This window comes from Callorhinchus milii, unplaced genomic scaffold (genome assembly GCF_018977255.1).
Source record: "Callorhinchus milii isolate IMCB2004 unplaced genomic scaffold, IMCB_Cmil_1.0 Scaffold13, whole genome shotgun sequence".
Classification (NCBI taxonomy): Eukaryota; Metazoa; Chordata; class Chondrichthyes; order Chimaeriformes; family Callorhinchidae; genus Callorhinchus; species Callorhinchus milii.
The window spans coordinates 2,523,625-2,667,803 of NW_024704754.1; the positions used below are offsets into that span (position 1 = coordinate 2,523,625).

General features: G+C 41.7%; 6 protein-coding genes and 1 non-coding gene across 12 annotated transcripts in view; 2 read left to right on the top strand and 5 right to left on the bottom strand.

Moving 5' to 3' along the window:
- The first annotated feature begins 18,290 nt into the window (after window positions 1-18,290).
- On the top strand, window positions 18,291-54,618 carry pitx1 (paired-like homeodomain 1). 2 transcript variants are annotated; one of them, XM_042340129.1, is made up of 5 exons: window positions 18,291-18,466; window positions 22,699-22,762; window positions 49,103-49,373; window positions 51,025-51,230; window positions 54,044-54,618. In XM_042340129.1, the coding sequence occupies exons 3-5, from the start codon at window positions 49,226-49,228 to the stop codon at window positions 54,590-54,592; spliced, it is 903 nt and encodes a 300-aa protein (XP_042196063.1). In that variant the 5' UTR covers window positions 18,291-18,466; window positions 22,699-22,762; window positions 49,103-49,225; the 3' UTR covers window positions 54,593-54,618. The 2 variants fall into 2 exon arrangements, with proteins under 2 accessions (XP_042196063.1, XP_042196064.1); XM_042340130.1 differs by lacking the exon at window positions 18,291-18,466 and having other exon boundaries at window positions 22,603-22,762.
- trnaa-ggc lies at window positions 37,036-37,109 on the top strand. Its single transcript has one exon. It is a non-coding gene; the product is annotated as a tRNA-Ala (tRNA).
- Window positions 54,619-71,730: 17,112 nt separating the features above from the next.
- On the bottom strand, window positions 71,731-80,167 carry LOC103183749 (cation channel sperm-associated protein 3). Its single transcript, XM_042340052.1, has 10 exons — window positions 80,139-80,167; window positions 76,924-76,933; window positions 76,134-76,292; window positions 75,228-75,335; window positions 74,244-74,474; window positions 73,902-74,084; window positions 73,422-73,562; window positions 73,173-73,292; window positions 72,638-72,795; window positions 71,731-71,919 (listed from the first exon to the last, which is right to left on the bottom strand). Exons 1-10 carry the CDS (start codon window positions 80,165-80,167, stop codon window positions 71,823-71,825), a joined length of 1,236 nt encoding a protein of 411 aa, XP_042195986.1. The 3' UTR covers window positions 71,731-71,822.
- Window positions 80,168-81,681: 1,514 nt separating this feature from the next.
- On the bottom strand, window positions 81,682-104,007 carry LOC103183692 (pterin-4-alpha-carbinolamine dehydratase 2). 2 transcript variants are annotated; one of them, XM_007901309.2, is made up of 4 exons: window positions 103,470-104,007; window positions 100,267-100,398; window positions 85,812-85,892; window positions 81,682-81,827 (listed from the first exon to the last, which is right to left on the bottom strand). In XM_007901309.2, exons 1-4 carry the CDS (start codon window positions 103,566-103,568, stop codon window positions 81,729-81,731), a joined length of 411 nt encoding a protein of 136 aa, XP_007899500.1. In that variant the 5' UTR covers window positions 103,569-104,007; the 3' UTR covers window positions 81,682-81,728. The 2 variants fall into 2 exon arrangements, with proteins under 2 accessions (XP_007899500.1, XP_007899501.1); XM_007901310.2 differs by lacking the exon at window positions 103,470-104,007 and adding an exon at window positions 94,564-94,638 and having other exon boundaries at window positions 100,267-100,329.
- Window positions 104,008-104,986: 979 nt separating this feature from the next.
- On the bottom strand, window positions 104,987-113,640 carry txndc15 (thioredoxin domain containing 15). Its single transcript, XM_007901306.2, has 5 exons — window positions 113,496-113,640; window positions 109,701-110,218; window positions 106,980-107,143; window positions 106,280-106,410; window positions 104,987-105,404 (listed from the first exon to the last, which is right to left on the bottom strand). The coding sequence occupies exons 1-5, from the start codon at window positions 113,596-113,598 to the stop codon at window positions 105,208-105,210; spliced, it is 1,113 nt and encodes a 370-aa protein (XP_007899497.2). The 5' UTR covers window positions 113,599-113,640; the 3' UTR covers window positions 104,987-105,207.
- A 5,817-nt stretch (window positions 113,641-119,457) lies between these two features.
- Window positions 119,458-134,485, bottom strand: cunh5orf24 (chromosome unknown C5orf24 homolog). 3 transcript variants are annotated; one of them, XM_042339995.1, is made up of 3 exons: window positions 134,378-134,485; window positions 122,963-123,400; window positions 119,458-119,858 (listed from the first exon to the last, which is right to left on the bottom strand). In XM_042339995.1, the coding sequence occupies exons 1-3, from the start codon at window positions 134,418-134,420 to the stop codon at window positions 119,782-119,784; spliced, it is 558 nt and encodes a 185-aa protein (XP_042195929.1). In that variant the 5' UTR covers window positions 134,421-134,485; the 3' UTR covers window positions 119,458-119,781. The 3 variants fall into 3 exon arrangements, with proteins under 3 accessions (XP_042195929.1, XP_042195930.1, XP_007899496.2); XM_042339996.1 differs by lacking the exon at window positions 134,378-134,485 and adding an exon at window positions 131,956-132,422; XM_007901305.2 differs by lacking the exon at window positions 134,378-134,485 and adding an exon at window positions 124,351-124,402.
- Window positions 134,486-143,445: 8,960 nt separating this feature from the next.
- ddx46 (DEAD (Asp-Glu-Ala-Asp) box polypeptide 46) overlaps window positions 143,446-144,179 on the bottom strand; it is a 24,437-nt gene continuing 23,703 nt past the window's right edge. For both annotated transcript variants that reach the window (XM_042339913.1, XM_042339912.1), the window contains one exon: window positions 143,446-143,848. In XM_042339913.1, coding sequence (XP_042195847.1) covers window positions 143,801-143,848 — 48 coding nt within the window. In that variant the 3' untranslated portion in view covers window positions 143,446-143,800. The remainder of the gene's footprint in view (window positions 143,849-144,179) is intronic.

The following is a 144,179-nucleotide window of genomic DNA, read 5'->3' on the forward strand; positions in this document are numbered from 1 at the left end:
TTAAGGAATAAATCTTGTGGTAAAGATTAAATAATGGTAACGTACAGAGTGAATAGAATTTCACAGGAAAACGAGGCATTATTTATGAGAGAAAACAACTGTCACAACTCCATTCGCTTTCCAAGTATCTTCTTCAAAATCCCAAATTCTTCAAAAGCTACAATAGTTGAAAATGTTTTGTTTCCTGACTCGACTATATTTGTCATAACTGTTTGGCTTTAAGGAGAAAAATTTAATATCAGATTTCTTGTCACTGGTGCCTTTTTCAGGATATTTGACCAGCTTTGTCAGTGCTAAAGACTGATCTTTCTTTTCAGCTATCATAAGGCCAGGGTCAGAGACACCTCATTTCACCACGGTAATAGGTTGTCTCGGATTGCCACTCTAAAACATCAGCAAACTCCAGCAAAAGCTATCAGGAATTTGATCACTCAGAACTTCAATGTTATTCTGTGAATACAATAATAAATCCTCATTGTGGGCGAAACCTTGAATTGGAGCACCTTAATCGGTGTTGGTGTTTTTACTCCACAAATTTCATGCGGTTTTGAAACAACAACAAAACAACAAAATTACATTTTAGAGCGCCTTTCACTTCGGGAAGAACTGCAAGTGCAGCTCCTACAAACAGTAAATACTTGAGGATTCATAGGTTACATTTCACACTCCTGGAAACCAGATGTCCATCTCACCAGCCAACTCTGCGGATAAGAAAACAAAGAAACATTACAGTTTGATTTCTTAAACTCACGAGACGGCATTTTTGAGACGTCAGTGTAACCATGCACCTTCCCCACCCCAAAGTATCGTTAACAAGGAAACGGAAAAAATAAAACACCGAAAAACGAAAAATATTTGCCCTGAGAAAAGAGGATACTTTCGAGAAAAACAAAAAGGTTTCTTCCACACTGCAATGCTGTTGCAATGGAAACAGGCAATGGCAGAGTATTGTGCAGGTGTATATTCTTGCTATGATAGAATTGCTCAGAAAAATGGAAAAAAATTATTCAGCCGATCTGGAAAAACCCGTTCTCTGTATAAATCGAGTCTTAAAACTGCTCTCTCCTTTCTGCACGATTTGTGGATAAATCTGTATACCGTGGTCAATTTGCATTTAGAGTAAATAATAATAATAATAATAACCATCACGGACTAATTGGGCCGAATGGCCTGCTTCAGTGCTGCACGTTCTATGTATTGGTGTGAACGAGTGGCAACCCACTGTGTGGCCAATTTTCCACTGTCTGCGCAAATCACTAAACATTTTAATTCCATCTCCTGACAACACAACTGAACCCGTCAATAGAACATAAGAACTAAGCATCACCGCTGACAGAATATTTATTTTGTGCTACAAGTCGCGCACTTAGCTAAAATACAACTGACAAGTAAAATACCAAAGAAGGCTTCCATCCATGTAGTCTCCGTAGTATGTTTCCTGCAGGAACTGTAAAAATGATGCCAGTTCCTACTCTGTGAAATCAAATACACAAGACATGCAGTCCACAACCTTTATTGAACCAACAGTTGAAAGTATATCTGAGTTGTCAATCAGAACGTAGGGGAAAGTGACAGATTTACCATGATTATATAGTTTCATATTAACCAGATCGATGTCACCCCAATACCAACACTTGATGGAGTGCAGACCAGGTCTCTCAGTCATCAGATTTCATAATCCACGCCTTCCTCTTTTCTCCTAATATTTTTCCGTGCACTTTTCCAGGGGTTCATAATTCCTTCCAAAAAAATAAATAAAAAATTGGTCACTCAATCTTCGTGGGACGCCGCTGCTGTGCGCAATTGGCTGCCGAGTTTCGCCCACAAAATATACAGTCAATTCACTTTACAGTATATTCTGTGAAGCGCTTTGAGATGTCTCGACGACATGATAAGGCGCCATATCAAACACAAGGATTATTATTATTATTTAGGAATCCTGTATTGATGTAAGCATGGAGCGCATATCCCATTGATTCGGATCTTCTGAAATACACATCTACAAAAGATCACCAACTGAACTCCACATGTTCTTGTCAATCAAGCCAACAGTGAGATAGATGTAAATTTCGTTGGCTTATGTTATTTGGCTTAATTGAAATATCGAGGTTTCATTTTACATATTTCTAAGTACTGGGATCCAAACCACATGAATTTAAATTAATTGAAGAATTCTGCTTGAATTTGTCATATTTCAAACGTCATTCTTTATTAAAGAAAATGCCCATTCTATAAGCAAATATTAACAGGTTCGTGAATTAAAGAATAAATGTGGGAAATTAGCTAATATGGAGTTGCATCTGTTTTTACAGTGTAAAGATTTTTTAGGACCATCATTTAATGACAACAACATGCATTTATGTAGCGACCTTCGTGTGGGGCAGTGTCTTGGTGCAATTGTTTTATGGAAACTGTTCATGGAATTTGTCCTTCATTTGGAATCAGTTTAATTCAACCTGATGATGGATAATTGGAGACCTATTCCTAGTTGCTATGTCTCAATATCACACGGGTGTGGAGTCCTGTAGCTCATTGGTTAGAGCATTCGCCTGGCAAGCAAGAGACCTGAGTTCGATTCCCAGCAGGGCAAAACCTTGGGCAAGTTTCCTTACTCCACACGCCTGATAATAATCCCTCAAGAAAAAGAAACAATAATAAATTGGTCACTCAATCCATGACTGTTTGTGGGGACACTGCTGTGTGCAATCGGCTGCCGCGTTTCGCCCACAAAATATACAGTCAATTCACTTTACAGTCTATTCTGTAAAGCACTTTGAGACGTCTCGAAGATGTGATAAGGCGCTATATCAAATGCAAGGATTATTATAATGATTATTATTATTATTATTATTGAAGTGTACTTTCTCATTGATCCATCAGTGGATAATGCAGAAAAGCTCAATACTGCGAACGCTACGTGTGCAAAAATATTTTCGAAAACCAGGAAATTACGAACAGGATAAATCTTCAATTGTGAAAATCAGACACATTTTTGGATTGAGTTATCTTCTGCTCAAGGATCTCTAATATGTGTAAATGTCAATAAAAACCTACGTTCTGAGAAAAACAAGAAACCAAAATAATAATAATAATCTTTGCATTTGATACAGCGCCTTATCACATCATTGAGACGTCTCAAAGCGCTTCACAGGATAGACGGAAAAATGAATTGACTGCATATTCTGTGGGAGAAACGAGGCAACCAAAAGGTGTTCATGTTCTGTATGGTTTTAGCATTAATATTACAGCAATAAGGGTACTTTGACGTCAGGAATAATATTGTTACTGCTTAAATAATGAACCTACCATTTCCAATATTTGGTTCGTAAATTGAAACCTCTTCACTTGTTCCTTAACACCAGATAAGAATGAGATTGAGAGTCAGAGGGAAAGGTGTAAATAGTGATTCGGTGATGGATTACTATGGCCCCTGAGCTCCTGAGAATGTATCAATGTCATTTCAAAGAAGGAAGCTTGAATTGTATATGTAATGTTAGACGGGCAGCAGAGTTTTGCTTGAAATAACTTGGAAATATCTTTCTTCGGGAACTTAAATGGATTGCTCAAATGTAATTGTCTGTGCAAGGAACAAGCTTACCATCTGAATGTTATTTTAATTGAAACCACAAAAAGCTGCTGGTTTAACTAGCCCATATTTGGCTGTAATTTCACTCTTACGTTTGTAGCCAAAAATGACAGCTTTAAAGTTTCAGCACCCCAGAATTGCTGATAATGCATTGCTGCACAGAAATATGACATAGAATGTAAACTACACATACGTTTGATGCTAAATACGTTTAGTAAATCGGGCCCTGAATTTTTTCAATGATGCATATTAACTGAAAACATACTTCAGCGAAATAGTCCATACTCTTCAATGTTTGCCTACACATGAACGGTCACTACGCTTTACAGTAAAATCTTGTGAAGCACTTCAAGGAGGTAACAATCCCTTCAAAAAAAATAACAATAATAATAATTTGGTCACTCAATCCACGACTGTTTGTCGGACTCAGTTGTGTGCAATTGGCTGCCGCATTTCAGCCACAAAACATGCTGTCAATTCACTTTACAGTGTATTCTGTGAAGCGCTTTGAGACGTCTCGAAGACTTGATAAGGTGCTGTATCAAATGCAAGGTTTTTTTTATTATATGAATACAAGGATCACTATTATTCATTCTTTCCACTTGTACCATGTTTGCCAAATTTCAAGGCATTATACCCTAGGCATGTCATGTCACAGTGCTATTGTGAAAATCACAGCTGAAAGCCAATAAACAAGAATTCCCAAAGCCAAGTGAATTCATTGACACTGAGGAAAATAGTCCAAACGATGCTGGACATCAAAATCCTAAACCCCGACAATAACATTATTGAAATATGAAATTGTGAGTAAAATAAGTATTTATTTCTAATCCTATGTTCTTCATTTTTCTTCTGATCTACTCCGCTTGCTGCTGTGTCTTTTTATTTGTTGCTTAACAGCAACACTGGTTTCTTTGTAGAGCTGTCTGCTGTTCTTCAGATTTCCAATGCTTCTTGACCAACCCAGTCTGAAATGCTGATGAGTACTGTAAATTGGCAGCTCTTGTACACAACACCTCTCACAGAACAGCCAAACAGCTGTCAGCACTCTGATTTTTAAGCGTCCTTTTGGGATGAATGGATCTATTCCAATAATTTACAGTTGACAAGGTTCTCACAGACAATACAGCGTGAAAGGTGTTGACAAATATAGGTCTGACCCAGACTCGCTTTAAAAGTGTAAAGCGCACCAGTGTTTTTTTTTAGTTTCTCCAAGGAGTTGAAACAAGCTCTAAAATGTGGAGGTTTCATGTTTAGTTTGGTCCTTTTTATATGAAGCTGTTAAATATCTGGATAGTTTCATTGATAAACATGAGGTGCTAATGCATTCATTCGTTATCTAATTTTCTTTCCAATCCCATGTGTTTTCTCTTAAAATCACTTTGTGAGTGTGTTCGACAATGGAGTGCTTTTTAAACGAGTACGTGATTTATCAGTGAGTCATGGAAGTCCTTCAAAAGGAGAGTGTTCCAGTTGTTATGAAATATCCTGAAGAATATTTCCACTTTGCCAGATATTTCGCCCACAAAATATATAGTCAGTCTACTTTACAGTATATTCTGTGAAACGCTTTGACCAGTTTGAACTGAACTGAGCAGATTCCCCCCAAGTGGTTTGATGTACAATGAGACAAATAGCATAGTAATTGTGAAGCATTTTGTCCATAGAATATATGACATCTATATAATTTGTTCTGGCAATTATCGTCCCCTGCACCAATTTTGTCAAGTCTCGGCCTGGATTTTACTCTTAGGTGAATTACTGCAAGTAGGAACTCGATTTGTATCCATTTATCTTAATTTTCTGCTTTTATATTTAACCCACACAGAGGAATAACCTTCACAGTTGTGGGTTAGCGGTCTGTCAGTCACTGAGTATGGCTCCTGGCAACAGCATATGTGGGGTACCCCAAGTTAATTCTTTATCAGGATTAAATTTTTATCAACTTTCATTTAGAAACGTATGTATGGCTTAACTTAGATCATCGCATCACTTGAGCATGACATAATAATTTTAACGATGATGATAATAATAATAATCCTTGCATTTGATATAGCGCCTTATTACGTCTTCGAGACGTCTCAAAGCACTTCAAAGGATATACTGCAAAGTGAATTGACTATACACGTGACCTAAATTGTCCCAAAGCTCTTCTGTCTCTTGTCCCTTTAAAACATTTTCATTGCAAAATCCCTTGTGAACACATGGCTGGTATATTGCATGGCTGGCCTCGTATTTTAAAAAGAATACTGCATAAACAAAAGTTGACCCTGTATCTGTTTGGAACATCAGATAAATGGAACATTAGCTCAGCAGCTAGAAGTTGCACGAATACATACGCATTAATACACCCACTTCCTTCAGTGGCAGCTTCTAACTATCAGAGTTTTCTATGGAGGGTGGGAGGGGGGATGGAGAATAGAAAGCCTTATAAATTGGTAGGAGTCATTACAACTGGGTTAAATGGAGAATATTCTTTAGCAGGGTCCCAAAGACAACTTTAGTTATGTTATCAGTAGAAAACATGTTAAAGACCAGATAGGTCTTGGTAGAGATAAGCTGCAGTGATAGAAGATCGGGAGATGGCTGATAAGTTAAATAGATATTTCACATCCGTTTTCAAGACTGTGGTCAAATTCCAAATTCTGCTATTTTGGAGGAGGAATCTTTAACACAAGTAGATAGCGGCAGAGTGTGTGTATTTTAGAGAAATGTCTACAAGGCAGGCAGGCCAGATACGTCCTAACCCTCAAGGAAACACAAGAGAAAATAGATGACTGATTAATATTTTTAGGGGCTCCATAAACACTGCGGTTGTTCCTGAGGACTGAGGAATGACATATTTTATCCCATCAGTCCAAATAGGGGTGAGATGTGAAGAATGGGAACATTCGTCTACAAAATACCCAGTCATTACACTTTACAGTAAATCCCGTGAGGTGCTTAGAAATGTCCTTCTGACACAAAAAGTGCTATATCGAATGCAAGTGTTATTATTCAACTGTGTTCATCATGGGGAATGGAAGATTCTCAAGATGTGCACTTGACCGCACTTTTGGTCATCCTTCCTCTCCCCACCATAACTTTGGGTGTCCAACCTGTACCTACCAGTGTCTTGGCTCGTCCTCCCCACAAGAAAGGGGGGAGGATATACATAAATGCAAGTTTGTGTTGCATTGCATTGCATTGTATTTTATTGTATTGTATTGTGGCAAAGCATTTCATGTTCTATTAACCTTTTATAAGAAATAAAGTTTAAAATACATTATTGGGGCAAAGTTAAAGGAGTTTTATGCAACTTGTGTGATATATATATATCCTTAAAGTGTTCGATGTTGATACCAAGCGAACTATCCTTCTGCTCCCCAGCTTGGGTGCCTATCAGTATTGTTAAATGCTTTGAAATATCCCCCCAGCGTGAAATGTAAATGTAAGGATTATTATTACCATTTTAGTAAGAATATTATGTAAAGTTGCTGTACTTTCACCTTTTGGAATGTTTCAGAACTTACACTCTGCTTTTTTCATATTGTGTCCTCATTTCCTTAATTGTATGAATGCCATTTGCCTCGTAATTAATCAGAATAGCTGGCTCGAGGTCAGCTTCCATCCATGTAATGTTTCTTACAGACCCTTTAAGTCTAATTGTATAATTTACTTTAATTGTATTGTAAAATTATACCATTCTCACAATTGCTGAAACTCCTCTGCCATTGGATCATGCCCACTAATGAATTACATTAGCTCTATAAATCACAACAGATTTGTGGCAGATTTGTAGTCAAGAACATCTCAAACACAGAGGGAATTAACTACAATTGAAACGACCCTTAATTACTCAGTGCATGCTCAGCACTGAACAGAATACCGCACAAAAATTACTTGGACTTGATTTGCCGTTCTACCTTTTAATTTATTGTTATTCATTGCTTTCTTTGTGCGTGGTCATGTCTTGTACTGGGGGAATGCTGCATTGCCAGGGGTGCCCTCCTTTGGGTAAGACGTTAAACCCAGCTTACTCCTCGAGTATCGGCAATCTAGTGCAAAGACACAGACGCTGGCTCAGTTACTATAGTGTATTGATGACTTTTTGTCTAGTTCACAAACGCAGACTCCAGGTAATGCCGCCTTCCATCAGCTGTCTCCCCGAGCCTCAGAGTTTCCCCATCTGATGGACATCTGCCTTCAGTATGGTGGGAGGACCCTTACAGGACAGCTTGTGACATGCCAGCTGCCTCGAATTTCCCCGTCTGGATGGGACGCATGGAACTCTCAGCTTGGTTTGGAGACTCTTAAGCACGGTGATGGGCTTCCACGTGCGTCAGACACCCACCCGGCCGACCAAAAGAAAGCCAGTTCCATCTCCAGGGGGCCGAGTGACAGGTCAGCGTAGGGTGGAGCTCACCCAAACCTGCAGTCACTTCTCCCATTTTAACCACAGATGCACTTCACTGCTAGGTCTTGGATATCACAGATGGGGTGTAAACAAACCCGCCTGTTGCGTGCTCAGAGTTCTGAACCATGTAGGAGATTCATTTGGACACACAGACTTGCACTGAAAGGAAATAATTATAGAAAGAAAATGGAAAAAATTAACTGGTAACATATTGTAAGGGAAGGAAACTCCAGTACTAATTTATTGTGGTTGAAATTGGATGAGCCATTTGGAGAAGAAAGATGTAATTGAGCCAAAGGATTTGGAAAGCAACGGGTTTCTAAAATGTGCATTTCATGAACATTTTGAACACACAAAATAAGACGCCAAATTCAAAAGATTTCTTTTGTCGAAGGAAATTGAGCTTCTGAATCCATTGGATGAAGTTTTACGAACATTTATCCAGGATTGTCACAGATGCTCAGTGCCAAGTTACAGGACAGGGATGGTCATTAAATGCATATTGAGAAACCTCTGCGAAAGAGACAGAGAAGAAGTATGAGACTTTCAAAGCATTTAATTTGTTGAAAATATTTTTTAAAAATATAAACAGCAACAGCAGGCAGCCAGTGCAAATGGTCCTCAATGGGAAAAAATTTCTGGAAGCAGAAAATGTTTTTTGTTTCAAGAACAATTTAGGTAGATTTCTGCTAATAAAAATAATATCTGCGGATACAATATATAGTTTGAGACACAAAATGTCTCCAGCAACTGACTGGATGATGGAAGGCAAACTAGAACTGGAATGCCCTGCCCGAAAGGGAGGTGGAAACAGATTCAGTAACAACTTTCAAAAGGGAATTGGAAAGGTACTTGAAAAGGAAATATTTGCAGGGAAAGAGTGGGGCAGCGGGACTGATTGGGTAGCTCTTCCAAAGAGCTGGCACAGGCACGATGGGCCGAATGGCCTCTTTCTGTGCTGTAAGATTCTCTGATTCTATGATTCCAGATGGACCTTGGTCTTCTTCCGTCGAGCAAATTTGTACGTTTTTTATGAATTCATTCTATCCCATGCCAAAGAATTGGAAGTTTCCATACAGGATATGAAATGTTGAAAGACTGAATCAAGGCATTGCAGGTTGCAATAACTCTACCAGTACAAAGAAACGTAAACTTCAAAAATACTGAGTCACAAAAACATTATCTGTCCAGAGAAGATTTATTATGGAGTCCTGCATTTGGTGTGTGCTGGTAATTCCAATGTTATCAAACTGGACTTTGGATAAGAGAGAGCATTAGTTTGGGTATTATATAAAAAATCTTCAGATTGATAAGCAAAAGGAGGAAATTGTAGAAGAAATATGTGATAATATGTGATTATGCAAATACTGTACATCCGTGTTAAACTGATTTCACCTGATGTGTACAAAAGCAGATAGGACTATAAAATGTATGTATACGAGTCGCAGAGAAAAAGCATAAACAGACTTAAAAAAACACACCCTGACTTTGGAAGTTTTGTAAACTCATCAAATGCTACGAGATAAGAGCCCTATGGAATCCTGTCTTGGAACTATTCCTTCAATCAGATGAAATTTTACACTTAAAAAAACATATATTTTTGGGGGACTCTTGCCGTAAATTATACTGATTCGCTTTCTTTCTAATTCAAACTGATCGACGCAGGAAAAAGCCCACTGTTACCGAACTATTTTGATTGCATTATATTAAATCTGCCTCTTCAGGAGTTAATAACCTTTGCTAGGTTCTATGCGGTGGTGCCCTGTCCAAGAAAAGCATTGGTTTAATGAATATTTTAATAAGAGTATGACTGAAATGAGGAATGGAGGATTAAAAGCTGGAAGCATGCGGAGATTTTTTCCCTCAACAGTCCTGTGTTCTTCAGTTTCTTTGGCCATATTTGCATTTCCTAGCAGCTGCTCAGATAAAGAAACCCAGACACACACAGTCTCCTCTACTCCGTTTACTGTGAACCACAGCCTCATTACACACTACACTGTATTAATGTTTTTTACATGAAATATTTAAGCGTGTCATTGATTTAGTTGTAAAATGAAGCAGGAATTTAACAGATGTGTTGCAGAATGTATTTTATAATTTGTCGCTTGACTCCATTAAAGTGAAATTATAACAATTTTGATTTTCAATAATTGCTTCAAAAAAAAATAATAATAATAATGATAAATTGGTCACTTCCATCCATGGCTGTTTGTGGGGACACCGCTGTGTGCAATTGGCTGCCGCATTTTGCCCACAAAATATACAATCAGTTCACTTTACAGTATATCCTGTGAAGCACTTTGAGACGCCTCAAACACATGATAAGGCGCTGTATCAAATGCAAGGAATATTATTATTTAATAGTTCAATTGGTTTATCAGAATTTAATATCCGCGCATTGTATTTTTAGAGAATATGTGCTCATTGTAGTGGCTGGGTGAGATTAGTGCATCTTAAAACCCTATTTAGAACACACGTAATTCTTATCTGGCAGACAAGGATGTGCAATTCATCTTATGACAGGTGCAAGAGATGTACAGGCTAAGGCAGGTGATAACTCTACACTCCTAGGTATTCTCATTTAGATGAAAGAGAATCATAAGGCATCTTCTATTCCTGTATCAAAACGTGTGGCTACTGGGCCTCCTTAAGCTTGTAGGATCATACCCACCGCACAATTCCAGTTCACATACCAACAGCAAACCTTAGTAACGTTAGGTCAGGATTGCCAAATAAACACATTCACTCAATAACGTAAAGCATGTTTTAAGGGAGCCGATAATTTGGGGAAGAGAAGGTAGGGTCTGTTTTGTAGAGTCTGCAAAAGGTTGGAAGCAGATCTTAGACTTTTAGGACGTCCTCCTGACGTGCAAGGCGCCATACAAATGCACTTTGTTGCTGTTGATGATATTGACCTGGATCTTTCCTCCCCTTGGATTATTTGATAACCGTCTCTGGCCAGGGGTTTCGCCTGAAGTGATGCAGAGCTGGTAACTGCAAATATTATTCTTCTCCTTTGTGATCTCCAGTCCTTATCAGACCTCTGGTATACCCCACTAAACAGTCCCGAGGTCTCAGGGGTTTGGAATATTTAGACGTGATCTTGTTGGAGGTTTTAAAAGAAGGTACAGAAATGGCAAGTATGATTGCAAACTAAAGGGTGTATCAGAAAATCAGTTGAATATGGGAAATGATCCAAGTTTAATAGTCAGCAGGTTGGGAGGGCCTTCACACTGCAGGCGGCAGATAAAATAACAGGGTGTGTAAGTGCATATTATGTGTTCAAAGCTTGTCATTTTTTATCGAAATAGATGGTGCTTGTTAACAATGAACGGGTGTCATAAACACACCAAAAATCACGCAGTGGGACAATGTTCATTTTGGATGAACCTCCATTTACAAAGGAAACTTTGTGTGATTCCAAAATACTCCACCATGGGAAGTTGCAAGCAGTGCGGATTTCTCAATGATATATTTAACAATAAGTAAGGTTAAAACAGACACACACACACACACACACAGAATCAAGACTTGCCCCTCCAGTGCAATGCTGGGGGGAGTATTGCAATGTCAGAGATGCAATTCCTTCAGATGACATGTTAAGCCGAGGTCTTGTCTGCCTGTTCAGGCAGATGTTAAAGATCCCATGACACCGCTAAAAAAGAGAAGGGAGTTTCCCCCGTTGTCCTGCTTGACAATTCCACAGATGAAATTGGCGTTTCACTGCATAGCTATTTGAGGGACGTGAGTGGGTGTCGCATTCACCTACAAATACACAGTCACGACACACTGCAGTAAATCCTGTCCAGTGTTTTGAGACATTCTTCTGACGTGAACAGTTCTATGTCAAATGCAAGGATTGTTATTATTATTATTATAAGAGGAATCTCGACGCATACATGGGAGAGAAAGGAACAGAGGTGTACTGGACGGGGAGAGGGAGAGAGGATTAGGATGGGAGGAAGCATCAAAATTTATTGAAAAGCGGTGGTGGTTGGTGATATTTTTGATGCGTGAGGCAATCTGAATTTACCTAACCAAGCTATCGTGTTACTGTGGTAACGGGCCCGAAGCACATATGCAATATGCCTCACTTGCCTCACCCGATGAGTCTCCACCAATATGATACGAACATGAGGGAGAAGGGAATGGAGGAGTGAGTACAAGAGTGGGGATTAGGAGGGGTGAACCACTGGCATGGACTCGCTGGGCCAAATAGCCTGTTTCGATGCTAGTCAGCCTACATAACTCTGACCACGTAAAAGGGAACACACATGCATCCTCACACAACAAAATAAATCCGTCAACATCTCCAGCCAGATCATCTGAGGGAAACGTTCCCAGTTGATTGAATGCTTAGATCTAAATCTGAGGCGGCTACCCTCCATGACATGATTCAGACAAAAGAATTCCGACAACAAATCTACATCTTGTGATACTTATATAGATTTTCCTTTGTACACATTCTTTTTTATTTCCAGAGACTCCAATTTATTTAGTAGATCTAATAATCTTTTTTTTAATACACTGAGAGATATGAGCAGATTAAGATAGAATTAGTAGGATTATATCAGTGTTTGTGCCTCTTCCACCTACAAACCTTCAATTAACACATGTTTTAAGTGTCCTGATATATTTGAAGAAGTAAATTTAACCCCAAACAATTAAATAGTAAAACAAAATTAAAGCAGATTTTTAATCAAAAACCTGGCATCTTGAGTGTAAAACAAAACTGGACTAATATTTTAAATACACAGTTTAATCAGTGTTTTTCTATCCACATATCCGATCAGTCTGTTTCATGTTAGAAGCAAATAAAACAATATTTGCTGTACATTTACTTTAACTATATTTAGGTGGGGCTCTCATAAATTTAACTTTATTGTGTAAATTCTGGGACTGGTAGTGTACAGTAGTTGTAACCAATTTAAATTCAATTTTAAAAAAATTGTTGAAATATTAAACACAGCTGTTGGTGAAGTATAACATATATTTATGATTTAAATCGGTGGATTAACAGATTAGTCAACAAAATGTACATAGTAACTGCCTTTCCTTAGCGTTTTAAAAATGTCCTCAACATTTCAACTTAAGGTCACTAAATTCCATCATTATGCCATTATTAGACCGGGAGAGGGGAATCGAGGCAGGGTAAGTCAGATTTCGAGTTGGGCTGAGGTTCGGTGTGAATGAGGCAGCGTAAGGGCTGGGCGATCATGTTGCGTGGGTCAACAACAACAACAAAATGACGTTTGTAAAGCACCTTTCATTTCGGGGGGTGGGTGGGGGGGGGGGTGTTGGTGCGTACAGAGACTGAGCGCGGTCAGACAAGGATTGGGACTGACTGGGGTCGGGCTAGGATTGGGGATGGGGTTGAGAGTGGAACATGGAATGGGGCTGAGCGTGTCAGACTGAGTCAGTCGTGTTGTGAGTGTGGCTGAGCAGCGGTGTATATTCAGTACATGCATATTTCTGGGTATATAGTGATGAGCGTGTGATTTCAACAGCGATTTCAACAACTGGAGCAGGTGAGACTACAATCTCTCTTCCATCTCATCCACGCAGACACACTAAAAACAGTCATGCCATCAATCTTCCATTTGCATTTGTATTTCTTATAGCGCCATTCACATCGGGGAAGACGTCTCAAAACACTTTGCAGGATTTATTGTAAAACGCAGTGACTGTATATTTTGTAGGCAAACCCCTGCTAAATACACTGAAAATCAAATAATAATCAATCATAATGATCCTTGCATTTGATATAATTTGCCTTGTCACGTCTTTGAGGCGTCTCAAAGCGCTTCACAGAATATGCTGTAAAGTGAATTGACTGTATATTTTTTGTGGGCAAAACGAGGGCAGCCAATTGCGCACAGCAGCGTCCCCACAAACATAAATAAATTACATGAGATGTTACAAATGCAGAAGAAAAACACATCTTGAAATCTTCAAGCCAAAACAAATATAATTCTTTAAAAAAAAATCCCAAAACAGCCATTTGTATTTATATAGCGCCCTTCACATAGGATAATGTCTCATAGCACTTCACAAGGACAATATCCAATCTGAGTATGGGGGGGAAGAGGGAGAGAGAGGAAGTGACCGTAGACAAGGTCGAAGAGGTAGCTAAAGTAAAGTTAGTCGATGGGAGTAATCTAGTCAGTGTTAAATGTGATGACTTCCAAAAGCACTTCACAATATACCTCACTAAGGTCATATTAAGAGCTGCAGCAAAGTAACGGGAGCTCTCAATAATCAGTGCTCGTCTCTGATACTGGTCGTAATCTGCATAAAAGTCCTTTATGAGAAGATCAGAAACAGAATTCGCAATTTCAGCCGTTGACACAAGGTATGCGTGGGATGGGAAAATATGTAGCAGCAGCAGATATTATTCACAGGGATCTGGAGAGTCTCAGCTGCTGTACTAATGAATGGCAACTGGCATTTAAAGAGGGAGTTTGGTCATTAGGACCCCTTTAAAACATTAAATGGTTACAAAGAACCGTGATTCACTTTAAGTTTATATCTGTCCATTTCTGTTTATTTCTTGTTTTTTTTTCTCTCTGTTTAAATAGCGAATGCTGATAAGCTTGTTGTGAGAATTTACCATCAGGACTCACTCAGGGCAGGAGTGTGAAGAAACTACACCAACTACTATAGCTGTTGCTAAAGTTGCCTGATGCCTGAGGGATTCAGGGTTAACAACTGTATCTGTATTGACGTTAATTCTACTCCCTAAACAGTGGTAACTCCTACAAACCAGATCTCCCCATTGAAATCATCAGCACTGAAAGTCTGAAGAAATATTTATACTACGAGCTGAAATACTCAGAAAGGAGCACAAGCATGTGAACATGTTAACATAATTCTTTGTAAAAGTTAACTTTCAAGAGGTTCACTGGTGGTACTGCTCGAGCACAGACATGATGAGCCAAATCTGCGGAAAATTTCTATGGTTCTTTGATAATAATAATAATAATAATACTTGCATTTGACATAGTCTCATTACTTCGATGAGACATCTCAAAGCGCCTCACAGAATATACTGCAAAGTGAATTGACTGTATATTTTGTGCGCACAGCAGCGTCCCACAAAGATTCGGGATCGAGCAGCCAAATTATTATTATTATTATTATTTTGAAGGGATTTTGACTCCCGGAAAATGATCCGCCAATTGACTAATAACCGCGTTGTAGAGTAAGGAAAGTTGTCTAAGGTTTCCCCCCACCCGGGGTTTGAACCCAGGTCCTTTAGCTTCCGCGGTGAGTGCTCTAACTAACATGCTGCAGGATTCAACTTCAACCTTTAAAATACCAAAAGACCTACCACTCCTCCACATTTACAGTCCATTATAGTGGCCTTAACTCTACTCGAGCTCCACAATAGCAATCCTATTCCCCGGCTCACTAAAATAAATATGGACAATTTTAAGCACAAATAAAACAATTTTTAAATATTTTCTAGTCTTCCTCTCTCATCCTTTTTTCCTTTCTCTTTTCCCTTCTTTTCCTTATATCAGTCCTCCAGAGAGATTGTACTCCAATGTGTACATAATTTACTTCTCCATGAGAAAATGTTTAGTTAACCTTTCTCGTTTATTTAGAAACAAAAAGTGTTGAAGACACAAGTATATTTCCAGAACATATTATCAAAGTAAATCTGTTCGGCGATCAACCCATCCTGTAGTCTTTCTGAGAAAGATCATCAATAGAATACCATTTAATTTTGTTATTTTTATTTTTGTTTCGCCCACACACAGTCGCGTGTATCCTGTGAAGCGCTTCGAGACGTCTCAATGACATGATAAGGCGCTGTATCAAATGCAAGGATTATTATTATTTTAAATTGTATTACGGTTAACTGTCACTCAGGTAAAATTGCCCTGTAAGCTATTTTATGTGTGATCCTTCGAGCCAGCAGGAAACTCATCCCATCAGACTGGTTGAATTCAAACCAACATCCCCCAAAACAATGATGTAACCTAACATGCCCTCATTTTCCTCACTGGGATATATTTTAATTGAAAAATGCTTCGTTTTAGAATAATTAATAAGCGTGCTGCCTGATATTTTTATAATTCTCTTGTACAGTTATAATTAAACATTGTGAATAGAGCAATCATTAAATTCCCATGTGGGTTTGAAATGAAATCCCTTTGATATCGTGTTAATGAAATGTTAAATCACTTCCTCCACCTGTGATTGTGTACACCAAAACTTGGTATCATTAGTATCACAGCGACTGACTGATGATTAACTAACTGCATGTATGCAGGAGATTTTATCATTGATACTGCATTTGATTCATTCACAAATTTGATTGGGGGGCAGGGGGGGGGAGAGAATATATAAATCAATCGACAGACCAACTGAGAATATACAGACAGACCGGTACAGAGAGAGATCAGTCAGTTGAAAATAGTGGGCAATGATGGTCAATAGTAAATCACTGCAACTCGAACCAGAAGCCCACACTCAAATGAATATATTCAGTGATTCCCATTTACTACTGTAACATGTACAGCTTCTGCACTGTGTCGTGTTATTAGCAATACGATTCATAGAAACCTACAGATTTTACAGCATGGAAGGAAGTCAATTCATTGTGCTTTTGCTGGTTCCCCGAAAGAGCCAAGCATTGCATTTCCATTTTATATTGTGCAGACCTTTGTCGAAGCTAAAACAGGGTGAATTATCAAATGCAAGTGTCATTACTGTGCATTGCGATTAAGCAGATGTGTTATGCTGTGTGGGGGTTGCTGAATACCATGACTGTTATCACACACATTTTGAATTGGAAAATAATTGCATATGCTAACTCGAACTGTCGTGCTGCTTTGTCGTTGTTTTGTGAATCAAAGACACGTTTCAGCAGTGGGTCGTTTGAGAAAGTGTGCCTCGAAGAAAAGAAACTGCTAAAGGGCTCTGTGGATGACCCATTGGGGGCACAGCAATGAATGGCAATGCTCCATTGACTCGCCTATGCAATTGCTCCCACACCCTGAGTGCCTTCTTTTAGCCATTCCACCCCACTTTGGTTGAGAAATCCACTGGAACTTGCCCACATTGAGGGAAAACGAAAATCTACCAAAGCCCTGTTCAGAGCAGAACCACACATCTTGCTATCCCCCCCCCCCCCCCCCCCACACACACACACACACAGAGATGATGTATATTAGAAATGTGTGTGTCTGTGTGTGTGTGTCTGTGTGTGAGTGAGAGTGAGTGAGAGAAGGGGCATGGAGATGTCATAAATATATATATATGTGTATACTTATTGCTCCTTTGCAAAAGTAAAATATAAATTGCAACGAAGAACACATCTTCTTGCTTATTTATGTCTGTATGGCATCATCACTCTCCCAAAACAAGTGCCATTCTGCCTCTACTCTCTCCCTAAACAAATAATCTTCATTTTTTTTCATAACAATAATGTCATTTCAGCATACATATGTATGTATATATATATATAAGGTGACCAAAAATGTCGTGATATCATTACAAGTCTTAAATAAATTATGATTTTTTTTACATAATAGGGTAGCTATCATGACTTTTTGGTCACCCTGTGAATGCTTCAATAACTTAGATTCAAAAACGTTCAGCTGTTGGTTCAATAAATATATTGGCATTGGGGTAATAATAAGTGAGAGTGTTTAAATATACAGTACATCCATCTCCCCCTTATGCTATTAGGTTACATGTTGTGTGTGTGCATGTAATAACAATTCATGAAGGTAATAATAATGCAGGTAATGTGTATATAGGTAACAATAATCAATGATATTAGTATGTATGTCGGTGCTCACAGATTGAAAGCCAGGCCAAGTGACTTGAGGTGGAGTGACACTCAAAATGTTAACCCACTGTTCTCTCTCTCTCTCTCTCTCTTGCTGTCTCTGTTCAGAAGCTCATTGCTCTGCCAAAGTGGGGAGGAAGGGGGGGAGGTGGGGGGTGGAATTTTTAATACATGGCAACCCAGCTTCATCAGACCTTTTCTCTGGCTGGTGAGAGATGGTTCATGGCCTTAAAGGACCCTCTCAGCTCAGCTCAGCTCAGGGGCTGTGTGTGCCTTTGGTAAACAGTGCAATCTGTGTGTGTGTGTGTGTGTGTGTCTGTGATTGTATCCATTACACACAGATCTGACGCACCCCACCTTCTACACACACCCCACACACACCCCACACCCTTAGAAAACGCCCTGTCTTCCCCACCACCCACCCACCCACCCACCCAACCCTCTCCTGAGGTCTGCACAGAGCCATGTCCCGAGGGTGGGGGGAGTTTGACGTCAGATGTGCAAGGAAGTCGCCAAACTGGAACAGCCCAAAGAGAAAGTGATTCCGGATTCACCTCCAACCTGAGCCCTTCAACACTGTGTGTGAGTGAGAGAGTGAGTGTGAGAGTGAGTGTGAGTGAGTGTGTCTTTACAACTGATATGGAATAGCACTTTTCGAAGCTTAACCCAACACAGATCAATGGTGAGTCCAAAGTTCTTTGATTACTATTATTATTATTATTATTATAATTTATTCGTTTGTTTTATTTTTTGTATGTGTGTGTGGGGGAGAGAGAGGAAATTAAATGAATGAGGAAATGAGACACGTGTGTTTGTAAAAAATGCTAACTGTTTTATTTTAACCCCCCCACACCAGCACCCCCCACCACTCCATCACCACCCCACCCACCCCCCCCCCCCCCACCCCCTTATTTATTTACAAATCACAGCTCGTTTCTGTGTGGAGTTCTCCAGAATGTTTCACCCACAAGGTATGCAGTCAATTCACTTTAGAGTGTATCCTGTGAAGGGCTTTGAGACGTCTAGAAGGCTCTGTATCAAATCCAAGCATTATTATTATTATTATTATTATTAGGTTACTTCCAAAGAAGCTGTCTTGAGAAAGAGCAGTAAATGTGTTGGTAAATTAAATTAAATGTATTGGTAAATGAAATGCATTGGTAAATGAAATGCATTGGTGAATTAAAGGTACTGGTGAGAAAAAAAAACGACTTGGGATTTTCTGTGAAACTGTTCCCTTTGGGCTATTTCTGTGGGTTTCAAGCAGAAACAGACATTGTGAGCAAATAGGAAGAATAGATTCCGTGCCTTGAGCCTGAGTGAGGTTGGGGTCACTTTGGCGAATTTCTCACCATCTATAAATTATGTTCCAAAAAAAAAAACAATCCCTCTGCGCTTTGTCAGACCTGCCAGGGACGTTGGAAAATACAATTCCAGAAGGTTTATATCATCGAGAAGAACCGAGTCTGTGGTTAAAGCCACCAGAGAGAAAGAGACACACACAGTGTTACTCACTGCTAACCTTTTTACTGTCTGTCTTCCTGACTCGCCAATGTTTTTTTTGGGGGGGGGGAATTCGCAGAACGTTAGTTTAAATCCCCCACCAAACCCTCCCCACCAAAAAAAAAAATTACAATTGAAAAACCGTGAGAAATACACCAGGGAAGGGAGGGGAGGAGAAGAGGAAAAAAATACTTGTAACCCAGGGTCCTAAAACAGCAGTTTCTGCAAGTCAATAAATGATCAGATTGTAGAAACTGAACCAAATATTGAGTTAAATGTGTGTAATGTGTGTAATGTGTGTTGTGTGTGTGTGTCACTGATGTGATTCCATGTTGGGAAACCAGTTCACTCGCACAGCACTAAATCCAGTGAGAATGTGTTCATTGCTGATCACACAACAGCCACACACACACACACAAAAAAAAATCCCCAGTTCTTTTAAAATACAATTAAAATAAAACCAGCCCAGTGTCAGGGAACTTAAACGGGGACAGAACCGGTCAGAACCAAAAAAAAAATGCTTTAGATTTAAGTCGTCTGTTCCCAGGTCGAGAGGAATGAGGATTTTCTTGTCGAAAATGATCTGAAATTTATCCAATCATTGGCTTTAAGATGAGATCAATTTAAATAGCATTTAGTTGTAAGGTTTTACCCGGAGATATCAGTTGCCAACTTTATCTTAATTCGCCAAATCAACTTAAATAGTGCACAGTGTTTTACTTGCAGGAATTTGTACTTTTGTGCTAAAAATACTAGATTCCCCCCCAAAAAAAAGGCTTATGACATAAATATATATCAGCGCTGTTCACAATTTCGGTGTCACCGAAAATACGAATGAGCTTTTCTTTTAGTTATTCGTCTGTGAATTTATGTCACGCGAAAAAAAGAAACTCAGTCTTTCTCATTTAATGTACAATTTAAAAATAAAGAGAATGGACCTAATCTGAAACGGGCAAACGTCGCCTACAGGACAGTTGAACACAATATCCAGTAAAACAATTTCCCCATCCAATGTAAGTTTTACCATCTTCTTAAAATGGCCCTTTGAGAAATGCTCCTTTAAACCTTAACCCATTTACAAATGTTCTCTCCTGACTCTGGGACTCACCGCCAATGGAATAGTTTCTGGCATTGAAGGCATCCCACCCTTTGCATTGGGAATTAAACATTTGATTGTTTTTTAACGGATATTCTTATGAGGTTTTGCATCTCCCGGAGGACAGAAATAGACGGGTTAAATAAACCTGATTCGCAGAAGTTCTTTAGTGCTGCATCTTGCGAGCAATTAAACGACTTGATGACTATTGCACTGAAAACTGGACCAGCATTTGTGTGTGTAAATATATATATATACATATATATAATTGATGATCAATCAATGGCAACATCATTTGCGATTTGACTGAATATTTGGGTGAAACACACAAAAGCCAACTGGTCAGTTCTTAAAACATGTGGCTTTGTAACCCAACTAACAACTCCTGTAAGGAGGGGCCTCTCATCAACTCAAACTGCTCGGCCAGAGATGGACTTGTATGCAAGGAGGCCATTTTTCACGTGAAAGTGTGTGTGTGTATGTATGTATGTGTGTGTGTGTGTGTGTGTGTGTATGTATGCATGTGTGTGTATGTCTCTGTGTGTGTGGGAGGAGGAGGTATGATGAGAGTTGTATAATATACACTCACGTTACAATGAAACTCAGTCCTCAGACTGACTGACTTAAGCCCTGTGTGTGCACTTACTCAAAGGCATGATTCTGTTTTGTTACTACTCGAATGTTTCAACGAATGCGATTCAATCGAATGAATTGTCTGCAGATATTCACAATGTTTAACTTAAACAGCTGCACAAGTCCTGCTTCTGATCTCTGGCTTCTCCCATTTCCCAACCACTCAGGTCCATGTCACCAGTTCCTACGCCTTGAAAGTCGTACTGCCTTCATATTCCTTCCCGAGTCCCTGGATCCAGATTAAAATCTAACCTTAATTTCGTGTCTGGTTACTTACAAATCGGTGCCACCACCGAATAATAACCCGAGAGCGATTCTGGGCATCAGACCTTTGGTGATTCCTATTTGTGTGTAAGAATTCAGCGGTGCAGAGACATGGGGAGCAGTTAGTACAAGTATTTTTAAATCCGAATCAGTCAGCCTTTTTTTTTTGTGCGCTGGGTGGTTGGTTCAGCAATAAATTGAAACGATCAGTCAACGGATTAACTGTGAAACCAGTGTATTTCCCCCCCCCCCCCCCCCCCTTCTAATTGACTGTACGTTTCCCTGTAAAACAGATATCCTGCCCCCGACTGCACTTCTGTTAGTCCACACATCAGCTTCTTGTTTGGGTAAAAAAAAAGGAATCTGAGCCCATTCAAAAGCAGATGTAAGCGCACAGGGCGTTATTGTAAATAGTTCTTGCAATAATTTCAAGCAATGGGTGAATTAAATTGGGTGCCATGTAGCAGATCGTGATAACAGTCCTTGTAGCATTAAACTCGCTGTGCAGTATCTCGTTTGCAATGTTATCTGAATTATATATGAAGATATATTTAGGCTTAACTCTCCGATTTCGACTTAATATTCCAGTAAGATTTTTTTTTTGCAACACACGAGGCAACGAATTCCGAATAAAAATAAGAGTATGTCTCTCATGTGTTTAGTGTGATCGAACGAATAAGATAAATAGTCTTATTGTGGTTCGGTCGTGCAAATTCGAATCAAAGATCTGGGAATATCTTTGTAGCAAAGGGTGGGGTGGGGGGGGAGGGGGTGGGGTTCATTTGAAAGCTCACTGTAATGAATTATAAGTTGGAATTCAATGCAACAGACACTCTTTATCCACAGCAAAGGTTCGCCCAGTGAGAGAGAGAGAGAAAATATATATATATATACATATATATATATTGCATTCAAACGAACTGGAATCAGAATTCCTCTTCCAACCCAAAACCATAAACGTAAAAAAAGAAATGTGCGTTGACTTCGAATGGCTTCGTCTGAATCGAATCCGGATACGGACGGATCCAGTCCCGCTCCAGGTTTCACACAATTAAACATTCATTGGAAAATGCGATGCAAATGGTGTGAAACAGCCACTGTGCGAGTCGGGCTGTGAAAACTGTGCAGCGTCCGAATCACAGCGATCTCATTAAATAGCAATTATTGCAAACCCTTCGAGTGCTTAAACCCAGTGCAATCTTTGTCATGTGTGAAACGAACACCGTTCACACCAGTTATACCTCGTCTTTTTCTCTCTCTCTGTCTCTCTCTCTCTCTCTCTCTCTGTCTCTCTCTCTTTCCTCTCTGCTTTTGCAACAGGGACTGATTGCTCAGTGTGTGGTGAATCCCAGAGGGTCTCAGTGCAGATCTATAACTTGGTTTGTTTGTTTGCCTCTTGTTTTTTTTTCTTTAAGCAGAGATACACATTTGGGCACAGAAACCGATTCACATTAAGAGTTTCCCCTCCCACCGCGGATTCAGGTAAGGCCGTCTTCATTTAGATTTTATTTGTTAGTAAAAGGCTTTCCCCCCCCCCCCCCCCTCCCCCTCCCTCACCCCACCACCCCCACAACTTGTGGGTTTGGAATCTAATGGCAAATCCCCATCACCTTTGTGAAGCAAAATAAAATGCAAACACTCTTATCAAATGTCTCCACTTGGTTTGGGTTAAGGTGTGATTTTGTGTTTCAAATTGGGGTTGGGGGGGGGGGTTGTTTAATTGTCTGAATTCAGCTGTTTCAGCTCATTTTCTTCCCCCCCCCCCCCCAATCAACCGAATACAGAAAGTATAACCTGTCTGGAAATGTTAATTGCACGACTGTGTGTCGGTTAGTTTCTGGGGTTTGTTGGATTTATTGGTAAGATTCACTTTGTGAGCACTGTCTACATAGGCAGATCTTTCGCTTTTTTTAACGTTAGCGTTTGAGGCAGAAATCAACCCCCAAAAACACTGTTATAATTCACACAACGTTGTTTCAAACGTGTTCAGATCAAGTCGGGGAGCAATCCAAATCCTACTCCACTCACTCTGTGTAGAGATGTGGGGACATTTAGAAAAGGAAAACTAGTTTCTGGTCGACTTCGAGTTTTGTTCAGGTTTGCAAAGTGCGACCTCAAATAATGCATATTATTGTTTTGGACGATTTTTAAGGCTCTATTTACAACGACTATTGCACACACAAAGCAACAGCGCACTCAGTGTTCTGCACATGAAGATGCACGTTAGCTTTCTGTTCTAAAAAAAATAACCCAGTTTTGCCAATAACCCAAGCGGTGAAATGAATAATAATATTAATTGCAATAATATTTGCACTTGATACCAATCTACAAATTGAAACGGATCGAATAACAAGAGGAGCTGCAGAATTAAACCATCCCAAACAGCCTAAATAATTCGAATTGCCTTCTTATCAGCGTTTTCCATTCCTAAACGCAGTGACTGTTTGGGTGTTTGAGGCAGACAGTGTTACATTTACACTGGACCCACAGGTCAGAAAGATTCATGAGAACATCTAACTCAATCTGAGAATGTTAAATTGAGGTAATTCACTCTTTATATAGAACATAATATATATATATATATATATATATTGCCCATAAAATATACAGTCAATTCACTTTACAGTATATTTCTGTGAAGCAGCTTTGAGACGTCTCGAAGATGTGATAAGGCGCTGTATCAAATGCAAGGATTATTGCTATTATTATTATTAACAAGGAGAAAGAAAAGGCAAGGGGCGATAGAGTTAACTACAAATGCTACCTCCTTTATTGCACGTTCACAACTCCCTCGCTCACTGCTCTCTCACATATTGTAAACTGTTTCAAATAATGCAATGCATTCCAAGATTAAATGATAATCACCTTCGCTCTGCATGTGTTACAGTGGCCACAGCTGTAAAAAGCATTTGAGGGATCAAAGAAACCAGGCCAACTATTTGCAGGAACAAAGTCATTATAACCCAGAGACAAGAATTCCCTCCCGAGTTTTCAATAAGCAAAAAATCAAAGACTGTTTGGTACATTTTCCCCAAGACCTCACATGTTTGGTTTAAATGTTCTCCATCTGCAGTTGAATAGAATTACAGTATTGAAGTAAGTGCTTTAGACTGGGTGGGTCAGGCGGACAAATCTAGTTTAAAGTTGGTAAGTTAAGCGAGTTCTCCTAACAGTTTTGAAACTTCTTAACGCTAGCAGGTGTTTAGATAGTATTGTATGTTCACAATCCACCTTGTCTTATTAGCTCCGAGACGCTACCCCATGTGACGGGTGCAATATGAATGCAAATTGCTGTAGTTTGTTGCTGTCGTTAGCATAAGGTTCCTCTGTGTTAACAGTTTTTTTTATATTTAGATTATTTAAAACAAAACACCCAGTAAATTTCGCAATGAGAGCAAACCAAAAGCAGGAAAGTAAAATTGTCCATTGCCATAAATTGTTAGTGGAAGCTTTTTAATTTGATGTTCAGATACTGGAATACTGCTTCTTCAGTCCCAACAATAACATGTTAAATAAACACCATGAATCGAATGAAAGAAAATACAATAAATATCCATTGTAAAAACAAACTACAAAGAAATCTGCAATTAAGATGCTAAACAAAGTGAATGTCACAAATAACTCACAACAAACAAATGTTTCAATGAATTGTCAATGGCAATCCGTGAGATAACAGAAATATTATTCTGGATTTGTTTTATGTAAGGCTAATAGCTGAAGGAAGGCATCAAGATAAGAGTATACCTACAGTAAGGAGTAGTTGGATCCAGTGCATTATTGAAATGGCTCTGTTCAACTTTCTGTGCTTACTTTCATTTATTGTGTTATTCGTCCTGCTGCTAAAGATGTATTTGCTGTGCATCCTTTCCTCATCTCTGGAGTGTAATCGCATTCATTTCAAATCACAAGCTGGGAAGGTGATGGGAAGTGGGTATGTCATTTCGCTGACGTGGAGAAGGAAACAATCTGAATGCATCAGTCACCTGTGAGAAATAATATCCTCATCAATACAACCTTTTAAATACATCTATTTTGTGTTTATGGACCACCTCCCGAGTTTTATTTAAGAATCATCTTGGTGGGAAGAAAATACTGAAATCAGCTATATCAGGCCGATGAATTTATCACCAAGAGATTTTGTGGTTAATCCGGGATTCTCTTGCGATTTTAGCATTTCATCCTTGTATTAATTTAGCTCCATCACACTTTCAGGCATAGTAACTCACCCAAGTAAATTGGAATAAATCCTAATATTGAGCAAAGCATGACACCTGAATGACGACTGTAGTTTCTAATCTGTCACCCATTCTTGTTATCCAGTATTAAGATGAAGGCAGGGAACAGACATTTTGTGTACTTTCACTCCAGTATAATAATGAATAGGCGCAGTGGGAGTCCAAGCAGTACTTCTTATTCATTGTGTTGCTGCTGTGAAACCTCATATCACTTCAGATGTAAATCCACAGAGAAGGTCTATTTCCAGGACTGCCTCACACTCAAGCCTTAAAGCATATTAAAAAGAGACAGCATAAGCGGGCACAAAAATAGCATCCTTCATAGGATTTAACTTACATGGCAACTAAGCCAAACAAACTTTTTCTGGAATATAAAAGTCCACCACGTATAAAAATATAAAGATATATAAATATATTTAGAAAAATTAATAAATACATGAAACTGATCCGAGTTCCATCGTACATGTGCAACATAGAGCAATGTTATCAGGCAGGTGCAATCCATGACGTTTTGTGGGACGCTGCTGTGCGCAATTGGCTGCCGCGTTTCACCCACAAAATGTATAGTCGATTCACTTTACAGTATATTCTGTGAAGCGCTTTGAGACGTCGCAAAGAAGTGAAAAGGTGCTATTTCAAATGCAAGGATTATTATTGTGATTATTATTATTATCTTCACCGGCATGGACCCTAATTCATTCACAGGTGGAGATGTTTGTCATGTCACGTGTGGGTTTTGACTATAAGCAAATTGTAGCTGAATATCTGTGGGGAAACAAACATATAATAATGAGGTGGCCATGCTCCAATACTTTTATTTGGTGTATCAAGTAACACAGTTGTTTATATTTTAGGGCAGGGCCAACAAATTTGTATTTCAGTTTGTTTGGGGTCCCTGGTTATGTTATAATTCCCTCAATGGTGGGATGCTGATCTAATATATCTGTTATATATATATGTGTGTGTGGAGTCCTGTAGTTCACAAGTGAGAGGACCTGGTTTCAATTCCCAGGTAGAGCAAAATGTAGGGCAAGTTTCCTTACTCCACACGCCTCTGTTTACCTAGCAGGAACCTGGTTGTTAGTCGATTGCTGGATTGCTTTTCTGGGGTAATAATCCCATCAAAAAAAAAATAATAATAATTTGGTCACTCAATCCACGACTGTTTGTGGGGACGCTGCTGTGCGCAATTGGCTGCCGCGTTTCGCCCACAAAATATACAGTCAATTCACTTTACAGTAGTTTCTGTGAAGCGTTTAGAGACATCTAGAAGACTGAATAAGGTGCTATATCAAATGCAAGGATTATCATTATTATTTCTTACATTAATGACCCATGAATTCTTTAAAACTCAATGTCAAATGGTTAGGCTAAGTAATGGATCAATATTTTAGGTTGTCAATAAGCAGCAGCAGAATGCTTGTGATTTATTTTAAACTGAATAATGGGGCTCTTTTCAGTGATGTTTCTATACAGACTTTCTAACATGTCAGACTCACATTAGCAGCTGTAGCTACAGCTGCTTGAAACTATGTCCGAGGCACTGAAATACACCAGTCAACTGTTCATGTTACCTTAGAACCCCCAAAACATTGCCAGGTGACTGGAGCTGTCATTGTCATTTCGCCCACAAAATACACTCAATTCACTTTACGGTACATTCTGTGAAGGGCTTTGAGACGTTTCAAAGACGTAATAAGGCGCTATATCAAATGCAAGGATTATTATTATTATTATTATTGGCATTGACCACAGTAACAGTTCAAGTCCTCTGGATTCACAGACCCCTTAGATCAGTGGTGGCCAACCTTCTTGGTTGGCGAACGCCGACAGGTCACTTCTGTCCCACGGGCTATTGGTTGTCCTCCACTGCCTTAGATGAAATTAAGCTTTCCATTTTCTTTTGATATAATATTGTACACGGGTGCTACTTTGAACTGCTACTGCTGTTGGAGACACTTGAACCCTTCTGCGCACACAAAAAGCCTTTGAAACTCAACTATTTCAGCCATTCTCTGATGTTGAGGTACCCAGTGTAAGATAGTTACATTGCTGCTGCCATTGGGGTAAGGTACGGTCGGAGGCGGGCAATGTGGCGGAAGTGGAGGAAGGCGGTCCTGGTCAGGGACTGGATGTGGGGTAGGAAGGACAGCTGTGGGTCAAACCCGACTCCCTAGTTGTGCACCGGTTCAGTGAGTCTGAGGGAAAGGCCGGGGAGGTTGAGGAGGTCAGAGCCGCAGGCAGAAGACGTTGACTGGAGGCAAGGAGTATGGCTTCTGTCTTGCCCACATATAGCTGCAGGAAGTTTGCGCTCATCCAAGCCTGACAAAACATCGGTAGATGTCAGACAAGCTGACAGAACATCGGTAGATCTGGAGTCGGAGCTGAAAGAGGAGAAGTAGTTTAAATAAACAAGGCAAACCGCACAACGGGTCAAACTGCCAAATTCGTGAATTGCAAGCTAGAGGAGTTACATCCAAGCTGTATATTACGCTAATCAGGCCACGCTTAGGGTACTGTGTACAGTTCTGGTCACAATGACATAAGGGAGTTGCCTAGGACCTAGAGACAAAGGAGAGCAACAAGGGATGATCCTCAGGTTGAAGGAATAAGCTATGACTAATGATGAGACAAGCTAGGGCATTTCAGCCTTGAGAGACTGAGGTGGATAGATATTTGCTGAGGTCACAACTCAGAGACAAGAGTTGTACCAACTGAGGCAGGCTGATACACTGCGGGAGATAGGGTGGGGATATGGAGGGATTTGAAGGTGAGAATGAGGATCTTGAACTTGATCCTCTGGGAGTTGGGGATGGAAAGCCAAGAGAGGATTTCTATGAGGGGCTATTTATATAATATTATGCTTAGACAGTCAATCCGCATGGGACACGGCTGTGCGCAGTAGGCTGCCACGTTTCGCCCATAAAATACATATACAGTCAATTCACTTTACAATATATTCTGCGAAGCATTTTGAGATATCTCAAAGACATGATAAGGTGTTATATCGTATGCAAGGATTATTATTATATTATCAATAGCAAATAAGTATTTACTAACTTACTGTTTACTTTCAAGTTGCTTCTTTTCCCAGTCTTTATGCTTCTCCTCAAAGCTGCTTTTGGTTTCCGATTACCTTATTTTTTAGCTTGAACTTTGAGCAGGGAACTGGGGGAAACAAGTACAAAATTAATAAGCTTCGAGTGAAACTGGAGATTTTATTTACTGGAGAAGAATTTATTTCCCCCACAGATTAATAGGTGTATGGGACGGACTCCAACAAAAGTATTCAACGCTGCGTTCATTAAATCCTTCATAAAAAGTAGCTTCCTATAAAATAAACAATAAAAAACAAATCCTTGCATTTTATTATTATTATAATAATAATAATAATGATAATCCTTGATATCAATTGATCAAAGTGCTTCACAGGATTCGCTGTGAAATGGAGTGACTGTATGTTTGTAGGCATATGTGGCAGCAAAATTGCTCACAGCAGTGTCCCACAAACAGCCACAAAGTGAATGATCAATTCTATTTGGGGATTTGTTGGCCAGGATACCGGGGTGAAACTCCCTTCCTTTTTGAAATTGTGGCCATGGGATCTTTGACGTCCACCTGAATAGGCAAAGGGGACTTTACGTTAACGTCTCATCCAAAAGATGGCACCTCGCACAATGCAACACCACCCCCTGTGTTGTATAGGAGTGTCAGCTTGGACTATGTGATTACATGATTACAAGTCCTTATATGGGATTCAAACCCACAACCTTTGACTCCGAGGCGAGAGTGCTACCACTGAGCCAAGCTATATCTGGTTTATATGGTTATGTATATAGATAGAGACAGGTTTGTGTGCTTGGGGCCACATGATTATTATCTGTAACAGGGGGATGATTGTGTTTGACACTGAAGGTGTAAAATAGCAATAGAAGATGTGAACTTTTGCCTGACTATCTTGGGTGAAGCAAGAGGGAGGAGAATCAGAGAGACATTTTGCAGAACGTTTCCTCAGGTCATTAAATAGATTGAGCAAAATCTGACAGATTTCCTGTTGTAAGAGAGCAAGATATATAATCAAAAGGCTTTTCAGTAGTAATATACGGATTAATGAGCGGCCAACCAATTGTGCATTTGTACTGGTTTTGGTCTTGGAAATGATTGGGATTATTTGGTCTAGCAGAGAAGGGTTGCAACTAGATAAAGCCTGCAGGAGAAAGCTCAGCTAATAATATTGAGGAAGAATTTAACATGGTTGTGGAAGAGAGGAAATGAAATTAACCACAGATAAGTCTTTGGAGTGTTCATGAAGAATGTGAAAGAAAAATAAAGCAGAAAGTAAATCTAGCTATTATGAATATACACTGAGCATTTAATCAAAATAACAAACTACAATAGTTGCGAGACTACCCTTTAGTATTAGTAGTTATGTTAATATTAATAGCATTTGCGATAAATCCTGTGAAGCGCTTTCAGACATACTTCTCAGACGCCAAAGAAAGGATTATCATTTGGAATAAAAATATGTTTGTATTGGAGATATGTGTGGCTGAGGGAAACTATAACATTATAGGGACTATTGAAACATAGTTCATTCCAGATGATGACGTGAATTCAGGATGCGGAATTATAGGATGGTTAGCAAGGAGAGAGGATCAAGAGGCATGTGTTCTCAAGTTAATGGAGTAGATTTGATCATATGGGTTTATTGCACATAGGCAGGCACAATATGAAACAAGAGAAATTGTAATGAATGACTTTAAACTAGCAAAGTTAAGATGCTTGTAAGGCAATGGATTCAGAACTGACGAATGTGGTACATGATGTGTTATCGACCTCCATAATATACAATCACTGGAGTCTTTAATCACATTTAAATCTTAACCATTGGCAGTCAGAACTATTAATTTTCAAGCCATAAATTTAAGATAATTAGCGAGAGAGCAAAGGGGGAGATTAGGAAGATTCTGTTTTACACAGAGAGTTGTTTGGGTGTGGAATATCCTGGAGCAGTGGCTGAGAAGGAAACCACATTAGCTATTAAGAAGGAATCAGATAAATATCTAAACAGCAGCAATTTGCAGGAGGATGGGGAAAGGCAAGTATATGGGGTTGAATTGATTGCTCCTTCACAGACCCAGCACAGATACAATGGGCCAAATGACTTTCTTCTGTGCTATAAATTCCCGTTGTTCTTCAAGACAACTAGAAAGGCTTGGTCCAAGATTTATGGCTTGAAAAATGTAAAGTGGAATGAAGTGGAATGTGTGATGAACTGAAACAAACTAACTGGGAAGTTTGGTAAAAGGAAGCACATCGCATCAAATATGAAACATATGTAAAAATCTATACGATTTATAGGAACCCTAAAACAAACAAAGGGCGACTACCTATAAGTTCCCATTATGCTAAAATTGTTGTGTATCACAAAGGGTAAATTTATCTTTTATTCCCAAAACTATGTTGCACTTCTCTGTTTTACGATTAGTATTCACAGCTTAAACTAATTTCTAGTAACTTAAGTGCTCTGAGACCCGTCCAGGGTGAAGGGCGCTACACAAATGCAAGTTGTTGTTGTAGACATTAACGTGGCACTAAACAGGCTACATTACACCAGTGAGTATGGGATAGAGTGCTTAGAGTTTTATCCTGTTCCTTGATCGCATTAAAGCAAAATCATACAAATGTGACACAAAACAAAATGCCTGTACACAAAAATTGGCACATCCCGCACACCAGTTAAGCAATTTATTTTATAATCCGAGACTTGGCTGGACATGACAATAGATGTTTCTTACATTTCAAATGATGCAATCACTGTCGGTCCAAGGTCTTTGTTTTTGACTGGAAAATCGGGCGGTGAGACAATTGAGAATATGTAGCAAGGCAACTTGAACGAAAGATTTAGGTGTAGGGCACAATTGCCAGTTGGCCCGTCAGTACAGTGCGTATGATCATTTAGGTTCTACGCATTTTTAAACACCTTGATGAGATCTCTGTTGTTGTGCTACATTTGACTTGCTGGCACTATGTGACTCAAACTGAAGTGTCCCATTGCCCGTTTCTCATTTCCCAACCCTTGATAAGCCAAACAATTTTCTAAAAAGAAAACTAGATGACAAAGAGAAGCAGCATAGTATTTGGTAATAAAGGGCAACGTGTCTGCTAAAATTTGAACTTTGGACCTTGTTTCCTATTTCCGTTCCTCTTCTGAAGCCAGAGTCTAATCCTGTGGTATATGTTCAGGTGTGCTAATTGCCCTTAATCAAAAGTCTATTTTTGTGCATGTGAATTAGGGGTCCATATTAACACTGTGTTTCTCAGAGACCGAAAGTCTAGTAACCTTTGCCTTTGCTTGTCATGTCGGGAAGACATCTCAAATTCTTCACAGTGCAGCAAATGTATTTGTAGGTGAACGAGTAATGTTGTGACGGTTATGCAAGTTTACTTGGGGAGTTAGACCTGAATCTTCGAGGGCTCCAAAAATTGCCAGTGCTCGAACCCTCCAGATAAAGACTGCGCACCCACAGCATAAGAAAAATAGGAAAACCCACAGTGTACTGTAGCATAGTGGTTAGAGCACTCACCTCGCAAGCAAGAGGACTTGGGTTCAATTCCCAGCAGGGCAAAACATTGGGCAAGTTTCCTTGCAGTTTACCAGCAGTGAGTAGAACCCCGGTTGTTAGTCGATTGGCGGATCACTTTTCCGGGGGTAATAATCCCTTCAAAAAATAAATATTTAGCAACTCAATGCACACTGCTGCGCGCAATTGGTTGCCGTGCTTTGCCCACAAAACATACAGTCAATTCACTTTACAGTGGTTTCTGTGAAGTGTTTAGCGACATCTAGAAGTCAGGATAAGGTGCTATATCAAATGCAAGGATTATCATTATTATTTCTTACAGACACTACAAAGAGCTATATGCATACGTACACGTTCTATTGGGTATACTTCAAAATGATTGCTGAATTGTCTCTGCAACAATGAAATGCCCACAAAATTTTGTTTCGCCCACAAAATATACAGTCTATTCACTTACAGTGTATCCTGTGAGCGCTTTGAGACGTCTCGAAGACGTGATAAGGTGCTATATGCAATGCAAGGATTATTATTATCATTTTAGATACTCCATTTAAGATAAGGTACATTGTCTCCAGCTCAGCAGATGTATGATGTTTTGTGCCTCTGCTGTTATATTTTAAAAATATCGATTAATGGCCATATATGTATTTATTGTAGCTGTTATGCTGAGTAATGGGATTGGGTAGATGATGCTTTGACATCTCCTTAATCTGTTATGCCTTGACATGCTTGTCAACTGGCAGGGCTTTAGTTTGCTGAAATGACTATAAATACAGTCACTACACTTTACAGAAACTTTTTTAATAGTCTTTGAGACATTCTTGACGTTTCAGGCACTATGTCAACTGCAAAGATTGTTTCCTGTATGGCTAAGTGATGTTTTACAAGACTTCACACACTGTTGATAGTTTGTTGTTAACCATGACCTGTCCAACACCAAACGAGCACAATAATAATAGCTGATCTCATGACTTTTATTTATTTTGACCCGTGTAATAAAAGATCGCTGTACAGCACCAAACTGTATCATCTTTCTTAAAGGGTTGCACTCAGCGATATCTACCAGCAGATGTTGCAAGATGTGTTGGGGTTGTGACAGCTTTTACGGCACTCTACGCCGTACAAGGGGGAACGGAATAGTGCCTGAGAACATGCATGCGCCCCCTAACCGTGCAAGCCCCAGCATCATAATGCCAGCCTTCGATGTGCATTAACAACAGCAGCAAGTTGCAAGCGGGGCACGAAGGGAGTCATATATTATATATATTGGTTACTTTTGCTTGGTTACTAAGTTGGAAGTTGAACTGCCTATGTGCCCACAACATAGACAGTCAATTCACTTTACAGCATATTCTGTGAACCGCTTTGAGACGTCTCGAAGACGTGGTCAGGCGTTATATCAAATGCAAGGATTATTATTATATCTTGGGACGTAAACTCAACTGATTTAGCGATGCAGGCAGCATCCTGTTTGCTTTGTTTATTGCTGCCTCACATTGTTTTGACATAGTGAGCAATGAGTCAACTAACACCCATTAAATCTTTTTCAATTTCTTCCTGGCAAGTTCAATTCCATCCATAGAGAACTTTTGTTTCCCAGTCTTGGATCCTATGCATGGTACCTTCCATTTAGCAGTGTTAAACATCATTTGCGAGTTATCAGCCCATGTGGAGTCCTGTAGCTCAGTGGTTAGAGCACTCGCCTTGCAAGCGAGACACCTGGATTCAATTCCAGGCAGAGGGCGAAACCTTGGGCAAGTTTCCTTACTCCACACAGAGCCTGATAATAATCCCTCCAAAAAACAAAACAATAATAAATTGGTCATTTTCAATCCATGACTGTGGGACACTGCTGTGCACAATTGGCTGCCGCGTTTCGCCCACAAACATACAGTCAATTCACTTTACAGCGTATTCTGTGAAGCGCTTTGAGATGTCGAGAAGACGTGAAAAGCGCTATATCAAATGCAAGGATTATTTTTATTTATGTGCAAGTCCTCCCTATCAAGCTCTCTTTGAAGGATCTTTGCTGCCTCCTCTAATTCCATGGTTCTCCCCAACTTGGTGTCCTCTGCAAATGTAAGGATCTTAATTTTGACCTTGTTCCCCTAACAAAGCCCTTCCGCTGCCTTCTCTTCAGCCAATTCAGAAACCACATCCATGTATCATTGCCTTTGACCACAGTTTGTGAAGGAAGACCACAGTTTGTGAAGGATGATAACAAAGTTGATTGTAGCGTCCCAAATAACCTTGTCTGTCATCAATTAACCGAACATAAATAGCAGGAAATAAAAGTGGGAATTCCTTGGTCTGTATGGCTCTGTACCAAACCATGAGCTGGATTTACCCACACAGCGATCAAGCACAACATGAATTCAATGTTTTGTTTAAAATCAACCTTTCAGTCGTGAGAATTGAAAGCATATGTTATTTGGTCAAAGGTTTTTAAAGACTCTCAGTGGTGATCCTGAAGTACGTTGCGTTAATACACGAGGCCCTGTTAGAGACTGATACCCACTAACAAAGCAGCAGTTTGTATATAATCCAATTCAAACATTATTTAAGCCTGTTTCTTAAAGACCGATTAAGATAGGGAATAAGTGAAAATGCCCATAAACACATCTGTCTTTAACAAAACTCTGCGGCCATAGACCTGCTAACTCAAGGCACACACGAGGCCTGCCTATTCAGCAAAGCATTTCTCATCGATTTGCAAACAAAAGACAAAAGGTCACAAATCATATTGAAGCACATCATTGCATATGTGAGTGCAGAGAGAACACGGAGAGCTGATTACACCAGCACCAAGTAAAGGCAGTAACTTCAGGAACAGTTCAATGAAAACGGAAACAACAACAACAAAATTACATTTGTATTCGCGTCTTTCACATTGGGAGGAGGTCCCAAGGCGCTGAACAGTCAGTGTTTCAGACCCCAGCTGGTGGTCGGGATCGGGATAGGGTAGAAGGCAGGGGGGGGAAGGAGGGTGACCGAAGGCTCGGTCAAAGAGGATGGTTTTGAAACAGGTCTTGAAGGAGACGAGGGAGGGGACGAGACGGAGGGACTGTGGAAACTTACAGTTTTTCCTGGGCCCTGGGGGAGGAGTGGGGGGAGAGAATGAAGAACTGCTGTGTGAGTGGATAGATGAGGCAAAGGTACTGATTAGATTGCGATTCATAGAGAGCAGAAAAGTTGGGTTTGAAGCCATGGAAGACTGCAACACAGGATGTGAGGATGTATTTCACGAGGGAAGATCTTACCGGCTATTGCTTTGTTGGATTGCATGTATTATCTGTTGCTTTGTCACTTTGAATGAAGATTGACATCATCATTCTGTAGCCTCTGTGGTGCAAAAAATAGCTAGAATGCCTCATCAACAACAATAACTTCTTCTAGACGTCTCAAAGCGCTTCGCAGAATATATCTGTGAAGTGAATTGACTGTATGTTTTGTGGGGGTGAAACGTTCAACAAGAACTTAAACTTCAACAGTTTTCCAGGGGGAAGGGGTGGGGAAGAAAATGAAGAACTGCTGTGTGAGTGGATAGATGATGCACAGGTACTGAAAAACAGAAAAAAAAATCTAAACAGGGTATTACATTATCGCTAAGTCCTCCTGATGTGATTGTCTAAATGTAAATTGTATTGTATTGAAAGTGATGAAGCATAATTAGAATGACCCAGATGAAAAATAATCAACCAAAACTGGGTTTCAAAATCATTGTAAAAACAATGGAAATTCACAGAAATTACTTCATAATTTCCACAATAAACTCTAGACTTTAAAGAGAGTACAATGTGTACCCTTGTGAAAACGTCAAGAATACTTAATCCTTCCATCTCACCCACATCTTTGTTGTTAATGCTCCAAGTTTCTGACCCCCACCCCCTCGAAATGATTGTAATAGAAGAAACTATCAAAATTAAAACATTTTTAAAAAATGTTAATTTGGTTTCTGGGGTTGTCGGTGACGAGTGGTTCTTTCTATCAACAAATAGATTGTTATCTGCCGAGCTGGACTTTTCCACCAAAATATCGGTCCTTTTTTTAAATAGCAACACAGGAGCCGCCTGTAATATATGAAGACTGTGATTTATTAGAAGGTGAAGGATGCAGTTATCAGTTCTGTATCCAAATAATTAATTATGTTTGGGCATTTCTGGGTACTTCATTCTACCCAAAAGAGATTTAACATTGCAGCACCTGCTGGCGTAAAGAGTAAGTTCATGTACCCTGTGTTCCAAGCATTAAAATGGAGGCAGTGTATTTTTTGCTATTTATGGCACCAGATTTTTAATAAAATTCACTGAGACCCACACTGACGTTAATAGTGGCCACTTAGTGACTCATTTCCTCAGGTTGTTAATGCTCCATGTTAAGAAAAGAATGTATCATGTCCAATTAAGAAATCCCATGTTTTATTCGTAGTAACTGTTGCCTAAATGTAAAGCAAATTAACAAGCTGAATTAGGGCCAATCTACAATTAGCCCACTCTCTGCAGGTCCCACCTCACTCGCTCTGTTCCACCAATTTAGTCCCACATCTAAACAGTCTTGACGTAAATTTGGCACTAAACTGATTGGTGTAACAGCACAGTAAATCATTTTCTTTTATGCTGAGTTTATACTGCATTTTTTGCAATGATTTGATTTGACAAGACATTGACATACCACTGTAGTATAAATGCAGACAGGGTGAATTCATTCAACCTGCACTCAAAAATAGCCACTAAAAGATTCTTGGGTGGTCCATTAACATTATTAAAGAGTTCATCGCCGGTTAGTGGAGCTCTATACACATACTTCAGTGTTTGTTCGCTAAGCTCTCCTCAGCTCCAGCCAAGAGTAATTGGGAGAAAGAAGTTTTTCTCAATGTCATTTGTTGCATTGCAGAAAACTGTTTTACATCCCTCCTGACATCACTAAGAATTAAGAGAGTCCTGTATCTCAGTGGTTAGAGCACTCGCCTGGCAAGCGAGAGGATCTGGGTTCAATTCCCAGGCAGGGCGAAACATTGGGCAAGTTCCCTTACTCCACACACCTCTGTTTAAGTAGCAGTAAGTAGGAACCCAGTGGTTCAATTGGTGGATCGCTTCCCAGGTATAATAATCCCTTCCAAAAAAAAAATGTGATCACTCAATCCACAACTGTTTGTGGGGACGCTGCTGTGCGCAATTGGCTGCCGCGTTTCGCCCACAAAATATACAGTCGATTCACTTTACAGTGTATTCTGTGAAGCGCTTTGAGACGTCTCGAAGACGTGATAAGGCGCCGTATCAAATGCAAGGATTATAATTCAGATCAATGCATCTGAGAATCCCAAGCTGGTAAAGTCCAAGCCAATAAAAAGTCCAATGAGCAAAATTTCAGTGGAACTTGCCAGGTTGGGATTTTTGATTGATTAAAAATTTCCCAATCTGATATTCAGAAACCTGAAGTTACAATTGATTCAATAAACCTGATTTGTTGATGTCATGATTTAGACCAGAATCACAAAAACTGGAACCCACAAAATATCCAGAAACTTGTAGCAAGGAATTCCTCTTGCCATTTGGACAAAGATTTTTAACAGTGGGATGTTCCCATTCCAAGATCACATTCACAAAGGGTGCTACAGTTAAAGACAAGAAGAATTTCAGTGCCTTAGGTTTTATCTCATTCTTCCCCTCCCCCTATGTCTTTGTTCAGGACCAACCTCCAAGATCCAGTCTGGCATGAAAGGCGCTATATAAATGCACGTTGTTGTTGTTCTACTACTTATCTCCTGAGAGCCAGTTAGTTTGCCCTCCATAAAATTAGATATTCAAGTTCATGACTGGGCGATTTGGATTTCCTCCAAAGTTTATACCGATATATAAGCGCTTAGCATCACAGTACTCCATGTATTGTCGTGTTCCAAAGTTCACTACAAACTGATTGCCACTGATACTGGACAAGCGTATGATTGTTTAATGCTGTCCACTGTTAGTCCTTCAGATGAGATGTTAAACCAATGTCCCATTTGCCTGTTTAGGTGGATGTTAAAGATCCTATGTCACTATTTGAAAAGAAAAGAAAGTTTATCCCAATGTTTTTTTGAGGGGGTTGGGGGAGTCAGGTGTCTGACACTTGCGGAAATCGATCACTGTGCTTAAGAGCATCCAAGCTCGGCTGAGAATTCCACGTAAGTGGAAAGTTCCCAGCGTCTGGAATGGAATGCTGGTGCTTACCCTGGAGGAACTCATCCTGATTGCCTAATTCCAGAAAGTATTAGGTTCAGGTCGGCAAGAGCCAAGGCTTGGGATCCCGAAAGTGTGCCTCGGAGTGCTGCTGGGGTTTAACCAGCGAATACTGTGCAGATTGCCATTGAGAGCTCTGTGTGGCAAACATCCCATTGTCCTGGCCAACAATCCCCCAGATAAAATCAATCATTCAGTTCATTGCTTTCTATGGGACATCGCAATTAGCTTGCAAATGGGTGTGCAAATTGACTTTTGCAATTACCTACAAAATATAAAGTCATTGTACTTTTGGTGAATCCCATGAAGTGCTTTGAGACATCCCCTCAATGTGAAAGGCATAATAATAATAATAATAATAATAATAATAATAATAATAATAATAATAATAATAATAATAATAATGATAATAATGATAATAATTGATAATAATTGATAATAATAATCATTGCATTTTATCAAAAACATAATTTGGTAAACTCAATCCACAACTGTTTGTGGGACACTGCACAATTGGCTGCCACGTTTCGCCCACATTCAATTCCCTTTACAGTATATTCCGTGAAGCGCTTTGAGACGTCTCAAAGACATGATAAGGCGCTCTATCAAATGCAAGGATTATTATCATTCCAATTTCCATTAAGATATATTCATACTGCAACAGTACTATATCATTGTATGTGGTGTGTGTGTGTGTGTCCCATCTCCACAACACTGAGCTGAACTTTTCCTTTGAAAAATTCAGCACCTATCAGAATAAAAACTGACACCTGCATGGAACAAGAAGCTCACTCCCAGCACCTTTCGAACTCTTTTTTTGCAGAATAAAAGTCACGGTGTTTATTTCTAAACCAAACTTAGAATTCCCAGTAGGATTCCAATGTTTTTTTTTACCCATCTCCCAAACGTGACCCATTGCTATTTTCGGCCGAGTGAGGAGATATCTCCAGGCAAAAAATACTAATAATTTACTAATAATCTTGCATTTGATATAAATAAGCCTTGCTTTTGAGATGGCGCCTCATCACCTTGTCAAGATGTCTCACAGACTATACTGTAAAGTGTGATATTTTGTGGGCGACACAGCACTGTCCCACAAATAGTCATTGATTGAGTCACCAAATTATTATGATTATAATTAGTATTATTAAAATGTCTATAACCTGAAATGCACAAGTACTAATCTGTACAACCTGCTACCAGCTTGCAATCTGGAGTAAATGATAGGAACCTGCGTAAGGCTGTCATATCACAATATTTTGTTGTTTAGCGTGAATACCGAGGGAACCGTGAACAAGTTTTCTTAAGTATTAATGCTAAACAATAGCACCAATCTTTTAATTTCATCGCCGCACCCTATGGTTACATTTTTGAATGCTTTTGGTATCCAAGTGTCTATGCGTCAGCCTCATCACAGCTAAAACCCTTCAACCCAGGTATTAAACGAGTGATTCCTTTTGGATCACCTCCAATGTTCTTCACAAAGGGAGGTGCACATATAGGAAAATTCTGGGCTTAACTTTATCGTGGCTGAAATTATATTTCTGTCTGAAAAAATATAAATTAATCCTGCAATTTCTACATAAATATAAATACATGTGTGTGTGTGTGTGTGTAATAATTTGATTGAACATCTTCAGGAATCAGACCCTGAATAGAAAGGTCTGTGTGCACTAAATATGTCAAGAATAAATACTTTGATCTCACCTCCAGTTTTCACCTTAACTATTCTTTAAAACACTGTGCATATAAAAGGGAAAAACTGTTGCAATTGAAAGTTTTTCGTATCAAAATAAAAGTCTAAGATCCTAAGATCCGTCCTCTGCTCGGAATTGTCTGAATTTCTATATCCATAAAAAAAGGACTTGGATCTGCAATCTCTTTAAACGTGGAAAGTTAATCTCGGTTTCTTTTTGTTCAGGTCAGGAGATTGAGAGAGAAAGGAGTCACTTGACTGTTGTACAAGTACCCAGTTGTTAGTCAGTTATATACTGTCAACCTGGACATGCAAACAACAAGCGGAAAGCACAAATCTCTCACCCCGAATAACACTGAATTTCCCAGGGAATACATAAATGTCCCCTTTAAATGATTTCAGCACTGTTTTGGGTTTGCCCAATGTCCTGTGCTTATGAAACTGCAGAGTTACACGAATGAGTTTCCCAAAGAGAGTAACGTGGGAGTAGCTCAAAGCAAATCCTAAACGTTTCAGGCAACTTAACGTAACGTTTTGGTTTGATCGTTAAGATGTGATCAGAATGGGGGTTAACTGCCAGTGATATAGTAACTAAGATCACACGCGAGAGGTTCCCTGACACTCTCACCCAGAGCTATTGACAGAGCCTGACAGGGCTATTTCACATCGGGTTTTATGTGTTTGTTTCAAACCTTGGCTCCCAGAAAACACACTAATAATTAAGGAGACGAGCAATATTACCCCAAGGGGANGGGGGGGGGGGAAACATGTCATCGGTGGTATTAAAGGTAAAACTCGAGCCTTTTGCTTTACACTCGACTCATCGATTGAAAGGAAAAACGGATCAATATCAATAAGGGTTTCCTCTTCACTGCGATTGACGACGTTGTATTCTCGTTGGCAGTACATGTGCGATCGAGTGTTACGAGTTCAAGGACACACAGCAATAAAATAAAACAAAATACAGCAAAGCCCGGACAGATGTTTTTTGTCTCTGGTTGTGTGGTTGACTATATTGTGTGGCTCATGTGGGTCCCAAGGTGCAGGTGTGTTTATTCCGCGCAAACCCACCCCAGGATTCATGGCAACGTGAAAGTTTCTTTTTTCAAGCGCGTTTCATTTATTTATTTTATTTAAAAATAAAGGAAATTGCATTCCCTCCAGTCAGACACAGCGTCAATATTGTCCGCAGTGGGGAATTGGTGACAGACGAAGAGGTGGAGATAATTAAACTGCTCATAATATTGTCCCCTCGAACTGTGCTCGTGTGTTAGGATTGTCCTGATTTAATACTAATAAATAATAATAATTATTATTATATTTGGTCATATCAAATACGATTGTTTTCAAAAAAAAACGAAAAATTCATCAGGATAAGTATCTATTTTTTCCCCCATCTTTTTTTTTAAAAAAAGCGACTGTCATTTATTCCGTTTCGATCAAAATAATTGATGCCCTCCACAAAAATGAGGAGAAAATCAGAATCCTTCTAAACGCGGCCGACAAAGGGCACTGTGACTGAGTAATTTACCCGTTTGCCTATTCGCCGTTTGAGACCCAATTTAAGGATTTAAGGATAATTTGACTCACTGCTTTTGCAGAGTGAAAGCTCAGATATCGTTGTAAAACCTGAGGGTGTTTACAAACACATGTGTGCGTTAAATCCGGATTGCGGGACCTCCGCACTTGATCTCTGCATAATTTCCAAGTATATATTTCCTTGATTAATTAAACATAAAAAAAAGTGGGGGTGGTGGTGTGTGAGGGGGGTGGAAGAGAAGATAATTGCCTTTATTTACCGATGCACATTTAATGGCGAGAATCTGTCCAATGCAATTTCTCTTAACCGCACAGACATTAACGTTAACGTTAAAAAGGTTTCGTCTCCTTTCAACCTATACCCTTATAGGTTATAAACTTAACCAGTCGCTGACTGTGCGCAAACTCTTGTTGGAAGCCAGTCTCTCTCCAACTGGTTCAACTCCCTTTTACCATCCAGGGAGCACGAAACTTTAGCACGAAAAAAAAATAAGCAAAATAATCCACAAGAAAATAATTCGAGTTGGTTCCATCGGAGTGCGAGTTTTATTTGCAAGTATGTTATGACGCTGGGAGGCGGGTGGGGGTGGGAGAGACTATGGAAAGGCCGTGAGGTGAAGAGAAATCAGATCAATGAGCAAGTTACTGGGTGACTGGACTTTCTGGGTGTAATTGACCAGAGGAGAGAGTGGTGTCTGACCCACGCAGGACATTCCCAAACATCCCACTCGCGTTTCTTTCCAACGCGTTGAATCCCTGACTGACCTGAAAGGCGAAATGCAGAATTGCTGCAAAGCAGAAAACTTTCTCCTCCACTGGTCTTCATCCTCAACGGGTCCAAATGTACCCTCACCCCAAAATTTCGCCATTATCTCTCTGTGTGAACCGCGTGTGTTTTTTTTTCTCTCTCTGTTTATATTGCTCCCAACCGGTTGAACCGACTGTTTGTACAGAGATTTTGAAGAAGTTATGTTTGACTGGACTTGATATCCTGGTTTTAGCATAAATGTTGTTTCCTGCACAGGCCAAGCAGAGCAAAGTGTTTTTTTTTTTCGATTGGGATTTGGAAATATAATTTATAATATTTAAATGTAATGTATAATACATTTAATGTATAATACATTTAATCTAACGGTCGCCGGGTGATAACTCGTTTCCAGTGGATAGTGTCTAATTCGTTGCAGTTTGTCTAACAAAACGTGTACAGAAGTATTTTATTAAAGTGCAATTTAATTTCTTGGCATCAGCGAATGATGTCCTATTGTGAAGGGATAGAGCGCGATGCTGTTTGAATGTTAGGTTTGAAATGAATCCAATATTAAAATCGACTTTTATTTGATATTCTTACTTTCTTCCGATTTGTTAATTTCACAGAGCAAATCGGGCTCTTTTTCTTGATATCCTTCGTTTTATTTAAGAGCCGATTTGTCTGCAATGTGCAGGAGGACTAAATGCCTCCCACCAACGTGCACAAACGATTTTGATACTGTGACAGACTCCCTGTACTTTTTATTTATTTGTAATTGCATTCACAAAGTCTGACTATTTGGCGAATATCGACCCTTTTGTGTCTGTCGGAAAGAGTGAAAAAGACAACAAGTGCTGCAACTGTTTACAGTTTGGAGAGAGGTTGGAGCCAACACAGTTGTGTCCCAGATCTGTTTTTTTTACATCATCAAATAACATCCAAATATATCTAAATTCCTAAAATCGGCCTCAGCGATGGTGAGTGGGGGGGAAAAAAGAAGATTCAGACTGATGTCTGGTCTGTATTACTGTCCCACTGGTCCCCCCCATTGTAAACGCGTGTGGTTTGATGTTGGGTGTAAGGTTCTGAGGGTTCTGTTGGTCATCTTCCCCCGAAGAGAAATCTACCAGAGAGACATAGCCATAACAGGGGGCCAATACCGTGCAAACATAGCCACCAAAAACTGCCACCTTTGGGAGTTAAAAGAGGTGAAAATTATTTGACTCCTGAAAGCCCTAATGAAGATACAACCGTGACTTGGGCTTACATTTCCTGAGCCCCAAAGTGACAGATGCCTTGGCTCCCATTTTCTGTCCTGACCTGCTCCACAAATCACCCTGTGTTGTGAATGGAGCACATCGCCTGGACTGGGGGGTTGGGGGGGGGGGGGGGTGGGGGGTGGGGGGGGGGGGAAGATCAGGAAGTAGTTCTACAGGACACATGGGTCCCCATCAAAAAGAAGGGCCTTCTCCCTTGCTTCCCAAACAAGCTGAGACACCTTAACTTCCTCCAAGATGCCAGGACATTATTCCAGCACCGGTAAAAGTCACAGGATCAGAATTCCCCTTGGACCGAATGAAAGAGGGGGATGTTCCCACAAGCCCAGACCTGGCCCCCCAAAACCTGATTTATTGAATGTGTTCCACTCACTCACAGTCACCGAAAGACTACAGTCACCATGAATGATATATATAAAAAAAACTAGCGAAGCCTCCACCTGGAGAATGTGACTGCCTAAACCAGCTCCAGGGTTTGGAACCAACAGATGTGTTCCTGTGACCCCGGTTTGTGTAATACAGTGTTGGTGTTTAGACACAATCACTGACTGAAATATTAATGCAACTGCATGAATCAACTTTCCAGGAGCCACATAGACAACACCCCCGAAAACTGGTTTTAATTTAACTTAATGTTTGCCATTCTTCTGAAAATCCACAAGGATTAGAATCACGTCTGTGTATATCTATCTATGGATATATATATATTTTTAAAAATTCTTGCATAGAATTGAGGAGCACAGTCTCTTTTTGGGGGGCTATGATTTAGATATAGGGATTAGCTATAGCAGTGTACAGGGAACGTTTACATTTTGAACTCAGCCTTTATGTGTTCGGCACAAATACGAGGTTCAAATATGGGAGACATCTGTTCTCATTACAGCTGAGACTGCCGACATCCTGTTATACTCCCGTTTTATATACAAAATTGTGTATTCTAATGTGAACGTGAGAGGCATATGGTCAGTGGGTATCAAGAGGAGATGTTGTTAAATTGCTCCACTGTCACATCTCACCTCGTAGACTTGGGAATTTCTAAACATCTCAAATTCGACTTGTGTCCTTACACCTTTGGACTCGTCCTCTCTGTATTTTAGAGAACTAACAATTTTATGTCCCGTTTTTCTTTTTCTCCCCTATTTTTGTTTACTCCTTTTTCATGGGATGCTGACAGCATTAAGAAGAATAGACGACCTTGGGGTTGTCAGTCCTGTCGGTGATCCAGTGATTCAATCCAGTGATTATTCCTGGGATCACTCGTGAATCAAAACAGTGGATTGCAACAAAACAATGAAATCGTGCTATTGATATCTGATACCAGTCAAGTACTTTATTATTTTGCCTTTGTTCAGATAACTCGACTCACGGCTGCAAAATACATCTGATGTTCAGACGTGTACATCGAGCAGTGTGTACCGAAGAGTGAATTATGAGCCTCTAATCAAATAGAAGCGTTCGAGTAGTTTCATAAACCACTAGAGAGTAACTTGAGTGATTTGTGAATGGCATCTGCACCGCAAAGTGAAATTGCAGTCTCGAAATTCCTCCCTGAAATCTGCTTATTTTTAAAAAAATATATATATGTATATATATTCTTGTCAACTGTTGGTTTAATTCAGTTAATATTCTTTTTAATCCAATCCAGGTGAAACCCTTTTCTCTCTCTCTCTCTCTCTCTCTCTCTCTCTCTCCAGCCCATTCTGGTATCTGTGATGTGTAGTGACAGTCACCAATCATTGCATTTGCTGAAGGGCATTACAACTGTCTGTCACATTGTTACTGCGCAGAATAATTCACAGTAGTCATGTTCAGGACGTAGTGTATCATCTACTGGCACGACCATTAATCCAATTGATCTGATCATCCCCTGCAACGTTTTGGGGGGTATTTAACCACGATTAATTAGCCCACAAAACACAGTCACTACACTTTACAGTATATCCCATGAAGGGCTTTGGGATGTCCTCCCGACGTGAAAGCTGCTGCACCAAATGGACGGATAATTATTTTGATGATTATTATATAGTGCAAAACGAGTTTTACTGGGTTTAGCGATTTTTTTAAAAGAAATTAATCATTATGAAAGCAAAATACAGGGCTGTGACGTTGGCAGGGTTTAGCCCCAAGCCCTGTCCCATCTCTTGACTTTGCATTGTGCATACATTGACAGAATAATAAATATAAAGGTCACAATAGTCTCGAATAGGTTTGCATTTATCCGTGGTTTATCAGTCTGCTGAAAGCTGTATGAAATACATAGCAGAGATCTTTTTTTTTGCAGCAGACACGGGGGTTCGTCCAATGATTTGCCCAATTCTGCATTTTTTTTTAAAGTACATTTTAAGTAACTGGTGAAAATAGCAAAACGCCATTAAAATAACCGAGTACTGTTCTTTTAAAAAGTCTGTCTTCGCTCGAATTGTACCAGGTTTGGGAAAAATGTCACAAAAAAAAATCTGAGAGGCAGTTTTGACCCCCTCAATTTTTTTTAACTAGAATTGAATAATGTGGGTTACATTTATATCAGGAAGACATCTCAAAAGTGCTTCACATGATTCACTATAAAGCGAAGGCTGCAGATGGCTACAACATTTTTCTCGGCACACAATTAAAATAGTATAAAATAGCCCCAGTATTACAGTATTGTATTGATGCAGCCCCTGTCTCAATCATTCTCTTTGCATTCCCGTACATTTTTTTTTGCTAAAGGTCAGATTGAAAATTTGTACGTTCAAATTCGAGGCATTGAGTTTCTACTTCAAAGGGCACTGTCTTAACGAAAAGGTGTTTGGCAAATATTTTATTATGTCTTTGCAAACACATCACAGTGACACGGAATGCATTAAAATTATCAGCAAGAAACTGGTGCAGGAAAAAAAATTACACAATACTCCTCTGCCTCTTATCCCCATCCCCCCCCTCCCCCAAAAAAAATATATATAATTAAGGCTTGTTGAACTTGTTGAACTAAGGCGAAGGAATGATGTCAATGTCAACGCCTGTTCAAAAACCTAACCATATTAAGAAGAAATAGTTCCAATTCCCCCAAATGAACCTATTTAGATTTTTAATAAGGCAAAATATTTTATTTATGGATACTGGAAATATCTGCACGTGACACTCTTACCTCAAAACAAAATGACAACTCATGGTGCATGTGTCCATATAAACATACGAACATGTACAAAAAATAGTTATGTTTGTAACATTTGTACCACATGCCAAATAACGTAGAGTTGCGTTTATTATGTGTACAGTTGAATACGTTTACTGCGATGCAATTACGATAAATATAATGTTCTGGAAGATGCAGTCTTGTCACGATTGATGCCTCTGAACAAAATAATGAGTGAAATAATCATTCCATGTTTCCCAGCAGAAATGCTGCATAATAATAATAATAATAATAATAATAATAATAATAATAATTCTTGCATTTGATATAGCCCCTTACCACGTCTTCGAGACGTCTCAAAGCACTTCACAGGATACACTGTAAAGTGAATAGAGTTTATATTTTGTGAGCGAAACGAAATTTTGTGGGCATTTCATTGTTGCAGAGACAATTCAGCAATCATTTTGAAGTATACCTAATAGAATATGTGCATATATATATATACATATATATATATAGCTCTTTGTAGTGTCTCTCTTCGGATATCTGTATCATGTATATGGTTTCAGAACTGTAGGACTGTGTACCTCGTATTTTCAGACAGAATGATCCTACCGCAGAGGTACTGTACAGTTTTCTCAGTCTGGCAGATATTTATCAGTCCCATTACTAAAATCTGATCCCACAGATCATCGCTCATCTCCACCTTATATCTATGTCAGACTCACTCCAGCCACAAAAACACACACACACACACACTTTATAGCAGTAAGTGACATTGCAGGGAGCATTTTTTTTTACACATGGAAGAAAAAAGAAAGTAGTTTTTCTCCTCGTGAAAAAAAAACCAAACACTGATGTTGAAATGTACCAATAGCCCAGAAGAGATATATTATTATAGGGTGAGCTTTATTGGGCTACAGTACGTGCACAAAAATTGGCGCTTTAAGTATAGATCTAATTTCTCCAGTGACCCAAGGAAAACTGGAAATTGTCTTTGAAATGTTATTTACATGCGCCAGAGATCTTTAAAACGAACCGTGCTGACTTCTCCTCGGAGCCAATGTTTAATCCATATTTAGGGATTATTTCCCCCCTAAATTGTGACATCTGGGAAGGGGTTGTGGGGTGGGTGGGGGGGTGGGAGTGGGGGGGGATGGGGAGTGACAGGTCACGAAACGTAATAAAAGTAGGAACCCTCCACTGCTGGAAAAAAAATATTGTCCCTCATTCAAACAAATGTTAGTTTCTTTTTTGGGGGGGAAAAAAAATTTCAAAAAAAAAAAACCCAAACGTGTTGTGCAAACAGATTAAGGGACGATCGACTGTGCACATTCCCTTTATTCTGACGGTTTGATCCTGTGAATATTTATCAGCCATCGTGATACATGCAATGCAATGGAAGTGTACTCGTTCGGAGTCTGATTACAATATAGCGTCCAGACTTGATGTCAGAAGTTCGGGGTGATGTTGTGTGTGTTTGCAGAGCCCTGTGAACAGAAACGATGCGAAATATTTTCAACTGTTACTGGGGTTTCTATCGCTCCCGTATTAAATGCAACGGGTGATCAGTCGGTCGGTCGGTCGTTGTGTTTGACTGCATTTTGCATCCACACATCACTCCCCAGTCTCAGTCTCTTATTCTGGAATGGCTTTGGTTGTTGCCATATCCTTGCTGTGACTGAGAGGGAGGGAGGGATAGAGAGAGAGAGAGAGAGAGAGAGAGAGAGAGACTGCCACAAGCGTGTTTGCCCAGATTAGGTCAGTGGAGTCGTGTGTGATGTGATGTGATGTGATGTGATGTGTTGTGTTGTGTGGGTGGCGTTTCATCATCAGCAAAAAAAAAATTTCTAGGAGGTATTTCCTAACTGTGGGAGGAGTTCAGTATCACTGTTGCTGCTTTATCCAAGGCGGGTCATTCCTCCTTTCCCAACACGTTACAGACATCCAACTTTTTCTCTCTCTCTCTCTGTCCCTCTTTCTCTCTCTCTCTCTCTCTCGCCTTCCTGTTCTGCCTGACACAGCCAAACACTGCCTTCCCTTGCCTTCCCTTGCCTTCCCTTGCCTTGCCTTCCCTTGCCTTGCCTTGCCTTCCCTTGCCTTGCCTTGCCTTGCCTTGCCTTCCCTTGCCTTGCCTTCCCTTCCCTTCCCCTTGCCTTGCCTTGCCTTGCCTTGCCTTCATATAAATGTGCGTCTGCCACACTCAGTCGAACAGAACAGTTGATACAACTCCCACCATGTGCCGCTGAGAGCCAGAGAGAGAGAGAGAGAGCAGAAGAGACAGAGATTAGAGACACAGAGAGAGAGAGAAACAGAGAGAGAGATACAGAAATATAACATTTCTATGGTCTGAAGATTGGGGTTTAATCCCCCAACCCTCCCCCTCTCCCCCCACCCCCTTTTTTTTTAGTTGCAGTGAGCAGTGAATAAGACAACCACAACAACCACCACAGCCACCACAACAACGACAACAGCAAGAAGAATCCATGCCCTACTAAAAAGCCGGAGTGAACTGTTTTTATTCCAAGGAGAGATGAATTTGGACCGAGCGACAGAGAGTTCGAGAGCTCCGGCTCCCTGTGACATGGCCTCTCCCAGGTTTGTGTTACCCCGAGCGGCTGAAGGTGGCAGAGAGCGACTGGAGAACACAGCGAGTGAGTCCTCGGACACCGAGACTACAGGTAACCGAGCACCTCAATCCGGTGCCACTTCGATTCCCAGACAGTGTTGGGAGAGAGAGAGAGAGAGAGAGAGGCGCTCTCTGTCTCTCTCTGTCTCTCACTCACTCACTGTCTCTCTCTCTCTCTCAACACACACACACATGGCTTTGTGACCAGAGATTCTGATAATAATAGTAATAATTATAATAATAATTATAATAATAATTATAATAATAATGATGTGAATAATCCTTGTGTTTGATACAGCCCCTTTATCACGTTTTCTTTCGGGACGTCTGAACGCGCTTCACGGGATATTACTGTGAAAGTGTAGTGACTGTATGTTTTGTGGGTGAAATAAAGTAATTAGCCCCCCTCCATATTATAATAATAATATTATTAATAATAATAATAATAATAATAATAATAATCCTTGCATTTGATATATAGATATATATAAATAAACAAATAAATAAGTCAACCGATGAATCAATGATGCAATTGGGATTGACAAAGATTTTGGGGGGTTTTTTTTGGAAAAAAAAGTGTAAAATAAGATCCATCTTATTTTAATAAATAATCGGGTTTAATTCGTGTTGTCGGGACGTCTAGAAGACGCGAAAAGCGCGATATCAAATGCGAGGATTATTATTATTATTATTATTATTAAAGATTATTATTATTATTTATTATTATTTTTAAAGGATTTGGCCCATTCTCGCGTTGAGAGAATCGCACACACACACGGGGGGTGGGGGGGTGGTGGTGGTGGTGGTGGTGGGGGGGGGGGGGGGCAGAGAATAATAATTGACGTGTTAAAGCGAGTTTGGGTTGAGTTCTGTTCACTGTTTTGAGTGTTTAAGCCACGAAAGCTGACAAGAGTGACAGAATCAGACAGGTTTCTGCTTGTTTCCACACGGGCTGTGTCGGCAATTGGCCCACACACTCTCTTTCTGTTAAAAAAAACACCCTATTATTTATATAGGATGTATATATACATTATATATATGTTACATATACTATACGTTCTATATATAGATAGATATATATAAAGAGAAACGCGCAGTTTGATCATCACATCAACTGGAAACGATTCCTAATTCCCCTGAACCTTTCTGGGTGGCGAAATGGACATTTTTTTTTGTGTGTGTGTGTGTAAAAAAAAGAAAAAGAAATAAACCCGACATTAAATACACGTGTTTGAAAACCAAGGGAATGATTAGCCAAACGCCCTGTCATTTCGAAGCGATCAAAACCTGGTGGTAATATTATTCTTGCAAACAACAATACTCCCCCACTCCTGTTTTTTTTTTCCCTGCCAGTTCTGCGACGTGATTGAATCCGGTATTTTGATGTCAAATGATATCCGATAAGACCTTAACACTTAATTATTACTCGAAGAAATCGGGTGTGAGATGTTAATTCTTCCAGTGTTGGGACAAGGCTTAAGGGAAGCAGTTTCTCGTGTCGTGTGTTAGGTTCTATGTGATGACCAAGTAGTGTTTTTATTTTTATTTTTAGTTTTAGGCAAATAAATCTCACGTCGTTTTTTTTTGTTGTGTGGAGCCCCCACCCCTCTCCCACCACCTCTCCCACCACCACCACCACCACCAAAGGTGTGTGTCGATTCTAATGTGCCAATGTTTGTGTGTGTGCGTTTGCCTTGTGTTAGATAGAGACAAATCAATGCCGAACAAATCAGAGGAATGCAACGTGGAGGATCCATCCAAGAAGAAGAGACAACGGCGACAGAGGACACACTTCACCAGTCAGCAACTGCAAGAGCTGGAAGCCACTTTCCAAAGGAATCGCTACCCCGACATGTCTATGAGAGAGGAGATAGCTGTGTGGACAAACCTTACTGAGGCCAGAGTCAGGGTGAGTGTATAAATCAGTCCCCCCCTCCCCACCCAAAAAAAAATACACTGTTATACAATAACATTGGAACATTAACGCACAGCAACCATGAACCCAAGGCTTCACCGTTCCGCGTCAAATATCTACTCATCACCAATTTCTGCAATTGCAGTGTGGTTAGGAATGAACCTGCGATGAATTACAATAATAATAATAATAATAATAATGATAATTAACTCCACTGGAAGGACCATTGTATGGTTTTAATAATGATTCTTGCATTTGGTACAGTGCCTTATCAAGACGCGCCTTCGAGATGTCTCAAAGCGCTTCGCGGAATATGCTGTAAAGTGAACTGACTATTATTATTTATTATTATTATTATATTCTGATGGGCGAAATGTACACAAAATGCACTTATTCTCGAGTCGGCCCGTTTTTTTTAAGCTGCCAAAATACAGAATTGGGGCATATTTTAAAACGCCTTTTAACGTAGGTGGAAATCACAGGTATTTGGATTGGGTTTAACATATCCCTTGTTGCTTAACAAAAAAAAGCAAGAGCCAGCGAGGTTGTGAAAGAAAGGAAATCATTGAAGGGCGCTTTGCCAAACGTAGGGATAATTATTATCACTGCAATTCTGCAGAAATATTAATGTTAACTCGCAGTGGAAGGAGCCTTCCTCCATCGTAAGAGCACATTACACAGCAAATGCGAGTAACAATTCGGCTCATTACGATCACACAAACGGCATGAGATGTAAAATAGGAACAGTTTATTGCAATACACCGTTTGCCTTAACGCGACTTCCTGCTGGGGGTGTATTAATGGAACTCAAACATAGCTCTGAGGATTTGGGAGGAACATTTATTTACTACTAATAATAATAATTAATACTCGGGATAAGCGGTGATTTCTCAGAGCGTGTGGGTGGAGAGACCTTCTCCCTTACAGGGGCATAACATGGACATATTATTATTATTATTATTATTATAACGTGATCTCTCACCTAAAATAATTGCATCGCTTGCTGTTTAATCTCCCGAGAAATCTCGACTGGGAAACCGAGCAGAGGTTGTGATCTGTATTGACCACGGGCTGTGCTCCCCCAAAAGCCAAGGCGACACAGATCTCAAGGCGTCTGCAGTGATGGCTCGTGGATTAAATTAAATTAAATTATATTATATTAAATTAAATTAAATTAAACCCCGCAATGCGTTACGGAGCGACTTGTGAGTTAGTTTCTACTGTAGGTTTCCGCGTCGGATTCTGTCTAAATTCTCTCACGGTATATGCAGTCGATGCGTAGAGTTCTGCGAAGCGCTTTGAGACGTTTCGAAGACGTGATAAGGCACTATATCAAATGCAAATATTATTATTATTATTATTATATTATATAAAATGTCCCCGTCCTAAATTTCCCCACCTCAGAATAGGCAGTTTGAACTTGCTGTTACGAAACATATCTTTGCATTCAATACATGTATATCAATTTAGTTTGATGTCCTTTTAATCGTACAATTTAACAGCCAAATGTGTTTTAAAAAGTGCTTGATATCATGGATATTATTTGATTTTAAATTGCTTCGGGGGGTGGGGGGGGGTTTGTTGATTAACTAGATTTTTCGCTTGATGCAATTTTTCTACGACGTTTGTTGGACCTAAATTAAATTGTCTTTTGATCTGGAACTCTTCGCTCCACTGTCGTGAAACCCCCACAGCACTGAGAGTGAAATGTTTGATTAATTATGAATTAACATGAAAACTACGGGCGCATAGCTTTGATGGCTATTTGCTTTCTCTGGACATTATTAAGTAACACAGATATAAAACGAACCAGGAAGGACACTGGGGGAAGAGAGGGCGATTTTTTTTTTAATTAACATTTCAATGTTCAACGACTGTTGAAGGGTCGGCCAAAGAGTTTATCTCGGAGGAGTTTTAAGGCAGTCACTGACTGCTGGTGCCAAAGACCAAACAAACTAGTTTGCGTAAAGCTAACTTGGCTTGGATCGGTTTCATTCGATTCAAAACCCCATCGAGTTGACTGCCTTACCGGATGGCCACCTTCTCAATTATTATTATTATTATTATTATCAGAGTAGCGAGACTCTGGTGAGGCTTTTTGGAACCAGAGGATAGAAAGAGAACAGTGGAAAAGGTGGGGAGAGCAAGAGACAACAAGAGGGGGCTGTTTTGTGAGTGAGTTTAGCAGTGTTTTCAGTGGGATTGCTGCATTGCACCAAAAACTCCAACCAACCTGTCTGTTCCTGTTCACCCCTCTCTCTCTCTCTCTCTCTCTCTCTCTCTCTCCCTCTCTCTTCTCTCACTTTCTCTCTATCCAGTGATTTCATGCCCCTGGTTGTTGTGTTCATCCCTGGGATCGCTGTGTCTTTGAGCCGAGAGTGTCATCACACCTTATAGGTCGTGGGTCCATAAAACGACCACATAAAGCGACACCGTAGTGGAGGTGTTTAGTGGCCACTTGGAATCTTGAAATGAAAAACCTTTAACAAGTCCGACTTTCTTTTGAGGGTTTGTTTGTGTAACGTGTTATTTTTGAAGATTGTCGGTGGTGGCTCGTGTCCGTGCCTAATGATGTTTTATTTTTATATAGAAATATACACATATATATTGTCGTGCGTAATTGTCTGCCCCCGTTTCGCCCACAAAACATAGTGAATTCTAGAAGACGTGAGGAGGCGCTGCATCCAGTGCAATGATTAACATTATCGATATTATTATTATTATTATCATTACGGTGTAAAATGTATGCAGCGTTGAGAGCTTTGAGCTTGCAATCCTGACCTCCCTTGTGCCATGTTCCTCCCCAGGTTTGGTTTAAGAACCGCAGAGCAAAATGGAGGAAGAGGGAACGGAACCAGCAAGTGGACCTGTGTAAAAACGGATTTATACCACAGTTTAACGGGCTGATGCAGCCTTACGATGACATGTACACCAGCTATGGCTACAACAACTGGGCGACAAAGAACCTGGGCGCCAGCCCTCTGTCCACCAAGAGTTTCCCATTCCTCAGCTCCATGAACCCTCTGACTTCTCAAGCCATGTTCTCTGCTCCGAGCAGCATCTCCTCCATGACGATGCAGTCCAGTATGGTGCACTCGGGAATGCCAGGAATGCCGGGCTCCAGCCTGGGCAGCATTAACAATCTCACCAGTTCCTCCCTCAATTCAGCCATGTCCTCGGCCGCCTGTCCTTACGCACCGCCGACCCCTCCATATGTTTACCGGGACACTTGCAACCCTGGACTGCCCGGATTCAGACTTAAACCCAAACCCCACACCGGATTCGGATACAGCAGTTTGCAGAACTCAGGGACGAGTCTGAACGCTTGTCAATACGCAGTGGACAGACCTGTGTGACAGGACAGTAAAACTGGACAACTGGCCAAAAAGGGGTGGGGTGGGGTGGGGTGGGGTGGGGGGGGAAAAAAAACCTCCACTAAAAATTATAAAGATTCTATTGCAACCTTTTCACGGTGTGTACAGACGACCACTCACTCTCCAAAGGTTCCCTCGCCATTTACTGTCTAATTTTCAGCCGAAAACAATATTTAATTGCACGAACCCGAAAGCGATTTGGGGGTTTCCTTTTTGGGGAGGAGTTTTTTTTAATAAAAAAAAAACTTTTTTTTTTAAAAAAAACATTTCCCTCACCCCCCCCCAAAAAAAGTTTAACTTTGTTATTAATTAATTAATGCATTGATTAATCGATTGATTAATTGATACTGAAAACAAAAATCGACAGAGTGGATCTGTATATAGAGAGATCAATTCTATTATTGTTACATGTGGCAATTCTGCTTTTGGTAAATATCAAGTTAAAATGTTGTTTTGTTTATTTTTTTTCGTTATTAAACTTAAAACAAACCAAAAAAAAAAAAACCCTGCATGTCTATTGCTGTTCTTCAAATAAAGGAATGTTATAATCACCCTCATTCCTAATTCAACAACAAAGCAAACCTACCTCTGGGATTAATTTAACTCAAATAATTGAAAATAACTCGATTTTTTTTTATTGTTTCTGAAAAAAAAAGGCATGCTAAAGAATTGTTGAGTGATTTTATAGAAGTGCTTTAATTGCTTAGATCAAATTATTTTCCAAACAAAAAAAAAATTTTTTTTTTTTTTTTTTTTTGCCGGGAGGGTCATTATAAAATTTATTTGTATGTTTTTTTTTTAAAAAAAAACGTTGTCTTTGCCAATCTGTGTCTCCTGTTCTGCTCCATTTCCAAAGCAATGGTCGATTTTTTCTCTTTCTGGTGAGAATTCAAAAGCAAGGTTGTACAGTATAGATTATTGTAATAAAATGTGTAAACATTTTTAAAAAAAAAAGTTATCTGAATGAATCAATCAATTAATTCCCTTTCCCGGCCCAACCCCTTCCCCCAAATTAGATTAATGCCGCGGATTAATAAACAGTTGTCTCTTTTTTTTTAACCAATACAATGATGGATTTCCAGGTCCCTATTTAAGACACAAAGACACAGTCCTTGGCTTTTATAACCAGTCGCTATGGACCCGGATTCCTGGTCCCACCGGGAGCATCGGTGCATTTTCTATCCCTGTGTTTCTTCTATTGATAATAATCCTCGCGCCCGCATTGTAACGCGGTTATCCACACGTTATCTGGGTAACCGCATGCGATTGGTGTGTACTGAATGCACCGAGACATCCAGGTCGGTCTGTGAGTGAGTGAGTGAGTGTGTGTGTCTGTCTGTCCGTGTCTGTGTGTGTGTGTGTGTGTGTGTCTGTCTGTGTCTGTGTGTGTGTGTCTGTGTGTGTGTGTGTGTCTGTGGGTGTGTGTGTCTGTGTGTGTGTGTGTCTATCTGTCTGCTGTCTGTCTGTGTGTGTGAGTGTGTCTGTCTGTGTCTGTGTGTGTGTGTGTCTGTCTGTGTGTGTGTCTGTCTGTGTGTGTGTGTGTCTGTGTGTGTGTCTGTGTCTGTGTGTGTGTGTGTCTGTCTGTGTCTGTGTGTGTGTGTGTGTGTCTGCCTGTGTGTGTGTGTGTGTGTGTGTCTGTGTCTGTGTGTGTGTGTGTGTCTGTCTGTGTCTGTGTGTGTGTGTGTGTCTGCTGTGTGTGTGTGTGTGTCTGCTGTGTGTGTCTGTCTGTCTGTGTGTCTGTCTGTGTGTGTGTCTGTCTGTCTGTCTGTCTGTCTGTCTGTGTGTGTGTGCAAAACACAACCAGAAAAAGCGAATCCAAATCAAATCAGAAAAATATTGTATGACCAAAATCTCCGCTTTCGGCCCCGCAAAGTGATGCCTCGAGTGATTCCACCGCAAAGGGACACAGGAACAGCACAGTTCAGAGGGGATGATACAGATTTACCGTTTGCTTTTAGTCTCCACCGCTGACAACCAACTGACCGGACGGTGGGATGTGGTAGAAAAAAAATTGAGGGGGTGGAGGGGGTGGGGGGACATTACAACAGTGATGGGAGGATAGTTGCAAAGGCGATGCTCCTGGAAGCCCTGTTGCTAAATGGTTTCGAAATGGTGAGCAATGGCATTTGTGGAGCCCCAGAAAAGTTAATTATAAAAGAATTAATGGCACCAGAAAACGCTCAGTTACAAAGTGCAATGCATTTTTTTTTGCTTCTTTTCTTCCTTAATGTTGCCGGCGGCTTGTTTCGGTGCAAAAGGGGGAAGGGGTGGTGGTGGGTGATGGGGGGGGGAGTGGGGGGGGGGAGAAGTTTGATTTTCTTCGCTTATTGTGTGTGGATCTCCTGAAACTTTCTGTAGTTTGTTATAACGTTTTGCGATTGGTTTTGATCGCCGGACGAAGGTCATTTTACTCCGAGCAATTGTTTTTTTTTGTGTGTGTGGTGGCAAAAGCATTGTTTTTCGTTTTTTTTTCCAAATAGTTTTTTTAAAAAAAATGTGTGTGTGTGTGTGTGTGTGCTTTTGTGTAAAAAGGTGATATAATAATCCTTGCCTTTGACACAGCGCTCGATCACTTCTTCGAGACGTCTCAAAGCGCTTCACGGAATATACTACAAAGGGAATTGACTTGTAATATTTTGGACGAAACGTACAGCAATGGAGCAACGATGTCATGCAGTGCAAATTGCAAGGATTACTATTATCATTATTATTATTAATTAATTATCTATCTCCTTTCTGATCGCCTCTGAGACTGTAACAACGGTGATTTGAAACGAAACGATGGAAGGAAATGAGACATTTTTTTTTTAAAAAATGATACGCTTCCACAGAAATGTTTCGACGTTGGGTCGTGTGTGTGTGTGTGTGTGTGTGTGTTTTTGTCGATTCAAAAGCTTCCCCTTTTTGCATAATAAGGGGTTGGGATTGTGCCCCAGTGTCAAGTATTAAAAGCTCACACAACGGTGCAAGTATTTAATTGAGCTCAGCAGCGTGATTATTATTATTATTATTATTATTATTATTATTATTATTAGGTCCCATGATGGAAATGGGGTTAGATTGTGTATTTAATTGTTTGACTGTGGGGTTATACGTGAGCTAACTTGCAGCCAGAGAAAGAGAGAGAGAGAGAGAAAGAGAGAGACAGACAGAGAGAGAGAGACAGAGAGACAGAGAAAGACTAGGACCCGCTTTAGAGCATCTCCCCGTTATCTTCTTTGCGGTCTGGTCTGGTCTGGTCTGTCTGTGAGGTCCTGAAACACAGAGAGAGAGAAGCAGGTAGATTGAGTGTACAGGGCAGAACAGAACAGATTCAGCAGGTTGTTCAAGGAGACCTGGAAGTGACCAAGGCAGTCAGAGAGAGAGAGAGAGGGGAGAGAGGGAGGGGGTGGGGGGCAGAGAGAGGGAGAGAGAGAGAGAATACAGGGGAACTTCAAATCCCTAACCCCTGCGGCCAGACACCTGACGTGTGTGTGTGTGTTTTCTTTGTGTTGCAGAGATTGGATTTCAGTTGGTGGGATTAAGAAGAAAACGTTTAAAGAAATGAAGTCTAGAGAGAGAGAGAGAGAGAGATGGAAGAAGGGAGGGAGGGAGGGAGACAGGGAGAGAGAGAGAGAGAGAGAGAGAAAAAAATAGAGAGGGGGGTGGAAAGGACTGCAAACCAGCTGTGAAGGATTACTGCCAGTCGGCGCCAGGTTTGCAGTTGTTTCTGTTAAAAAATTGTGGCCTCCAGAGAAGTCAATCCCAGGAATTCTGCCGTCAACCTGCGCACTGGGTGAGTCAAGCAGCCAAACTGTTTAAAGCTGATTATACCCACTTTGCAAACACCCAATCGTCACCACCAGAGTTTGGTGAGAACCACATTTACTGTAGCCACGATGTTGTTGTTGTTGGGGGGTGGGGGTGGGAGAGAGGGAATTGCTTTTATTTCTTCTTTGCCTCTTTTTTTTTCCTCTCTCTCTCTCTCTCTCTCTACGTGTCCTTTCACTCTTGCCTCCTCCTCCCCATTTCACCTCACCTGGTATCTGTCTGTCTGTCTGTCTGTATGTTGTTGGCTTTGATTGTTGCAATAAAAACCCTCCATTTAGTTTAGTTTAATTTAATTTAATTTAACGTGGTTGAATTACACGTGGTTGAGGAGTTTGGAGAAGCAACAAACAGCTCATCATCTGCGCTTTGAGTTTCAAGCCACACCCCATACCCCCCACCCCCCACACCCCCACACACACCAAAAAAAATACACGTCAACTGTACCCCCAAATCTCACCCTTCTGATAATCTCAATCAGGTGGAAAAGCCTATCGAGTCTCGAATGGGGAAAACATGTGGACAGGAAATGTATTTATTAATGTGTTAAAATGATTGTAGCAAAAACATACATCAATGTCCTTGTGAATAATTTAGCTCTGTTTATATATATATATATATATATATAGAGAGAGAGAGAGAGAGAGAGAGAGATAAATTATTCACAAGGAAATTGAAATAGATTCCTAGATGGGAGTTCACGGTTCTAGATTCGGTTTATATATATTTATATATATATGGGGGTGTGTATGTATATATGAAGATTATTTTAATATTGGGGTTTTTAAAATACACACAGACATATATATATATATATATAAACCGAATCTAGAATGGTGAACTCCCATCTAGGAATCTATTCCAATTTCCTACAAGATTAATTTCGATGTATTCCGTACTCTAAATGTAATAATTCTGAATCCTGTGTGTTTCTAGTGGTTTCCTATAATTCTTGTAACTGTTCAGAGCGACAGGTTGACCTGAGGACCAGAGTCAGGCTTTCAGTGTAGGTTTAAATCCACTTTGTGTTGACAAGATCGAGTGTTTTCTCCCAAGTGGGCCATAAATTATACATTTATAATAGTGTCCCAGATTACTGCTCCCTACTTTTTGAATATTGTTGGAGATTATTATTATTATGATGATGATTATTATTATGATTATTAAACAGGCAGTAAAGATACACATCTCCAGTTTTTGCGTCGTATTTCCAATAAACCACGTTGGGTTTTTAATTTAGGTTTATTTTGGGGGTCTATTTTAATTTGTAACCGATTTACACCCCCCCCTATGAATTTTTTCTCGCGTTTATTTTGATGGTTAGTGTCGTGCGCTTTCGTGATTTAAAAAAATGATTTAAATCTTCAGAAAGTTCCTGGTTACAAGTCGGTGGTTTGGATGTGAGTTGTGACAGTGAACAACATTCTGGGCCATTAAATACCCCCCGATTGGAGTACTACCGAATGTCCATGTGTATGTGTGTGTGTGTGTGATTTTGTCTCCTGGTTCTTTCTCTTCATGTCTTTGGGCGAATTGGAGGCAATAATGCAAGGAATCGTGTGAGGAGCGCCCCGTTTGCTCACTCTCCTCTGTGTCTTACTCCTCCATTCGTTCGTTCATCCATTCATTCGTTCAACTCACTCCTCAGTTCGTTTGCGACACGTACGGGTGAACTTTATGCTTTATGCGGTGTGTTTGATTTTGCCAATGGGTTGTGCAAACCTGTTCAGTGCGGCAGAGCAGAGTTAGACCAGAGAGAACCACCATAGAAAATGCACCTTCCCCACTGCAGCAGGTTTGACCTGCAATGAGCTGCAAAGAGGTCTCTGGTGCAAGTCTGGGATGATGCGACCTTCTCGTTTGCACTGAGCAGTTTGTTTTCGAGCTGTAAATCCCCTGATGGTTCCTCTCTAATAATTGCAGGGGTCGCGGATTTCTCCCCGTTGATCAGGTGAGTGCAGTTCAGCGCAGATCTTCAAAGACTTTGTGCGCTTTGAATTGATTTTTTTTTAAAAAAAAAGAGGAAAGGGGCCACGAAATTCATGGGGGTCTCGCTTATCAAACGTGCGTTTGGAAAGCCACGTGAAATAAGCGAATTATGTGCAGGCTGGGGCTGAAAGAAATATATTTACTTTTAAGCTGTAAGAGGGGAACACATACACACACACACACACACACACACACACACACGCCTGCGGGAGAGATTCGTTTCAATTGCACGAAGCAGGGAGAAGCGACTCTGACTGTTTTGTCGGTAAAGTGAGTGCCATTTCACGAGAAACTCGCGGACTGGGTTATATTGGAGAGAAACACGCAGCAAAACTCCAGCCAGAGAGAGAGAGAGAGAGATGGGGGGGGGGCGAGAGATAGAGAGAGAGATGGGGAGGAGGGAGGGAGGGAGAGAGAGAGAGAGAGAGGGAAAGGGAATAGTGATTGATAAATTAAAGGCAAATTAAATGGAAGTGTCCCCTCGGGAATATTTGCTTGTTTGCAGGCAGGATCACGTTGTTTTGGGAAAATGTGCAAATAGCTGCCTCACCCCCCCCCCCCCCCCCCCCCACTGCACCTCACAGGTGCTCAAGATCCACAAATAAGATCTGTACAGCTACAAAGCGTTTGGTTTGGAGACAGAGCTGAAATGACAAGTGAGGCGAAGTGAGACATTTTGCGGCCCAATCGCTTATTCCCAGTAAGTTGGATGTGTTCAGTGTTTGTCCTTTGTGTGCAAGAGCTCCACGGCTTGTGCAACCCAGCACTGAACACCCATAGCATATGCAAAGGTTATCATTGATCATCATCATTATTATTATTATTATTATTATTATTATTTAGCTTTCACCCGAGCTGCTGCCTTGGTGTGTGAGTGAGTGAGTGCGTGAGTGTGTCTGTGTGTGTGAGTGAGTGATGAACAGCTTTGCTTTGCTCCCAGTCAGTCAGTCGCTCAGCCTCAGTCGCTTTGCTGTCTGTTGCCTGTGTCTCATTCTGGATGAAACTCACAAAATTGAACCCCACCTCACCTTTGCAGTATATCCCTTATTATTATTATTATTATTATTATTGACGAGTTGTTCCTTCGTTAATTGTGCTTCTGAAATGAATCAAACACCACGTCTTGAAATAATATATATATATATATGATACAATATATATAGAGAGAGTTTGTGTTTCTGTTTCACTCTCTTACAGTTGTAAATATATTTCTTTAAGCGCTTCACATGTTCGAAACTTTGGTGTTGGTAACGTTTAGGTATTGGACGGATTTTTTGCAGACGACAGCGACGAGTTGGATTTGCATTAGAGCGCAGAGAATTATCGTTGAATTAACCCCCAAAATATTTTTTTTTAAAAATCGAAAACAAAACATTAGTAATAAAGATGAGGTCAACCCACGGCTGTTTGCGGAGACGCTGCTGTGCGCCATTCGCTGTCGCCTTTCGCTCACGGAATATACAGTCAATTCCCTTGTGGGGGTGACAGATCCTGATGTGACAGAGTCATAACGTGGCAACTATTTCACGTCTCGTTTTAAACCGTTGCCGTTCAGACACTGTTTTTCAAAAAGAAAACACGTTTGAAATTTCCCCCATTTATTATTTGCAGATTTTTTTTCCCTTTCTCCTTTTATCTTTTATCACCGATGGATTCGGTGCGATTTTCGATGCAATGACTGCATCCTCTGGGGGGTGGGGGGTGGGGGGGGGGGGGGAGAGAGGGCAGAGATTTTTGCAAACCAATTATTCTCCAAAGCATCTGATGCTGTTACAGCAGAAAACTCTGCGCGTTTCGAGCCACACGTTAAGATGTTCCTGCGTTTTATTAAAAGGTTTTGTGTTACCAGAGACAGCCCTCGTTGATTGCAATCCCTTCGTATAAAACCTCAACGAATAAAGCGGGTCACTCGCTGTCAAATCTGTGTGTTCAAATGCTTTCCCTTCCGTTTCACCCCATCGGGTTCCAATTTATAAATCTGGAGTGGGAACAAACGCGCAATTCTGGTGTTGATATAAAATCCACTTCAAAGACACGAGATGTCCTTTTCTTATGGTACAACCTCTTTAGTGAGTGCCGCCGCGATTTCCTCCCAACATCAATCCCTTCTCTCTCTCTCTCTCTCCCTCTCCCTCTCTCTCTCTCCCTTTCTCTCTCTTTCTCTCTCTAAAAAAAAAACGATTGCGTTTTCACTGCGAATCATTACAACGAAACTTGGGAATGGGAGTTCCCGAGAAAGAAGCGGATCCGAGAGCTCTTCCACACCATCTCTCTGGGGCGAAGGTGTATTGTGAACCAAGATCTGCTGTGTTATGGTTTAAGGTGAAATTTTAATGTCATCACACACCATAATAATATAATACTACTACTATTAATAATAATAATAATAATAATAGATGCAGCACCCGGGTTGGAAGAGCGATTCCAAGCCCTTTGCAATCATTCTTGTCGCCTCGTTATATTCACTAAGCAATTTGCTGGGAACCTTTTGAGAGTGTAACCCTGGAAATCTCAAGGAAAAAAAAAACACACGCAGTTAATTCACTTTGCAGTGCGTCCTGCGAGGAGTGCTTCGAGACGTCTCCAAGTCGTGACAAGGCGCTAACTAGATCAAACCATAATAATAATAATAATAATAATAATAATTATAATCATACTTGCATTTGATATATATATATATATATATCTCAAAAAAAAAACCCAAACGCAAAGATTTAAAATCCCAAAGAAAAAAAAACAAAAGCAAACTCGAAGGTGCCCCTCGCTCGCTTGCTCCAATATATTGGGAAGTGTTATTTATTACCTTGCAATGGTTTTACAATAGTCTGCGAGGGATAAACATTGCCAGCAGGCACCCAACCTAACCTTAGGGCTGAAACCTCCTTTCTCTAGTTTAAGTAGTTTTAATTATCTGGTGTTTCCCCCCCCCCTTCTATATACATTAAAAACAAAATTCCCCCTTTTTTTTCCCCAGGAATTAAGGAATTAACCAACGCATTATATGCATTGACTTGTTCTGTATTATTTAAATTCTCTCTCTCTCTCTCTCTCTCTTTCTCAAGTGTCATTCTTTTTCCTACACATAATATATATATATATATATAAAAGAATCATGATTCCAGGAATGTTGAAGGAAAATAATTGTGCCCGATAAACTGATAATGAAGTGAGAGAAGGAAAGGAGGGCTGTTTCAGCATTAGAGATGAAAGTGAAAGATTTTGCAGCTGATTGGAGTGACCCAATTAGCAGTATATCTAAACGCCATAAACACATCAGGGTGCAGTGTTGCTTTGCTCTGTAATTCTTACAGGTGCATTAGATGGTGCTTTTGCATTTGAAACTGGCACAAACCGACCAATAAATGCTTCCTGGTACAAAATGAGCGAATTATCTCACGAAACTCAACCGTTGCAAATCTCACCAGCCATTAAACAAATCCTCAGCATATATATATACACACACACACACACACACACGAGAGATACAATCATCCTTACAAATCCTCTTCAAAATAATAATATATTCCTACATTACATTATGGTCATCTAATGTAATAAACTGCAAATGTATTCAAAACAATATAATAAAATAAAAATAATGATACAGTAATATAGTAAAATGATATAGCAACGCAATAAACTAATAACACACTAATATAATAAAATAATAATATTCTACAAACAGTCTTCCAGAAGTCCAAGCTTTCATGACTCAAGTACATTCTGGAAAACATCCAAAATTTTGGGTTACCAAAGTTAAATAAGGATGTGAATAAAATTCACAGATGGTCACATATATGCAGCCAACACTGCATTTTCTGGTAAGAGCCAGCCAGCTAACAGGACAGGATTAAATATTCCTTCACTGAATGCATCTGTTATGTGGCTCAGCAGCCCAGAGGAAACCTCTGATTATCATTTCTCTGTGTGTGTGTTTTTTTAAAAAAGGACAGTATCTTAAATTCGATATAATGCCAACTCTTCCCCCCTCCCCCCCCTCCCCATCCCCATCCAAACCCCCACTCCAAAAGAGGCAGAGTAAAATAAATGCAGGAGTTCTAACCTTTTGCCTTATCATGGATCTTGTCTAAATAAAATACACTGAAAGAGAGTGAGTGAAGTGAGTGAGTGGCCTAAGGGGGGGGGACATGTCTCTGATTTCACACTGAAGAGTTGATGTGAGTTTTTCAGAGGGAGGCAATACTCCATGTGTGACAAGATCAAGTGTTTCATCCATAACCAGGCGTGGTGTTTTTGGAAAATGTGACCCCCCCCCCAAATAAGATTTGAGGGAATTTCAGGGATGGTGAGCAGATAGCTTTTGGGCTGCAGAGGGCAATGACAGCAGAGTTGCTCATGATAATGTTCTATACTTAGTGCTGTTGTAAGCATGTTAAATATACAGAGGGTGGGGGGGGGGGGGGGTGTAATGGCTCTACACATGATTTATACAATAACACATGCTCGAGGAAGGGGGAGACGCTGTAATAGATTTCTGACCGTCTGGCTAAACTCTGCTTCTGTCATTTATATTATTAGATATTCTCGATTTAATTTCTATCTTGTTAATTCCTTCCACACTCAAACAATTCCCCACATTTCACCTCTAATTATTGTTTGCCTGCTGTCAAGCTGTCGACCTTTAGTTTTTTTTTGGTGGTGGTAGGGTGTGTGTGTGGGGGGGGCTACAGTACTTATTTATAATTTGATAAGATTTCTCCCTTGGTTGTTTTAGGTCTCTTTATTTTCCTTCTGTAGTTGCATTGGCATCATTTAATGTCACACTCTCCCATTCACATCTGTGCTCAGTGTGATTTGATTGCATGAAGTTGGTTGCCTGTTAATGAAATTGCATTCCCTTCAGGTTCAAAGCTCAACAGCAGCAGATGGTTACCAATGACCAGGTAATGGTGACCATTCCAGTATGAAATGGCTGGCCTCTTTAATGCTCACCTCTTTAAGCAATGGCTTGATCTGCAAAACAAGGAGGTGACAGTTGCACCCAGACCTCAACAATTGACTGTATGAAGCCTTTTCTCATTCCGACCACAGATTGACAGGCCATGCTGTTCACTATTATCAGCTCTGTGTGGTCCAACTCATGTCTGTGCATGCCTTTAAGCAAGCCTTTACTTAGAGACGTCAGCTAAATGAAGCAAAAAGATATAAAGGAAAATAATAATAATAATAATGATAATCCTTGCATTTGATATAGCCCCTTACCACATCGTCGAGACGTCTCAAAGCGTCATATACTGTAAAGCAAACTGACTATATTTTGAGGACTAAATTCTTGAAGCCAAGCCGTTCTCCCTCACACACAAAAATCTCAAGTGAGCTAAAATTTCCTTTTACTGGTAAGGTAGTCAGGAAATGGGGGAGCCTTTTACTCATAGAAAGCTGCTCGCAAATCTTTTACAGTTTTTAGTACAATCCTACAAGATCTTATCGATATCTCAGTCTTATGAACCTGTTAGCGCATTCATTAACTGAACTGCTCCTGAATTCACTTTTCATTCCTACATTCCTGTATTCCATTGGAAATTGGCTATTAAGGAAGAAAAAACTTGCATTTTTATATCCCTTAGCACGTCAAAACATCTCAAAGAGCTCCACAGATAATTACTGTCAAGTGTAGTAATTGTTTTTGTAAGCAAACACAACAGTCACTTGTACTGGCAAACATCCATGAAGTGAATGGTCAATTAATCTCCAGCAAGGTTGTCCAATGCGTTAGCCGTTTGCCACCGTGTGTCAAATTGGGAATCCAGATGTGGGAGAAAAATTGCATTTTTGATTAGTAAATAAAACCTGAGTAATAGACTCCATCGTTGGGCATATGATCTCAATACTCACATTCGCATGCCACAGCATATGCATGTGTACTTTGACTCTTTTTGTGCATTTGTTGGTAAAACGCTCAGATGGAAAATGTTTTTTGATCATTGTGCGTACTCTACTTCCTAGGTTACTGCCTACTGAGTTATCTGCTAAAATGTTGCGCGAACCTGGGTGAAAATGTCGGATTTCAGCACAAAGGAAACACCAGGAATATTGTGTGGAGATAGGAGTCATCAATCGTGGTCAACTCGATCAATCGGAATAACTGCTCCAGGCCAGCAGAAGAAAGCAAGCCTAGCCAATAACAAGTGGTTCCAACATGGCACATCAAGGCAAAGGATTTACTATAAAGTGTAGTGACTGTGTATTTGTAGGCAAACACAGCAGCCATTTTGGACACAGCAATGTTCCACAAACAGCCATGAATCGAATGACCAATTTTATCGGGAGGATTGTTGGCCAGGACGGAATATATATATATATATATATATACACACACACACAATGGGAGGGATTCCAAAACCTGCAATTTAATTTCACGGCTCAATTCACAATTATAAACTACTCAAAGTTCACTCTTGAGATATCAAGTAAACCCCATGATTAAATTTCAGTCTGTGACCTGTATCCTCATTCTATGTCCAGTATAAACCATCTGGATCGTCCTACAGTACTAAGAATATAGAATGTAACTCACTCTGTATTACAGTAATCTTTATATGAACCATGACCTTCAAGTCCAGCTCCTCCCCCACCCCAATACTACCTCCTACCATCTGGCTCAATCTCTCATGTATAGTCTGTGGCAGTTTCTTTTCTTTTTCCCTTCATGGTTCTCATGCTATATTTGTGTCAAGTTTGCTTTCCCTGCCACAGAGAGTGTTATGGAGATAGTGAAGTTGTATAATAATAATAATAATCCTTACATTTGACATAGCTCCTTATCACGTCTTCGAGACATCTCAAAGCGCTTCACAGGACATACTGTAAAGTGAATTGACTGTATTTTGTGGGGCAAAATGTGGCAGCCAATTGCCCACAGCAGCGTCCTACAAACAGTCGTGGATTTAGCGACCACATTTCTTTTAAGGAATTACTGTCCCCAGAAATGCAATCTGCCAATCAACTAACAACCGAGTTCCTACTTCCTGCTGGGTAAACAGAGGCATGTGGAGTAAGGAACCTTGCCCAACATATAGCCCTGCCCGGGAATCGAACTCAGGTCCTCTCGCTTGCGAGGCGAGTGCTCTAACCACTGACTATTGAGAAAAACAGGTAGAAACAGTCAGTGCTAACAAACTCTGCCTACATGGAATAAACGGCTGAATCAGCAACATCAGTCTGTCAGGTAGAAATCCCACTTGGGTCTAGATTTTCTCTCTATAAACACAGCAGGATTTGGTAAATTGTTGAATTCAGTTTTAATTTTGAAAACAGTTCTCTTTAGTTCTTAAAGGAAATGACAAAAAAGGCTTCAAAATTTAAAGACTGCATTTAAGAATTTGATCAGTTCTGGATGCTTTGAAATACTATGCCAATAGGGTAAATCTAGACCCCTGTGGAATTTCTTTCTACCCATGTGTTTTTAATGTCACAGCAGTGCATAAACCTATTCTCTCTCTGGGAGAAATACTCAGAACTCAATTCACAAGTCCTATGCTATGTATTCATATTCTGTCTCATTGATGTTACTTTCTATGGTTTAATAAAAATAAAAATATAAAATAAATTAATTCACACACACAATACTAAATTACATTTGCATAGCACCTTTCACGTCGGGAGGACGTTCCAAGGCGCTGGGATTGGTCCGAGGCAAGGAATGGTTTAATTGGAATTAATTGGAACAATGTTCAAGGGGGAAAGAAACCAAACTCATTGAAAGGGGAATAAGAGGGCATGAGCTGGAACATGAGATGGAGAAGATTGTGTCACAATATAGTAGCATCCCATCGTTTCATCTCTCAGATCTTGGATGAAAATCAGACAAGAATAATAGGCTGCAAACCTTCTTTCTCTGTTCCAGGGTCTATTTGAAATAGGATTCTATGGAACATGAACCCACGGCCTCAAAATTACATATAAGTTTACATAATTCAGCACTAAGTTCGAAGTCTCACCTACAGATGCTACAAATTGGTTAATGCAGAAATGTCATGCAGATGCACTGGAGGATATTAGGCCAAGATTGGGGTTAATGAAAGTCACTGAGGCAAAGCTGAAGGGATTTTTCTCCACTTACCCATCCCCCACATTGACAGCCCCTACTTAGGAAAAGCACCAACATTATATGAAAATGTATTGAAAGGAGGAGAAAGTAATACATACTGAATGCAGAGCCTTTTGTGAACCAGCGGGGGCCTATATCAGGATGTGGAGGAGACACAGCAAGGCATTTTGATCTAGGTTTCCCACAACTTCATGCCAATTTGACTCAAATGGTATATAATAAATATTCTGGTGTTATTAAAGTTAAACACTGCCTACAATTAGCTTCACTGGTTTCTTTTTAATTCAGTTAATTTGCCATGGAGCCCCTGTCCCATAGGCCTACTCAGTAGGAAACAGCAGAGGGAAAGATTATTGTAGAATTCAGCTGTTAACTCTATAATATTTCTATGAACTACAGGCCTCCATACAACAGTCAGTCTTCAGCAGTGTTTAGCAAGGGAATGGTTCCAATCTTCTCTAATGTAGCAATAATGAATAGGAAGATTTCTAGCGTGTCAGATACCTACTTTGCTCTAGTTATTGGCAACCAAACCACTCCATATTTTCCAGTCTCTACAAAGGTGGATTGTATCAGGTCATGATGTAACTGTGTACTATACCTGCTCATTCATCACACCATCTCATCATTTTTGCTTTACCGATCACTGGATCCATTGTCATCAATTTATCAAGACAATAACATACCTCGACAACTTTCACCTTGCATCTGAATAACATGGGATTGCCTGGAGGGATCTTAAGTGTTTTCTGCTCAGCCTTGTATTTATCATTTCTCTTCTTTATTTTGCTAACGTAAGGCCACTCAACATTAGTTATTCTTCTTCTGGGACGTCCTCCTGACGTGAAAGGCGCTCTATAAATGTAATTTTGTTGTTGTATTTTGTTGTTGTTCTTATCTAACTTTAATACTATTACTAATAATCCTTACATTTAGTATACCTCCTTTCTTTCACATCGGGTGGACTTCTCAAAAGTGCTTCACATGATTCTTACTACAAAGTGGTGTGACTGTATTTTTGTGGGTGAATGCAGCAGCCAATTTGCACACAAGGTCCCACAAACAGCCATGAAGGGAACGACCAATTTTATTCGGGGAATTGTTGGCCAGGCCACTGGAAGAAACTCCTGCCTCTATTTGAATAGTGCTACAGGATCTTTTGCATCCACTTAAATAGGCAGACTCTGTTTAATATCTCATCTGAAGCATGGGATTTCTAATATGGCCTTGCAAATTGTTATGTTTGGCGTAAATCCTTAAATTTCTTTAGACCAGAAAAAAATTCCTTCATACATGGATTTGAGAGACCATAGAATGCATAATGTTTAAGGTATACACACACACACACACACACACTTTGAGATATCATAACCTGATAAAATGCAATATGAAATGTAAGCGTTATAAGGTCAGTGAAGCTCAAATTGTTGACTGAAGTGGATTGGGAATTGGTTGCAATATAAGTAGCAATGGGAAGTGTGCCTGGCGCTGTTTTGGCATGGAAGAAAATATAAGAAGAAATAATAGAGGGTGCCTGAGGGATCAGTGCTGGAGCTAATGCTATTTACACCGTACATAAATTATTTGAAAGTGCGGACAGAAACTGTTATCTAAATTTGCTGATGGCACTGAATGGAAGAGAGTTGCAAATAATTAGAAAGAGGCTGACCAAAATAAAAAAAAGGATCTGGGCGGATTAGGAGTTGGGCTGACAAGTGGCAAATGTCATTTAATATGGATGGATGACTGAAGTGATGAGATTGGTTGGGAAGAAGAATAAACAGTGAGAACATAAACTAAACAGTGTTAATCTACAGGACATAGGAGAGATTTTGTGTACCAGTGGGTAGATCATTGAAATTATCAGCACAGTGTGAGGCAGTAATAAAAGAAAGCGAACAGCATCTTGGAGCGAACAGGGTGGAAGGGGATTAGGAGGTCGGAGAGGTATGGCGGACAACCAGCCAGGAGGAGAGGGAGGTGACCGTAGCACGATCAAAAACGAAGGTCTTTAGGCGGGATTTGAAGGTGGGGAAGGAGGGTGGAGGCAAGACTTTACTTGATCTTTGGCAAGGCTTTTGCACATGTGTTCACATTGCGTGGCCTCAGTGACCTTTTCATATAAAGGTTTTTCCCTCAAAGCCGAGAGCACATTTACCTGGTAAAGTGTACCAAAATTGATGTAAAAGTAACTTAACAAAGCAAACTCACATTCCACATTCGATTTGTAATATGATTGTCTGGAGGACTCTTTGGCAGTCAATTGGTACATTTTGACTAGAGTCATAAAGTTCAAATCTGCGTGACGAAACAATCAGCATTTTTATTTATATTTATGAGCTACTTTTTTTTTAATATGAAAAGTGTGTCTGGAGCAGTAACCAATTATTGCTCAACTGTCCCTCAGGAATAATAAAAGTTCGGCTGATTTGTTACACTTTTCCTTTTTCTGCCAGACTATTTGAATGTTTTATTTTTCCTAAAAAAAATCTGTGACCCAAGTGACGACGTGTTTTATTCAAAAATATACAATAAAACCTAATTACTGCTGTAGGACTATAAAAGATTTGAAGACGTAATATTATTTATCCTTTTTGAGTATTAGAATTAATGTACATCTCCAGACAAGAATCCTTTTAACATATTTTTTAAATATATATAATCAATTACCCTAAAATCTCATAAGTCCCCCAGATCTGGCTTTTACTATATTAGATGAAATGATGGACTTCAAGTGGGTGGGAACATAGACCGTAGTCCCAACCCATTTATTAGACAGTAAGCCTGTTCAATCTATTTACTTCAGGATAACTTTGAGGACTAGAGTCCATCTTCATCCAGGATACACTGTGCAGTTCAGCAACACCAGGGCATGTGGTTAAAAATAGAAGAAAATCTAAATAATAATCCTTGCATTTGATATAGTGCCCTATCACGTCTTCACAATTTCTCATAGTGCTTCACAGAATATACTGTAAAGTGAATTGACTGTGTGTTTTGTGGGCAAAACAAAACATCAAGATAACATCAAAAGAAAAAGTTGTTCTCTTCATCTACAGTTGCCCCAGATGGAACGCTTGCCATATTATCGACAGTGTAAATTGGGCTCAAAAATCTGTAGACGTACAGTATACATGACAAGGTTAGAAAAGAGATTGATGGAATGAGGATAGGCAGTACCACAACTAATATTATCGAATATCCATTGACAGACATAGGAGGATCTTGAGACACTTTGTCTTTTTAATCTGCATTTTCAATTTTGATTAAAATGTCACCGATAATTTTTTGAAAAGTATGATCTTCCGCTTGTTTTACTGAATTGAGGCGGATAAAGGGTCTCCTTCAGCTATGTCTTTTTTTATCAAGAGCAGATGCACCACTCTCTCCTTCCAACATGTTGCCCAGAATGTAAGACAATTCAAAGTAGAGATTCTGCAATCTGAAATTGACAGAGAGGGGAAACCAAATGTTATCTCGATGAAGAAAATCCCTTTAAACTTTTTTTGGGTTACCTCTCAAGCAACGTATCCCTCTTGCACCATCCTCACGTATCTTCCTGAGACTGGAGGTCCAAAATTCCAGTCAGTCTGAGTTTTTAAGATGATTATCTCTTGGAAGTTAAGATTGTGAATAATTGTGGGCAATTTGGATTAGGCTTCAGCGTGACAAATCCTGGTGTTTCTGCACCAAAAAAAAAATTCAAAATCTTGGCCTTGACTAATTTGAAACCCAAGTACAGTTCGGTCTAACAGCCAGGAAGCTCATAAGACTTAGTTGTAATCTAGTCTTATGTACTTTCTATTGGTCAGACCAAGTAAGGATTGCATAGGTAAGAGTATCAGAATATTTTACCACCTCTTGGTTTGGGTTACAACTTATTAGTGGAGTCCTGTAGCTTGGTGGTTAGAGCACTTGCATCGATTTCCAGGCAGGGTGAAACCTTAGGCAAGTTTCCTTGCTCCACACGCCTCTGTTTACCCGGCAGTAAGTAGGAACCCGGTTGTTAGTCGATTTGGTGGATCGCTTTTCCAGGGGTAATAATTCCCTTTTAAAAAAAATCGGTCACTCAATCCACGACTGTTTGTGACGCACTGCTGTGCGCAATTAGCTGTCGTGTTTATCAATAACTATACACAATCCAGTATCTTTCAACTTACTTGTACAAAGTGTCATCCTGCTGATCAAGGTTTGTCAAGTAAATATCTATGAATGACAGACTCGAACACAGATCATCCATCACAATATAATCGTCATGTTTTAGGGTCTTCTTAAAATTCTGCACCTTTTCACCAAAGCTTTCAAATTGGGTGGTTTTCTACAGCAAAACAAAGAAACAAACAAACAGGTTTGTCAATGTAAAATTATTTAAACATTGTTTTTAAAAGCTTCCTCAGTTTGTATAATAATTCCCCCTACAGAGAGCACAGGCAAAAGAGGCGATCAAAGCAAATGAGTCTGAACTGAAAGCGAAATGGCAAACTTCACTTCAAACCACAAATGCGCAGTCACTACACTTTACATTAAATCCTATGAAATGCTTTGAGATGTTTTAACAAAGTGATGAAGTGCCATATCAGATGCAAGGATTATTATAAATTCTCTGAGACGTCTCGAAGACGTGATAAGGTGCTATATCAAATGGAAGGATTATCATTATTATAATAATTAGTAGATTCAGACTAAATCCAGTACCTGTTTCTCCATCAGTTGCTTGATGTGCTCTTGTTGCCTATGCACAATAGTCTGCTTTTTCTGAAGCAATCTAGTTTCTCGTTCTGCTAGGATGGCCTTGTTAAATTCTTTATCTGATTCCTAGAAATGAAACAAAAATCATTTCACAAATACCGAACAGAAAATACACGATATCGCAACAAAAAATCAAACTCGCGACACATTTCTAAGATGTTCCTTGTAAGATGGCAATAACGGAAGCGATGTTACCCGTATGTTGATAATGATAACTCCGATGAAGAGGTTGAAGAAGAGGAAACAACCCAGTAAAATAAAACCAATGGTGAAGATCCTATTCCACCTGGTTCCCTGGTGAACTATTTGAGCTTGAAAATCAGTCCAGCTGTCCAGCTGCAAGACAGAAGCCGATCAGTCAGGTCAATCCCATATAAAATACATTTCCGACAACATAAAGGAGAAGAATAATAGCACCCAATCCCCTTCCAAAAGCAAGAGGAAAATTGAAGTTCGGCCATGATTTTGTTTAACTGTATAAATCTGATGGTTGGCCATTGCAATGAATTGCGAGGGGTCGTACTAGTGGAGATCAGGTAAATTTCAAAGATTCTTTTGTTTGCATTTTGCAAACGGTTGATACACTTTGCAAGGAAGCGCTCATTTAGCTGATAACACAACACTGCATCTACATCTCCCCCGTGTGAATATAACCCGGTCATGCTGATCCATTACCGTCACTAAGTTGAAGAGTGTGAAGAAAGCAGCCCTGAGGCTGCTCCAGTTGTCGACATTTCCTGTATTACCAGTTCCAAAGAAATAAAATCCAATTAGCGCAAACACAAACAGCAGCAGGAAGAGCAGGAACAGGATGTACAGGACACTCTTTATGGTCTTCACCAAAGCAACGGATAGGACCTATTGAATAGGAAACACAGAATGGACGCAACGTGAAAGACAAAGCAATATTTTTGCTGTCAATTGACAGTAAAGATCTGAAATCTTTTGTTATTCGTGCTTTACAAGGCCGGTCTGCTCGGATGATTCACAATTGCACGGGTCTTCAGAACAAATTACCTGCAAGCCCCGGATAAAGAAAATTGTCCTGAGCGTTCGGAGTGGCTGAACTGCACGGATCAAGTCCATAGCCCTTTTCTGCTCATTCGTGAGAAAGCGTTCAACCAAACAGAGCAGCAACACCATGAAAGCGAATGTATTGGAACCAGCCTTCCAATATTTGATTGGTTCAGCGTAAATCTTCAGTAAAAACTCCATTATATAAATGGCCAAGAAGAATTGTTCCATCACCTAACCCAAGAAAGAGAGGTTTATGACCATCAAAACTGATTCAAAAATATTTTTTACTCCAACTGAATGGGGGCATAGTTCTATGTGGTGTATGTTTAAAATGGAGTAGCACTGAAATCATCTTAACTTACTAACAATCGGTCAGCTTAATGTTTGTTCCATGTAATCCTTTGCAATGAAATAGTGTGCTGGTGATAGGATAATAATAATTCTTGCATTTGATATAGCACCTTATCACGTCTTCGAGACATCTCAAAGAGCTTCACAGAATATACTACAAAGTGAATAGACTGTATATTTTGTTCCAATCCTAAGGTTCTACCCTTGAGACCATTCCTCTCCCTGGCTCTGGCACTCTTTCCAATGTTGATGGCAACATTAACTTCCTGCTCCTTACAATAAATAAGGATAACACTCATGACATAGAAGCAAGTTTTCCTTCATTGGCTGAGAGAAAGGTAGCATTGGAAACACACAATGCAATACAATAATAATAATCCTTATACAGGAAAATAATAGTGCCTTTCACATCAGGAGGATGTCTAAAAATGATTCATAGGATATACTGTAAAGTGCAGTGACTACATAACAGATACAGTTAACAGGCAAGTCTCACATCTAACTGAAACCCGAGAGGTAAATTACCCTCAGCTTGATGCATCGAGTAGATACACTAAATAATGATCTGACATAATCGTAAGGAAAAGTAGGAATGAAATTCTACATACACTTAACATATAATTTTGGTCTTACGTCAAAGAATTCATAGAATCTCATTTGCATCGATTCTACACTCTCCAGTGCCATTACCAGTGAATTTACAAGAATTGTCGTGAGGATTACTCCATTGAAAAACCAATTCTTCGTAAGTATTTTGGCAAATTGCTGAAAGATAACTTGTTTCCTGAGAGAGAGAGAGAGAGAGAGAGAGAGAGATTCATAGAAATGATTATACATAATTTAATAAGAATAATTTGGTCACTCAACCCACGACTGTTTGTGTGTAATTGGCTGCCGCGTTTGTCCCAAAAAATACAGTCACTCCACTTTACAGTATATTCTGGGAAGCGCTTTGAGGTGTCTAGAAGACATGATAAGGCGCTATATCAAATGCAAGGATTATTATTATTATTATTACATAAAGCGGCCATTTGGTGCAATTGAGCTCATGGTGGTGTGAGCTCCTGCATCAACAATATAAATCGTATAATCAACAACAACAACAAGATTACATTTGTATAGCACCTTTCACGTCGGGAGGATGTCCCAAGGTGCTGGATAATCGCCTAAATAGTACATCTGCTCAAGTCCCGTTGAATTTCCTTTTATTTATAAGTTTGACACAACTCATACTTTGCATAAGTCATATTAAATGTATGGTCCCAACTGATACGCCTTATGTGAGGTTTACCGTACTCTAATTCAACTTCTGCCCTCACCCATATTATGTTGTTATTCTTTTCAAACGCTTATTTAATTCTCCTTTATATATTTTTGATGGCCTTAGCTCCAATAGCAAAGTATTCTTGTTCTACAGTCTTCTGCGTGAAAACCTTTCTTCTCATTTCCCCCTTAACTCTTCCAATGATAATCTTGCAAACATAAATTTATCTATGCCTCCAGTTACAGATTTACCTGTAACCATTCTTGACTATTTACCTTCATAAAAACCTTTTCAGAATTTTGATGACCCATTAGACCAGCGCATAACCTTCTCAGCTCCAATGAAAATAGCCCCAATTTTTGGCTAACCTCATAATTGGAACCCCTGATATCCTTTATGTTGAATGTTGTCCTTTCTATAAGGAGTACTCCGAACTGCAATCAATATTCAAAAATGTGGTCTTACGTCAGATATTGGTGATCCATCTACTGTTTACCTACAGCCAAGGTCTAACATTGACCAATAGATCCATAATTCTTTGTTTCCGAATTTTATGAGCAGGTTGTAATATTCGGCACTCTTAAGAGTCCTTTGGTACATTCCAGTCACCACCCTTTACAGTGTATCCTGTGAAGCACTTTGAGATGTCCCAAAGACGTGATAAGCCGCTATATCAAATGCAATGATTATTATTTCAATAAATTGTAGACAGTGCAAAGTTTCAGCCATTACAAAAGCAACAATTTATTCAGTCCACAGTGATAGTGAATATTGTGAGGCCCAGACTTACTTTTTGCCCTTTTGTTTGAGGAATTCAAATGATCGTTTATTCAGCCTGTCTCCGACGATTTTGTTGATTATATTTTTCATTTTTGGCTGGATATTTTTAAGCCTTTATTGGGCTTTCCTTGTATGATCAATGTGTATTTAAATCCAAAAAGAACTTTCTGTTTGGTGTCATGGAGGTTGAACTTCATTTGTAAATGAAAGATCAAAGAGTGGGGCATGTAACACGTCAGTTGTAAGGCGTCAAATTGTAAGATTCTAGAACGGAATAAGAGTTACCTGGTGAAACCTAGCAACGGAAAAAACAATAAAGGAATTTGACTATGTTGTACAGATATTCCAAACTTAATGTTGTCCTGAAGCCATTATTAAATACAGATTTTTTTTTCTCCAATTTTACCCTCCTCTTTTATTTAAATAAATAAAGAACACATCCATTTAGAGTTATCAACTAAACTTAGCTTATTCTCCTACCATCAGACCATAATTGGATTGCGACACAGCATTACAGCACTGTGGGAATCTCAAGACCAATGTAAATCGATTTAGCGAATGATCAGAGTGCGTTTGCAACTTGGGAACAGTTATTTCTGCAAATTCAGGACGAAACAAGATTGTTAGAGTTACTGTATCATCTAATCTTGAAACCAACAGTAGATATGAAATTAGTCACAGAATGAGATGTTCATTCATTAAGCACAATGATAAAACTCCTGATAAAGTCTCTAGGTCTAGGCTTGTTGGTGATGGCAACTCAAGAACACCTGATCTATTTTCCGTAGTTTCACCAGTAAACAGCCAATTTGCTTTGCAGTATATTCTGTGAAGCGCATTGAGATGTCTCAAAGACATGATAAGGCACTATATCAAATGCAAGGATTATTATAGTATAGATAGTAGTCTCATAATATTGGATTTGACCTCCCAATAAAGTTAATTTGAAAGACATAAGTGTGTCAGAGTTTTTAAAAACCTCTGGAATTGGAAGTTGGATAAAGCAAAGGTTTACAACAGGAAAGGTGAGAAAAGATCTGTATACAAATGACTGGGAATCATTAAGGTGGCAATATTTCGTAAGGTGGCATTCTTCCCACGTGAAAGATAGACCTTAAAACATGACTTTTCGCATTGTTTCAAGCTCCGGCTTTTCAAGTGGTGAAGAATAGGTTTCTAAATTGATCTCTTGATTCACATCAGGAATGCATGACTTCCACTAAATCCAGCGCCTTGGGACTTCCTCCTGATGTGAAAGGCGCCTTACAAATGTAATTTTGTTTTGTAAAGGTGCTCCTACCCTCTGAAACATCAGAGCTGGTTGAGTGGTAAACTAGAGATATAAGGATCAAATGATAGTTACTACAGACTAAATACTATTGGAAAAACTAATCACTGAATTTATTAAAGAGACTTGCCAGGAATCTAAGGGAAAGTCCAAGGACAATATCAAATAAAAACAAATTTTCACTCGTACTTATTAGGTTCAAGAGGGAAAATGGTCCATAAACAGATTGATACCTACCAACTGGACCTCTGTGATGTAAGAACAGAGATAAAAATCAGGCATCCAAAATCTCTAAGGCGTCTTTTATTTGTACAGCCAGTGGTGTAATATCAAAAGCATTATCCGTAGTGTGCTGCATGCAGGTTTGGGAAAAAATACCTCTCTCACTTGCTTCCTATTACTGAAAACACCCAGTACTGTACAGTCAAACAATGGCCCGTCTGAACGACATAGACTTCACTGTAAGCCATGGCAACCGAAGCTCCAAGGTCATTTTTGTCTGGATCGAACGGAAACCAGTTACTAATGAGCTCTAACGTAGACAGGCAACCATCACTGACAGCTTAATAGTTCGGCCAGTTTAAATATTGTACAGCACATATTATATAATCAAAACAAGCAGCACGCAGCTCGTTACTAAGCAGATCTCTTTATTATATACACAATTTCATTTGTACAGCAAGCAATATTATAATAGACTGTCCACTAAGCTAACCCAAGGCAGACGGGAAAATAAAACTTGACTTATGGTGGTAGTATTTCCATGCACCTCATGTGCACATGTTAAAGGGCACCTTGTAGGTAGCTATGGTCTCAATTAATTCTTTTGCTAAATGATTCGCTTAATGCTGGACTTCACTGCTAAACAAGACATTCACCGCCTCCGGAAGTGATAGCAATTCTAGCTGTAGTACTGCGGCAATTTGTTTGAAAAAAAATGAATGATTTTGAAAATTTATGGAGCGAAAGAGAATTTGAACTGAGAAAACTTACAGAAAGCTTTCAAAACTAAATTTACTGGTACAATAATTTCACCCAAGCAATCTCTATTTCCAAAATGTTATTATAACAAAGCCGGTTAAACTACTTAAGACAAGTTTCACAGATGTTTACAGAACCATTTGTCATGTCTACATTACAGTGTACCAACCAGGGCATACACTCTGCATCAGCACATTCCTTAGATTACAGCAAGACAAAGAAAAAGTGAAGTGTTTTAGCGAGATGGGGGGAAAAAACAGATCCGCAGTAAAACTAGTTCATGGTGATGCTAACCTTTATTTTTGAGGCAGGCCTTTCAAATCGTGAGGACATCACAAAGAGCTTCATAGGGTCTACTGTGTATTTTGTAGGTGAATGTGGCAGCTAATTTGCAGGCATAATCTCCCACAAACAGCCAAGAAGTGAATGAGCAATTTTATTGTTAGCCAGGATAGATATTTGTTAGGTCAGGGTGTTAAGGGATATGGGGCAAGGGCAGGTAATTGGACTTGAGGTACAGATCAGCCATGATCTTATAGAATGGCGGGACAGACTCGAGGGGCTGAATGGCCTCTTCCTGTTTCTATGGCACAGATGGGGCCTCAATTCAATGTCTCATCTGTAAGATGGCATTTGGAATATTGCAACCTCTCCGAGCACTGCACTGTTGTGTCAGCTTAATAAGTTCCAAGTCCGAACATGATTGAGCCAGCCTGAATACACGTATAGTAAACTAGCTTCAGAAAAATCCTGCTGATTAATAGCAAATTTAAAAAAATATGGACTCTTTGGGTTATTGGATAAGGGGTTGAGGAGCTATAGTTTTGAGGAGAAATGGCAGAAGTTGGGTCTGTTATCAAGTTTGACATGGGACCTGACAGGTGTACAAAATTATGATGGCTTTTGACAGGGTAAATAGGGAGAAACAATTCTATTAGGGTGTGGGGAGGGGGTGTCAGTGAATAGAGAACACATACATATATATCAATTTGTTTCAAAGATACCATAAGAAATAAACCCTTTTGAAGGTGGAATGGCAGCTGTCAGATGAAATCAAAACAATACAAAAAAAAGTCAATCAATTGGTGGATGAATAAAATACATTATTTAACAAGTAACAAGAAAGTGGATATAGGATTGTAATTTAATCCCAGGGAGGCATTTATAAACCTCTTCAGGTTTGCTGTTACAGTGACTGAACTGCTGGATTAGATTTTATCTTGTAACTCACTCCCAGGTATCCATCATTGTACGCGTCATATTGTAGATCTGAATCAAGCTTGTAACTCACTCTTGGATTTCCATTATGTATTAATCAGTTTGTTCCATGTTCCAGATATCTTATTTTCCCTGTTCGGATATTTGCTGTCACTTCAGCAACTCTTTGCAAGACATTTCAATTGCTAGAGCGAGCATCAATGTTGTTTAAAGGAGCTCTTCTCCGTGGCTTGGAACGAAAAAACACTAATTCAAAATGTTCTTCAGTTACGTTAATGGCCCAACCCCAAGCAGCAGTCAATGACAGCTCTCCCAACCACCTTCCCAATCAGGCTGGGAATTCCAGGAAGTAATAATTCCTTCAAAATAATAATAATAATAATTTGGTCACTCAACCCATGACTGTTCATTGGACACTGCTGTGCGCAATTGGCTGCTGTGTTTTGCCTACAAAATATACAGTCACTCCACTTTACAGTATATTCTGTGAAGCGCTTTGAGACGTCTCGAAGACGTGATGAGACGCACTATCAGATGCAAGGATTATTAAGTAAAGGAGTCAATCTTGCCTCTCACTGCTCTCTGGGACTCCCAGGCTGTTTCCAACTACTGAACAAAAAGTAGCTGAGTGTAGGTCGAGTATAATGCATGCTTAATGGTGTCCTAACTATTCCCAGCCCTGTGCAAACCACACAGGCAGATGAAACAATCCTGTATAAATACACCAGCAGTCTACAATATCTAGAGCACTGGAGTTCTCCTCCCCTCACAATGGTGGAAATAAAGCTGTTGGTTTTACGATGCTATGGAGAGAAATTAACTGGGCCTTAAAATCACTTCCAATTCACAGTAATTGCAATATCCGTGTTGGAAGCCAAATTTTGAAGGAATAGTCCTTTACATAACACAATGAGGGCAAGACACACATACTCCACAACGTGAAAGGTTGTGATAAGGCGCTATATCAAATGCAAGGATAATTACTTGTTATTATTAGCTTTTTTTAAACAAAAGGATTCAATATAAACTCTACTACTTTGCAAGGCAGCTTTGAACACTTTGACTAAATTGGAGACATTATTGTTCACAACAAAGTCTCCAAAACTGCCTTGGAAAGTGGCAGAGTTTATATTCAATCCTTTTGTTTAAAAAAAGCAAAGGGATAACTCTAGCTAATAATAATAATAATAACAAATAACAATCCTCGCATTTGATATAGAGCCTTATCACACGTTCGAGATAATAATAATAATAATCCTTGCATTTGATATAGCGCTTTTCACGTCGGGAGGACGTCCCAAAGCGCTTCACAGAACACACTGTAAAGTGAATTGACTGTATATTTGTGGGCGAACGCGGCAGCCAATTGTGCAAACAATCGTGGATTGAATGTCCAAATTATTATATTTTTTCTGAAGGGATTATCACTCCCGGAAAAGTGATCTGCCAATCGACTGACAAGGGAGTTCCTACTTACTGCTGGGTAAGCAGAGGCATGTGTGTGGAGTAAGGAAACTTGGCCAACGTTTCGTCCTGCCCAGGAATTGGACCCAGGTCCTCTCGCTTGCGAGGCGAGTGCTCTAACCATTGAGCTACAGGACTCCTAATGTACTGATGCTGCTGCCTGTTCAATGAACTTTGCCAGTTTGACGTCTTTTTTGGACAGACCTCCACAGTCATGCGTTGAGAGTGTTATTTGAACCTGGGAGGGGAAAGAAATATATTATTTAGACATGATAGCAGTCGTTCAAGTTTGAGATTACAATGCACAAAATAAACCGAAAGTAACCTCTTCCTTCTCCACCAACCCCGTTGATTGTTTTGTTCAGTCTTATTGTGCTATAAGTTTTGGGTTCTCTCATCTGCTGGCTTTAAGGCTCCTTGAAAGCGAGGAAAATAAAAAGAGAAGACAGCGAGAAGCTATTGACCGTGTTTTTTTGCTACGAGCAAACAAGAAGGACGCTCTCACAAAGCAAAAATAAAACACAGGAATCTCTGAACAAGAGAAAAAAGGAGTTGGATTTAGAAACGCCCAGAATCGTCCTTCAATGGCTCGAGAAAGTAAATAGAAATGACATTATTTTAGGAGCCAAGTCTGAGCTCTCACCACCCCTTATGTTACCGTCACCACTAGGCAATGTGTCAATGTCATTAACATGGGGAAAGAGCGAACTGGTGGCCATTGTCTCTCATAATAACCACATTGTTTTACTTTCAACTAAAAGCAGCGTTAAAACAATATGCTCCTTCTGCGCAGTTGTACAGGTTTAGTGCAGTATTTTTGAAGAACATATTCTTTAATATGGATAGTTTGAGCTTGGAGTTACATCAGGAATTATACCAAAGGGATCGACTGCAAATGCTGGCAAAAAGCAAAGGGAAAAGAGTAACAACTACTTAGAAGCTCGATGTAAATGACATCGCAATGACAAACGATTTGAAGGCATTTAATAACTGAGTAGCTGCTTTTCTTTGTGTTAAAAAAAAGGAGCTTTTTTCGACTGGAATGTGGACACACGTGTATTTAATGAACAGATTCTTTACCACTTTCAAACAGGAACCTCGGGGAGATTAGCAAACGACTTGATGGAGAGTGCAGAATGCATTAGGGAGACACACTTAGGTCCACCCCTGCACCTGCACATTCATTCCAGCACAAGTGCTTCCCGCACATGCGTACTTGCCAATCCTTGCGACTCCGCAACTTGTAAAGTTAAAGCAAACTTTGCTGGTTTAATCCTGTACTGCCATTCACAGTTTAATAACTGAAAAGAGCTCACTCTTTTATCAGCTGCGTTCAATCACCGAACCACTCGGCATTTGTTTTTCGAGGATCACTTTGCCAACTTCACAATAATAATAATAATCCTTACATTTGATGTAGCGCCTTATCACGTCTTCGCGACGTCTCAAAGCTCTTCACAGAATAAAGTGAATTGACTGTGTATTTTGTGGGCGAAACGCGGCAGCCAATTGCGCACAGCAGCGTCCCCACAAACAGTGGTGGATTCAGTGACCAAATTATTATTATAATTTTTTTTGAAGGCATTGTTACCCCCGGAAAACCGATCCGTCAATCGACTAACGACCGGGTTCCTAGATGCAAGCAAGGCAGTGAAAACGGGGTACGTAGTTGTGATAAAATTATTCTTTATGCCCCAATGCAGTGTAAAAGTGGCACAATCATTTATATTTTTATTGAGCGTTTTCTTCCTGTTCTTTCTCGGTTTCATTCCTTCTAAAATAGCTCCATTGAGATGAAGGATAGCAAATGGCCATCTTCACTCATCCAACTCTTCATTCTTTGTCCTCATAATATTCTCAGATGAGGTTCCATACGAGGCAGAATACAATCTCCTCACAGAGTCTGCATCCCAGGCTCTGGCACCTCCTTCAGTCAAGGTAATGTGATACTTTGCAGCCCATTTTAACACGGCCTGAAATCATTAGGTTTCTGATAGATCGGTTCAGCTGAACTGAGGTTGGAAACTATTTAAAATAAGGTCAGTGGAAACGCTGTGATTCATAGCAGCTAATCCTTATGGTTCTCGCTCCAAATTTTAGATACACACACCAACTTTTCGTCTCTGATTTCTCCCTCCCCACCTCCCTCCCAGTCCTCTCTATCCTACAGTTAGTGACTCAGACTGGAGTACGTTTCCATAAACACCAGTTGTTCGCCAGTCGAGGTATTAGGAATATGACTAAGGGGAGAGGAGGAATCCAAACAACTGTCAATATCTAATAAACAGCCTCAATGTGCTGAATGGCCTCTTCCTGTTCCTGATCCCATTAGACCCTATGTGATATCTTGCCTGAACATCTCATCTTCATACACAAATCAAGTAAGTGTTTGTAGACATCAAAAAGGACAGCATCACATCCCAGCCACATACTCTCTATATTTAACATCTATATCTGTTGGGAGATGCTGTCCTTTAGATGAGATGTTTAGCAGAGACTCTGTTTGCCTGTTCCAGAGGACATTAAAGATCCCGTCTTTTGTGGAATAGTGCCAGGGAAGTTTCTCCCTGTGTCCTGGCCAACAAACCCCCCAAATAAAATAGCTGCTTGTGGTTTATTACTGTAGACAAATTGGCTAGTGTTAGCCCACAAAACACACAGTCATTGGACTTAATAATTATAATAATGATCCTTGCATTACATATTTCTGATACAGCGCCTTATCATGTCTTTGAGAAGTCTCAAAGTATATCCTGTGAAGTCCTTTGGGATGATCTCCTGACATGAAAGGCACTATATTAAATGTAAAGATAATTATTATTATTGCATCTAGTGTAAGAACTTTCCAAAAGAAATCACCAGATGGCATTCAGAAGTGCCAACACAAGGTGATTTGAGTTACTTCGACTTAGCAGATGGAGGTCCACTTGGATTTCTTAATTAAAGAATAGTATTTGAAATTGCCGCATTTTAGACCCCATCATCTACCTAAACATATGCAATATTCCTTGCATATGGTATACAGCCAGGATATACAAGCACTCTGGGACACTAACCTGCGTGAGGGGCACTATGTAAATGCAAGTTGTTGTTGTTGTTGCTGCTGCCTTTCACATCGGGAGGAAGTCTGAAAGTGCTGCTCAGGATTCATTGTAAAGCTTAGTAACTTTATTCTGTAGGCAATTTGCCACAGCAATGTTCCATAAACAACCATGAAGTAAATGACCAATTTTATCCAAACCAATGTGACTGACTGACTGACTGACTGACTGATTGATTGATTAATTGGGACGCCGAGAAGCTCCCTTCTCAACATAACACACGTTATACATAAAACATCAAGATGTAAGCGTGAGTACATCAAAATGGAGGCGTGGGAGAGCGTTAGTCAAGTATTAGATGCACAAGCATCAGGTTGTGATCTGCCATCCATCTACAGAGGGAGCCACACAAAATGTCTGCTCACAGAACCATTGTAACCACAAATTCAACAACAGCAACAAGTGAAGCCTGAAATACGCCAGTAAATGTAAGTCTACCTCCTCCCCCACCCACCCCCTCCCTCCAACGGGGCATTTTAGTAGAACGTAATCCTGTTTACAAGGAGCTCACAAAATACACCTTGTGCAGCTGCTTAGAATGGTGTGTGTTTTGGGGTTAATACCAAAAAACACACAAAACGTAGAATTATGGCTTCCTACAATTTGTGCAAGGCAGATAAACATCTTCCATAAGCACAAAGTAAAAAAAAATCAGCTGCCTTGTTTGGGGGTTCCAACATCAGAGCATTTGCTCTGATCTCAGTTTAAATTGGTGATGGTCTGGATGGGCTAAAAGCAGCATTAAACTCGTACATAATGCCCCTAGTTACAGCGGTACTAATGGTTAAGACCCGCTTTGATCCTCCTGTGCAGATCTCTATAACAAACATCAAAGGCGTTATTTGGAGCCAACAAGCAGTAGCGTATTAACCGAGACAGCAATATATCTCCGCAAACCTTCTACAAGTTCCTGGAGTGTCACGTTTGTAGATATGTGTTTCTTCGACTGAAGCGTAATTGTGGTTTTATTTATTTGGCGTAGGCAATACTCACACGTACAATTATCAGTGCTGTATAACCGAGCTTGAGAGTAATGGCTTACACGTTGCCACTGACCAAATGATTTATATTTTCAATCAGGATTCTACATTTTACTATCAAACACACCACGTGTCTGTTACCTTGTGGTACACATTGAACCATTCAGGATGATGATTCAGCTTCTCTGCTTGTAAAGCCACCCGCGTCATGAACCCAAAGGCCTGCAATGAGATTTCGTTAAGAAAACAAGTTAATTTATAACATCAAATAAAAAAGCATCGTTCGAGGAGGTGATGAATTGAGAAGAGGCGGAATATTCCGTTTCAAGGATTACCAGAAGTAGACAGAGTCCTGTAATTCTGCGAGTTCCGTGCCTAATAGATCGTAAGATTTTTCAAATAGAATTTAATAGACTTTACATTTAAGGAATTCAACAAGTGCACAAAAACAAAGTAATCAGTCCCAAGTGCTCTATTTCTTATTTTAATAAAAATAAGACAGGCGATGGGAGGTTACACATCACATTGGTAGGGAGTAAATAGGGAAGTCCTCCTAATTTAAAAGGCGCTATATAAATGTAAATGATGTTGTTGAGTATTCAGCCAAACGGTATTTTTTTCCAACCTGTGTGCCTCCCTCCGACTCACACACATACTCTGGTTGATTCTCTGAGAAGTCAGTGTAATACATTCCTCCACAACCACCGTCAACTCAAAACATCCTGGCAATCTCTCCCGGTCTGTAAGTTCAACTGCACCACCACCAACATCTCATCTTTCGCACCAGGTAACAAATGTTTTGTATACCAGATGTTAGGTGCTTAAAAGGTGGGTACGCACAGATCACTTAGAGGCAATATACAGATAACAGGACAACAATGGAGACAGAATCAGGGAAATCAGGTTATTTTAACAAAATAAATGAAAATACTCAGCATTTTGCAGAACAGACCCATTTGTTGGGTCTGCCAAGACGTTGTGTTTGAACATTTCAATCTGTCCACGAGTTGCTATTGTAATGAAAACACAAAATAGAAATTCACTAAAATCAGACAGCAACTTAAGGACTATGGAACTCTCAGTTGTAACGCTATATTTAATTTAAAATTTAATTTTTCCATTTCCACTTGGATCTCCAGGTTCAGGTACGAACACTTAAATGTAGTACAAGTGATATTAAAATCAAGCTTCATCTACACTTCAAAAAAAATAATAATTTGGTCACTCAATCCACAACAGTTTGTGGGGACGCTGCTGTGCACAATTAATTGCCGTGTTTCGCCCACAAAATATACAGTCAATTCACTTTATAGTATATTCTGTGAAGAGCTTTGCGACGTCTGGAAGACGTGATAAGGTGCCTTATCAAATGCAAGGATTTTTCTTTTTATTCCACAAAAATAAGTTAGGGCTGTGGTAGAAGCTCCGTATAACAACTTGCATTGCTATAGACCCTTTACATAGGATAACATATTTTTTTCTTCTTCGTGTAAAGAAAAAAAATTGCTCGTAGTACAAAATTGACTCGAATTTGGAATTTACCGAGATTTATTTACTATTCTAAATAGGGCATTGCTGCTTTAAGGGGACAATGCTGATTCAGGTAGGTGCAAGCAAATAGCTAGTTACTTTGTAAACTGTGAATAAAATTATTAAACTGAGTGGGGGAGCGACACAGAGCATTGCTCATGGTAAATGGTTTACACTGTTAAAACAATTTGGGACTAAATCTGGGAATAATGTTTAATTTCAGAATTGTTCATATCAAAGCCTAACTTGATTAGGTTCTGAATTTAACTGCTTCATGCTCTGATCTCGGCAATGAAATTGTGATTAAAACATCTTCTGTCCATCATCGGAAATAACTGCGAGGACAAAACAATAATAATCCTTGCATTTGATGTCGCGCCTTATCACGTCTTCAAGACGTCTCAAAGTGCTTCACAGAATATACTGTAAAGTGGACAGACTGTGTAATTTGTGGGCGAAACACGAGAGCCAAAAGCGCTCACTAAAGAAGGAAAGCATGCAGCGTCTTGATAGAAGCTTTCAGGTCTTATGAGGGAATGGATAAAAATGATCCAGAAAATTACTGACACTAATGTAGGTTTCAAAAACTAGGGCACACCATACAAAAATACAGGAAATTACAATTAAATAGGGATTTCTGGCAAAGCTGTGTCACACAACGGGTAGCTGACATATGGAATAGGTTACCAGAGAAAGGCACGAAGCAAATTGTGTAAATGGGTTCAAGAGGCACTTAGATAGATGTGTTTCTGGACAAAGCATAGATGAATATGATAACAATAATCCTTGATTTGGAGGTTTATCAAAGTGCTTCAAGCGCTCCGAGACACTACCCCGCGTGAAGGATGCGATATAAGTTCAAGTTTTTGTTGTGGAAAAATCTCGAAGCACTTCGCAGAATATTACAGTAAAGTGTAGTGACCGTGTATTTGTGGAAGGCAAATAAATTTACTGTTGCACAATTTCATGTCGACAGTGATCCTTTACAACCCACTGCGGTAAAGAACTTCAAGAAATCTGTCGTTATCACTGTTGGCTGAGTTTGCTCTATGCTGTACATACACATATACAATCGGGCAAGCTGAAACTATTGGAACAATCAAATGTTTTATGTTTCCAAGCTGTGGATCATTTCTCAATCTGGTTTTAAAAATGTCTTTCTTGTATATTGCTATGATAGGTAGGTCCAATTGTATCCCGCCAGTTTATGCTCCAAAGACCTCGCTATCAAACTATAATAAATCACATTCTTTATTCCTGGGTCTAAAACACGGCGCTTTCTAACCTTCTAACTCTGTGATTACTTCCAGCCACCAGAAGGAGTCCCAATCTGGCCCACCTGGGTGTCTGACTAACTAATCCTGTTAGAAATACAGCATACGACACCCAACAATTAAAACAATATATATATCAGTGAGGGAATATGATCTGTACACCCGCCACACAACCAAGCAATGGCTTGGGTGAAACCCAAGTGGAACACATAGTCACAGCTCAGCTGTAAGCCTAGACCTATGTATCTATCCATTGCTCGGCTTCACTGGCTTCCCAACTCTCAGGGGATTGAGCTTAAGATCCTCACCCTCTCTTATCTAAGCCCGCTGAGGTCTTGCTTCCTCCCTATCTCTGCGACCTAGTAAAACCAAACCAACTTGCCCGCTCCCTCTGCTCGGCAGGCACTGGCCTGCTTCAGGTTCCCCACCCCGCCCGCCCACCTTACTATCGGTGGTCAGGCCTTCAGCCTCTCTGTCCGCACCGTCTGCAACTCCATCTGGAGCCCATCCGCCTCCCTCCCTCACTCCCTCCCTCGCCTCCTTCAAGGTCCATCTCAAGACTATTGAGTACACTCAGTCCCTCGAAAGAATACTTTTGCCTGCCGCCTAACAGCTCCCCTGTTGCAGGAGAGTTGCTGCTCACATTTCTTCACATTCACAAGCTACAGCCCTCCAGTTATTAATCGCAAACTGCCAGGCAATTCTTTTTTTTAAATACATGGGGCCTAGAAGTCGGACTTTAAGTATGAAGTACTATATAACATAGAAGAATAAGTAGTATTGCATCAACGTTCTTCTGAATTTTTCCTCTTATACAGCTCCGTTTTGGGTGTTTTGCGCCGTTGTGCTCAATTAAAAAAAAGTTTTAAAATTGTCAGAATATTCAGGTGGTATAATATTTGGGTGTTCTGCACCGAGGATGATGGAAGCCACAGTTGCAGCTCTGAGCAGCTCCAAAGTCAATACGCAAATCAGACGTTCAGACCAGTCTGCATTGACCAGCCTGATTCAGCAAAGGTTTCTGTCAGCTGAGTCTGCAGGAGTTGTGACTCGGAGAGCGAAGATGTGGATCAGGTAGACAAGATCATGCTTAAAGGGCAAAGAGATCAAGTGATTTTCAGGTCTTGTCCGAAGGCACTCGGGGAACTGGGTTTACAAACCATGTGGAGCTCTACAGCTCAGCGGTTAGAGCACTCGCCTCGCAAGTGAGAGGAACTGGGTTTGATTTCGGGCAGAGTGAAACATTAGGCAAGTTTCCTTATTCCACACGCCTCTGTTTAGCAAGCAGTAAATAGGAAACTGTTATTAGTCGATTGATGGATCGTTTTTCCGGGGGTAATAATCCCTTCAAAAAATATTATTATAAGAATTTGCTCAGGCAATCCACGGCTGTTTGTGGGACGCTGCTGTGCTCAACTGGCTGCCGCATTTCGTCCACAAATTATACAGTCAATTCAATTTACAGTACATTATGTGAAGCACTTTTTTTAAATAAAAGGAGTTGGTCAGAGGCAAACTTATTTTAAAGCAAAATATCAAGCAAAACAGATAACTTCAGGGTGGCTCCAGTGAGCAGAAGGTAGCAATTTCCATGAACTCCTGAACAGATTCATTTGGGGTCAAATATTGCGGCCTTCCTAAACCATTCCTGAATCTTTGAAAGGAATTATATTAACACCAGCAGATGGCGCCACTTGTGCAAGTAAGTGGTTTGTTGCAGTCAGTGTCCAAATGCTGTCATTTTCATGGATTCCAAGATGAGCAATCCTAAATTTTAGACTTGGTTTGATTTTGCTAAATACCAACCTCCTAAGGTCTGTAGAAGGACCGAAATCCTGGCCAAAAAAAACCAACCTTTTTACAAATCAACATGGAGGCTTTAGGCCGAGTATATCCAATCCCTCAAAGACATTTTGAGCCGAGGAGAACGAGGATTTTGACTCTTGGAAAACTAGTAATACTAAAAAACACACAGAACCCAATACAGGGACTAAAGTTTTATGTATGAGTGTCGCTCACCTCACGGCTCAAGAGAATAGCAAAACTCGCAGCCTGGCTGTCCCACCCTGAATGAGACCAGTTGAGTTAGCAACAAATACGAGGCTGGAGTTGAGATTTTCCAGGTCTTTTGACCCGCTTCAATCCAGGCAGTGACTTTGCCCAACTGAGCCATAGGAGGAGTTTACACCATCCAATCTTCTAACCTCTCTGAATGAGGCCACTAATTTAGTACCAATTTCTGCTGAACTGTGGTCAGTTTTGTTTCGCTGTGGACCCGCGGTCACCAGAAATTGTGGTTTGAGACAGTCCAGACATTTATTTTATTTAAGCCCCTTAAAACCGGCAGAGAAAAGGGATTTTTGCCCCCCATCGGACCAGGCAGGATTGGATCCCAGGTGAAAGGACAAGCATGATCACCAAACTTAGCACGTCGCCCAGTCTCTTCGCAATATCAATTTACTTCGTTTTTTCATCGGCCTTTCAGAATCTTTCCTTTTCGTTAAAAAAAAACAGCCTTGCACAAAAAAAACTCCCACCGAGAAAATCAGCTCCAGCAATTTAAAGACTAATTTCCCAAACCAATTCTCATGGCAATCTTGATTAATTCATGTTTAATACGTCTCAAGAAAATACTTTTTTTTTGCCAACAAGGTATAGATGAATTCCTACACTAATCAGCTAAATTAGAAGTCTATTATTTAAGTGGTGTACTATTATCCCTTAAATATTTGCAGTGTACTGACATACTAACTGCATTGATTATAACTGGGAATGAAAAGGAAAGAATGTGCAGGTATAGCGCTGAATTGAGGTTTCATACTTAATGATGTTTGACATTTTTCACATCTTGTCATGTGATCCATCATTAAATGTAATTACTTTGCATGGTATCTGTCTTGAGACCCAATTATGGTAATTGTAGAATTCCGGCAACAAGGCCTTCCTTAATTTGGCCAAAGTCTGCACTTCTTCAACTCTGATTAAATAAAAATTTAAAAAGCTATAAAATATTATTAAACTGTCCAGCGCGATGCTTCACAACCTGTCTGAGGTACTCTGGGGGTGGGGGTGTCTTTTCTTAAACTGCACGGAGATGAAATGTAGCTACTGCTCATTCACATGAACATCTTCGTGGCAATGGGAAAAAAGCACGCAGTTGATCAGCAAAAACTCCTGACGCAGCCCTTTTACATTTTACACATAATTGAATCTTCGGGACGTAATTGAAGTAATTTGAACATCTTAATCAGGCACAATAATTCAATGCTACAGAATACAGAGCTGTAATCAAAAATTTGCAAAGGGGAAATCGCTGCAAACCAGATGTATGTTACGTTTGGTTTATTACAACCTTCTTTCTCTCTGTGGGCCTTTTTCACGTACAAAAAAATATGAAGTATATAACTGGAGTGGCACAACGGCACTTCAACGGTCAAACGTGGAGCGTTTCAAACCTGTCACTGTTCACAAGACAAATATCTTTCAGGGTGGCACCAAGTGCTTCAAGGACAGGAATCAATCGAGGGGAAGACCTATAACAACAACGATCCTTGCATTTGATACAGCGCCTTATCCCGTCTTCGAGACGTCACAAAGCGCTTCACTGGTTACACTGTAAAGTGAATTGACTGTGTATTTTGGGCAAAATGCAGCAGCTATTATTGGGGCATTGTCTTAAAACTAGAGTTAGGCCATTTAGGAGTGAAATCAGGAGGCAGTTTTTCATCCAAAGGGTAGTGAACATTTCGAACTCTCTCCCCAAAAGGCTGCGGACGCTGGATCCATTCACATTTTCTAGACTGAGGTGGATAGATATTTGTTAGGTCCGGGTATCAAGGGATATGGGGCAAGAGCAGGTAATTGCAGTTGAGGTACAGATCAACAGGCTCGAGCGGCTGAATGGCCTACTCCTGTTTCTATGTACAACACCGACAAATTACATTTGTACAACTCCTTTCACGTCGGGAGGACATCCCAAAGCGCTGTAACAACACAGTTGACAGTCAGATGGTGAGGGTCAAGTTTACAAAGGTTGAAATCTCCGCATAAAACAAACTGAAAACACAAGTGTTTCTCTTTTCAATTTTTTTTTTTTTTTTTTACGCGAACGATTTTTATGAACGTAATAAAAACAGCGTGTGGGAGAATGAAGAGTGAGGCATTAAACTGTTCTTTTTTTAAAAAAAAATAAAGAAAGGAATCACAACAATGCTTCCTGTGGGGCTGAATGTACAAAGGCGCTATGTGGCGAGGTATAAAGCAGAAAGGTCCCAGGTTCAAATCCCTGACTGTCTTGAGTTAGCTTATCTCAACCAGGGCAATGATAGCTAGTGGGAGGAAGGGAATTCCTTTCAAAAAAAGAATAATTTGGTCACTTCAATCCACGACTGTTTGTGGGACGCTGCCGTGTGCAATTGGCTGCCGGTTTCGCCCACAAATACAGTCAATTCTCTTTACGGTCCATTCTGTGAAGCGCTTTGAAGCGTCTCAGAGACGTGATAAGGCGCTGTTTCAAATGCAAGGATTATTATTCTTATTGTTATATTATTATAACTGTAACTGATCAATGTTCAGAAATAGCCGCAGCCCCATTCCTGAAAACTAGGCATTGGGTAAGAAAGGATCAGTTTGGCTGTGTTTGAGCTCTCGCTCACTTTCAAACACCTTCGTGCCCTCGCACCTCCCTACCTCCCCGATCCGCTTTCACCCCCCAATCCACCACCCGCTGCCTCCGCTCGGATTCTCCGGCCTCCTGTTTGTCCCTAGTCCCCTCCACTCCACCATCGGTGGCCGGGCCTTCAGAAACTCGCTCCCCGCTTTCAAATCCCGCCTAAAGACCTTCCTCTTTGATCGTTACAGATTCTTTTCCTCATGCATTCCCGTGAGATTAAATTCCGTCCTGGCTTGATTGCAACTCAGTGAACAATCCCCTGAGCTCATGTGTTGCGTCGGTAGCTGACAGCCGTTAAGTAACATTTTTCTTCAAGTCTTTTCTGTTCTGCGTGTATTATTCTAACACCTCCGGGATGATTTACTGCCCTGACTCCTCTAAATCCATATGAGGAAATGGAAAATCCTGATAAAAGGTTTGTGCTGGAAAAGATTCAGACAGATTTTTTTTCCCAAAATATGGGCACATTTTGGGTTTTAAATTGGCCTACTTTGTGTGTAGGGTCTCCCTCGCTGTGATGGCATAATAGGGTGTCAGCCTGGCTCAGTTGGTAGCATTCCCACTTCCTCGTCTGAAGGTTATGAGTTCATTGGGACTTAGAGCTCATTGTCCAGGTTGGCTCTCCAATGCAACACAGGAAGAACCTGCCATTCTTTGGATAACACATGTAATCAAGGTCCCATCTGCCTGTTCAGGTAGACGTTAAAGATCCTGCAACATTACTGAATAAGAGAAGGGAGTTTCTCCCGTTGTTCTAACCGACAATTCCTCCCCCACAAAGTCACTTTGTGGCTGTTTGCTTGATATTACTGAGCGCAAATTGGCGACTGCATTTGCCTACAAAAGGCACACTGTACCGTAAACCCTGTGTCGCGTTTTGAGATGTCTCAAAAACGTGACGAGGTGTTGTATTGAATGCAAGAATTATTACGTTATTATAAAAAGTGGTGCCCTCATTGTCCATTCACAATGCACAGGATTACAAAAAGAATAGAGAATAGGTACACCTGGAACAAAGGTGCATAAATGCGTTTTTAATAACAATAATAATAACAATGATCCTTGCATTTGATATAACACCTTATCATATCTTCAAGTCGTCTCAAAGCGCTTCACAGAATATACTGCAAAGCGAATTGACTGCATATTTTGTGGGCGAAACGTGGCAGTCAATTGCGCACAGCAGCGTCCCCACAAACAGTCGTGGGTTGAGTGACCAAATTAGTATTATTTTAACTTACTTCATTTATTACATTATGTTCATATTCTCAGACTCTGCCACAAGTTCTACTCCTGCATCTGTGGTGGCTGGTATCAAAGCGACGTGGATGGGAAGCTGGCAACAAGATCATCCTCCCAGCCCAGGATAGGATGTAGTGGAAGAAAAGACCATGTGAAGAACAACTGGAAACCTCACCTTTGATGTGGACACCTATAGGTTCTCGAAGACCTCATATCTGCCTCCCTTGCAGATCATTTCCCCCGTTCATTCCTGCAAAACGAAATTATTTTTCTCAGGCTTGTCTTAGCTGAAGTGCAAGTCAGTGAGTCAACACTTGAGTCCACTTTGCTGGGCCTGTAGCTGACAGCTGTTTAATAACATTGGCCTATAAATCTTTTCCGAGTTCCACGCATTACTCTTACACCTTCAGGGTGATTTACTGCTGCACCTCCTTTGGAATCCTAGGAAGAGGAAATGGAAAATCCTGATAAAAGCTTTTCTATTGGAAAATCCAACCTGTAATTAAGGGACTAATCTAAGGGAAACTTCTCCAAGCACCTTATTCTCACGTGTTCCTCTGAAAAATTCACTCCTCTCTGCGTGTATTTGTTTTGAAAAAATATTTCGAAGTGATTTTTAACGCAATCAGAAAATCTTTTCTGACTTTAGTAGACTGTTACACAGAAACATTGTGTGTGTGCTGTTGTTTTGCCTCTCACCAGACCCCCCTTTGCTCCATTGAAATTAATGAGCATCTAGGAGCAGGGTTTAGCTTCACAGCAGTAGATTTCCACACCTTCCTCCAAAAACAAAGAGGTAAAGCATCTCATGGCAAGGTTACGAAAAAAAAATGGGTTTGAATAATTCTCACAGCAATCAATCCCTCCTCCCTTCCTTTTCTCCAACCCTCACCAAGCCTATCTCTTTGAATGTATCTATAGTCATCTCCCCCCTCACCCTCTCCCCATTCCCTTGCCTGGCTTCCAACCCCGTCTTTGTAAAGCGTGCCAAGGTGTTATCTCATGAGAAGGATTATAAGAACAGAAGAATTTGCTGGGCGAAAGAAGACCAAGGTCCATCTGGTTCACCTTCCACCAGTCACTTGACCTGTCAGGTCCTAAACTACATGCTGTATCCTGAGATATTATTTTGTAGCAGACAGACATCGATCTGATTTGTTCTTGAAACCAACAACATTTTCTGCTTCCACCGTTTGTCTCCCTAGAGGAGCCTGTTCCATGAGTTTCCTACTTGCTCACTGAAGTAGTGTTTCCACAGATTTGTTCTGGATTTACCCCCTCCCCGTCAATCGCAGGCCATTGATATTGTTAGGTTTTGGATAACATAACATGTTTTGGATGCAAGCTGTTGTGTTGTTTACATCGATACGTGAAGGAAAGGTGAACATGGGGTTGGACCTTGGACAGTTTACTATGTTACGAGGCACTTCACAAGAAGGAAAGTAAGAAAAAAATAAGCACTGCAGAGTTTTGATGAGTTGCGAAGACACCATCACCGAATGTTTCGCAACTGCTGGGAACCACAAAGCTTCAGCTAAAAGAAGTTGGCGCAATCAGTCAGCTGATTTATTTTTTCCACGAACCTCAAGTCTTTTTACAACAAGCCAAGTGCGCAAATGTTGCCCTTCAGCCAGTTAGTTCTGGTTACATCAATATAATGTTCTGACAGCCTGGATATCTTCTGGTCATTTGCTCACATTAATGTGTTGAACTTGAGGATAATATTTTTCTTGCTGCGAGGCTCAGCTCTCTCACTACTGCTCTGTCTGTGATTAACTCATTTCTCACAATTATAGGTCAAATTTGGGACAATCCTCGTCTGTACTGCTCACTATCGCACCACACCGATCATCTCATCTCCCCCACAAAGCCACAAGGGAATCCAATATTGTATAAAAATGAAGTGAAATAGAGACAGTAAACCACATAGTCCGGAGGAGAAATTTCTTTGAACCTAAATAGATTTGTTCCAAAGAAGGGATTAAGATAATTCAGTAGAGATTTATAATTTGCAAACTTTAAAAAAATAATTATTGTTACATAATGGGTAAGTGGTGACTGATATATTAATATATCAGATTAATATATCAGTCGATTGGCGAATCGCTTTCCGTCGTTAATAATCCCTTCAGAAATAAAAATAAATAATAATAATTTGGTCACTCAATCCACGACTGCTTGTGGGACACTGCTGTGCGCAATTGGCTGTCACGTTTCACCCAGAAAATACACAGTCAATTCACTTTACAAGTGAAGCGCTTTGAGACGTCTCGAAGACGTGATAAGGCGCTATATCAAATGCAAGGATTACTATTATTAATAATATTAATTTCTCTTGTTTCCATAAAATGCAGGCAGTGATGGGATAGGTACTGATAGTAACTACCATTACAGACTAATTTATTCCACATCTCGAGAACAGCTGTAACTTTATTTAAAGCAGTGCGATAGCAAAAACTCCATGTGGAAAATGTATCATAAAGTAAGCATAGTGCACAAAGGAAAGTACCAGGGTCTCATATTACCAGTGGAATGCATTTAATAACTCGATACTGCGGTTAGAACTACGGTTCCATTACACGCCCTTTATAAAACTGATTGTACAAAACTTTGCATCAAAAAATCTTATTGTATTGTGCAGTGGTCGTTGCCTTGAGCGACAGCTATAAATGCAACAGATTTATATTTATTCCAGGCTATTCGTTTAAAAGTAAATAATAATAATAATAATCCTTGCATTTGATATAGCGCCTTATCATGTCTTCGAGTCGTCTCAAAGCGCTTCACAGGATATACTGTAAAGTGAATTGACTGCAGCCAATTGCGCACGGCAGTGTCCCACAAGCAGTCGTGGATTGAAGTGACCAAATTATTATTTTTTTTTGAAAGAATTGTTACCCCCGGAAAAGCCATCCGCCAATCGACTAACAACCGGGTTCCTGCTTACTGCGGGGTAAACAGAGGTGTGTGGAGTAAGGAAACTTGCCCAACATTTCGTCCAGGAGGCATACATATGGGAACTTTGTCTAGTTGGGATACTCTTAAGCATGGTGACGGGTTTCACCTGGCTGCCTGCCCCCCCCCAAAAAAAAGTTGAAACACGTTTGAACGTTATCTCAGAACAGCACCTCGACTGTTTCACTCATTAACCATTCTAACCACTGTGGCCTCCACAAGTTAGTTTGCCAATTTAACATCAGACATTAGCAGGTATTATGCTGTGGGCCCACATCCACTATGTATTGGTTAAAACAGCCAAAGTTCAATTAATTCACTTGGGACCCTTACCGCCAGCTGTCAGAAGATAATTTCATTCCACGAGCCCAGATAGGTTTGAAATCATGTCCCAGTGTGGAAAGGTCAGTATGTTGGCTTAGTACACCACTCAGTCCCACTCAGTTGTCGTATAGTGTTGCAAACCAAACTGAAGAGAAAGACTGAAAGCCTTTTTAAGTACAGCNAAAAAAAATCCTCTTTTTAAAGGTATTTTTCTTTCTTCCTTCGATCTTGGGAAATCTCCTCAGGGTACTTACCCATTCGCAGCCTACACAGGTTAGTGAGACTCTCAGTAATTGGTCTAAGTTGCTCTAAAAGGAGGCTGCACAAGGCTGACTCGTGTTGATTGTTTCTCACTTGGAAAGCACCTCATCTCAACACAACGCCCTTCATGTAGGGTAGCGTCCGGAGCACTTGACAATGGGGGAGCACGATGCCCGAGCCGGGAGGTGGTGGGGGGAGATGACCATAGGCACGGTCGAAGAGGAAGGTCTTTAGCTGCGACCTGAAGATGGGGAAGGAAGGGGCAAGATGGAGGGATGGAGAAAGAGAGTTCCAGAATTTGGGGGCGTAGGGGCTGAAAACGTGGCCACCCATGGTGGAACGGAGGGCACGGGGGACATGCAGAAGGCCGGAGCCAGGCGAGTGGAGGCAGCGGATAGTGGGTTGGGGGGTAAGTAGGTGGGAGAGATAGGACCACCATCGGCGGTCAGGCCTTCAGCCTCTCTTCCCCCACCCTTTGGAACTCCATCCCACATTGCCTTCGCCTCACTCCCTCCCTTACCTCCTTCAAGGCACACCTCGAGACCCTCCTCTTCGACCGTGCCTTCGGTCACCCTTTTACCCCGAGCCTCCCTGCCCTCCACCCTCCCTTACCTCAATTCCTCTCCTCCCCATCCCTGCTCAGGTCAAAATCCGTGACTGTCCAGGGGCTTGGGACGTCCTCCCGACATGAAAGGCGCTGTACAAATGTAATTTAGTATTGTAATTTCGCGTTGCAATTATCAAAAATTTGGCATTAAAAGTTAGAGCAGGGATTTGGTGTTCCAGCTCCCCTTGGCACTAAGCTGACAGAAGCTGACAGTGATTCACGTGGCAGTGTCACTCCAAAGTCAACACTTTTTTCTTTTGAGCATAATAATAATCCTTCCATTTGATACGGCGCCTTATCACATCTTCGAGTCGTCTCAAAGCGCTTCACAGGATACACTGTAAAGCGAATTGACTGTTATAGAGGGAGGGAGGGGGAGTGGGGAGGGGGAGTGGGGAGGGGAAACAGGGAGAAAAATGGCAGAGCAGCTTTTAACCTCAGCCACCAAACCTGCGAACCTATTTAATTCAGTAAATTCGGAACAAATCTATGGAAACACTATTGCAGTGAGCGAACAGTAAACCTGTGGAACAGGCTCCCTAGGGAGACAAGTTGAAGCAGAAAATGTTGATTCCTTCAAACACAGATTAGATAGTTTTCTTTTAGGAAATAACATGATGGGATACAGTAACATAGGTAGTTCGGGACATATGTGCAAGCGACCGCCAGGAAGGTGGAAGGTGAACTAGATGGACCTGGGTCTTTTATCGTCTGGTATTTCTTATGGTCTTAATTCTACATCAGACCTCAATCAAGAACCTCAATCAACAGACACTATATTGTCAACCCCTCTTCGCATTCGGAGGGCAGGGCAGGAATATATGTGCGGTGAAACTGCAAATGGAAAAGGTCAGGATGGGGTTACCACTTCAAAAAGGAAACTTGACTGTAAACTGGAGCGGGTGGAATCTGCAACACATCTTGTCATTCTCCAGCGAAGAGTCACAGGTTTTTTTTTTACAAAAATCAAGTCCAACTTAAAAAGGGTTAACGATAACATGAAACACATTCTGTAAATAATTTCCTGGATGTAAAGCTTATCAGAACTTTATATATATATATATATTATATATATTAATCCATATAATTCAACCAAACCTTGATTGAAATTAGTGAATTTATTTAGCTTACCGTAAGAGGTCAAATACCATCCATGTGGGTTACACCTGAAACCAATCACCACCGAGCCTTTGATAATTAGTAAAAGATTCACATGCCAGGACCAAATTTGTCTAAAATGAGAGCCTCATGCTCTGGTTTCCTATCATAATGTAAGACACTGAACCTTTGGGCCAAGTACAAGGAATCAAATGAATGGCTGTAACAATAATAACATCTCCTCGTCTACTGAAGGCAGTAACTCATATCGTGACACCCTTGCCTGGCTAGTAACAGCGTCTCCGGTCACTGTCTCACCCAAAGGACATTTAAAATAATAATAATCCTTGCATTTGATACAGCGCCTTATCACGTCTTTGAGACATCTTGAAGCACTTCGCAGGATATACTGTAAAGTGAATTGACTGAAAATTTTATGGGCGAAACACTGCAGCCAATTGCACACAGCAATATCTCACAGTCGTGGACTGAGTGACCAAATCATTATTTTTTTTTCAAGGGATTATTACCCCAGTGTGAGATCTGAACCTCCCATGGCCTTTACACGAAAGAAGGAGAAAGCATCCTTTGATGGGTTAAAAAATTGCAATATTGCAGCACAAAATACTACACCTGGTTAAAATTCTTGAATGCGAACTCTTTAAAAAGTGCGTCTCTGCCTTCAACATCGTCCCACCCAGCAGCTTTTAACTCTGGTAAGAGCTGCTCCCTTTCCTCTGGATTCAGCCAGTGGGAATCCGAAGCCTAAAGAAAAACACATTCCACACAAAACATTAATAACTTGTGTCTTATACCAGTTAATTAGTACATGCGCTCCGGGATCCTACCCCATGTGAAGGGTGCTATATAAATGCAAGTTGTTGTAATTCAGCACCATCTTAAAAGGTTTAAATGCACGTTCAGTGATGAGAACCATAGGATAATGCAACAAATACAAAGTAAAACTCTTTGGGACGCTGCAATCTTACATTTTCTGTTCACTGTCAGCTTGGCTCAATTGATAGCACGCTCACCTCGGAGTCCGAAGATTATGGGTTGGGGACTTTGCGCTCACATTCTAGGCTAACACTCCAGTCTGGCAAGTGTCAGAGAAGCCATCCTTCGAGTGAGACATTAAAACGTTTCCTCTGGCGGGTAGGTCGGTAACCAGAGGACACAGATTTAGGATAATTGGCAAAAGAACCAGAGGGGAGACGAGGAGACATTTTATTTTTACCCAGAGAGTTCTGATGATCTGGAATGCGCTGACTGAAAGGGTGGTGGAAGCAGATTCGATAATAGCTTTCAAAAGGGAATGGGATAGGGACTTAAAAAGGAAACATCTGTCGGGCTATGGGGTAAGAGCGGAGGAGAGGAACCAGTTGGTAGCTCTTTGAATTGTTCAGAATAAACAAAGTGCAACACACTCAACTTGGAAATTTGGTCAGAAGGAACGAACAGTCATAAAGTCACCCACACAATGTGAATCTGCCAAGGTTGGGAGACATTTGAGGATCTTAAATCAATCTGTTGTGGATAAGGGAGCTAATGGAGCCTGGCAAGAATAATAATACTAATAATAATATTAATAATAATTAATCGTCACGGAGATGGAGGAAAGCGAACTTGCGTCAAGGAATGGATGAAAGAGTTACAGATTGCTGAGGGTCGAACAATACACTAGAAATACATACTGTCAAGATATATTATAAGGAGGAGGGGAGCCTTATTACCTTGGTGAATAAATGCATAATTTAGTGTTGTAGCGAGTCATTAAAAACCAAGACATTCTTAGGTTCGATTCCTGGACTGGTAGGCGTTGGTTGACGTGGGTTAGGATTCTGAATGGTAACTCAGTGTCCCCAGGGAAGTCAAAGGAGGAGAAGGGTCAGCTAAAGTTCCTCATTACTGTTTACTGAGGAAGTGCGGGATGAGGAGAGGAGAAACAGAGTTGACGACGGATGGCCTCAGTCTTGCTCTAAACGAGTGCCAGGCTGGCTTAGTAGGTAGCACTAAGTCTCGCTTCCGAGTCAGGCGGTTGTGGATTCAAGCTGGGAATATGATGAACCAAAGTCCCGTCTACCTGGTCAGGTGGGTGTGAGAGATGCCTCGGCTCTATTCAAAAGAGAACGTTTTCTAAGCCAACCCAAATGAAGAACGCTGTATAAAATGCAGGTCGTTCTTGTTCAGAAGGGAGGTTCTCCCGGTTTCCTGACCGACAAACCTCCCCAATCAAACCCCTGTCACGGCCCCCCCCCCCCCCCCCAAATAAAACTGGTCGGTCACTTCAAGGCTGTTCGTGGGACTTTGCACAAATTAGCCGCCGCGTTTGCCTACAACTATACACCCACCACACTTCATAGTAAAGTCCTATGAAGCACTTTGAGACATCTTGACAAGGTGATAAGGCGCTATATCAAATGTAAGGATTACAAGTGCGAAATGCCTGAAGGACTCCATTTACTGCAGTTCCTAATGTTCACCACAGGGTAGCAAACTATCTCAAACTATGCCACAGAATCCAACATTAAATGTGAAGTCACAATAAGCTAAACCTATAATAATAATAATAATCCTTGCATTTGATATAGCGCTTTTCACATCAGGAGGACGTCCCAAAGCGCTTCACAGAATATACTGTAAAGTGAATTGACTGTATATTTGTGGGTGAACGCGGCAGCCAGTCGCGCACAGCAATGTCCCACAAACAGTCGTAGACTGAAAATGACCAATTTATTATTGTTTTTGGTTTTGGAGGGATTATTATTAGGCTCTGTGTGGAGTAAGGAAACTTGCCCGAGGTTTCGCCCTCTGCCTGGAATTGAACTCGGGTCTCTCGCTTGCAAAGCGAGTGCTCTAACCACTGAGCTACAGGACTCCACAAAACCTAGAACTCTCTCCACAGTTTAAGGTCACATGTTTAAATTCTGATGAATACACTGACTTTCAATAAGTTCCCAGAAAGGCTTATAATACTTGTAATAAACCTTGCGCGATTGGTTGCCGCCTTTCACCACAAAATATAGTCACTACACTTTGCAACATATTCTGTGAAGCGCTTTGCGACGTCTCGATGATGTGATAAGGTTCTATATCAAATGCAAGGATCATTATTATTATTATTAAAATGCATTGATTCATTTGAGATGGTCATGAAGTGAGGAACCAATTTATTTGGGAGGATTGTTGGCCAGGAAACCTGGAGAAATCCCCTTCTCCTTTGGTTATTATTATTATCATTGCCTGCAAATCAGGCAGAAAGACCATCTGATTTGCAGGCAATAATAATAATAATAATAATAATAACCATCCTTGCATTTGATACAGCGCCCCATCACGTGTTCGAGACGTCTCAAAGCGCTTCACAGAATACACTGTAAAGTGAATTGACCGTATGTATGTATGTGTGTGTGTGTGTGTATGTATGTATGTATGTCTGGTATCCTTCTCCCCTCTCCCTCACATCCCCCAAACAAAACATTTGCCCCAAAAAGGAGAGTGGGGGGTAAAGAGAAGAGAGACTGAATGCTGCAATCTGCAGCTCACTCCCGTCGGAGAGCTGGTGATCCCACCACCATAATTACAAGCTAAAAGGAACAAGGAAATAGCTCAACAGAACAAATTCCTGTTTGCACACGAAACCTCTTGGTGGGTTTCCATTGACCACCTTCTGCGTCTGCCTGTCTCCTGGGACAATTCGTTCACAACAGCCTGCAATCAAGCAGCTTAGCTTTGCTCTCCCCAGGAGGGCGTCCCGCTGGAAAGACACCCCTTCCGTTTCTGTTCTGAAAAAAACGCAACCGAGTTGCGCTGCTGTGCTGCTTGGTACCACCTACCATGTTTGCAGAGGGTCTGAGAGAAGCCGGGAACCTGGAGGCGAGGAGTGCGTGCAGGACACGGGAGCTTGGCGTAAGGGAGGATTTTAACCAACTCATCGCCTCTCCCGTTCCCAGTAACAACCTCAGCAGAGAATCTCCTCCCACTGAGCCGAGCAGAGCAAAGTCCAGGAGCAAACGTAACGCAACACTGCACTTGCACTTGGCACTCACGTTCCAACCCCCCCAACCGCCCCCAAAAAAAATCTCCAACCCAACCTTAACCTTCTTATTCAATCAATCACCACCTCCGCACCGTGGAAGTGAGCAATGCGAAGGGAATCTTGTGATTTGTTATTCATTATCAATCATCCGCCTGCCACGAAAGTGGGTCATTGCCACAATAAAAATATTATTTTAAAGGGAATCTCCCAACTCTGCCTTTGCAATCAATCGTCTGTTCAAAGGAGTGTGTGATTTAGCTTCAGCCCTCCTCCCCCCTTTCTCTGTCCGTTTGATTTTAAATTGATTCTTCTCAACCCATAGTTCCATCTGCTTTTGCTGCTCCGTTGCAGTGAAAGACAGCGGAGAGAGCCTATGGTGTCTGCAGTTGTAGCCGTTAACCTCAGAAATGAGGTCAAACTGCAAAGAAGGCAGAACTGTGCAACTGCACCCTGCTCAAAGCAGCCAAATACTCGTCACTAGTTAAGGTCGGGTAATAACCCCTTCAAAATAATAATAACTGGGTCAATCTATCCACGTCTGTTTCTGGGACACGGTCGGGCGCAATTGGCTGCCGCGTTTCACCCACAAGATACACAGGCGCACTTTAAAGTGTATCCCGCGAAGCGCTTTGAGACGTCTCGAAGACTTGATAAGGCGCTGTATCAAATTCAAGGACCACTATTATTATTATTATTATTATTACCTATGCAGTCTTGCTGTATTGATCTAGTCGCTATTGATTTTCAGTTTGGATCACAATCATGTCATGGGTTTGGTTGCGACTGTGTTGCGTTTTTACTATTGTGAAATGACTGAAAACAATAATAATAATCCTTGCATTTGATATCGCGCTTTTCGCGTCTTCGAGACGTCTCAAAGCGCTTCACAGAATAGACTGTGAAGTGAATTGACTGTCTATTTGTGGGCGAAATTGAAATAAGTGTGTAGTTCTTTTCTGTGTCTTTCTGGACTTGAGACGGGTCATAAAATGTCATCCTCTCGCACAGACCATCATTTCCATAGCCCGACGTCCCAATGCGCAGTCAGGGATTTGGACCTGAGCAGGAGGGTGGGATTAGGGAGGGTCAAGGGCAGGAGGGTGGCCGAAGGCGCAGTCGAAGAGGAGGGTCTTGAGACCTGCCTTGAAGGAGGGAATCAAGGGAGCGAGGCAAAGGGATTGTGGGCTGGAGTTCCGAAGGGTGGGGGCAGAGACGCTGAAGGTCCGACCGCCTTTAATGTGTAACGTGTGTAACATGGGGGAAGAACACAAGTGGCAATCAATCGAAATTACCACAAATAAGTAAAACACTGACCACTGTGGAAATATTTTATTTCCCCCCACTGACGAATCCGTATTCGAGCAGCTTTTAGCTTTCAAACATTTATATACTGTACAAACACGAGCATTTTGTTCATAAGACACAGTCTAATTTTATGAACATCCACTTCTGCTGTAGATAGCCGCAGCAACCATTTGCATTAAACATTATACACCCTTAGCTGTTATCAATCGCTTCTTCTTGAAAGGAACTGCTCAGTCCTGATGTTCATGTTCTTGCCCTGGGATCAGCCACTTGATGCTCTCCGACTGTATTGTACCATACACTAGAAACGCAAAGACAAACAACACAGAGAACCCAAGCAGCCAGTCTATGCCTCTAACGGCAACGCTAGGAAGTGGGCCATTTAGATCTTGTTCAGTCATCTTAACTGTGCCGTCTGCCTCTATACCTGGAAAGGAAACAGATTGGTGAAACAAACTGCTTAGAAGTGGATTATAAGTCTTAAGAGGAGATGCCACAGAGCACTGGAGCCACACATGTCGAATTGCAGAATCAAACTGCGCACTGCTTTGTTCCCAATCTTAGCTGTGGTACTGTGGTGACATAGCACTTTAGCATGTTGAAACATCAAAAGCCTTTTACAAGAGNTTTTTTTTCTGTAAAGTGTCGTGTCTGTATAGTTCGAGGCAAACACATCAGCCAAGTTCCGCACAGCAGTGTCCCACAGACAGCCCTGAAGTGATTGACCAATTTTATTTATCTGAGGAATTGTTAGCCAGGTCACAGAGAGAAACTCCCTTCTATTTTCGAATATTAAATCGGATTAAGTCATGGGGTCTTTAACATTCACCTGATCAGATAGGTGGGACCTCAATTTAACATCTCATCCGAACTCAGCATTCCATGAGCACTACATTAGAGAGTCAATCAGGACTATGGCCTCAAAGTCCCAACAAGGAGCTTGACACGGGAAGCGAGAGTGCTACCAATTTAATTCATTAACAGGGTTATTATTCCTCTAAAAAATCTTAACACATAATCTCACATTTTTTTTGTGCGTGGTCAGCTTGGTGTCTGACACATGTGGAAACCTGGTATTACTGGTATCTAAACCAGGCCGAGTTCCACAAACGTTTGCTACCTACACGTGGAAATTTCCCTGTGACTGAAAGATTGTTCCGTGTATTATGCAAAATTGGCGGGTAAAAGGTAATAATAATAATCCTTGCATTTGATATAGCGCCTTATCACTTTTTCGAGATGTCTCAAAGCGCTTCACAGAATACGCTGTAAATCAGAGAGTTACTAGCATCTAACACTTACCAGTTTGGTTAAAAATGAAAGCTTTCAAGGTTGAAAGGGTTCTCTCTGTTTGGTTAAATCTGGCCATAGGTTTAACCCCTTGGAACAGGAGGATGTTGGGCACGGCTACTGTACCAAATCTGGTAGAAAGACTTCAAATAAGAGAAGCAAACGTAATTATAATGTTAATGTATTAACCATACATCTGCACATAATAAAGAAAAACACTTTCTTCAGTTTCTTCAGATTAAGGCTCTACCCTTAGCAATGACATAGTGTCAAAGGGGATAACAGTCCAGCAAACATTCCGAGGCACTTATTGATTGACCACTAATAAAAAAAAACTTTGGAGGAAAATCATGGGTTAAGGCCCAATACACCTTAAGAAATTTTCTTCCAAGAAAAAAAAACATTTGGTATCATAACAAACTGAATCCAAATTCCACCCCAAACAGCAAAAATCCAAGATTTTACTTATATCCATTTTCATCAGCATGAAATTATTGTAATAATGAGACATTAGGTTGTAAGGGGCATAAGTTCCAAAAGCTTAGTATCTTGGCAAAATTGTCTACACTGTCTGAACATAATCGAGCCCCTCTTGTTGGGTGATTCATGGCATGTGAAGTACAATGTAACACTGGGTATTATTATCTAGCCAGCTTTGCATGAAATCGTTTGTCCCTGCAATAAATATAGTCCAATATGCCGTGGCAAATACCTGCTATGCTGAGATGCATCCAGGGCCAGAAACTGCAGGGAGGGAAAAGCGCGTGGCAGCACATTAAAATGCGGGCCAAGGTCTGCAGAGAAACGACACCACGGTGTGTAGAACAGAACTATGGAGCAATCACTGCCATTGGCGTTCAAGAATTCCATAAGGTCCTGTAATCACAAATCGCAACGCTGCATTCATACCAATATTATTGCTTAGCTTAGTCCAAATGCTAAAGGAAGAAAGCAGGAAAATAAAACGTAACAGCTTATATTGGAAGTATTTACACAAATGAAGCAGACCTGTATTGAAAACAAATGTGTATAATATTCAGTATATTGCAGAACCGAGTCATTTAACTTTACTTTGAGCAGATTTTTTATTTTAAATAGTTACAGTTTATGGGTTTCTCTGCAGATTTTGTCCTCCAGGCAATCAAGGGAAGGAACAAAAGATTCTGAATCCTTCCATTTTATCCCAGGCTCGCAAGATTTTATTCTCCATTGGAAACAGATTTTTCCACCAATAATTATTTCCTCTATGTTCAGAATTATCATTTTTAACATCACGTTGGCCAAACAGTAAGTAACCAGTTCTCTGCACATCTTTTGGCAGCCGGCTAAAGATTAAAAAAAACCACACACAACAAGGACATGGTTGTGTCTCACTCCGCCGTAAATGGCCAGTGTATGTCACGGCTGTATCTTACAGCTGTCCCACTCTGTGTATCTCACAGGTTTCCGGGGTGAAGGGAGCTATATAAATTCAATTTGTTGTTGTTAAGATTGGACATTTGCTTTATCAAGGGAATCGTGTGCTGTAAACACGTACCAGGTCACACCGAGTGTGTGCATTTTGTTATCGTAAAATCAATGCACTAGTCACAGAATTTGTCTTTCGGAGTATTGAACCATATCAAAACATACAGTTAATTCACTTTACAGTGTATCCCGTGAAGCGCTTTGAGACGTCTCGAAGACATGATAAGGCGCTATATCAAATGCAAGTATTATTATTATTATTACCAAAGCTTTCCAGAATTGGTACCGAAATATTTTCTTCATAATTAAAAGATGATTATTTAACAGTTGACTGATTATTCCTACCGGGCAATATTTTAGAAAGTGAGATTTTAACATTCTGAGATTAACTAATAATGGTTCAATTCCATATTATTTCTAATGTGTTGGCATAGCACGCACCTGCAAAGAGACATCTGTTATTTATTTATTTGTTCTTTGGCATCAGTCTGTAGTTGAGAAGTATGATTATTTTTTTTATGAACGTTTGCTTCTTTATCACTTTCTTCTGCCAACCAATTTTTCTGAAATATTGTTATTTTGAGTTGTATTAAAGAATTCCTTCCCGCTGGGATTAAGTTAAAGTTTAAACTCGTTCCTTTATTGGTCTTTTATTAAATCCAAACCAACCGAACGACACTCTTGTGTATGGCAACTGTTTTGTAAATTGACTATCATGCAGAATATCATACTCCTTTAACCCTTGAGGTTACCCTCTGCTCTTGTCCCCCAAACCTCAATCAATCAGGAACTGGTGTGGGGAACAAAATCTTGCTAAGGTAAGTCTGCCTACTCCAAGCCACATGAATGGACTGCACCCTCCTCATCTGGTAGTTTCTTTTTTAAATTTAAAAATAAAAATCTCTGCTTCATTTTGGAAGTAGAGATTTGTGGGTGGATTTTTATTATTATATTTGCACAGTGCAAGTACCAGCTTGGTACTGACCCCCCAAAAACAGAGATTTTGACAAATCGGTCATGCGGTGTGTGGGGGCTAGATATTGCAACCCATTTTTCCTCTAGCTCCTCAAAAGGCATCAATTCTTGTTGAGGTATGGTTTCGAAGACATGAGCACCCTCCTGACACTTCAACCAAATGAGAAGCCTTCATGTGTTGGTCTGCAGTATGACCTCCAGCAGGCAATTCTACTCCCAAATCTCTGCTACCTGGCCAGACACGAAAGCAAAGCATCCCGCATTGAGAATCATCTGGCCTTCACAGGATGCCTTTTGCTTTATAGCGGAAATCAGGGATTCAAGACACAAAATAATATCCTAGCATTCCACAACTTAGCATTCAGCAGGAAAAGTTCATAATTTTTGTCTGCCCCCACCTGTAAGAGGGCCACAAATTTTACAAACACAATTTTTCAAAAAGAATGTCAGTGAAACAGGATACAACTTGAGCAGGGAACTCGAGTGCAGTGCAGTCCGCCACACAGTATGGCAAGTTACTTGATCATTCTGAGAATCTGCAATACTGGATCACCTGTATCATCCGCTGCAGACCCAATGGGCCGAATGGCCTCCTTCTGTGCAGTAAATTTCTACAATTCCATGACCAGGTGGCCCTTCACAGGGAAGACAGCAGGAAACAGCACAGGAAAAGGTATGGCCTTAGCTTTCTAGATTATCCTCTTAGCTGCAGAAAAAAGACTCTACGAGAGAGAATAAAATCAAATAGGCAAAGGATTTTTATAAAGTGGATAAAACCACATTAAAATGCCACTGCTGTAGAGTATGTACACACTTGGGACGTCCTCCTGACATGAAAGGCGCTATACAAATGTAATGTGTTGTTGTTGGCCAACAAATGCAAGGATTATTATTATTACTATGATTATTTGTTACCTCTTGTTGCAAAAAGGACGGTGAAAGAATGATTGGGAACTTTACCAAAACAAATCCAGAAGCAAATTCCTCTTACTTGTGAGCTATTAAGAATTTGAACGGCGAAGTTCTCAATTTTCGTCGTGTTCCTTTCTTCACAGGTTACTTTTGGTGCTCTGCTTGTTTCAGTGCCATTTGGCTCTTCCGTTGATGAGCTCTCAGCTGGCATGAGCCCCAGGAGCACACCTGATTCTCTCTCTGCGGGCACCTCGCCCGCCTGAGATTCTGCAGGAATATGCATGATGGACGCAAAACTCTCCACTGGGATATTGCATTTCCCCTGCTCTGTACCCCCGCCCGGACACGGAGTACCTTTGTCTTCTAACGCGCCTGAGTGTTCATTTTTAGCATTCTGGATAAGAGACAGCAACGCTTCTTGATAAGCAGCGATCCCAGTCCCGAGCACAGCATCAGCGATTTCTGCTGTTGGAAACTGCTTTTTTATCTCAGGCTTGTCTGCAGCCTGTCGGTCTGTTCTGTCGGGTTCATGCTGTGGGCTGGAGGTGATGCGGGCGTCCTCAGCCGGCAAAGCCTCGTCGTTTCTTTGGGCTTCAGCTGAAAGTAAATCACATTTTCCTGTTAATGAAACCTCCACGTATTAAGAATTCTGGTGCGACAATCTAGAAGGCGACAAAATGCATCTGTGCCTTTAGTTACAGGATCAGCATCGGCCTGCAAAATAAGGTCTTCATCCTACTGCTAAATACAGTACACCATGCAATGTAGGTGTCACACAGTTTGTAATAGTTTTGGCAACGATGGATCCAAGCAAATGATCAAATTATAATTATATCCCACTGTACATAATAATCAGAAGATCTTATGTGCTCAATACTGTTTTATACAAGGCTTGCAGCTCTAATACCTGCTCTAGCTGTGTGTCAGCTTGGCTCAGTTGGTAGCATTCTTGCCTCCGAGTCAGATTCAAGCTCCAAGTTGAGACTTAGAATCCATATAGTCTACGCTGACACTCCAATACTGCATTGTCGGAAGCGCCGTCCTTCAGATGAGGCGTTAAACCGAGGTCCTGTTTGCCTTCACGGGTAGAATTTAAAGATCCCACATTCAAAAGGAGAGGTTTATCCCTGTATCCTGACCAACAATCCCCGAAATAAATCTGGTCATTCGTTCCACGGCTGTTTGTGGAACACTGCAGTGCATTAAATGGGCCGCCATACTCGTCCACAAAATACATAAGTCGCGCCACTTTACAGTATATCCTGTGAAGCACTTTGAAATGTCTCGGCAACGTGATAAGATGCTTTTTTTAAATGTAAGGATTATTATTATTATATTTGCACAGTGACCAGCCCACTCCTACACTGCATATGCTGTCCATATAATTATATCTATATTAAGTAACAGTAATAATAATAATAATCCGTGCGTTTTGATATAGTGCCTCATCCATCACGGCTTCGAGACGTCTCAAAAGCGCTTCACGGGATACACCGTATCATATACTTTACGTATATACACACACAAAATTTTATATTTTAGATATACTTTAGTGAATTGACCGTATATTTTGTGGACGAAACGCGGCAGCCAATTGCGCAGTTGTGTCCCTGCCCCCACCCCACCACCACCACCACAAACAGTCGTGGATTGAGCGACCAAATTATTATTATTAGGATTATTTTTTCCTGAGGGATGATTAGGCGCGAGTGTGTGTGTGTGTGCGTGTGTGTGTGTGTGTGTGGAGTAAGGGGAACTTGCCCAAGGTTTCGCCCCCTGACCTGCCGGGAATCGAACCCAAGTCCTCTGGCTTGCGAGGCGAGGGCCTCCGACCGAAAATAATTACCGTTTTAATAATAACAATAATAAAAATGAACCGACGGCAACAACAAAATGAATTAACGACAATAATAACAGTAATCAATTAATAATAATAATAATAAAATGAATCAATTAATAATAATAATAAAAACGAACCGACGGCAACAAAAAAATTAATTAACGACAATAATAAAAGTAATCAATTAATAATAATAATAATTAAATGAATCAATTAATAATAATAATAAAAATGAACTGACAGTAACAACAAAATTAATTAACGGTAATAATAAAATGAATCAATTAATAATAATAATAACAATAATAAAAATGAACTGACGGCAACAAGAAAATTAATTAACGACAATAGTAAAAGTAATCAATTAATAATAATAATAATAATGAAATGAATCAATTATTAATAATAACAATAATAATAAAAATGAACTGACGGTAACAACAAAATTAATTAACGGCAATAATAATAAAATGAATCAATTAATAATAATAATATGAAGCAATTAATAATAATAATATATTAAAAAAACACAAGATGTGTTATGAGTGGATTGAGGTCACGAGAGCTCATGGTGATGGTGATCGCGTGGCGGGACAGGCTGGAGGGGCTGAATGGCCTCCCCCTGGGCCTGTGTGTGTGTGTGGGGGTGGGTGTGTGTATGTGTGTGGGTGTATGTGTGTGTGGGGGGAGTGTGTGTGTGTGTGGGTGTGTGTATGTGTGTGGGTGGGTGTGTGTATGTGTGTGGGTGTGTGTGTGGGTGTGTGTGTGTAAGGGTGTGTGTGTGTGGGTGTGTGTGTGTGGGGGGGGGTATGTGGGTGTGTGTGTGTGTAAGGGTGTGTGTGTGTGTGTGTGGGTGTGTGGTGTGTGTGGTGTGTGTGTGTGTGTGGGTGTGTGTGTGTGGTTGTGTGTGTGTGGGTGTGTGAGTGTGTATGTGTGGGTGTGTGTGTATGTGTGTGTGGTGTGGGTGTGTGTGTGGGTGAGTGTGTGGTGTGTGTGTGAGTGTGTGTGTGTGTGGGTGTGTGTGTGGGTGTGTGAGTGTGTGTGTGTGAGTGTGGGTGTGTGAGTGTGTGTGTGTGAGTGTGGGTGTGTGTGTGGGTGAGTGTGTGAGTGTGTGTGTGAGTGTGTGAGTGTGTGTGGGTGTGTGTGTGTGTGTGTGTGTGAGTGTGTGTGAGTGTGTGTGGTGTGTGTGTGGTGTGGGGGTGTGTGGGTGTGCAGTGTGTGGGTGTGTGTGAGTGTGGTGTGTGGGTGTGTAGTGTGTGGGTGTGTGAGTGTGGTGTGTGGGTGTGTGTGTGAGTGTGTGGGTGTGTGAGTGTGGTGGTGTGTGGTGGTGTGGTGTGTGTGAGTGTGTGTGGGTGTGTGTGTGTGGGTGGTGTGTGTGTGGGGGGTGTGTGTGTGTGGTGTGTGTGTGTGTGTGGAGGGTGTGTGTGTGTGGGGGGTGTGGGTGTGTGTGGGTGTGTGTGTGTGTGTGGGTGGTGTGTGTGGTGTGGTGTGGTGTGTGTGTGAGTGTGTGTGTGTGTGTGGGTGTGTGAGTGTGTGTGTGTGGTGTGTGAGTGTGTGTGTGTGAGTGGTGTGTGGTGGTGGGGTGTGTGTGTGTGTGTGTGTGAGTGTGGGTGTGTGTGGGTGTGTGAGTGTGTGTGTGGTGTGGGGTGTGGTGAGTGGTGTGGGTGTGTGGTGTGGTGTGTGGTGTGTGTGGGTGTGTGTGTGTGAGTGGTGTGTGGTGTGTGTGTGTGTGTGGTGTGTGTGAGTGTGTGTGTGGTGTGTGAGTGTGTGTGTGGTGTGTGTGTGTGTGTGTGGTGTGTGTGGTGTGTGAGTGTGTGTGTGTGTGTGTGTGTGTGTGTGTGTGGTGGTGTGTGTGAGTGTTGTGTGTGTGTGTGTGTGGGTGTGTGTGTGGGTGTGTGTGAGTGTGTGTGGGAGTCTATCTGAGGTACAGGGCTCAGGTGGAGGCCTAGGCCCCGGGGGCCGCCATTTCCTCCTCTCCTCTCCCCTCCTCCCTCCGTCCTCCCTCCCTCCCTCACTCGAGGCCCTGACTCTCACCATCGGCAGCCGAGGCCCCGCTTCCCCTCAGCAGCAGCAGCAGCAGCAGCAGCGCCGCCGCCAGTCCCAGGCCCCCCGTCCCCGAGCCGCCCATCGGGGCCATGAACGTCCATCAGAGCCCCCGACGCCCCTCCCCCCACCTCCTCCTCCCGCCTCCCTCGCGTCACACGCACCTGCTGCTCGCCGACGCCACCCGATTGACGGCGCCCTCCACCAATCAGCGGGCGAGCTGCGCCGGGAACGCCCCGCCGCCGGCAGTGATCGGCCAATCACAGCGGGGCGGGGCGGGGCCTGGGCGCCGCTGGTCATCATGTGTGGTTGAGGCGCACAGGCGTTTGGCTGTCGATTCTCATCATGTGACCAAACTATTATATAATGTTATAATCATATAATGTTCATAATGATAATATAACCACAACACAACGACAAAAATGTTATCATAATAATATAATGTTATAATAATATAACCACAACACAACGACAAAAATGTTATCATAATAATATAATGTTATAATAATATAACCATAATATGACAACAAAAATGTTATAATAATATAATATTATAATAATAATATAACAGTACTATAATATAACAATAATCTAATAAGAAGAAATAATATGTCATAATAATAACATAACAATAATATAATATAATAACAATTTAACAATAATATAATAATATAATAATAAGATAACAATAATATAAACAAAAATATTATATATTATAATAATAATATAATAGTAATATAATAATATAACATAATAATATAACAGTATAATAATATAATAATATAACAACAAAAATATAAGGATATAATATTATTAGTATAATATAATCATAATATCACACTATAAGAATAATATAATAACATAATAATATAATAATATTATATAATAATATAATAATAACATAATATAATATTAATGTTATTAAGGATTATTATAATTATCAAGTAGGGAGGCATATTTTTATATTTTATTAATAGAATAGAATAATAATAAATAGTATATCATAACATAATAATATAAGAATATAATAATCCTTGTGTTTGATTTAGCGCCTTATCACATCTTTGAGACGTCTCAACGACGTGATAAGGCGCTGTCTCAAGTATAATCTGTCGCTTACCGAATGTACTGTGCAGTGTAAAGTGTAGTGACTGTGTGTTTGGTGGGCGAAATTGGGATCTGCTCTGGGACGTGAGGGGGGGCTCTGTATAAATGCAAGTTGTTGTTGCTGTTATCCGCTGCCAGTGAGAACGCATCACACGATACATATGAGAATACCGTAGATAATTGAAGATCATCCAACTCAAGCCGTTGGCACACACGTAGGTTCGCGTGGCACCAGTTGGAGAACGTACTGACCGAACTCTTTGAGGAGTTCCAAGCCCGTTTTTATGACCAAATAGTTGTTCAAGCACACAAGGCGCTGAGGTGACAACATTGGCAGAAAGCTTTGAATAATTTTGAGTGATTTGTAGTGTTTGCCAACCTTGAAATTGACGCACGCCCACGCGGAATATGGCTTTGCTCAAGATTTTGAAGTGTCGAGCCAAAGGCAGACTTTGATATTTGAAATGTTCAACCCTGAATACCGTACTGCCGTGCAGGTACAGAACGTTAAACGCAATGTGTAACTTGTTAAAAAATATGGGTAAATGATCTCCCGTTTTCTTCATGCTCAAAGCCACAAAGCGCAGCGTCTACGCTCTTCAATCTCCCTGCGTGAAGTGATCTCTTGCGCTGATAATATGCCTCCCTACTTGATAATAACAACAACAATCCTTGCATTTGATATAGCGCCTCATCGGGTCTTGGAGATGTCTCAAAGCGCTTCACAGCCTACACTGTAAAGTGCAGTGACTGTGTATTTTGCGCCCGAAACATGGCAGCCAATTGTGCACGGAAATTATTATTATTATTATTTTAAGGGATGATTACCGGATACTGTTTCAATGTCACACACACCAATCCAACGGAAAAACCAATCGTGTATTTCGCTTCAAGAGCAACGCACGTATCAAATCAATTTCTTTTTTCGGTTTGCCAGTCGCAATGCGTTACAAAGCTTTCGGGATTGTAACATATTGTGGTTGATTAGATAATTGAAACAGAATGGGTATACTTTGATCCCAAACTATTAATCTGTCAATCTCTTCCAAACCGAGATCAAAGGAAGAAAATCAGGGTATCAAAGGATGTGGGGCAAGGGCAGGTAATTGGAGTTGAGGTATAGATCAGCCATGATCGTATACACTGGGGAACAGGCTCAAGGGGCTGAATGGCCTACTCCTGTTTCTCTGTTTCTAAAAAGTTAGAAAATATTATTTGTTTAATGGACTTTTTAATTTTTTTCCTCCATTAGAATACACTTGGTCATCTTTCCCCACCCTATTCCACCCCCACCCCACCCCACCCGTGGCTTCCAGCCCCCACCTCGGATGCCCAGTCAGTATGATGACGAACTTCAGGACATTCCTCCTGCCATGAAAGACCCTACAACTTGAATGTGTACGTAGCACCTTTCACGCAGGTGGTATCGAAGAGCTTAGAGGCGCTAACACCCATGGAGGGCGCTATATAAATGCAAGTTGTCGTGATATACAGAGCCTTTCATGGAGGGAGAACGTCACAAAGAGTTTAATGGCTGGGCACCCAGGCCGGTGATGGGAGTCGAAGTGGGTGGGGAAGGGAAAGATGCAATACAATACAAAATTACATTGCATAGCGCCTTTCACGTCGGCAGGACGTACCAAGGCGTCCCAAGATGACTGAAAGCTACGCCTTGAGACTGAGCTTGTACGAGTTGAGGGAGGGAGCGGGTCAGAGGGATTCCACGTTGAAGTTCCAGAGAGCGGGGGCAAGAAAGTCTGAAGGCCAACCAGCCCGCCTGCCCGCTGATGGTGAGGAGCCAGAGGCAGGTCACTGCTTGCTGAGCAAAGGGAGCGTCCGGCTCAGTAGGCGTTTCCATTGCTTTCAAGAGTCTTTTTTTATCCTCCAACTTCTGATTGTCCCGCTGTGTGTTTCCAGCACCTGCTTCCAGCACCTTATTTATATCTCTGCTCAATGAATTTATCCATAGCCTCAAGCTGTGACATTACTGGCAGCCAGTAACAGCTTAAAACTCACTCAACACCTGTGCCACCCACCACCCCCTTTAAGAAAAAAAAAGCAGTCAGCCCTAATCTTCGAGACGTCTCAAAGCGCTTCACAGAATATACTGTAAAGTGTGGTGACTGTGTATTTTGTGGGAGAAAAGCGGCAGGCAATTGCGCACAGCAGCGTCCCACAAACGGTCACGGATTGAATGACCGAATTAGTATTCGGTCGAAATGCGCAATTGGCTGCCGCATTTCGCCCGCAAAATATAGTCAATTCACTTTACAGTACGTTCTGTGAAACGCTTTGAGACATTTTGAAGACCTGATAAGGCGCTGTATCAATTGCAAGTATTATTATATATATTATATAACTTAGCGTTCCTCGAAAAAGTCAAGGAACGCCTTGAAAAACATTGCAAAAGTTTAGCCCTCCTCCAGCATGAATCGCTGTCTTTTGTAGGAAGATAGCAACGAAAGAACAAAAGGAAAAAAACAAGACTCGGGAGAGAAAAAAAAATCCTACTGACAAAACATTTCGATTATGTTGAAGTGACGGCTAAGTTGGAGACACAAGTTCTGGGAGATCAACTAGAGAAACGGTCATTCATCCAGGACATGCGAGATCACCTACAAAATATACCGTCACTACACTTTACTGTAAAATCCTGTGAAGCGCTCCCCAACATGCTAAGGAAGGCGCTATATCAAATCTAAGGATTATTATATGTAATATAAGGCACATTGCTTGGACCTTCTTTCAGCAACGTTCGGTTTTATCTAAAGGCTGGATGGGGACATCTACTGGTACAGAACTGCAAATCAAGCTCAGACTGAGTGAGGATATCAATAATAATAATAATAATAATCCTTGCATTTGATATAGCGCTTTTCACGTCGGGAGGACATCCCAAAGTGCTTCACAGAACACACTGTAAAGTGAATTGACTGTATATTTGTGGGCGAACGCAGCAGCCAATTGCGCACAGCAATGTCCCACAAACAGTCGTAGATTGAAAATGACCAATTAATTATTGTTTTTGGTTTTTGAAGGGATTATTATTAGGCTCTGTGTGGAGTAAGGAAACTTGCCCAAGGTTTCGCCCTCTGCCTGGAATTGAACTCAGGTCTCTCGCTTGCAAAGCGAGTGCTCTAACCACTGCAGCAAAATATAGTATATAATAATAACAATAATCCCTGCATTTGATATAGCGCCTTATCACGTCTTTGAGACGTTCCAAAGCGCTTCGCAGAATAAACTGTAAAGTGAATTGACTGTACATTTCGTGGACAAAACGCGGCAGACAGTTGCGCACAGCAGCGTCCCCACAAACAGTCGTGGATTGAGTGAACAAAATTATTATTATTTTTTTAAGGGATTATTTATTCCGGAAAAGCGATCCGCCAAGCGACTAAAACCCAGGTTCCTATTTACTGCTTATTTTTTTTAAAAAAAAGCCCAGAATTTATGTGGTTAATAATAAGTAATTCTGCGATAATTGAGTAAGACTGTTCCTCAGTTTAAAAAAAAAATGAGAGGGGATTCGAGGTTTAAGATTGGCCTCGTCTTTGGTGGCTCGAGACCAATCCTCGAGAGACAGATTTCACCACAAATGCGACAGATGAGAAATTCGTCTTAGCATTATTATTAATTTTTGAAAAGCCCCAGCAGTTGTGGGCAATAGATGGCCGTGTCAAACTACAGGATTATTATCCGATTAAAGAGGTGAGGTGACGTAGCACGGCTGAGGAACAGGAAGAGTTCCACCGAGTGGTTTGACGTGGGGGTGGGGGGGGTGCGGGTGCGCGTGTGTCCATGATCGCTCTTCCCGTATCTGTTCCCGAGCCACATCTCTGTGCTGTGAGAGAGAGCCACCAAGTGGACGTAAACACACATGCAACAACGAACAACACTGGAGATAAAATGGCTACGGTCACCTCCGCCCCTCGCCTCATCAGCCCTCCCTCTCCCCCTGGCTCGGGCGGGGGTCGGACTCCGCCACTGCCAAGTGCTCCGGGAAGCCACCCATCGTGAAGGGCGCTGTATGAATGCAAGTGGTTGCTGTGGTCGCTCTCCCATCTCACAGGTGGAGAATGGAGGCGAACGGCCACTCTACCCACCGGCTGACCCCTTTTCGAAGCGAAGGGCAGCGTTAGACTACGTGTGAGAATTTCCGACCCCCAGGCGAGGGCGGGCTCGCAAAGGGTCTGCCCCTGGAGAATAGTACTTTCCTGTTCAAATTCCTCCATTCAGAAACCAGCGATGTTTCTACGTTTGCGCGTGGTGCGAGAACAGCGATCGGACTCTTCGACAACAACTTGCGTTCACACAGCGCCCTTCACGAGGGGTAGCGTCTCGGAGCACTTGACGGTGGTGGAGTCAGAACCCCCCCCTCCCTACCCGAGCCAACGGGATAGGGAGGTTGGGTGGGGGGCGAGATGACCATAGGCACGATCAAAAAGGAAGGTCTTTAGGTGGGATTTGAAGGAGGGGAGGAAGGGAGACGGTTCCGTATTTTTACCAATTGTTATGACATATCTCAGGGCAATGTACTGCTTTTTTTACTTTAAATTCGCTTTCCAAACTTTAGAGCAAAGCCTTTAGCTCCAAGGCATTTTCCTACACGAAAAGCATCTTACGAACGCAATTTGTTATTGATAGTAATTAATGCTCATTACATGCACTGTCCATTTGACCCAGCGATAACATACATTTAGCGAATATTCAAAGTAAAACACTGAGCAAACTCTTCTTGAAGCCTCGCAAGTATGTATTGAGAACAGCGCAGCTGTGCTTAAGGAGCCTCAGAAACAACACTCAGAACCTTTTTATGAAACGAACAAAAAAAAGTCAGCAAGGATTTCCAAGAAGAACAGTTTTATTGTGTGCCACAGAAAAAAAATAATCAGCTTTTCGATTTGGGAAACAGAATTACTGGATACTTTAAAACCAGTCCGAGGTATATTCTTGACAGAAGACGTCTCATTTGTTGAATTGGTGACAGTGTTTAGCTACGAGAGATGCCACAAGAATGCAGTTAATCTTTAAGATAAATATTTGAAATGCTTTCAATAAAACATCAGCATTACAATTACATCAGTACATATTTAATAAACGTGGAAACCTGCCTTTCTAGAAATGGATCATGTAGTTGTCAGTCAACCTTTATATGTCCAATTGTGATTTATGAAGAAGCTTTAAGTACTGTGCTTAACTCTGGCTGTTGTGTTCTCCTTCGGTCTTGCTTTTGCCTGTTAAATACTGATAGACAAAGAGAAAGAGAGAGATGTATAGCTTTGCAAAAAAAAAAAGGTTCATACGATAATTGCATTTATTTTTAAGTGCACTTCATTCACAGAATGTCACGCACGCGAGATTTTATTTTACAACAGACAATGGTGGAATGCCACTTGTACAAGTTTACATTAGACACAAGTAAAAGCCCTGCCCCACCGATAATGGGTTATTAACAATCAAGATATTAAGATCTATCAGCAACAAGCAGCTAAGTGTCGTATCTAGTGTAGGTTTATACGAGTGAACTGGCAAAGTCTACCAATATGTTGGGTTAAAAAATAAGATTTTAAAAACACATTTCGGCGCTCGCGATATGAAGGGAGCAATAATCTGTTTAGGAACACGAGGTCAAGTCGGCATTTTGCTTCGATCAGCACGGGAAGGCGATTTAAAAGATCATTCGCTTTTCAAACGAAGGGGGTTCCTGATTTCCTCAAGGTTCTATCTTTTGCTGAAGGGAAGTCAGCGGAAAGGCCACACAGGCAAAAAGAAAATGACGTACATTTCTCATTTCAAAGCGAGTTCGTGTCATCACGCTTTTCTTCGCGATGATTGAGAGTCGGGGAGTTTTTACTCAAAGAAGTTTTTTTTTGGGGGTGGGGGGGGGTGGGGGGAGAAAAGAACAAAGGTGCATTTCATCAAATGGCAACTTGCCACGAACTTGGGGACAAATACAGCACTGTAGTGTTACGTCACTGTTCACAGCAACAGATAAAAGCAGCATTATATATAATCGGCGTAACAGAACAGCAGACGAGATACCCGGTAAACTGGGATGTAACGTACGCCATTCCGTAGCCCGCGAAACCCAGAGCAAGACAACGGCGGGCGGGGGGGGGGGGGGTGGTCTTTTGGAGCTGAAACAGTCTAAGGAAAGGCATTTTGTCCCTTGAGCATCAGCGCTGGCGTTAGTCAGTGTCCCTTTCTCAAACTCTTGCACGCCTCGGTCGAAGTGTACCACGCCGACTTGAACCGAAGTATTTTTGTTTTGTAGTCCCTTCACGGACGCCTGTTGCATGCTTCGCTCCGAACACGTTTGCCAGCTGGCTAACCCACAATGCGGGCTTTACTCAGTGAATAGAAAATATGCTAAAGAGCAGGTCTCCGCTCCAGGCAAACTTCCTGCGGCAACAACCTCCCCCCACCAACCCCCACCCCACCAACCCCAACCCCAGTAATTCAAGCGGTTCTACTTTGCAGTTCCATCCTCTTTCAGCCGAGGAAAACCCCAGCAATCAAAGGCAAATTCACACACTTTCGCCTTCCCGTCCTTTAGTTCATCAGCCATCAGCAACCCGCAGTCACATAAAAAAGTACTCGATTATTTGAGCAACCTATTGGTAATAGGCAAACGTTCACGTCTCATGTCAACAACGCCGCATAAGTTAGGCTTCCCCGAACACCTCTGCAATCGAAATTTAAAGGATTAAAAAATAGTCTATTGCCTTTTTTTACTTAAATTGCGCCTTTGCGTGTTCAGGACGAAGCTAACGTTGCTAAAGAACAACTTACTCCATGTGCCGGATTCTGGTACAGAGGCTGCTTTAATCACGTTAAATTATGCTCCCGCCCCCCAAAGGTCAACAGCAAGCCCAACGCAGCTCGCCTCGAGACCATTCTCTCTGCCCCACCCCACCCGTTCGAACTCCATCTCACACTACCTTCGCTTCGCCCCCTTCCCTTGCCTCCTTCGAGGCCTGTTTCAAGACCCTCCTCTCTGACCATGCCTTCAGCCCCTCTCCTACCCTCCCTGCCCTCCACCCTCCCTGATCCCAACCCCCACACCCCAGCCCCCCACATCCCCTACTCGGGTCCAAATCCCTGACTGTCCAGTGCCTTTGGGACGTCCTCCTGACGTGAAAGGCGCGAGACAAAGGTAATTTTGGATTGGATTGGATTCCTCACAAGCCACTGCTTTGGGTGCCTGCAATCAGCTCACCATTTGCCGTCTGTGGTAGCCACTAACCTGTACAATAATCAGCGTTCAGTAGCCGGCCATCGCTTCTAGACTACAGAGCGAGTTTCAGACAGACCAGCCTTTAAACCTAATGGTCACCATAACACCTGGGCTTCTCACAATACCCTGGACACAAAAAAAAACCTGCTTCAAAATACAAAATGTCTGCCTTGGACTTTTCGTGTTGATGTCTCTCTCTCACTCTCTCAATCCACTGCTGTGTTCTGCCGCGTTTCGCCCACAAAATACACAGTCGCTACACTTTACAGTGTATTCTGCGAAGCGCTTTGAGTCGTCTCGAAGACGTGATTAGGCGCCGTATCAAATGCCAGGATTACTATCATTCAAAGAATTCAGATCCTCTTTTAAAAACAAAACAAAATCTGATTAAAGGAAACCCATAGCAACAATGCACTGTTTAACCAACATAAACCATTCTCACAACCCACACCCACAACTAGAACATCTGCACTAATTTATGCAGTCACTGGTCAACTTTAGGAAAAGAATACCATTGCTTTAAAGTGTTTGATGTTAAAATGAGTCATTCATTTCAGTTACGTCTTCGCAGTAACTAAAAGGCCAAAACGGGTTAGTAAACCCCACACAAAGGCTTTCTTCTGTATCAAACACTCTAAAACTGTTCGAGAACTCTTCGCATGGGAGGGGAGATGCACTGGGAATGAACTAATACGGAGGCTGCTGATAAATAGTTTGCTGTGAAAGTTTATCACTGTAAGTAGTACTGTTCCATTGCAAAAATAAAAGCCAGCTTATGGGCTTTTATTTATAATATAACACTCGCACCTAAAGTCTATCCAAGAGTGTTTGAGATCTGAGCTGCTCTAAGGTACACTGAATTGTGCAGCAAAATTTCTGCAGACTGTTAGGGTTGTATAAAAAGTTATCCTAGTTAAATCAGAAAACCGAATCGAGTGCGTTCAAAACAAAAGCAAAGGCGGATAAAGCTTCTACTGATTCAAGTCCAAGTTTCTATTGGATTCAGTGGGTCCACTTAACATCTTGTTGTGCGTCATGGAGTAACTAAAGGCAGTGCTGCTACACGGTGGGAAATCGAGACCAGAAATGCGGGAGAGAGTTTTCATGGTACCTGGGGGTCGTCCTGGACTGACCCGGTATCCTGCGGCCTTGGTGGTCCCCAGAGGCCTTCCCGGACTCGTCTTAAACCCCGCGGCTTTCGTCGTCCCCAGCGGCCGCCCAGTGCTGGTTCTGTAGCCCGCGGCTTTCGTCGTCCCCGAGGGCCGTCCGCGCTTCCCGGCTCGGAAAATGTTTTTCCTTCGTTTCGAGTCGCTCTGAGCCTCGGAGTTCCTGCCGTCGACGTCGCCCGCCTGCGAGTTGGGCACCTCCAGCGACTCCTGCTTCACGCAGCCCATGGCCTTGTTGTAGCTGTTGTTCGCGAAGAGTTTCTCTGCTTGAGACGAGCACAGGTCATACTGGTCGTCGCTGCTCACGTCGTCCGCGCTCAGTGTCACCTCCTTCTCGGTCTCGCAGCAACCTGGGTTCCCGCAGTTGACTGGGTGCATCATATCTTAGGGAATGAAATAGGGAAAAATGTCAACGGAAATTTGCTTTAATTAATAATAATAATGATGATGATAATAATCCTTGCATTTGATGTAGTGCTAGTCTTATCACGTCTTCAAACTGTAAACTGCAAAGTGAATTGACTGCACGTCTGCGTCCTTCCAATATATATTTAGGAACCCAGCAATGTTCAGGAAAAGTTCACCGATGCAGCTGAATTAGCCCCAGCGTAACAAAACGCAAATGGAAAAAAACTTTACAATAGTAGAGTAACGTAGGATTCTTTCTCTCTCAATTGAATTCCTCACTAAATAGCTATCTAAATCCTCAAGTTTGTCTTCCGCCCTGCGCGATCGATTTTTTACACTGCTCTGTGTAACATAATTACTTCTCAATGATCCGTCTTTTCACCTTCTCTCTTCTGAGCTGGAAGTCCACATCCATTTGTGCTGCGTTTTGGGATCATATTAAACATATCATTATGTTGAGTTTTATTTCAATCTTCAGGATCTTGAATTCGTGAAATCAATCTCTCTGGCTCCTTCTCTTAATAACAATCCTTGCACTTGATAAGTAGCGCCTTATCATGTTACTGAGACGTCTCAAAGCGCTTCACGGAATATACTGTAAAATGAATTGACTGCGTATTTTGTGGATGAAACGCGACAGCCAACTGCGCACAGCAGCGTCTCACAAACGGTCGCGGATTGAGTGACCAAATTATTCTTACTTACGAAGGGATTATTACCCCCAGAACGCAATCCGCCGATCGACTAACAACCAGGCGTTCACTTCCTGCTAGGTAAACAGAGGCGTGTGGAGAAAGGAAACTTGCCCAAGGTACGAAGAACATTATTTGAACTAGTTGGGAGGAGGTAGATCAGGAAAATACAAAATATACCGTATTGGCTAAACCATATTGCTTAAAAGGAATAATGAGACACGCACACACACCTCTGTAATTCATTGCGCCAATCGTACCAATGGAGACCCGCTGAAAAGAGGGAAAACCACTCATTAACTGAATGTCATCTTGCTCACATTGTTCAAAAAGGTTTCTAATTACTGGGCCTTTCAAGGATCACACTGCTGTAAATACAAAAAAAGGCTAAAATGTAATATAATAATAATCCTCGGCTTTGATATAGCGCGTTTCACATCTTCTCGACGTCTCACAGCGCTTCACAGAATCGACTGTAAAGTGAATTGACTGTATATTTGTGCGCGAAGATATCGACAGAATTAAGACACCATAAGCAATACTAATAGTACACATTCTAACATCATGTTCGGCGTGGATTGAGTGACCACATTTTTTTGGGAGGGATGGATGGATTATTACCCCCAGAAAGAGATCCGCTAATCACCTAACAACCAGGTTCCTACTTACTGCGAAGTAAACAGAGGAGAGTGGAGGAACGAAACACGCGTAAGGATTTGCCTCGCCCGGGAATCGAACCCAGGTCCTCTCGCTTGCGAGGCGAGTACCCAAAGCACTCCGCTACGGGACTTTACAATCAATCGTAATCATTTGGTCACTTAACCTGCGACTGTTTATGCGACGCTGCTGTGTGCAATTGGCTGCCGCGTTTCGCCCACAAATATACGACCAATTCACTTTACAGTATATTCCGTGAAGCGCTTTGAGACGTCTCGAAGACGTGATGAGGGGCTGTATCAAATGCCAGGGTTATTATTATTAATATTATTGTCAGTCAAAGAGATAATAAAAAAAAAATCCATCTGATAGTCTTGCATTAATGAAGCATTTCACAAGTAACTCTGCGGGCAATGTGGTCAGGAGGTAAATATACTTTTAAAAAGGAATTTGTAAACCAGTTAAAAACTTGGGGAAAAGCCAGTCATGAAGGGTAAGCAAACGGAGGGAGCACTTTTCCACTCATTAAACTGCCTTAACAAGCTCGCGGTCAGCCACTGAGAGTAAAAAAATAAAATCACAATCCTATTTTTCGACGCACTGTGACCTCTCTCTTATCCCCATTCGTATCTTTGTTCTGAAGCAAAATGTCTCACGACGGTATTTTTTTTGGTTCTGCAAGAAATCAAACATCAACTGAGCGAATGTTACCTTTTTTTAAAAAAGAAAAGCTTGAGACGGACGTCTCAAAGCGCTTCGCAGAACGTACTGTAATAAGTAGGAACCCAATTAGTGGATGACTTTTCCAGGGGTGATAATTCCTTAATAAAACAATAGTAATAATAAATTGGTCACTCAATCCACGACTGTTTGTGGGACACTGCTGTGCGCAATTGGTTGCCGCGTTTCACCCACAAAATATACAGTCAATTCACTTTACAGCTTATTCTGTGAAGTGCTTTGAGACGTCTCGAAGACGTGATAAGGTGCTATATCAAATACAAGGATTATTATTAATATTATTATGATTATACTCTCCTTTCATTCATTCTCTTTCCAAAAACCTATTTGTACTTTTCCAATATTTCCTTTCTCGTGGTTTCTTTTCTACTTTATTCACATTTTGAATCATTTGAAGCAATCCGATTTTAATTCTGTTCTTGAAGTTCGATCAAGGTTTCCGCTTTCACTTTTACTCGGTAGAATTTTATGCAGCTTTGCTTTTCTACTTTGTCTCTATCTCTAATCTGCTTCCCGTCTCCGCAAGCTGCAGATCATTCAGAACCCAGCAGCTCGTGTCTGCTCCCGAACCAGGCTCCGTGACCCCATCACCATGTGGAGTCCTGGAGCTCAGTGGTTAGAGCACTCGCTTTGCGAGCGAGAGACCCGAGTTCAATTCCAGGCAGAGGGCGAAACCTTGGGCAAGTTTCCTTACTCCACACAGAGCCTAATAATAATCCCTCCAAAAAACCAAAAACAATAATAAATTGGTCATTTTCGATCTACGACTGTTTGTGGGGCATTGCTGTGCGCGATCGGCTGCCGCGTTCGCCCACAAATATACAGTCAATTCACTTTACAGTGTGTTCTGTGAAGCGCTTTGGGACGTCCTCCCGACGTGAAAAGCGCTATGTCAAATGCAAGGATTATTATTATTATTATTATTATCATCATCACACCCACCCTCGCCCAGCTCCCCGGCCTGGGATTTTCCCACCCACGCGTAGGTGGGATGCATGGAATTCTCAGCTCGGTTTGGACACTATTAAGCAACGGTGATGGGTTTCCGCATGTGTCAGACACCCATCACTGACCAAAAACATAAATAATAATTCAGTGCTTCGAGACTCTACTCCGTGTAAGGGACAATATATAAGTGCAAGTTGTCACGTTACGTGAATCCTGCGAAGCACTTTGAAAGCTTTTCACAACATAAGGCGTTATGTCAAATGCAAGAAAAATATTATAAATTTAGTTCTCAGTTACGATACAAGTTTTGTTTAAAAAAAAACGTAAACTGGTTACTATTGCCTGTCCTGTCGGTCAGCAAGAGCAACTCGACGTGTTGTAGCTCTCAATAGGACCGACAAATTAACAACAACAATTCAAATTTACAAAGCGCCTTTCGCACAACAACAACAACAACAACAACAAAGTACACAGGAGAACATCTGAAAGTACTTTACAAGCATGGAGTGGGAGCCCAAACTGAAAGGGTGATGGGGGTAATAATAATCCTTGCAGGAGGACTTCTCACAGGACTTTACAGGGAAGCGTAGTGACTGTGCATTTGTAGCAAACTCGGAAGCCAATACGCGCACAGCGATGTCTCGCAAACGGCCACGAATGACCATTTTTTTTTTTTGGAGTATTGTTGGCCAGGAGACCGGGAGAAATAGTGCCAATGGATCTTTAACATTCATCTGAACAGGCAGACTGGACCCCAAATAACGGTACCTCTGACAGTGCAGCACTTCCCCAACGCTGAACAGGAGTTGGCTAACAAATTGGCTGAAAGAAAGATTGTTTTTCTTTCGGCAGATTTTGAAGTAGAAAAGGAAGAAGCGAAGCGGCTGGATTTTAGACGAGATATAATAATAATAATAATAATAATAATCCTTGCATTTGATATAGCGCCTTATCACATCTTCGAGACGTTTCAAAGCGCTTCACAGAACACACTGTAAGTGCGTTGACTGTATATTTTGTGGGCGAAACGCGGCAGTTAGTGGCGCGCGGCAGCGCCCCCACAAACAGCCGTGGATTGAGTGACCGATTTATTATTATATTTTTTTTAAAGGAAATATTACCCCCGGAAAAGCCATTGAAGGCGGGGGGGGGGGCAATGTGGCTAAAGGCTCACAAATTGTTGGTAGGCAGGGAATACAAAGCAAGCTTGAGTTGGCAGAGCGTGAGAAGGTGGGTGGGGGGGAGGCGGCGGAGGGAGGAAATAGGGTCAAAGGAGGCCACGGAAGCGAGGTGGAGCAAAGCCGCAGAGGCATTTGAAGGGAAGGCCGAGGAAAAGGAAAATATAACACATGAAAGCTTCAAAAGGAAAGCTGCCGATACAGTTTAGGTGCCAATGCATCTGGAATCACAGGTTATTGTGAGTTACCATGTTACGTTTAGGCAACAATTCAAATATGTTCGCACTTTCAAGGAAGAAAATAGCGACCAGAGCCAGATTGCAGCTGCTAGAAAATCGCCTTCAAAGCCATCATACGTGGGATTGTGTTACATTTTCCAACTGTCCCGAACTTGACGTTGGCCCAGAAATTGCCACCAGGCGATACAGTGCTTCCTTGTTCAGCGTCAACTTCTCCGTGACCTAGTCAGACACTCGTGAAGGGCAGCAAGAGGAGAAGCAATTGAAAAATAATAACATTCCTGCCAGAGTCGTCTTATGCTTTCCACTGCCCTCTCTTCCCAATTAACAAGCGCCATCAGGTCTAAGCCCGGCTCGGTTGGTAGCGCTCTGTGGGTTCAAGCTCTATCAAAGGCCTTTGAGTTCAAAGTTGAGTCTGACAATCCCGAGCAGAGCAGGTCCTTCCGATGAGCCGGGCTGTCATCAGCAGAGCCGTGGAATACTGTAGACCCTCCTGGCTCAGGAACCGGACTGGAGACCGCCACAGAGGCCTGGCTCGATTCCGACCTTCCATTGCCCCAAGGAGGTAAACTAGGGCAATAGCCATTGATTTCTTGGTACATGTCCATTTTTCTGCTAGTCTCTCGACAGCTGCAAGACGACAGATATCATCATACTATGTAAAAACCAATGGAACTAATTAATCGCGGCATCCAATCCCAAAGGCAAAAAGAACTCAACACCTTGAATATGACACTAATACAGCAACACACGTGTGATTAATTCCTTGTCTGGAGAACGTGAGGCATAGCTCCCGTGCTGTCGTTTCAATAACCAATGGATAATCCGGCTCCTTAATAGCAGGCAAAAAAAGCCTATGGTTCAGAACCGGGTTTCAGAATATATGAAAAGATTATCCCATCAGCTCTGGAGCCCAAGATTAAATCCAGGCTTGGGATAGCGGTTGAGCTTGGACACAGAGCGGCTAATATTTGAGTGGGTAAAATCAAAAGCATTGCTATGAAATAATACTGTCTCCTGTGCCCTTTACTGCCTCATGCACAACCGGCATAAGGTCATTTCATGCTCCTCCCTTACCCACAAATTTGTGTTATCACAACATTGGCAATAGGGAGCAGCACTGTTTAACATCACATCGAGAGACCGCAGAAATAATCTGGCAAAGTGACCTGGGAAACAGGGAGCAGGGAAACGTGAGCCGCGTAATAATACAACTTGCCGATTCATTAGCGTACCGCAAGATAAATATTCTTGAAGTCACGCTTTCTCAGCTTGTGGTGAATGTGAATGTTGAATGCTGCGAACATTAAAGCATCGGCGTCTTGCACCGGATCCTCACAATTCATCATTCTGGTATCTCCGCTGCAGTAACAGGACAGTGGCCTTGGCTATCCTCACGCGAGTTGGATGGCCCAAAGTGTATCTCTCTTTCTTCTCTTGCTCTTTCCTCTCTCAGCCCTCAACCCCCGCCATGTGCGAGGACGTTGATGTTCCCATCCCCTGGGAGGGAGGGTGCTGAGAGTGTTGGGGCCCGCGAGTGCGGCAGTTCTGCTCGAGCGGGCGCGGGAAACAATTAGCGGCGAGTGGTGGCAGCGGCATTACGAGTTGTGCGACTGTTAACACGAATAAACACGAATTAGCACGAATAGCGCAGATATGTGGAGTCCCGGAGCTCAGCGGTTAGAGCACTCGCTTTGCAAGCGAGAGACCTGAGTTCAATTCCAGGCAATTATACGGATCAGGCTTATTCGAATTTTTCTGCATATCCAACAACAACTTGCATTCATATAGCGCCCTTCGCGCCGGACGGAGTCTCGGAGCGCCTAAGTTCCAACCGGAATTGCCAAAGATGGACTGGAAAAATCTCTGCGATCAGCAGCTTCAATATTTAAAAAAATAAAGCTCGTATCATCTTGGCGAGTGAACAGTCTAATCTTCGTCAAAGTGTTCGTCTGTCGAACTGCAAGGGAAACCGTTACTCTTTTAAAACTCTCGGGCAAAATATAGTCAGTCGGGTGCAAGTGGTTACTCGTTGACAATGTGCTGTACGACAATGTACAATAACAACAAGTCAAACACCACCAAAACACTCACTGATATGCAGGAGCGATTACAGCTAAATCTCAACACAGTATTCGCTTTCAATCCAAAACGTTTACGGAAAATACCTCCTGTGGATCTCCCATCTATTCTTCTTCCTCTACGTGGAAGTCTATCGCAGACAGTATCATCACTGAAACAAGGTCTACGTTGTGCAAAGTTTCAAATGCTGAACCCAGACTGGCTATAGCTGGTACATTCGGCGGCTGGGAGGAGAAGGGGAACGAAAATCCCAGAGCAACTTCCCCGTAACAACAACAACAACAAGATTCCATTTAGAGAGCGCCTTTCACGTCGGGAGGACGTCCCAAGGCACTGGACAGTTGGGTCAGGACCCGAGCATTGGGGGGAAATGGTCAGGGTGAGGGGAGGGAAGGGAGGGAGCGAGGAGGGGGTAGAGAGTCGAGAGGGGAGCTGAAGGCTGAAGGTCAAAGAGAAAGGTCTTGAGACCGGCCTTGAAGGAGGAAAGGGAGGAAGCGGCGAAGGCACTGGGGGATGGAGTTCCAGAGCCTCGGGGCTGAGAGGCTGAAGGCCACCGATGGTAGGGCAGTTGGGGCGGGGGATGTGGAGCAGACCGGAGCCAGAGGAACGGAGGGTACGGGCAGGTAGGTAGGGGGATAGTAGGTCAGAGAGGTAGGAGGGAGCGAGGGGGTGAATGGCCTTGTAGGTGAGGATGAGGATCTTGAATTCGATCCTCCGGGGGATGGGGAGCCAGTGGAGGCGAGCGAGGGCGAGGGCGAGGGTGGGAGTGATGTGGTCGCGAAGCATCAGGGTAAAACTAATGGCATATGTCCTCTGGTTACAGTTCTTTCTGTCTGTAACTTACGCTGTTTAATGTATTACGATGGATATCTGTTCTCGAATGGCTGCTGTGACTGTCACAAAATGAACGAAATACCCATAAGGCGCGATCCATGGGGAAAGGTTGCCGTTGGGGAATTGGAGTAAGTAGCTCCATAAGGCTCGGCACAAAAATAACGGGTCAAATGGCTGCTGTCTAGGCTATAACAACAACAAACAACAACAATTTGCACGTATATGGCGCTCCTCGTGCCGGGCAGTGTCTCCGAGCGCTTAATAATAATACTGTCGTTCCGAGAACGGCCTTTTTCGCAGAATGGGATATTACGACGTCCGAAGAAATCGACGGAATTTTGCAGACGGCTCAAGAACGGCACGAGCGACGACGCCCCGGTCAGTTCCAACAAGAGCTTTCTTGTCCAGAAACCATTTCTTCCGCTAAGCTCTCCTTGCACTCCATTCTGCGTTCCTTAAGCATTATTCTTCGAACCCCCCCCCCCCCCCCCACCACCAAACGCACGCACACCATCGCAGAATGGCAGAGCGTGCTTCTGTCTGGCAGGTTTGATGGAAACGTAGGAACATTCTACGAGATCGCGGCTGATCTGTACCTCAACTCTAATTACCCACCCTTGCCCCGTATCCCCCCCGACACGCTGACCTAACAAACATCTCCCCGCCTCCGTCTCCACTCAGCGAGCGTAGCTGTCGAATCCTTGCTCGCAGGCCCCGAGAACGGGGCATTAAGGCACGGAATAGAAACAGCAGCTGCTGTTCTGCGGCTGAGTTTAAGGCACGTCGGTCACGTCAACAGTTCCCCCGCGCCTTACTACATCGGGAGCACGTGGCGTTATTGTCAGGTGACAGCGAGCGCGCGCGCGCTCTCATCTCCAGCAAAACCATTTCGGTCGTCCCTTCCCACGGATGTGTGCATTTAAAAAAAAAAAATGCTTTTTTTTTTTGCCGCACAACAATCAGTGGCAGTTTCGTCGAAACTTCACGCGATATAATAATAATAATAATCCTTGCATTTGATATAGCGCTTTTCACGTCGGGAGGACGTCCCAAAGCGCTTCACAGAATACACTGTAAAGTGAATTGACTGTATATTTGTGGGATACAACAACAACTCGCGTGTCCCTCGCCCAACGACGGAACAAATCTCATTGCCTACCTGCGCACATCAGTCATCTGTTAGTAACCGTCTCTTTCTGTTGACTTGTCTTGCAACGCGTCTACTCTTTTTAAAAAAGAAGGTGCAACTCAAAAACCCACAGAAATTTTATGCCCCACGAGTTCCAGCGTTGCTCCCTCCCATCACTTTCAGGTGCTGACTGACATTCCCAGAATTATTCCCCTTTTTCTTCGGAGCTCAGCAATGTTCGTTTTTGCCCTGAACCAGGAGGGAATTTTTTTTTTTTTTTTTTTTTAAGGTGTAAGATCGCAATCAACGTTCCGTAGGTAAGAGCCTGAAAGCAGGAAAGCCGACACGACTTCGCTTTTGACACACGGGAGTAAAATAGGAAAAGGAAAGTAATAAAGTCAATAACGTTTCGTGATCCATAAACGTGGGTTCCCTTTCGGATTCATCTTAATCTGGAAAGCTGGTAATGAGCACTACTACTACTACTACTACTAATAATAATAATAATAATCCTTGCATTTTATACAGCGCCTGATCACATCTCCGAGACGACTCGAAGAGCTTCACAGGACGCGCGGTAAAGTGAACCGACCGTATATTTCGGGAACGACACGATCCCGCCATAAAGGATCCTTCATCGCAAGGCTTTTTTCGGAGACCAAACGTGAAACGTTCCTGCAATGAAGTGAGGACCGCGGGCAACGGGGAGAGACACTTACACCGCAACGGTGCAACGAATGTGCAACGAATGCGCATTGTGTGTACCAACAGCTCTTTCGAAGGCAAAAAGAAAAAATATATCAAGAAAATCCACAAAATAAGAATCGCTCGACGTTCGGAAGTGTGTGTTTTCACTCTCCGCACAGGGCTGTTTGTGGGGTTTTTTTTTGGGGGCGAAAAAAAACGCGTTTGCTCAGTTTATTCCCTACAGGAAAAAGGAATCTCATAAGCACACACAAAAAAAAAAAAACTTTCATCTTCCGCCCCAACAACACACAATTACCGTCCTCGCTCTGTGCAGATAATAACAACAACAATCGTAATCCTGGCGTTCGATCGCCCGATCGCTCGCGTCTTCCAGACGCCTCAAAGCGCTTCCGCTGTGAAGTGAACTGACCGCACATTGTGCGGGAGAAACGCGGCAGCCGACCGCGCACGGCAGCGCCTGTCCCCACGAACGGCTGTGGGTCTGAGTGACCCATTTATTATTCTTTTAGATGAACGTATAACGACGGTACGGGGAAAAGACGAAATAGGGGCCAGAGCCGGAGCCGGAGCCAGACCCCCCCCCCCTCACCCCCCCCCCCCTCGGATCCGCCAGGAATAACCCACCACCTGCGAGGAAGAATTCCACCTGGACCGACGGCATCTTTCCGCCATGATAAGTAAGAATTGAGCGGGCGCAAGGAGTCCGAGGTCTGTCTCGTTGTCTCTTGGGGTTTCCTGGTGTCCCCCCCCACCCCCCCCCACCCCCCAAACTACACGCTGTATCCCCAGGTATTACTTTCGAGCGGAAATCTGTCTACGGCGATCGGGTTCTCGAAGCCGTCTGTCTCCCCGGAGAAGACGTGACTGCGGTCTGTGCCCATTTCGGGGACTTTTGGGGGTTTTTAATGCAACGACGACGACAACGAACAAAGAAGAAGAAGAAGAAAAAAAAAAGACCATCGGTTTCGACCTGTTGCAAAATACCCCCAAATCTCACAGATGAACACCAAACCTAAGCCGCAGCCAAACAGAATCTTTCCCAATCTTTATTATGGCACAAACATCTCCCCCTCTCCCTCCCTCACTCCCTCTCCCTCCCTCACTCCCTCTCCCTCCCGCACTCCCTCTCCCTCCCTCACTCCCTCTCCCTCCCTCACTCCCTCTCCCTCCCGCACTCCCTCTCCCTCCCTCACTCCCTCTCCCTCCCTCACTCCCTCTCCCTCCCTCACTCCCTCACTCCCTCTCCCTCCCTCACTCCCTCTCCCTCCCCCACCCCCATCTCTCCCCCACCCCCATCCCCCTCTCTCCCCCCAATCCCTCTCTCTCTCTCCCCCACCCCCCATCCCCCCCTCTCTCTCTCTCCCCCACCCCCCATCCCCCTCTCTCTCTCCCCCACCCCCTCTCTCTCCCCCACCCCCATCCCCCTCTCTCTCTCCCCCACCCCCTCTCTCTCCCCCACCCCCCATCCCCCTCTCTCTCTCTCTCTCCCCCACCCCCTCTCTCTCCCCCACCCCCCATCCCCCTCTCTCTCTCTCTCTCCCCCACCCCCTCTCTCTCCCCCACCCCCCATCCCCCTCTCTCTCTCTCTCCCCCATCCCTCTCTCTCCCCCCACCTCCTCTCTCTCTTTCCCCCACTCCCATCCCTCTCTCTCCCCAATCACCCCTCTCTCCCCCCCCCTCTCTCCCCCCACCCCTCTCCCCCCTCCCTCTCCCCCCCCAAAGCTGTTGTAAATGCCAATCTTACCCGATGAGGAGAGAAGAAAACCAGGCAGTAGGATTTTGACCATCCGGTGTGTAAAGCAAAGGGCAGCAAAAAAAAAGGGGGGCGAAGGGGGAGAGGGAGAGAGGGGGAGAGGGGAGAGAGAGAGGGAGAGGGGAGAGAGAGTGGGGGAGAGAGGGAGTGAGGGGGGAGAGAGAGGGGGAGAGGGAGAGAAAGAGGGGGAGAGAGAGGGAGAGGGGAGAGAGGGAGAGGGAGAGAGGGAGGGGGGGAGAGAGGGGAGAGGGAGGGGGAGGGGGGGAGAGGGAGAGAGAGGGGGGAGAGAGAGGGAGAGGGGGAGAGAGAGAGAGAGAGGGGAGGAGAGGGGGAGAGAGGGAGGAGAGGGGGAGAGAGAGAGAGAGGGGGGGAGAGAGGGGGAGAGGGAGAGAGAGGGGGGAGAGAGGGAGAGGGGGGAGGGGAGAGAGAGAGGGAGAGGAGGAGAGAGGGAGAGGGGGGGAGGGGGAGAGAGAGAGGGAGAGGAGGAGAGGGGGAGAGAGGGAGAGAGGGAGAGGGGGGGAGAGGGAGAGGGAGAGAGAGGGGGAGAGGAGAGGCTTTGCGGTGCGGTGAGTAGAAGGGAAAAAGGGGGTTTAAAGGGTTAGAGAGAGCCGAGTGGGGCCATAGCAAAGGCTTCGGGGCAGAGCCACAGCCACAGCGTTTGCTCCGCCTCCCGGAGAGTGGGAGAGACACAGAGAGAGAGAGACACAGAGAGAGAGAGACACAGAGAGAGAGACACAGAGAGAGAGACACAGAGAGACAGAGACACAGAGAGAGACACAGAGACACAGCAACAACCGGAGCTCCGGCGGTGCGGCTCTGCTGCGCTATTGCGGTGCGGCTCGAGCTGTGCCGCTCCGGGTGTCGGGGCTCCGGGTGTCGGGGCTCCGGGTGTCGGGGCTCAGGGTCCGGGTGTCGGGGCTCCGGGTCCGGGTGTCGGGGCTCAGGGTCCGGGTGTCGGGGCTCAGGGTCCGGGTGTCGGGGCTCAGGGTCCGGGTGTCGGGGCTCAGGGCTCAGGGAGACGCCGCAGCCATTGGCCGCACAGCGACAGTCACAACACAACACAACACGGAAACACACGCACTTCCGCTCTATACCGACAATACCGCCCCCGAGTGCACTCACACAGTGCACTACACACACACATACACTAACATACACTAACATACACCAACACATACACTAACATATACACTGCACTCACACAGTGCACTACACACACACATACACTAACATACACTAACATACACCACACATACACTGCACTCACATACACACACACACTACACACCAACACATACACTAACATACACTGCACTCACACACACACATACACTAACATATACACTGCACTCACACACACACATACACTACACATACACTGCACTCACACACACACACACTACACACCAACACATACACTAACATACACTGCACTCACGCAGTGCACTACACACTACACATACACTGACATACACTACACATACACTGCACTCACACAGTGCACTACACACTACACATACACTGACATACACTACACATACACTGCACTCACACACACACACACTACACACCAACACATACACTAACATACACACTGCACTCACACACACACACAACACACCAACACATACACTAACATACACACTGCACTCACACACACACACACTACACACCAACACATACACTAACATACACTGCACTCACACAGTACACTACACACCAACACATACACTAACATACACTGCACTCACACACACTACACACCAACACATACACTAACATATACACTGCATTCACACACACTACACTACACATACACTGCACTCACATACACTACACACCAACACATACACTGCACATACACTAACATATACACTGCACTCACATACACTACACTACACACCACCAACACATACACTGCACATACACTAACATATACACTGCACTCACACACACACACACTACACACCAACACATACACTGCACATACACTAACATATACACTGCACTCACACACACACACACTACACACCAACACATACACTGCACATACACTAACATATACACTGCACACACATACACACACACACTCTCACACTCACTGCACTCACACACACACTCACACACACACTAACATACACACACACAGACACTGCACACACACATATACACATACACACACATACACTGCACTCTCACACACACTAACATATACACTAACACACATACACACACACAAACATACAATCACACACCAACACACACACATACATGCACTAACACACACACTAACACATATACACACATACATATACACACACATACACACTCACTAATCCACCCACATATATACACACACATACACATACATATACACACACACGCACATACACACAGATCATTCAGCATTAATACACCATTCATTAACCCATTCCCATTGAACGTCCATTCCCACAGAGTAACCAAAGATGTGGTCTTTCTCCCTTTGCATTTCATCGCATTTCATTTTATTTCCCATTTGGATTTTTTTTTGATCATTTCCCTCATCTCATCCGCATTGTTTTTCCCAACATTATGGTGATATATGTGTGTGTAGACCCAGATATATTCCTGTATATTTATAGAAAAGCATCGAGTCCTTCATGTAAACACCCACCGGATTGGCTTTTGAGACATGAACCAAATGTTTCCAACTTACTGTTTTATCGTTGTCTCCTCTTTTCCACTCCTCCTCCTCCTCTCGCCCACTCGTCGCTCCCGACTCCTGTCGTGCGGTCACTGACAGGACGCACCGGGGAGTCACTTCCAACACTAAATCCGAATGGCCAAACCTTCCCGCACGACAGTGAGCACCAGGCAGCCCAGGCTGAGCCGTAACCTCATCTTCACCCGTTCGCTTTTCCTGGAAAAAGCAGCGGAGTCGCACCGCGTTAATTAACGCGGATAACGCTTGCACTTGGTGCGGCTCCTCGTCACGTCCCCCCGAGACGTCTCGGAGCGCTTCGCGGAATGCACGGTAAAGCGAACCGGTCGTGTGTTTCGCGGGCGACGCGCGGCAGCCAATTGCGCACAGCAGCGTCCCCACAAACAGTCGCGGACCAAGTGGCCAAATTATCATTTTTTTAAATTATTTTTTTTGAAGGGATCGTTACCCCCCGGAAAAGCAATCCGCCAATGGACTAACAACCGGGTTCCCACTTACTGCTCGGTAAAGAGAGGCGCGTGCGGAGTAAGGAAACTTGCCCGACCGTACACCCTGCCTGGGGCCATGCTCTATCCACTGAGCTACAGGACTCCACTGCGACACGTTCGATAAGAATTCTTGAGAAACTATTTATTTATCTTGCTCGGTTAATAGTCGGGCTTGTTTATTTCTGAAAAAGAAACAAACTTATATTAATTAATTTAAACCAGGTGGCCATTTAATTACATTAGACCGCAAACAAACCATTTTTATCTGGGCTTTCGAGCAATGATTCACGTGATGTGTTTACCGAAGAAATTGATTAATTATTCAAGGCTAATGATTATTCATTTATTTACTCAATTTAGCATGAACTCAGCGAGATTGTTTGTTTTAGAGCAATCAAATGTATTTATTTAGTAGCTCTGCAATTCTAATTATTTATTCAAGGCTACCAATTTATTTTTTTCATTCCCTTGAACTGCATGTGACCCAGATATTGTCAACTATTTATTCATTTATTTACTCAAGCTTGCTGTTCAGAAATTAATCTTCTCTGTATCTGGTCAATTTATAAATACAGGGGGTGGAGTCCTGCAGCTCAGTGGTTAGAGAAGTCACCTCGAAAGCGAAAGAACTGGGTTCGATTCCTGGCCAAGCGAAATGTTGGGCAAGTTTCCTTACTCCACACACCTGTTTACCGAGCAGTACATAGGAACCCAATTGTTAGTCAATTGGCAGATTGCTTTTCCAGGGTTAATAATTCCTTAAAAAAATAATCAATCAGCGCAATTGGCCGCTGCATTTTACCCGCAAAAATATACAGTCAATTCACTTTACAGTATATCCTGTGAAGTGCTTTGAGACGTCTCGAAGATGTGATGAGGCGCGATTTCAAACGCCGGAACTATTATTATTTATTAGTAATGTGTCTATGGATTTTCCTTATCTTGGCTGTAACTCAATTATTTAGCAACAAACTTGGAAGGAGTTCACCGAGGCCACCTGTAACAGCAATGGTTAGCAGGTAGAGCAATGGAAATCAAAGGTACCAGAGTTGGCCATGGAAAGGAACAATGAGTGAGGATCCATGTGTAAGGTTCGAGAATTGAGGGTCACTGATATGAAGGATTTTACCAGGAATCAGTGACCAAGTAATTGACCAAGTGACGATCACGTGCCAACTACAAGGGATAGATAGGACCTGTTGATCAAAGGAACTGGAGAATGTTTCAAGGATACGCTGACGTCACCGGAACAGCAAGGGTGTAACGCTGAGAGCTGTTGTTAATTAACATTATTAATGAAGATGCTATACCTGTTTTGAAGTGCTATTAACTGGCACCTGAGAGACTTTGAAGATACACTTCAAGAAAGTTCAATTTCTCAGTTAAGTGGAGAGCTTTACCCGTTAAGAGTTTTGGTTTGCGGCAATGAGTGGGAAGAATCCTTAACCACCGTTCCGCCCCTCCAAGTCTTGCCGAATAGTCGGGTTGTCTGGTCGGTCATCAACAGTGCCTTGGAGTGCTGCAAGCGTAGTTTGGACATTTTACTAAGTGAACATATTATTATTCTGGTACTAATTCTGGTAATTCTGTATGTAGGGGCTATATAAATAATAATAATAGTCCTTGCATTTGATATAGTGCCTTATCATTATTGTTATTATCATCACGTCTTTGGACGTCTCAAAGTGCTTCGTAGAATATAGTGTAAAGTGAATTGACTGAATATTTTATGGGCAAAATGCAAGTTATTGATGTTCTGCTCACCCCCTCGTCACTCAGCAAACCCGGACTTTCTATGTTTCCTGCTCTACCATCAATGGCTAAGACCTTCAGCCTTCAGAACTCCCTCCCACTCCCCCTCCATCTCACCCCCTTTCTATCTGTCTCGAAATCATGCCTGAAAACCTACCACTCCAACCTCGTCCCCAAGAAGCATTGCCCGATGTTACCCAAACGTGAAGGACACATTATAAATGCGAGCTGGTGTCTTGACTATAAGGGAATGCAAAACTAATTCTAGTGAATATTTAATAACATTGTAAGTTGCAAAATGGCTATTAGACAGTAGAAGTGAAGCAATCCAGAATGCATTTTACCCACTACTGCAAAACCTTTTTAAAAGTGCAAGTTCTATCCATTCTGCTCTTTCTATTCATAGATTAAGCAGTATTAAATTTACCAAATCTCCAGGGAGCTAAATTCTGGTAACACGTTAAAATTGCACTGAATATTATTGACGGATCTACACGGAGAGAGCATAACTACTGAGCAGTCACCCACATTCAGCAAATTCCAGAGTTTCACCAGCAATATTTCCACAGGTATGTGGGATCAACAGACAGCGACTGAGGACAAACACCACAGTTATTAAGGAAAGGGGTGAAAAGTTGACAAAAATACTGTAAATGGAATAACAAAACATGGTTGTAATATGTAGCTCCTGTCCAGCGTACCCAGTTAGCCGCTATTCAGCTCGATTTAGCAGTTAATGGCAAATCCAAGTTCGAAACAAAATACCTGAATAAAATGCAGTTGATCAAAAAATCGAGTTCCACTTTATCTTATTTCTTGAATATTTCCTTCGAACACAGATTTCCTTAGATAGGCGTTTTTTTTTCCTATTCTCTAAATGCGGATGAACCTCGGCGTACAATTAACCATATACATCAAGGTACATTCTAAGACATTGTACCTCTAAGTGTTATCTGTGACTTGGGAGCCACTTAGGTACGTGATCTTCTCCAAACTCCTGCTGGTCTTATTCTGTTATCGCACCTGTCTTACTTTGAAAGGAACAGGTGGATCAAGTTGATGCAATAAGGAGACAACCAAGGAGAAAGCTTTATTTGGGAAAAATGAGGACTACTACAAGTAGGTTACAGGGAATTCTTCTCAACTCACTCAACCGCCACATACTATGCAAACTTGTGAAGCGCTTTGAGACACCTCGAAGATGTAATAAAGCGCTATATCAAATGCAAGGATTATTGTTGTTATTAACATTATTAAATACACAACGGGAGTAGGTAGGGAGGGAGGGAGGGAGGGAGGCCCTGATGTGATTCTGAGTGCGGTTTGGAGTTCGGATTGCTTGGTACCTTTGGCAGCTGGATGAAGATGAACATGTTTTGTGAAAACGTGCTAATTGTTCCATTTTGTCATGTTGGAAGTTCAGTCAAATGGGCAAATCAAATGTTGGTATGTTCCTCGGGGGGCATTCGGATATGTCAAAATAATTTATGATAACCGTGTGATAAAATGTCTACACTGGCCCTTAAGCTCCCAGTGGGTCGAATTAAGAGATTCACCCTGTTGCGTTTACTTCCCTCCCTGTCCTCTCGTCCCACCCTTCTGTAACCCGACTGCCTTGGTCGCTCCCTCCGCTCCGCCAACGCTGATCTGCGTCATGCTCCCACCTAATCTGCTCCACCGTTGGCAGACAAGCTTTTTGAGACATTCTGCTCTCCCCTTCTCCGGTGCTACATCCTGGAGTCCTTACACACGGTCTCCTCCCTCTTCTCCTTTAGAACTTTTTAAAAAAAAAAAATTGACCGCTCTTTCTGGCATCTTAAAAAAAAAGTACATCTAAAAAAAACAACAGGGTAGGGGTAGGAAGGTGGCTGAATGCGCGTTCGAAGAGGAGAGTCTTGAGACGGGATTTGAAGGAGGCAAAGGAGGAGGCTCGGCGAAGGGACCGGGGGATGGAGTTCCAAAGGGTGGGGGCAGAGAGGCTGAAGGCCCGACCGCCGATGGTGGTCAAGAACAAAACTCAGCTCATCTTAACTAATTTCTGAGTGACAAATAGGCATTGCGTATTAATATTAAACCACAAATAAACTGACATTGTTTCAGTGTTCCCTCACAAATTCAATGGAATGAACTACCCTTGAGACGCAGGATATGTCGAGATATGTTTTTCCTCTGGGGAAATATACTTGACCCCATTCTCATCTGCGTCAGTGACCTGGTGGATGCCTCAAAAGGAACGTTTTCTTCCATCAGAAGAATTATTTATTAAGGCTATTGAATATTTATTTAGTTATTCTCGACTGCACATAAATTATTCATTTAATACTGTGACCATTTATTTATTTACTAAGCTAGATTTTTTTTTAACACCACCAATAATTTATTTATTACCGTCAGATACATTATTGATGGGATCAATTATTTATGCATATAATCTACGCAATCAAGGTGGTTGATTGGACTTCCGCGTGGTTTTAAGATGCATCCAAGTTTAAGAAGAAACAAGTGCAAGTATTCAGCAGAGTGAGTGTAATGATGGGCGTCTGTGCTCAGCTAAACTACAGGACAGTGTCAGTGCAATGGGTTGGAAGTGTTCCAAGAACAGAGGCCAATTAGGTAAGTAAGTAAGTGGGATCTTGTCGGCCATTAAAGCAGACAATACCAGTGTAAAAGTGTTCAAAGGTACACCACATCATAAACTAAGTTAATTTTTTATCAGAAAAGCCACCCTTTACAAAATCAGGATAACAGACAAAAATCTCAAGACTACTATATATATATATATGTATATAATATATATTTGATTTGTTCATGGAACGCTGCTGTGCGCAATTGGCTGCCGCATTTCACCCACAAAATGCACAGCAACTCCACGTTACAGTATATTCTGTGAAGCGCTTTGAAACGTCTCAATGACATGATCAGGCGCTCTATCAAATCTAAGGATTACTATTATTATATTGACTAGCTGGACATGTTGTCTTAGCTCACCCTGGACCTTTGGGCGAGGCAAATGAAGACTTCTGCCTTCTGTGTATCCATACTCTAGACAAGGAAGGGAGAGGAGAGTAACTGGGAAAAAAAATTATCCGCCAAAGAAAAAAAACCTCGACTCCAGCAATCCTCAAATCCCTTTGACGTAATCATTATGCTCACTGTCAAAAGTTCAGAATCTCTCAAGACAAACCGAGACAAATAAGAGGTTAGTTAGAAACTGATATGACACTGTATGCAAGAGCAGCTGAAGATTCTTTAAGGCCAGTAGAGAACACAAATTAATTGCAGGACAGGTGATGCAATTCAGTCCTACTATACTTGATGAATATTCAAGAATGTCATTTATCTGTGTGACTTGTGCAAGCTTTAGCTCATTGCTGGTCACGGTATTCCATTCCAATTATCATCCAACTGAAACACACTGTAATGACTTATCATAAGACACTTTATCGGTTATTTTAAGCATAGCAAGATCAAAATTTTGCAGATTTCTCCACTCACAGGCTCCCAATTACCGAACGGATTCATTTCAAATCCTCTCACTCGTTTCCAAATCCCTTCAGGCCCTGGCACCTTCCTACCGCTCTGATCTGCTTACCCCCACTCCACCACCCGTTGACTTCGCTCGAACTGGTGCTGGCCTCCTGTTTGCCCCTCGTCCCCTCCTCTCCACCATCGGTGGCCGTGTCTGCAGCCATTGCACCCCCAAAACTCTGGAACTCTCTCCCTCAATCCCTCTGCCTTGTTCCCTCTCTCCCAACCTTCAAGTCCCACCTGAAGACCTTCCTTTTTGATCCTGCTTATGGTCACCTCCCCCCTCCCTCTCCCCCGGCTAAGTGTCAAACTCCGCCACTGTCAAACACTCCGGGGCCCTACCCCACGTGAAGGGTGCGGTTTAAATGCAAGTCGCTGTTTTACATAAGACTGCAGAACACCAAAACAGACAGGCATTCAGCCCAAATAGTCATGCTCGTGTTTTTATACTCTACATGAGCCCTAATCCCCTCACCCTACGCCCCTTTCATACCCCTCTATTCTCATGTATTCTCTTCCGCTTCTCGTACGCACAGACGAGTACACGAGTATTCCGAGATGAGTTATTCAATAAGGAGGCCGTGAAATTAAAATAAAGATAACATTTATTTTATTTGACCTTCCTGGTGTCTCTGGATCACAGCATACAAAAGGCAATGTTTTTACACTTCAAAAATGGGAATCATTTCTGCAGACGTACAATCAACAAAAGCCCCGTCACGTCAACAAAAACTCACCTATAATACTGTAGGACAGTTTCTATTATACCACAGGATAGATTCTGTAGAATGGCTAAAAAATATTTTCCAATACAATTATGATTTAAACATTATAGGGAGAAGAGAAAATAAAATAAAATAAAAAGCCAATTACACCCACAATGGAGTACCATTAAAATCAAACTGTAGACATATTATACACTCATAATGTTCCATTGTGCTCCTACAAAACCTTGTAGCGTCCTCGGTTGGTTGGCTGGTAAGAGTTTTGCTGCAACAAAAGAAAAGGTTTAATGACTTGGTCAGCAGCAACAATGTCGACTCAACAAAATAATGAAAATACTATGTCACATATCGCAACCTGTCCGCTCCCTCTGCTCAGCGCACTCCGGCCTGCTTGACGTCCCCCGCCTTGCCCGCCCCACCATTGGCGGGTGGGCCTTCAGCCTCTCTGCCCCCACCCTCTGGAACTCCATCCCACAGTCACTCTGCCTCGTCCCCTCCCTTGCCTCCTACAAGAAATTATTCCCAAGACCCTCTTCATCGACCGTGCCTTCGGTCACCCTGCTACCCCTCCCCTCCCCTGGTGGAATGAGAACCAA

What these genes read in the sequence shown, in the direction of transcription:
- pitx1 (XM_042340129.1), top strand. Translation starts at nt 49,226, where the DNA reads ATGAATTTGGACCGAGCGACAGAGAGTTCGAGAGCTCCGGCTCCCTGT. An exon ending in CTCGGACACCGAGACTACAG is followed by an intron (nt 49,374 to 51,024) that starts GTAACCGAGCAC and finishes GCCTTGTGTTAG; the next exon opens with ATAGAGACAAATCAATGCCG. An exon ending in TTACTGAGGCCAGAGTCAGG is followed by an intron (nt 51,231 to 54,043) that starts GTGAGTGTATAA and finishes GTTCCTCCCCAG; the next exon opens with GTTTGGTTTAAGAACCGCAG.
- LOC103183749 (XM_042340052.1), bottom strand. Translation starts at nt 80,167, where the DNA reads ATGACGCGTACAATGATGGATACCTGGGA. An exon ending in GATTCTATGAATTCTTTGAC is followed by an intron (nt 74,475 to 75,227) that starts GTAAGACCAAAA and finishes TTCTTGGGTTAG; the next exon opens with GTGATGGAACAATTCTTCTT. An exon ending in TTATCATTATCAACATACGG is followed by an intron (nt 73,293 to 73,421) that starts GTAACATCGCTT and finishes TTTCATTTCTAG; the next exon opens with GAATCAGATAAAGAATTTAA.
- LOC103183692 (XM_007901309.2), bottom strand. Translation starts at nt 103,568, where the DNA reads ATGAGTTGGTTAAAATCCTCCCTTACGCCAAGCTCCCGTGTCCTGCAC. An exon ending in CATTCAAGAATTTTAACCAG is followed by an intron (nt 85,893 to 100,266) that starts GTGTAGTATTTT and finishes ATCTCATTGCAG; the next exon opens with GCCTTTGGGTTCATGACGCG. An exon ending in GGTTCAATGTGTACCACAAG is followed by an intron (nt 81,828 to 85,811) that starts GTAACAGACACG and finishes TTCCCCTCCCAG; the next exon opens with GTTCAAATAACACTCTCAAC.
- txndc15 (XM_007901306.2), bottom strand. Translation starts at nt 113,598, where the DNA reads ATGGCCCCGATGGGCGGCTCGGGGACGGGGGGCCTGGGACTGGCGGCG. An exon ending in AAATTCTTAATAGCTCACAA is followed by an intron (nt 107,144 to 109,700) that starts GTAAGAGGAATT and finishes TTGTGATTACAG; the next exon opens with GACCTTATGGAATTCTTGAA. An exon ending in TTTCATTTTTAACCAAACTG is followed by an intron (nt 105,405 to 106,279) that starts GTAAGTGTTAGA and finishes TTTCCTTTCCAG; the next exon opens with GTATAGAGGCAGACGGCACA.
- cunh5orf24 (XM_042339995.1), bottom strand. Translation starts at nt 134,420, where the DNA reads ATGGTCAAAATCCTACTGCCTGGTTTTCTTCTCTCCTCATCGG. An exon ending in TTTTCTTCTCTCCTCATCGG is followed by an intron (nt 123,401 to 134,377) that starts GTAAGATTGGCA and finishes TCATTCCCTAAG; the next exon opens with ATATGATGCACCCAGTCAAC. An exon ending in CAGTCCAGGACGACCCCCAG is followed by an intron (nt 119,859 to 122,962) that starts GTACCATGAAAA and finishes TTTGTCTATCAG; the next exon opens with TATTTAACAGGCAAAAGCAA.